At 41.3% G+C, this 129330-nt stretch overlaps 1 protein-coding gene and 1 pseudogene across 1 annotated transcript; both read left to right on the top strand.

Moving 5' to 3' along the window:
* The first annotated feature begins 64430 nt into the window (after positions 1-64430).
* Positions 64431-117026, top strand: LOC148036126 (putative polyamine oxidase 5; annotated as a pseudogene).
* Positions 116061-120391, top strand: LOC148036127 (histone-lysine N-methyltransferase, H3 lysine-9 specific SUVH3-like). Its single transcript, XM_087678120.1, has 2 exons — positions 116061-116931; positions 117023-120391. The coding sequence occupies exon 2, from the start codon at positions 117066-117068 to the stop codon at positions 119709-119711; it is 2646 nt and encodes an 881-aa protein (XP_087534246.1). The 5' UTR covers positions 116061-116931; positions 117023-117065; the 3' UTR covers positions 119712-120391.
* Positions 120392-129330: the final 8939 nt, after the last annotated feature.

The raw sequence follows: 129330 nt of genomic DNA on the forward strand, positions 1-129330 counted from the left end.
TTCAACTTTCATGGCTTCCTCTCTAGCTGCTCCTACCAATCATTGATCCTTAAAAAGTCACTAAGGTCTCCTCCTTTTGATACTTCCAGCTAATGCATTTGATAATGTGTTGTTCTTATTAAAGGACATATATTTAATTGAGTAGAACTCTATGTTACTACAATATTGCATGTTGTTTTCATTATGTAGCCTTAATATACATGCTTTCATCACCGTGTCATTAAGAGATGAGATCTTAAATACATACAATATATGCACAACTAGTGTAGATGACTACTTAAGGGAGTTGCCTCCTAATGATGTAGCATTGATTGGAAGGACAAGAAAGAAGCAAAGAAAAGTGATGAGCCATCGTTTCCTTTGATGAGGAAATACTTTGCAATATTGGTTTACAATGAGTTTTTTTACTCTACATGTCAAACCTATTTTGGTGCATCTTATAGTGAAGGCGTATTCTTGTTTTGGTTCTCTAGGTGCAAATGAATAGTGATCTCTAGAAAAGCTTGACTCTTTGTGTTCTATTGTGATGTTTGTTGAATTTTAAAAATTAGAAAAAAAGGAGATGAAGGAAGTAACCCAAAAGTATAGTGATTGAATTTGAAAGGTGAGATGTTCAATCTGCTTTCTTCAATGAAATAGTCTTGATTTTAAGCTTATCTATGTAGTGTTCTGGTGTTCTTTTGTGTTGTTTGTAACATTTTGTTGGTTTCTCATTGAGGATCTTGAACATTGATTCAACTGGTGGAGAAAAATTTTGTCATTGAAGTTGAATATTGAGAGCTATACAACATTGGAAAAGATGAATTTGATGGCTATCTATCCTCAAGTGCCTACAAGGACAAAGATTCTTTGGCTATCATTATTGGAGGCAAACAAGGCAACAAGAGCAATGTATGGGGTGTTAAGGGGAGTCCATGACTTTTGGATGCATTGCGTCACATATTTAAGGTTGCTTAAAGTTTTCTCTTTGATTTTTTGTTGAAATGATCATTCTTTTTACGCAAAAAGTTGGTTGCAAAGGGAGGCTATGATGGAGAGAGTACTTCTCAAGGGTATTCAAATCCTTGAAAACTTTGTTGAGTAATCAAATGGTGTTGTTGTGCCTATGTATTGTTCTTTGCGGATCTATTTTGATGAGGTTCTCACTAAAAATAGAAACTGTATGATTCCAACCATTGTGGGTCTTGAGACATGGGAGAGGAATGTTGACTTGAAAAAGTTGAAAATTTTCTACTTGATTCAAATGGTTGCTCAAAGATTAGTGTATAGGCAAGATTGTTTGTCATGTTTGGCAAGTATGACAATGAGCTATAGCTTCTTGACTTTGGGTTTATGACAAACCAAATGTCACTTATTAATGAGGCCACCACTATGTATACCCTTGATATGTACTCTCTCTCAAAGTGGGAGCTGGAGAATTACCCTTGGTGGATTGATATGGAGAATATTTGGAGAGAGAGAGAGAGAGAGAGAGAGAGAGAGAGAGAGAGAGAGAGAGAGAGAGAGAGAGAGAGAGAGAGAGAGAGAGAGAGAGAGAGAGAGACTTGCATGCTTAGTTACAACAAGATGATGCTAGAGTGCATGATGAGGAAGTGGCATTGAGATATGGAGGTAATAGCTATTTCATTGCATTGAAATTTTTAGTGTTTCCTTCTAGTATTGATACTCGCATTTAGAAAGCCATGTAGATAGTCCATAAAGTGATTCTTTGATTGTGGTGTATCATATTTCAAGAAACATCAAGACTGAGAAACCATGGTAATGAGGGAAAAGATCCAAATGATAGGGAGAATATTCCAAACAATGATGATGACTTCTTCTTAGGTGACTAAGTCCCCCCAACTATGCTTGAATTATTGGATTTTTGTGCTTCTCTATGGAGTTAAGATTATTGAATTTCATAAATATAGGTGATGGTGCAAGCATGCATGTGGGTAGAAAACTAGCACTTTTGTTTTTGTTGTCAAGCACATGCATGATTTTGTGTCATCTACTAGTGGTCATTGTTGCTTTGCCATTGCAGGTGATTATATTGCCATTGGGAGGGACTTTGCATGTGGGATGAAGGATCTTGTGTATACACATATTCATGATCACTTCAAGACTTTTTATCCCAAAGGTAGAGATTATTGTTGTGGAAAACCTATGGGTTGCGATGTGGATATGATTTTTTTTAGATCTTCCACTTGATGCTACACTTTATGGATCCACATCACATCTACAGTGGGACAATGTTCATTATGGTACGTCTGTGGTTGCAACCTCATTATCAGATTATGGATGGCTGTTGGTTATGTCTTCTACCCGCAAATGCTATGTTTCTCAAACAATTTTTGCAAGATGCTTGATGATGCATGTGTTTACTTGTGTTTTGCAATGTAATTTTGTAGGTTCTTCTATGGATGGATATAGAGATATGCATGCATGTCTGATATGGAAATATGACATTGTGCTCTAGTATTGCATCATTCGACTTATGGTTAGGTGGAGCCAGCAAGTGCTAGGGTTAAGGTGAGTCATGCTCTCATAGCATATAATATTGACAATTTTTAGTATGTGGCAATGGGATATTGATTCTCTTGCTTTGATGCAATGTTCTACTTCCGTGGTTTTTTGGTTCAGAGGTGTGGATGTGTGTCCTTGTATTTTGGTGCTAGCCATCCCTTGTTTGAGGCACTTTGACTTGAGCCCTTGGATACTATCATGTACTACCACTTGCGTCCTAATAGAAAATAGCAAGAGATGGTAGTGGAGATTATTTGAGGAGGGCCATGTAGAGAAGTCACACTTTTGTTGCATGCTACTTAAAGCTTCTTTGTCTCAACAAGGAGGGAGTCCCCCTTGAATTAGGGTGTGACATTGCTCCATTGCTTTAGGGTTGCATCCAAACAAGGTGCTTGTGTGTTTTGTTAGATGATGATGAGACATTTATCTCATTGTGTGTTTTATCTCTTCTTAATCCAAAGAAGAGCCAAATTGAGGACATGGCTAGCAGCTCACACAAGTAGATGATGATAGAGTAGATGTTTTGGTGGGCATCTCTCCATATGATGACTAGTGAGCATCTAGCCTATTTTGAAGTGTAAATTGTTGGCATTAATATATTGTCATAGTTTAGGTTGATTTTCTTGTTTGGTACTTGTACTCATTTTATGTTATGTATTGGTATCATTTTAGAGATATGATGCTCAAATGGTTGAATTTAAGTATTTCTCTTTGGTATCACTCCAGCCTTATTCGCTTGGTGATGAAATACTCCTTTAGTCTTTTTGTCTAGTGTTTAAGTCTATTTGAAAGCTATAAGTGGAAGTCTAAATTAGAATTGTTTATTTGTAGACTATTTGGTTGACATTGTGTTGGTGTGATGCCAATACCCTTGTTTTGCATTTACCTATACTATTTTTCCAAAGTATGTGGATGCTATAGTGAGGAAGATGGCTTGTGATCCTCCACGCTGCAACCAAAGAATGAAGGAGCTTTGTCATAGAATATGTGTTTTCTTGATGATGAGAGCATTGAATACAACAATAATATTTAAGGTCATGTTGTGGATGCCCTTAAGATTAGAGGGAAAAATAAAAAACTTATGATGTATTTCTATAAGAGTATGTTCCTTAAGTTCTACTCATTTGTAACCTTGTGCTCAAAATTATCTTCTTGGGTGAATCTTACTTCTTCTTTATGTGAGAAGGGGCACACATCTTGAAACTAACTATTTCTTCTGGGTATACCACACATCTCATTTAAATGGTAGTAAAACACTCTTTGGGTGTTCTATTGGCATGCTGCATGTCTTTAAAAATGTGAGTAGAAGTACCTTTTGTCTAGTTTTTACACATCTTTTAAATTTGTGGAATAGTGTTGGGACACTCTTTGGACTTTCATTTCTACTACTCTTTAAAAGTTGAGTAGAAGCACTTTGACTTTGAAAGATTTTTTAATCTTCATGATGTAGATAGTGTGAGAACACTATTCGGACCTTCTATTCCTCTTTCAAAGTTGTGATGTCATTTGTTCTTTTTCGTACTCATTTCACATTGCTTGTTGTTTGGGATACATATTCATCATAACTCTCTTCTCTCTCAAGAGTCAAAACTTTAATGAGACTTCATACTTAGAGCCTTTAGGGTCTTGCCCTTGAGGACACACTTATAAGTAGTGGTTCTAAAAATATCAACTCGTGCTTTGAGCAAGTTGATCTAACAATGATATAAAGGCAAGCCCTTTGTTGACAAGGTTTTGATCCTCTAGGTAAGCTTAGACACATTTATTGAGTTTAGAACTTCTGTGTTCTTTTTGTTTAACCCTAATTTTCCCATGTTTCCCTCTTCAAGAAGATGGTCTATTTTATCTGAGCATTATCAGTGCATGCTTAGCTTCTCTAATGTTCATGTCAAGTACAAGGCTTTTAATAACCACATTAGTAAACATTATATGTATACTATTTTATTCAATTAAATGCAAAAGCACCTAGATAGAAGTTGGTGCAGATGGAGGAGCTCAGCTTGTCTTTGTGACTTTCTTGTCTAGCTTTAGTGACACTCCTCTTGGGTGCCCTAATAATCCCCCTCTTTTATGCTTGGGTTCCTCATATGCTCCTTCATGTAGAATCCCCCAATGCAAGCTTTGCTTCCCAAAATTTCCAACCAAATATCACTTGCATGATTTATTACTTGTGCAAGCTTGATGTGGCTCACAAGAGTTCTTCCTTTTTCTCTTCTCCCACTATGGGAGCTTGATTCAGACTCTCTCTCTCTCTCTCTCTCTCTCTCTCTCTCTCTCTCTCTCTCTCTCTCTCTCTCTCTCTCTCTCTCTCTCTCTCTCTCTCTCTCTCTCTCTCTCTCTCTCTCTCTCTCTCTCTCTCTCTCTCTCTCTCTCTCTCTCTCTCTCTCTCTCTCTCTCTCTCTCTCTCTCTCTCTCTCTCTCTCTCTCTCTCTCTCTCTCAATGCATCACGAAATTGTATATTAGAGAGAGCAAAAAGCCTTAAGGATAAGGCTATAATATAGCATTCAATTGCTAACTATCTCTCTTTCTCCTTTGTGATTTCAATAGATTGGAGTTGATGATACTTCTTATGGAGAGGTCAATCAATTTCATGATAATCATGAGGCAAGTGATGATCAATTAGAAATTGTGGCTATCGGTTATCTTGATGGAGGTATTGGAGATGACAAGAATATTCTGAGCGAAGATGACAATGGCATTTTTTGTGAGGATGATGATGAAATGATCACATGATGAGGATTAGTCTACTGATGCATTTGAGGGGGACAGTGATTTGTTTGACATTGATCACTTTGACGACAACGTGCAGGTGATGTGAAGTCAATAAAAATAGTGGCAAATATAGATGTTATAGTAACTCTTTTAGAATTACTAAGGTTATTTGGCCTTTATCTTACATGCCCCCCTCCCCAGCCTCCATCATACATGAGAGGCACATGGATATTACGTCTTCTCCCTCTTACAGGAATTGAGATGTCCTCATCTCAAAAAGAGCTTAAGGTTTATCATCCTCTAAAGGAAGTTGTTATTGCATTATAGGACCTGTGGGTTAGGGCTACCATCCTTTGGCTATGCTACTATGAGTACCTACAAGCAATCAAATGTCAAATCAATACAATGATTTTAAAGACAATATTATTGCAATATTTTGTGGTACAATGGTCATTGCAAGGGAATGTCTATTACAAGTATACGGCTTATTATATCTCATGAAGATCTTCTAAGGTTGTTATTCATCCTCATAGGTTATAGTAGGATCTAATTGTTCATTATTATTTGATTCTAAAGGGAGACCAAATGCTAAACTTGTACGGTTTCTTTTTACATTCCTCATCTGAATGTGCCCTATCTTAATGCACTTGTGGCATCTCTTTCCTTTATTCATACACAAGAGGCACGAGGAGATTATAGTAAGTGTGCAAAAGAGGATCAATGTAGCATACCAAGTGTGCATGTGTGATACCACTAGAATTTCATATTTAATTTGGTTTCTAGCTAGTGAAAATGATTATGTGTGTAGTCAATGCATGTGTGATACTTTGTGCATGTGCGTGTGCGTATGCGTGTGTGTGTGTGTGTGCGTGCGTGCGTGTGTGTGTGTGTGCACCTACAAGGGGGTTGAATGTGTTTCATTTAGAAAAGGGATCATATATTAATGAGAAAGAGAGAGAAGCTCCTCTTTTTCCCTAATTACCTTCATACAAACAACATCAAAATACTTACGTAGGCTATGGTATGTGTAGAACCACCATGTGAACCAATTGTATACATAAATAAGTAACAATGATGTGTGTGTGTGTGTGTGTGTGTGTGTGTGTGTGTGTGCGCGCGCGCGCGCGTGTGTGTGTGCGTGTGCGTGTGTGTGTGCTTGCGCATGTGTGCATGTGCGTGTGTGTGCGCGTGCACGTGCCGGTGTACGTGCGCATGCGCGTGTGCGTGTGCGTGTGTGTGATGAAAGAAATCAATATTGGGGCAATGCTTTTATGGTAGAGTGATTGACCTTCATCTATTTTGCATAGTGTGCATCAATGTTAAATTGATGTACCATATACCAATACTACTTCACAATTTTGATTGTGGCAAAGGGCGGCTCCAAAATGATCTTAGTGCATAGTAAAGCAATTTTATTAGATGTTTACTATGGTAATTCACATTGTAATGTGATCATTATCTTGAAGCTCACCTTTGCCAACTATTCAAAAGTTGTGTGTTTTAAAAAGCACATTATCAACACATTCATTAAATAAAATATTGCACATGCATATGATTATCTTGCAATGGTATTTGTATGCACTTGCACAATGTTGTAGAAAATTTCTCAAATCTCACAATGGAATTTATAAGGATAAACTCCTTTTGACTTTTCAAAGTCCATTGGTATACTTTATTGCATCCCAACTTGGGTAGAGATATCAACTTCTCTTATACATAAGCATGCATGCACACCTGCATGATGCCTGATATTGATGAATATTTGAACTTAAAAGGTTTAAATAGATATTGATACATCCCCAAGTAATGTAGCTACTATATCTTTATTTTCGTTGTTGGTTCAATGATTTCTCAACCTCCATAAGGCTTTCCTAACATGACACATATCCAAACCTTTTGAAATTTGAATCAAACTTTTTCAAACTCTCTCCCTGACAAGCTTGGGACTCTTTAATGAGGAAATCTCTCTCTCTCTCTCTCTCTCTCTCTCTCTCTCTCTCTCTCTCTCTCTCTCTCTCTCTCTCTCTCTCTCTCTCTCTCTCTCTCTCTCTCTCTCTCTCTCTCTCTCTCTCTCTCTCTCTCTCTCTCTCTCTCTCTCTCTCTCTCTCTCTCTCTCTCTCTCTCTCTCTCTCTCTCTCTCTCTCTCTCTCTCTCTCTCTCTCTCTCTCTCTCTCTCTCTCTCTCTCTCTCTCTGTGAAGTGCAATGGTGGGTGATAGCGAAATAGGCAATGGGCAGCAACATGTGGCAACACCTATGGCAAGGGGACTATCAATGTCACACACACACACACACACACACAGAGAAAGAAAAGAAAGAGGGAAAATCAAATTCCATTTAAACTTTAAACAAATAAGAGAAAGAAAAAGAGAGAGGAAAGAGAAGGCAAAACAGAGGGGGCATGCGAGAGAGGAGAGAGAATAGGGAAAAAAAGAGGAAAGAGGGGGCACAGAAAGAGGAAGGAGAATAGAAAAGAAAAAAACGTGAGAGAGAGAGAGAGAGAGTGTGTGTGTGTGTGTGTGTGTGAGAGAGAGAGAGAGAGAGAGCAAAAAAATTAGAGAGGAGCATAAAAAAGAAAATAAAAAAAGAGTACAGAGAATAGAAAATAAAGAGAGAACATAGAGAGAGGGAGAGAGAGAGAGAGAGGAGAGGAGAGAAAAAAAGAGGGGGGCATGGGAGAGAGGAGAGAGGATAGAAAAGAAAAAACAAGAGGGATCAGCTCTTCTGTGACTTTTGCAAAAGGACTGGACACACCAAGAAGTTCTGCCACACCAGAAAAATATCCCAAAAGGTCTATCTAGTTGCAGTCAAAGAAGAGGAAGAAAATGGAGCAAAGGAAGAAGAAGAAGAAGAAAAAGACCATAGGAGAAGGACAAACCTCATCAGTCCTTCTATTCGGATATACTCTTTTAGCTTTGTATTTCCTAACCCTACATCGGGGATCTTTAATGACCACACCAACACTTGTATGTTTTAGCGGGCCCTCTAGAAGCTCCGTCAAAATACAAAGGATAGATCCAATCTTCAGTGTGATAAGCCACACCATAGTAATTTGCTCACTCATACTTATGATAATTAAAGTCAAGTCGAGAGAGAGGTTGTATAATAGGTACAATCCCTCCTTTCTCGTTGAGCTCGATAGGAATGCTAGTTAGAATTCGTTAACAATGGTGGCAGTAGACCTTAATGTCCCATGTGAAAGATCCATCTTGCCACTCAATAACATGATAACCTTTACCCCAATAGATCACTTGACCTTGGTGGTAATGTTGCTCTGAATACATATACTCAAGATAGGGGATGATTCGTCCCATCCGATCATCTTGGTACCTACTGTAAGTTAAAGCTGAATCATGAAGGACTTGCATAGGTACTAAGTCCTACATCAGTCCTTGCATATAGTAAGGCTTCAGCTTATTAAAGTTAACTTTATTCTTAAACTCTACCCCTGTAAATTTTCTAAAAGGGATGTAGAGCCATTTTTTCCTTAATGTACAATTTTGTGTGGCCTATCCCATTTGGATCCTAATTTACAAGGAAATAGCTCATGAGGAGTATCATAGTACAACAAACAGACCCTTCACAAATTTATATTTCTTAGCCCAAAGGTCATGAAGTGCTTTCATTCTCTTCTTCCCTAGCTCTTGATGTAATAAAGCCTACAACCAAATCTCATCAAGATGTGCAAGAGAAGTATATCTTTCCTGCAAAGCTTCTACCTCTCTCGACAAATGATTAAGAGCAAAACGCATAGTGGTTAGCTCTATTTCCAATGGCAAAATGCACTCTTCCCTATACACCAGATGAACGGGGTGTGGCATGTAGCTCTCTTGAATGTCATATTGTAAGTCCACACTACCACATATAATTTCTTATCCCAATCTCGCTTACTTTTCGATACTATCTTGGATAAGATTCCCACCAGCTGTTTATTCGTACTCTCAACTTGACCATTTGCTTGCGAATTATATGGGGTAGTTTTATTATGCTTAATCTTCAAAGCTTCTATCAAGGCTACTATAACCTTATTCAAGAAATGTGTCCCTTGATCAAACACTATCTCCTTAGGTGGACCAAAATGGAAAACAATCTGCTCCATAATGAAACTGGTCATCTCCTTAGCATTATCCTTCATCGTTGCTCGAGCTTCATACCACTTTGTAAAGTAGTCCGTCGCTACAATAATATAACGCTTCCGTGTAGTTGATGCAGGATATATTGGTCCCACAAAATTGATACCCCATTTTTCAAAGGGTAATGTCACTAAAATAGGATTTAGAGGTTGCTTATGATTCTCCTTAGCATCGTGTCTTTGGCATACATCACAATGCTTAACATAATTGAAAGCATCTTGGAAAATTGATGGATACCAATATCCAGCATGAAGAGCTTTCTAGGCGGTGAGCCATGCAGCAAAATGTCCCCCGCATGCTAAATCATGGCATTCCTCAAGAATGAATGGTACCTCATCAGCTACTACACAACAACGATAAATGTCATCCACACTTCTTTGATACAAGACACCTACTATAATTGAAAAGCGTAGTGCTTGTTGCTTGATCTTTCTCTTTTTTGACTTTGATAAAGTAGCCCCAAATCCCATTGTAGATAGATAATGCATTATAGCTGCATACCATGAAGGGATGGAAGCTGTATTAATTTTAAATAGACCTTCGATGTCACTTCCTTCAGCTAGAATTTCATTTGGCTCCCTAAAATCCACACGACATTCCACAATACCTTGTAGCTTTGGTGGCTTACTCCTAAGCTCATAATAAAACTCTTGCAAAAAGTGATTAACCACTTTGCTAAATGGTCATGTGGTTGCAACTTATTCATCAACAGTCTAAGTCCTTTCGCTTTTGTAAAAAATACTACTTTCTCATAGAGAATATAGTGCCTGAATTTCTTTATTGCAAAAACCATTCCAAGGCACAATTTCTCAATGTATGTATAGTTGACTTCATATATCCCCAATTTTCGGCTAGCAAATGCAATTGTATGATACCATTTCTCTTTCCAAATTTGGGCTAAACAACAGTTAATACTATGCATTGTTGTTGTTGAAAATATATAGAAAACTTCACCTCTTGTGGGTACTTTTAGGATTGGCGCTTTCACTAATTCCTGCTTCACATACTCGAAGGATACTTGGCAAGCTTTGCTTCAATTAAATAGACAGTTAAAGGATAATAATTTTGTCAATGGCAATGCTCTTTCTACCAGTGCATTGATAAATCTTTGATAATATCCCACTGATGATAGAAAGCTATGTACCTCTTTTGGAGTACGTGGTGGGCTCATAGCAACTATAACCTTTATCTTTTCATGGTCAAATCGCAATATTAGCCAAATTAACAACATGGCCCAGTAACAACCCATAGGGCACCCCAAAGACACATTTCCATGAATATTAAGAGCAATGTAGAATCATCCACAATACTCAAAACATTTCCTTAAAATGATCAACTACCTTTACCTTGTGGTGGCTAGCCCCAAATCATCAATGAAGACTTTTAGCTCCTATGGGGAGATATCACCAAAAGTCTTATCAATTGCTCTTTGCCAAGAACCAGGTGCATTGCATGACCTAAAGGCCATCACATGATACGTACAAGTATCGAAGATAGTGATAAATGCCATTTTCAATATTTATTTCTCTGCAATAGTCATTTGGTTGTATCTAGCAAAGCAATCCATAAATGAATAGATTTTCCTACTCGATAATTGATCCAAGATCTGATTAATGAGCAGTAATGGATAGTAATCCTTAACTGACTGCTTATTAAGCTCTCTAAAATCTATGCAAAGTCGAATTTTATTGCTCTTTTTCTTCCTGATAACAAGTGCTGAACACCACTATATGTGTTGAACTAGAAAGATTTAGGATAGATATCTGCTACTACACATCTAGCACCTCTGCCAAAGATCAATTGACATCGGGTATATCAACTTGACAGTCTACTTGTAAGATCCATGGCCTACCTAGCAATGCTTGATAGCTAGGCTATCCTCTGCAAACCTATTAACCCTAAAGTCCAGAATGCATTCCACATTTGCGTCAGTCACGTGAACTTTAGTAAGGCACCCTTCAAGTTGTCTTAAACTGTCATCAACCATTTGAAGAATTGTGGAGGCATATTTTTTGAATTCTAGGCCTAGACTCTCCATCAATTTCGAACTCATAATGTTGACAGAGGATCCTGTGTCAACAATGGCACGATCCATTAATATTCCATCAACGTATGTTGCTACTCTTGGGCAATGCCTTTTAGCATGCTCAAACCAATCATCTCCTACTCATGCTATTTCCAAGGGCTCAATGATATACCCAGTGCATAGAATCTTCTTAAACTCTTTATGCACTCTTGGAGACAACTTACTCACCTATAGGAGGTTTACATCTGGCTTAACTTCACAAAGAGAACCCACTAAATTGAATTCGTGATAGCTAGCAAGAGCTTGTTTTTCTCACCATAACATTCTCTCCTTTGGTCTTTGAACCAGCTTTGGTGCCTCTTTTTTGGCTTTTGCCTTCTTCTTTGGTAATTCCTTATTCTTCTTGGGGTTGGCTTTACCATCACCAACTTTGAAAGATCCACCCCTTCCATATCGGGGTTAAGGACTTGCATTCCCTTATCATATTGCTTGTGGGTTTCCTCGACATGTTTTACCTTGTCTTCATCAATGTCTTTACCCTTTTGACCTCTTATAATAACCCGTAGATTAGAAGCTTCAGTGCCATTGACACAAATGGCCTCAATAAGGCTAACTCCACTGCCACTAGGCAACTCCTCTACAATTTCTTTCCCTCTTTGTAGTATTTGTTTCGGTCCCTCATCTTGTTGGAGGTTATTCCCTTGTGCTCAATGGTTAACTAGACATGGCTATTTACTTCCTTGGTGGAGAGAGCAAATCTTGCTCCAACAAGTACTAGCTAAGTGGCAGGAATCCCCGCACATGTCACATTTAACATTTGGACAATTCCTAGGAAAATGTTGGCCACCACACCACTTACAGCTGAATCTTGAGGGAGCACCCTCTTCAAGGCATTGACTCCCTATCAAATTTTGTTGCTTCTTAAGGAAATTGACATCAATAGCTATTTGTCTATATTGTTCGTTGATCGTGTCAGTGTAGTGCTTCATCATATCCTTAACTTTGCCAAGGACATTCGAGGCACTTGACTCATGGCCGTGATCGTCTGCCTATCATTCCATTGGCCTAACCACTTGATTGGAAATTGGTTATTGATTTGCTGGAACAACATTAGGCTTTATTGTTTGGCCTCCAACACTTGGTGGAGAGATCTAACTAGCCATAGGCATGGTCACATTGGGAGGAGTTGGCGACATGGGAAGATTTGGAATCATGCTTCCCCTCCCATTAGGAGTACTCATGGGTATCCCTTGGCCTCCATTTATCAGTGCTAAAGTATTTCCAACACCTAGACTCAGATTCTACTTTGCCTCCTCAAGGTATAGGCTACTTGTAATCGTGATTCTACCTCCTCTGCTCGTGTAATAGCCATATCAATGTCGGCAAGAGTAACACTGCTCAACTGCACTTGAATGTTAAAATCTAAACCATTCAAAAAGTATTGCAGCTAAGCAACAGATGGAATAGGAATGTAGGTTTGCAACTTATGAAATACTTCCTTCAGTTTCTTGGCATAACCTTGGATATTCTTGTGAGGATCTTGACGTGTTACATTGAGAACACATAGCCATTACTGACCTCCCCTTTCAAGGGCAAACTCTCTTCGAAAGGCCGTAAAGAAGAAGTCGATCATAGTTATGGTTCCAGCCTCTAGGCTATGATACCATATTGCAGCTTCTCCTTTTAGAGTCGTATCAGAGAACATCATCAAGTGTCCTTCATCTTGAACTCCACAATTAAACATTAACTTTTGGAATTCAATAATATTAAGTTCCGCATGTTTCTTGGCTAACCCATTAAAAATGGGTAGAGGAAACCCTTAAGACTGGCAAGTTTGGCATTCCTACTAGGATTGCAATGGGTTGCGCCATAATAACAATCAGATTCACTAAAGGAGTTTGGACGATGGGAACTATTACTCCACTTGAAGTGGGCTGGCAAACTGTAAGAGGGAAAGCACTAGAACTTCCTCCTCCTAACAGACTATGCGTGGGGCTAAGGCTACTAAGAACCCTACCTTGTAGGGATATTGGACCACTTCTTTGTGGAGAATATCTTTTAATAATTTCAGCCTGCCATTTAACCTGTTCAGCTCTTTCTTGCTTTTGAAGCTCAGCTTGATGGTCTTTTGAATCTATCTCACTACCCTTTGGCATACACTAATAAATTGGTTTCTATTGACCCAGATTAAAAAACTGCCCCAACACTAGCTCTATGGCACTAGCCGGGCCTCTATTACTCATCTCAAACCACCCCACATGGCCTCACGACTAGGAGCATCTAAGGGGTATACTACCCTAACCTCAAATATAGAACTTTGTGTTTGTATGATTTGTAGTCCAACGGATAATCCTTTTCCCATACTCCTTAGACGGAGTCTCTAAATATATTGGTGTTATACACCATGTAAGCACACACAAAGGGAGCGCCACTCGGTTGATTGCCACGACTCCACTACAGCTCTCCTACACCTCGAGGATTGGCCCCAAGAAGATGCGTCGTGAATACATAAAGCACACTCAAAACAAGCTACACTCTTTTGATTGATCAATCTAGGAGATAATAGATAGTCCTCATTGAATATCCCCCCAAGGAACAGAACCTCTAACCCTATAGCTTAGGATACCTCACATTCTCAACGTAGGTCATCGCGCATAAAAACAATTGCTATGCATCCAGGATGATACCGTATGGTACGTGCAATGCAATTGTGTATGATCACTGTGCTCAAACAAGTTTATTCATTAACAACCAGCATTGGAAAGTGCAAAAACAGTTCTTTTCATGCCTTTCTTCTAATATGTGATTGCTGCGTTGCTTAGGGCTAGTATCGAGCATTCTCGTGCTACTAGACCCTTTTAATTTTAGATAACAACGTATCCTACATGCCATGCATAATAAAACATCAGAATTCAATATACTTTAAATACTCAACAACCCCTTTCTCCCTACCATTTAAAGTTATGCATATTTTTCATGTATTTTTCTTTTATGAAAGCAATAAAAACCCACTTTAACATAGAGATAGGGCTGAACAGAGGAAAAGTCTCATGCTTCAACTCTACCATACATTCACAAATATAAATCTTATTTTTTGGATACAAAAAACTTATTTTTCTCTATTTTTCCTTATATGATGGTGGGGTGAGGACCCCATTGAATCCAATGGTTGAGGCTTTTGAAGATGAGGCCTTCCTTTTAGCCTTGGTGGTAGGGGACTCTCCTATGACAGGCTGTCCTCCTGTTGCCAGAGCCTTTGCTGAGGTCTCAATGGTCTTTCTTACAAAGACTTTGAGGTTCACCTCATCTAGTGATCGTGCTGCAATGTTCTCTAGCAAGGGGACATTAATACGGCTCATGATTGTATTATACCTTTGACTAGAGAATAATGCATGCACCATCTTAACCTAAAGTTGGATTTCAGGGATCCAAAATATCTGCCAAGTTGACACCACTCATTGGTGTGGACCATCACCTTGTCCATTCCTAGCATGGCATATATGTCTCTCTTCGGCTTGCTCTCTACTTTGTTTGCCAAGCCCAATGCTCTTTCTACCAACTCCGAGGTCAATTCAATTTGCACCCGATAAGTTTCTCCCTCTCACATGGTCATGGTGCCGCGGTTCCTGTGAAAAGTTCGTAAGAACTCCATGCAATGCATGTAATCAATCCCTTGGCCCACAACTTCCATGTATTTTTGCAGGTTACACTGCTCAATAATTTGCTTCACGGTTTCAATGGCTACATCCTTTAGGTTGAAGATATGCCGAAATTTGAACTGGTTGAAAGTCCTCATCTCCACCGAGAGGCCATATTTTGATTGTTCTTCTTCCAAGAAAGGCAATCTGCTAGTCTTTTCTTGGCCTGCCATGATGGTTGCCTGTCATGAAGCCATATTCACCATTGGTGCTTTTCAAAAGAATTACTCACAGAAGGAAAGACTTCATGCTTTGCTAACTTGAGATGCTTAAGCACACTAGTGGAATTTTCCTTCAAGCAATCCCTTCATTCCAAGATTTTGTGACATTTTTTCTCAATTCACAAATTAATCTTTCATTTATTTTGGGCATTGAATGAGGCTTTTTAGTTTTCCTTGCATGTTTTATTCACATTACTTATTTGATTTGATTTTACATTTTGATTTCACCTTACCCCGTCTCCCCTTGAGAATGAGAAGGATCCTTTCAAGGATTAGAGGTTAAAGGGTTAAGGGCATTTAGTGCTTGTGCATGGTGCTTCACTTTCTCATGAGCCAAGCATAGAAGTTTTGATTATATTCCATTTTAGCATAGTGGTCCGTGTCAATAGGCCAAATGCCTACGTGAGTGATGTAGGTAAGGATATCCATTTTAGGAAGTCATTGGAGTCAATTCGGCTAGCAACGTGTAACTCCTCCCCAATTAGAATATGATCTAAAGACGGATGGGTTAGGAGGTGCTCTTCTAGGGGTCTGTTATGAATTGCTATCAAAACCCTATAGAAGGTTGGAGCTACATAAGTGGGGTCATACTCTAAGGTTTTGATAGCATGTCTCTGTTTAGCATTAGTCATGATTTGACAGCCCTCAAATTCCCATTAAAGTCGGAGAGCATACCATTTCCTCAAGAAAGAAGATATGTTTTTAGCAAGCTACTTCAACTCTTCAATTTCTTGGTTAGTGGCATATGCAATGCGCTTGCCATATGATGCGATGAGGCATCATTTCTATGCTTGCTTGTAGGAAATCTTGATGGCGATTAACTCCTCAGCTGCTTCGGCAGCCTTAATGAATACAAATTCGGATTCTTCCCATGAGCAAGGTAACGTATGCACCTCCATTGCGAAAGGCTCTAAGTCTCTTAGGCCCCCTTCTCCACCCCACTCGGATGACAAAGCTTAGCTCTCGTCTTGCCTATGTAATTCGCGAGAGAGAGAGAGAGAGAGAGAGAGAGAGAGAGAGAGAGAGAGAGAGAGAGAGAGAGAGAGAGAGAGAGAGAGAGAGAGAGAGAGAGAGAGAGAGGGAGAGGGAGAGGGAGAGGGAGAGGGAGAGGGAGAGGGAGAGGGAGAGGGAGAGGGAGGGAGGGAGGGAGGGAGGGAGAGAGAGAGAGAGAGAGAGAGAGAGAGAGAGAGAGAGAGAGAGAGAGAGAGGATAAAAGAAAAGAAAAAGAACGTGAAAGAGAAACAAAGTAAGAAAGAAAAAGAAAGAAAAGATGAAAAGCCAAGAAATCACAATGAACAGCAGTTTACCCCACATAGGAAATAGTCACTACACCTGGGGGTTCTCAAGTTAGGTGCATTCAGTGGCTTTGGCCGGCTGGCTACGCCCCTAACCCCCTAGTTTCATTTTGATCTCTCATTTCATGCTTAGGACACATCAAGGGAATGACATACCTAGGGAGGTAACACTCACCTATGGTTAGACATGTCACCCTAAGCTACTCGCAATGCACCTCCCTTAGGCACAAATTGGGTCCTCAAGTGCGGTACAACACCCAGGCTCAACCCAACTCCTAGTTCCACTAGCACAAGCATAACGCACCACACAATAGAGCAGACACCCCTAGGTAGTGCACCTTCTTTTCTTTTTAGGTACAACCAAAGGCCCCAACCACCAACTTCAGAGGCCCCATCATCCATGCAATATGCCCCTGGCCTCTAGCACCTCAACCAGGTGATTCGTTTCTTCCCAAGCCTAATTCCCCTGAGACCCCATCAACATCGACTCACACGTTTGCCCTTCCTCATCAAACCTTCACCAGCTCAAAAATGCAATTATCCTAGAACCAGCACCCGCTTAAGAATGGGACCATCTTATGCGACATTATCACCATGCAGGCGAAACAGAACAAAGACAGACCAAGGCATCCCTAGTCAAAAAGTAAATGAAGAAGCTCATTTGGAACAGCGTAGGAGAAGGCAACTGCGGAGGACCAAAAGATGGATCTGTCTAAAACCATCCTCAATTTCAAAAACAGATCCACTCATCAGCCTTCCTTCATGCAGGGATCCGTCCAACACAATATTCAATTTCAAAGGACAAATCCCCTCAACACCAATAACAAAGAAGAACCCACCCCAACTTCATCTCCAATTTCAAGAGTTAGTCCAACCCTCACAAAACTTGTATACCCACTCAAAAAAGCCACTCAACTACACCCATCCCTCCTACCAATCAGTCCACATCAGTGCCATGGGACTGGCACTAAACTAGGAGGGGGGTAATGTTAACCCCAAGTTGACACAAAAGAAGTGGGTCGGAGAATAAGCAAAGGCACAAGAACAGCCTCTAAAATTAAGCTAAAGGCAAAAGCACATTTTTAAAGTGAAAGGCACCTCAAAAACTTTGTAAAAGAGTGTCAACTGGCTCCTGTCCAAATTGTAAAAGGGTAGACGGGTCTAGGCTAAAGAAATAGGCCAAGTAGAAGGGAATGGAAAAGAGGGCCATGCCACAATGGTCGGTCATGTAAAAAAGGGGATGACTGCCCATGGGATTTTAGGGCATGTATATAAAGTTCAAAAAGTGAATGAAAGCTCATTCTTTAGTGTGTGGCAACAAGAGACTCTTCTTCTTCTCTTCTTCTCTCCTCTTGCTTACTTGTGTGTGCTTGAGAGAGGGAGTGAGAGTGTGTGAGGGTGAGAGATCAAGGAGGTGAAGCTCTCCACCATCTCCTCTCTTCTTCTTCTCTTCTCTTCTCTTCTCTTGTCTCGCACATGACTATGGAGGATGGAGCTTGGAGGTGGAGGCTTGAGGATGCTTGAGCTTGCATCAAGAATCATGGACCTACCGGTGTGCATGGGGGAGGAGGAAACTCATTTGGGCATCGAGGTAAGCTCATTACACCCCGGTATGATCAAAGGCAGATCAGGTAGGTGAGAGATAGCCATAGGTGCTCGCTTGAAATGCTTGAACGAATAAGCGGTCCGTGGGTCTTGGCGGTTGAGCGTAGCTTGCCTCTACAAAGTGAATCAGCCACCATTATGCTATATTTTCCCCTAGTGTGTCAAAATCACATTTTTGCGAGGTTCCCATCCATCTCCTCTACTTAGGAGTCAAAGTAGATTGAGTCAGGAAGTAATGGAGGACTCGATGGTCACTCTTTACTCTAAAGCGACTACCATATAGATAGTGGTGCTATTACTTTTAATAGCATGGAGGATGCCCAACATGTCGTGGCCATAAACATTCATTTGCATCTCCTTGTCATCAAGCTTACAACTCACAAAAGCAATCATACCATGCTCTTGTAGCAATACAACATTAATACCTCGCCCATTAACATCACACTAAATGGTAAACTCCTTGGAGAAGTTAGGGCATATAAGGTTGGGGGTGAAGTAAGCATTTCCTTTAATTATGTAAAGGTGTGATCACCAATAGCATCCCAAAAGAATGATTCCTTCTTTGACCGATCAGTCAAAGGTGCTACAATAGTGGCATAATGCTTGATGAAGCATCTATAAAATAAAGAGAGACCAAGGAAACCACGTGATGAAGTAGCAGTGGATGGTGTGGGCCTATCCTTTTATAAATTGTACCTTTTAAGGGTCAGCATGTATGCCATTCTTACTAACAATGTGCCCCAAGTACTCCAATGATGCCTGCATAAAGATACACTTACTTTCCTTAGCAAATAGCCTATACTTTCTCAAGATATCAAATGCCCTTCTGATATGTGCCAAGTGCTCCTCTTATGATTTGATGTAAATGAGAATTTCATCAAAGAAAATGAGCACAAAGTTGAATAAGAAGGTGTGTAGGATTTTATTCATGGGGCTTTGAAATGTGACAAGGGTATTAGTCAATCCAAAAGGCATCACTAGAAAATGATAAAGCCCATGATCAATGAAAGACATTTTGATCTCATCACCCTCCCTCATGCATATTTGATGATAGCAGTGTAGATCAATCTTAGTGAAGAATCGTGCCCCTTTCAACTTGTCCAAAAAGTCATCAATCCAAGGGATGGGATACCAATTCTTAACTGTGATCTTGTTCAAGTCCCTGTAGTCAATGCACATGTGAAAGGAGTGATCTTTCTTCTTGACCAGCAGACTAGAGATGCGTAAGGTAAGGAACTCGATTCAATAAACCCCATCTCCAGTAACTCTTTGACTTAATTTGCAACTTCTTCACATTCATACTTGGAGAGTTGATAAGATGGCTTGTTCACTGGCTTGGAATGGGGCTCTAAATCAAGTGGGTGGTCTACTTGCCCTTTAGGGGAATTGTTATACGTATCTGAATTAAATCATTGTACTCTTTAAGTAAAGCCTTCAAGGCTGAATTTTGAGATACTTTGGAGGGCTAATTTGAATTTCCCATATTCAAATGCAAGCAAAAGATCTCTGAACATTTCTTAAACTCCCTTTTGAGTTGCTTTGTTGTAATTAGCCGAGAATCAGCATTATCATAAACTCCCTCTAAGCAAATGACCTATCCGCACATCATAAACTCCATGTAGAGCTGAGAGAATCCATAGCAATTTTATCCAAATGTTTTAGCCAATCACAACCCAAGACAATATCACTGGGATCCATGTCTAATGCAATTAGATCAACTAAGGCCACATGATTTTTAGCCAAGTATGGGAAAACTTTAGAGCATACATGTGTGTCGATTTCTTCTTTACCATTTGCTACCTAAACTTTTAGGGGTTGGTGTAATTTCATAGTGGTGCATTTCAACCTATTAATGGTTGATTTATTGATAAAACTATGTATATTGCGACTATCCACAAGGATAAATACATGCTTTTCATCAATACTACCTTAAATGCATAGAGTGTTGGGGCTTCTAGAACCAGTCCAAGCATCTAGTGAGATGGAGCAAAGGGATGTGGTAGTCGGGTGGGGTATAGTAGGGATAGTGAAATCAAGAGCATGGGATGGGCAACCACCTGGGGTCAAAGGTCATCCTCCAAATCATAGAACTACTCTTGGTCCAAATCCTCAACATACTCCTCATTTTCAGCATGCAAATCCTCCTCCTCATTGTTCTAATCTTCCATCACATACATGCTATAAACTTTGACCTTGGTTGTCTCGTAAGGGAATTTTGAGGCATAATTGGTTGTGTACTTGTCACCACATTTAAAACATAGGCCTTTTTCTTTTTTCTCCTTCATGACATTTGCGAAAATGAACTTTTTACCACTTGGACTATTCAAGGATGATGTAGTTTAGGGTCTATTTTTAGCATATTTACTCTCACCATTAGAGCCAAGTGTTGTCCCAAAAATTTCATGTTTTCTTTCAATATGGAAGGGGGGATAACTAGATATTTTGGGGCTACTACTAGGCATGGGGTTGCCTCACAAAACACCCCCATATGGGGCTAATCTCAATGGGTGTGGGGCTATCCATAACCTTGTTGAAAATTCTCATTTTATAGTACTTTCTTGCATATCTTTCAACCAATTCAATTGCATCAAATAAGGTAGAAGGGTTTTGAGCCATGACATCCGCGAGAATAAGCTTGGCTCTAACCCATAGATGTACTTGTTCAATTTTGCATCATTACTAATGCTATCCATATACGTGATCAAGTTCATAAATCAATTCGTGTGCTCTCATATAGTCAGATTGCATTGGTCAAGAGTGTACCATTGTCATGCCAATTTCTCTTTTTCCACATGGGATACAAATACTTGAACCGTGTGCATCTCAAAGTCTTCCCAATCAATAAATTGATGATTCTCTTGATTAATATAGTGCCACCTTGTGATAATTTTTTTATCATCCATGTAGAGGTAGATATTGAAATAGGACTCAAATTTGGAAGTCTATTCTTCCAAGTCTGATGGGGATGGGGACTACCCCCATTGTACTTGGTAAGAAGGATCTTGTCATGGAGATTATTGGAGCTTTGCTTCCCATGAAAGCCTTGTTATCCATGCTTACCATGATGCCCATTATTGCCATACTGAACATTAATATCATGATGTCCATGATTTTGAAAGGTGAGAAGGATCAAAGCTTGCATGGGAGAGCTATGGCGAGAGAGCAAGAGCGAGAGAGAGAGAGAGAGAGAGAGACTCACAATGTGGGAACTCCAACAGACACAATGTGTGACGGACCTTCCCTTTATTCATCTGTCACTAAAAGAATAAATAATAAAGTGAGAATGATGAGGGCGCCCGCCGCCTGCAATGTGCAGGCGGCGGCGTGGGTACTGTCAATGTAGTAATATATGAGCGGCTAGGCGAAGGTGCCTTTACCCCCAACAACCTCTCACTTAAAGGCGAATCCACCCCAATGAGTTTTAAAAAAAAGGATAGTACAACATGTACACATGCACAATAGGATGAGAAAAGATGTCATCTTATCCCATGCCCATCAATCTCTTAAGGAAGGCAAAGTGTTTCGTAGAGAGGCTTTTGGTGAGCAGATTTGTAGGATTTTGGACAGTTGAGATCTTGACAAGGTCAACAAGCTTGTCCTCAATGACTCCACGTATGAAGTGATACCTCATCTCAATGTGTTTTGTCTTTCCATGGAAGATTGAACTCTTGGCTAACTGAATAGCACTCATAGAATCTAACTGCAGTGTAGGGATAGCATCAATACCAAGGTTATGAACCAAATGGCCTTCTTGCAAGCCTCAGTGGTGGCTGCAACATACTCGGCCTCTATAATAGTAAGGGCCATGCATTTCTACACCCTGGACGTCCATGAAATAGCACCTCCAACATAAGTGAATACATAGCCAGAAGTGGACTTCCTACTATCTGTATGTCTTGCATAATCAGAGTTAGTGTACCCCATGACTCCTGTATCCTGGCTGCCATAGCATATGTACATATTTGCAGTGCCCTTTAGGTACCTCAGGATACCCTTCATAGCATCCCAATGCTTCTTGCCAGGTGTAGCCATATAGCGCGCCGCCCCACAACACCAACTGCAAAGGCAATATCTGGACGAGTGGCTATCATGGCATACATAAGACTACCCACTGCTGATGCATAGGGAATCTTGGCCATCTCAGCCCTCTACTCATCTGTTTGCGGACAATCGGCCTATGATACCTTCACATAAGAAGGCAACGGACAACCAATAGGCTTCACGTCCTGCATGCACAAGCACTCAAGGACTTTATGAATGTACTTCCTCTGTGACAAGTAGAGGAGTCCCTGATGCCTGTTGCATCTTATGCGCATGCCAAGTATGTGAGAGGCCGATCCCAAATCCTTCATCTCAAAGCTCTTCTTGAGCTGAGCCTTAAGAGCATCTAACTCATCATGAGCTTTCCCTGCTAATAGCCTGTCATCCATGTAGAGTACCAAAATAAGCAAAGAACCATCACAGGCTTTCTTCATGTACAAGCATGGATCCATAGCACTACGGATGTAGCCCTGTGACTACATAAAGGCATCAAACTTATGATACCATTCCCTAGGTGCCTGCTTCAATCCATAAAGACTTTTCTTCAACCTGCACACTAGGTGCTCCCTGCTAGGCTCTACAAAGCCCTTAGGTTGCTCCATGTAAATCTCATCATGCAAGTCCCCATGTAAGAAAGTCATCACAGGCTTTCTTCATGTACAAGCATGGATCCATAGCACTACGGATGTAGCCCTGTGACTACATAAAGGCATCAAACTTATGATACCATTCCCTAGGTGCCTGCTTCAATCCATAAAGACTTTTCTTCAACCTGCACACTAGGTGCTCCCTGCTAGGCTCTACAAAGCCCTTAGGTTGCTCCATGTAAATCTCATCATGCAAGTCCCCATGTAAGAAAGTCATCTTGACATCCATCTAGTACAAGTCCAAGTCAATCTGTGCAACTAAAGCAAAGACTAAGGGCAGGGTGGTTATCTTAACCATAGGAGAGAAGTCCTCATGAAATTCAACACTATGCTCTTGCTTAAAATCCTTTGCTACCAATCTAGTCTTGTATGCCACCTTGGGGTGTCCAGGGGTACTTTTCAGCTTGTACACCCACTTACATGGTAGAGCCTTCTTGCCAATAGGTAAGGAAACCAAATCCCAAGTCTCATTCTTATGCAAGGAGTCTATCTTAGACTACATAGCCCTCTCCTAGGAGTGATTGTCACCCCTATGCATAGCCTCATCATAGGTGAGAGGCTCTCTTGTATCTGTAACCAAGACATAGTGCATGGAGGGCTCAAATCTGTCAGGTGGACGTCTATCTCTAGTAGAATGCTACACTATAGACTCTGCTCCCTACCCAACATTCTGTCCAACACACTAGCCATGACCATTTGCTGCTGCTACAGGTTATCCAATTGGCTATATGGGAGCTCGTGACTCCTCCTAAAATATAACCCTACATATCTCCACGACTCTCTCAAGCTATCTATTGCATTTTGTCTTCATGGAAGACTACATCATGGCTACGGATGACTTTCTGCACTTGTGGATTCCATAGATGGTAACCCATCTCTCCTGCATCTCCATAGCCAAGGAATATGCATTTAACACTCTTAGGATCCAGCTTGTTACGCTTGTCCTTGGGTGCATGGCAAAATGCCTCACATCCAAAGACATCTAAATGCACATAAGAGGGAGGCTTTCCTGTCCATACCTCCTCTACAACCTGAAAATCAATGGCACTATCAGGAAATCTATTAATAATCTACACGACAGTCGTAACTGCCTTAGCCCAAAAGTGTTGGGGTAGACCTGCATGACTAAGCATATTGCGAACCCTCTCATGGATGGTCATATTCATCCGCTTAGCTCTACCATTTTGGGGAGGGGTGTAGAGGGCAGTCAACTGATGCTTAATACCCCTCTCATCACATAATTGCTCAAAAGCACGTGAGACATATTCACCAACATTATTTGTCCATAGGCATTTCAGTCTATGCCCAGACTGGTTTTCTGCCAAAGCAAGCCATCTCTGAAAAACTGCCAATACATTAGACTTCTGCTTTATGGGATAAGCCCATACTTTACGTGAAAAATCATCTATGAAAGTAACAAAATACCTCACACCACCCATAGACTGATAGGGCATGGCCCATAGGCATCAGAATGAACCAAAGCCAAGGGCTCACTCATGCGTGACATACTAAACTTCTTATGCATATACCTAGTCTTCCTGCCATAAAGACAATGATCACAAGAATTAAAATGAGAATAGTCAAGGGTGGTAAGTACTGCAAACCAGAAAGCATTTTCATTCCCTTAATTGACATGTGCCCCAAACAAGCATGCCAAAGAGATACATAAGGTAAAGACCCCACAGACAAAGCATGATCAACTCTAGATCCAGAAACAACTAAGGGGTAGAGGTTGCCAGCCTTGGCACCTCTCGTAAGCATAAGCCTACCACGAGTAATCTTCCATGCAGAGACTCCAAAAGATACATGATATCCCGCATCATCAAGCTATCCAGCAGACATGAGACTACGTGTCAATGTAGGTATATGACGTACATCGTGCATAACAAAACTGCTGCCAGAAGGAAACTGTAGCCTAACATCACCGATGCCGACAATCTCAATCTCAAGAGACCTGTCATCACCCAAGCGCACAAAACCCAAAACATAATGATATGAATGGAACCACTCTCGGCAAGGTGTTACATGAAAGGATGCACTTGAGTCCAAGAGTCAACACTGTGCATACATAGAGTGTATCTCTGTCATTTGCAAAGCACTAGATGAAGCTACTGTAAGGATATAATTGCAATGATCAGAAGACTTTTCTTGCACTTTCTCTTTCCCCTTGTCTTTGTGCCTTTCATTGCGGAATTCATGACACTGTGGCCTTATGTGGCCTTTCTTCCCACAATAATGACAAGTCAGATTTGCATTTCTTCCACGAGACTTACTACACAACTTGCCATGTGACTTGGACTGAGATTTCTACGAATCCCATCCATAGCCATTGAGAGCCATTACCATGTTCATTCTTTGCATTTCCATCATGTCTACCTCTAACTGTCAAAGCATGAGACACACGAGAGGCATCCAAATTCTTATGGTTTATCTCTTCCTCTATAGAAGAGAGCTCTCAACATCAGATAACTTCAGAGTAATGGAAAAAGCACATAAGGCAGTGCAGAATACATCCCAAGACTCATTAAGAGTTCCAAGCAAGAACTACGGAGTGACATCCTCTTTGAAATCAATGCCCTGCAAAACCAAGTTCTTAAGAATAGCATGAAACTGGCTTAGATGAGCTGACATGGTCACATTATCTTTCATGCAGAGATCCATCAAATGTTTCAGCCAATACATTTGACTTGCAGGACTTTGCTTATCATAGAGGTTCTTGATCTTATCCCAAAGCTGCCAAGCACTCCGTGCTTCCTCAACCACATTGTAATGCATCTATTCAGTGAGAGACAATATGAGGGTGGACTTGCATAACTCATCAAGCTCCATCCATTTGTTGTTAGTCATAGTCTTAGGCTACTCTCCACTCAACCTTAGTGGCTTTATCTACGATTTTTGCACCAATACCTACCAAACTTGGCTCTTCCAATAGGCATAATTCGTACAATCAAGCTTAGTGATGTTGAAGATAGCATTGTTAGTGGAAGAAGATGCCATACTGCAAGTTGAAACAATGCAAACAGTTCAAAGCTACTTGTTGTAAACTGTAGAAAATGACCAAAAAACCACGAAAATCAAGGCAAAATGGCAAGAAATGAGTATTTAATGATGCCGCCTACCAAGTACTATCAAAAGTACATCAAACTAGGATGATTCCGCATGAAAAGTACATGAAAGTCCAAAGATATATGCTTGTTGCAATTTATGACAGAAGTGTACAATGGGAGCTAACAGTAGGCAAAACCCAATATTCAAAGTCAATCATTGATTGTCAATGCAAAACCAGCATCAAGTGGGCATAAACAAGCATGTAACAGTCAAACTGACATGAGCCAACACCCAAGCATGTCAGACAATGTCTGTCAATAAAGTCGGTACACCCCCTAATCAACATGGAAAAATGTACATACCATTGCCTAGACTTGACACAAGTCGGTGTCTACTCAGTGAATACAAAGCCAAATCAGTCCAAGTACATCTATGTCAACCAAGGTATATCAACCATACATCATCCACAAGGAGATCCCAATCTCAAAGATCCAAAAGCTCAATATGCATAACTCGCATTGCTCAATGTCTAATAAGCATACAAAGACACTCCCAATGGCCAAAAAGCCATAAAAGTCAAGCAAATAAGCTCAAACAAAGAATATAAGAGCACCAGTGATGGAGTATCCAAGATCATATATCAGTAAAACATTCGGAGCATATGAGCGGTTAAGTATCCAATGATAGCATCCAATGTCATGAAGACAATCCCAATCAATCTCTAATGAGCCAAAGCAAGACCAAAATAAGCTCCAGAATATCCAAAGTCAAGCCCAAATGAAGCTCCAATAGCAAGTCCAAACAATGTAACTAGCATGTGTAGGTAACATAAGCATCAAGCATATACCAAAACGGGTCATAACATAAACCATAGGTATAACCTTTGTCACAAAGCATGCCAATTAGACCAATTTCAAGTAAATGCCAACCAATACAAAGCTCAAACAAGGCTCAAAATACATTCATAAACCATCCAAAGCATTTTCCAACCTTCATTTGCATCCCAATAGTCATATGAAACACCTGAGAAGCACCCGTGACCAATAGGCAAAGCATAAAGTGACTAAATAAGCTTCGGTCTTGGAGTGTAGAGTAGTGATTTACTATATAAAACTGAGTATTTCAGGCCACTAAATCAGGTTCAAATGATGACCAATCAATAGGCATACATTCCTCTAACATTCGAGGACCATTCGGGAATAATCGGGCATCAAATGTCAATGCCAACCAAGCATAAACATAAAGTGTTGATGTAACACTATTTGTGGTTGCCTATGGAATGATGAAAATAGTTGTGGACTGAGATAAATCAGTCCATAAATCAATGCCAATGATAACCACCAATGTGGAGCATCAAGGGGGTGTTCCCAAATGCCAAATGAAGTGTTTTCAAGCCGCCAATGAGTACCAAGGGAGGGCTGAAGTGAAAAATGAGTTTTTTGCAAGTCTTCAAGTTGGCCCAAACATGGCTGATGTTGCTACATATGTTGCTAGTCCATGTGGCATTAATGGGGTGGAAGGGGGGCTCAAGTAGGGCCTAAAGAAGGCATGCACAAAGCCTTGTAAGCCTAATCAGGCAAGAGCCAAGATATGAAATGGGGGAGCTCTAATGGTTGGAGCTATGGCTGCCCCTTTCTATTGTACCTTACAAACCGAAATAGACACTCAAAAGAATGCCTCAATACCTCTAAAGGAATGCCCTAAGGGTGCCCGAATGGGTCAGGTAGGTGCTTGGGAAGCCGAAGCTTGAAGGAGTCGGATATGGTTGCCAAGAGTGAGAACCAATGGTGTAGGGATTCAAATGAATGTTGAAGGAGTCACGGACCAAGCTCAAAATGCTCAAGCAACCATGCTTTGATACCAGTTGAAAGGTGAGAAGGATCAAAGCTTGCACGGGAGAGATATGGCGGGAGAGCAAGAGCAAGAGAGAGAGAGAGAGACTCACAATGTGGGAACTCCAATAGTCACAATGTGTGATCGGCCTTCCCTTTGTTCATCTGTCACTAAAAGAATAAAGAATAAAGTGACGATGACGAGTGCCCGCCACCTGTAGTGTGCAGGCAGTGGCACGGGTACTGTTAGTGTAGTAATACATGGGCGGCTAGGCGGACACGCCTTTACCCCCAACATATTTGATTGAGCTATATAAGTGCCAGTGGGACACCTAGGGAGAGTGGGGAAACTTCTATCAATGGATGGCAGGGGTTTCACTCGAGGGTTAGTTGCATGAAGGATGGAAGAGCTCAAGAGAGGCTCATCCTTAGCATGAGAGGGATCACCAACCTCATAAGTGGGAAGGGAAATACCCCTGGTGCCAAGAATGCCCTATGGAGCATGTAGTAGCTCCAATGCTGGAGGCTGTTGAGACTCGCACTTGGACTCATTTACCCTTTATTGTGCTGGAGTGGTGGCTAATTGGGATACAAGTGGTGAGGTGCTCTAGGATCTGTTCAATCAAAGAATTTGAGAGGGCCATTTGTTTAATTGCTAAATTGATTTTAGATAGCATTTGGTAATGATTGGCAACCATGTCATTATGTCTCTCCATGTGACGAAGTTCATGCCAACATAGAGTGTGATTAAGCATGTTGTAGGGATGCATATCGGGGACTTCCTCCTACATATCACCATAATAATCTAGTGCCAAGCTAGATTCATCATTCTTTGAGGTCCTAGAGTCCCTAATCTCCCTTTAGGCCTCCTCATGGGCCTTGATTTTACCTTTTTGTCATACCATCTAAGTGTAGTCCACAAGATTCACTATCGGTAAAAGGGGCGTAATTCTAGTAACAAACTCCAATTAAGGATATTTTTAATTCAAAATAAAGGGGAGGAAGCCCTCTTTGAGATGAGCTATAAAGCTTTGTGATAAAAAATGATCATATAATTTTGCAATTGGATTTGCACCCTGTCCACAGTTACCTACAAAAATATCCATATCTTTTAGAACGTAGCTTCGATTGGGGATATTTTTTATTCAAATCAAAGGGGAACAAAGCCTTCTTTGAGATGAGCTATACAATTGACTCCAAGATTCAATATAGAATTTACTATAGTAAGCTTTCTGTGACTATTTCTAAGTGCATGTGACTAAAACACTGTCTATCCCAATTTTCACATGCACTATATGAGTGGCTCATGGATTGAGGAGCCTGAGCATTAGAATAAGTAACATCTTGAGCATACTTAGCATGATCTTGAGTACATTGAAGTATCCATTTTCTCTACCATCACTGCATAAGGAAGCCTCAATGTCATACATCTTACATAGACTATATACATGTCAAGTACTATACATGGGCTTCTTGATCATTGAGAGTGTATCCAATCGAGGGGTATCTCATTGAAAATGGAGTGACCATGGATTATATTTGCACTTGCATACAACTATCAAGCTCTAGATCATTGGGAGGTGGGAAAATTTTTCACCAGGCCCTCAATCATGTACCCCTTTAGGATCTTAAGTGGTAAGGGAGGGTCATCTCTCTTTTGGCTTATTAGCTAGCCTAGCATCAGTCTTTTTCCTCAGCTGGAGTATACATAGAAAAAAAATTTAGTTATGCAACTAGCATGAGATGCATTGGAAAATAGACATTAGGCTTCTTCATAAGATGTAAGGATTGTTTAGGTGGGGCTTACCTTGGCAATCCAATGACTCGCTAGCTGGCACTTATCCATTTACAATGGCTTGTCATCCACTTGGGATCCACTTAACACACATATAATTGGATAAATATTAAAGCCAACAATAATCAATGAAGAAGAGTTAACATGATGCATTGGAAAGCAAATGGGAAGTAATTAGGCTACTAATTCCATGTGGGTAACATGCATTCAATAATGAAGGACTCTCTAATGTAGGCAATACACATCCTTAATCTCTCCAATAAAAGGACTAAGCTCAGCAAGTGGATTTAAGTGAGAGATTAAGATTGAATTAACATAACTCTTCAATGCTTGAAGTAGATGGATGAAGCATGATCCCCAAATGATTCAAGTTCTTCATTAAGTTAGCCCAAGTAAGCCAAGCACTCCAATGGGTAATCTTCAAGGGTTTGAGGCTTACTTTGATGGTGGGGGACTACCGTGCTTGATCTTGAGCTTACTCCTCAAGAGTTGAAAGCTTCAAGTGGAGCTTTCATGGATGTCCACAACAAATCCCTACATGTTAAGCTCCTTGTCTTAAATTTGGGTAAGTGAGCAGTTGAAAGAGCTCTTAAGGGCTAAGATTTTAGAGGTTGGAGAGCTGGATTGAACTTTATTTGCCGAGGAAGCTCTCTAGATGAAGAATCCATGGTTGCCTCAACTATTCAAATATTTTCAATTGTTGTCAATCTTCCAGGGTTTGCTCTAGAAGCAAGAAGCATCAAAGGGGAGAAAGAGAAATGTTAAATGGCTACCCTAGAGTTAGGCCAGAGCTTACATGGGGTTCAAGGAGCTACTAATGGGGGTTGGAAGAGCAAGAATAGCTAGTGCAAAATGCATCGCAAATTGTGGGGGTTATCTTGGAGGCCAAACATGGTTGCTACCAGTCTCAAGCTGAGGATGCAAGGGATCAATTTCTAGTATTGGTTGATATCCTAGAGAAGTAGGAGTGAAGATCTTGGGAGTTGTTTAGCTTGGCAACTATGGTAGCTTGCAAGAGAAGAAAGAGAAAGGGGTTGAAATAAAAAGTAACTGAGAATTTTTCCCTCTTTTAACTCTTGAGCCTCCAACTTTGTCATCCTGGAACACCTAAAATTTACATTAAAAAGAGTGACAACCTACTAAGTTAACCATTTTACTTCCAGATATGTTAGGGGCTCCAACCATAGCTCTTTCTTGCTTCAAGAAAGATGTTACTAACTATAGTCATGCCTGCAATACCTATACCTATGGCCTAAGTAACTAGGGTTTTTAGATTGAAAAGGGAAGAAGATAGAGAAAGGGAAGAGGACTAAAGCTTAAGATGAGATTGAGGCATGATACCATCCCAGGGCTGCCTCAAATACTACTCACCTTGAGCTGTATATAAACTGCCTAAGGAAGCTGGCCATCACTTAGATGCATATACTCATCCATATAAGAAGGTTCTCCCTTACAATGAGTGAGAACCAACAAGGCTTTGGTATGAGGTTATAATCTCAATCACAATCCTTAGGGAAGAAAACCTATGTAAGCCCAACGTAGCTTAGCATTGGAAGGCCCACAAGGCGGGGTGGCAACCCAATTTTTTAGATTGGTATGATGTTCAAAGTGGTTGTAAATATGATAATAATATAAACTACTATGCTTTTCAAAAGGATTGCTTTGATATTCATTTTTGAAGATATGCCAACAAACTCCATGTAAAAATTAATTAACGAAGCTATTTTTATGAATTTTTACGACGTGAATAGTATGCTTGCTCATATAATTATTATGTCATGTCATGGATGGGAAGTAAGTGGACGATCTTTCTAATAAGACCATCCTATAGTTAGGTGGACTCGATGAGCAGAGTGGCTCTTTCCAAATTTTTGAAAATGCTACAAAATGTGTCTATTTCTAGAGTTGAGTCTTAGAGCGAGCTACGCATTATTTTAAAGGGCTAGTGTAAAGCTATGCCTTATGGGTAGAGGGGTTGATGCTCAACTCCCTCTTATTTCTCACTCTCATTGAACTAAGTGTAGTGCTTGTCCATCTCAAGTCTCTGATAGCTTGCAAAATTGCAATCGTCAAGTCAATGCTAGACTGATATTAGAGATTGTAATTATGTCTTTAGGAACCCATAGGTTGATCATTATGGGATGAGGCTAGATTCTCACTTGTGAGCTAGACCTAGATAACACCTAATTACCTAAATCCACACACTCAGATTTAGCACAAATGATTGATGACTAGGGCTAAGTCCCTAGATGACTACAAGCTACCCTCCCTATGATTTTGGGTTGGATATGTTTCAAGACCTAAGTAATGATTGAAAGCCTTGCATGATGAGACGTCCCTTACTCCTCAAATTTCTTGCATGCTAAGTCTTGATCTATGTTTGCAGAAGAGCTCTTTACTTAGAGTTTTAGTAAAGATACTCAGCCACATTCTCTTGAGTATTGTAGTGATACAACACTATATCACGATTATGAACTTTTCCCTAATAAAGTGCTCTCTTCGTTGAATGCACTTGGTCCATTGATGCCTGTTTGGATTCTTTGCTAAAGAATCAGTTGAGATGTCATCACAATGAATAGGAATGGGATCAAATGATCCATAGAACCCAAGTTCTTAGAAGCATTTCTTTAGCTATATGGCTTCACAGCATGTTGTAGTTCTTGCCTTGTATTCAACCTTTGTAAATGAGAGACTAACTATATTTTGCTTCTTGGACCACTAAGAGATTGCTCCATTTCCAAGGAAGAAAACATTGCCACTAATACTTTTTCTATATACCAAATCTATTGCATATTTAGAGTCACTAAATCTGTGTAGGTTTAGCTTATCATCTATATATAAAATACCCCAATGTTGAGTACCTTTCAAGTATCTAAGTACTATTTTGGTTGCCACCTAATGAGACATCCTTGGATGCTATATAAACTGAGCAAGTGAATTATGTGCATAACAATTATTAGGCCTTGTAACAGTTCAATAGATGAGAAAACCAATGTGTTGCTTGTATACAATACCATCACAACAAGCACTATTTTTATTATTAGTTAGATTGAGGGTTGATTCCATGGGTGTAGAGATAGCTTTGGAGCTAACCATACCAAATCTTTCAAGCATAGATTGAATGCACTTCTACTAAGAAATGAAAATATCTCCTAACTTCATCCTACAAATCTCAATATCAAGAATATGATGCAAGTATCCAAGTTCTTTCATTTCAAACTCATGGGAGAGTTTGGACTTTACATTCTCCACCAAAAAATCATTTCTTTTCTATTAAGATCAAAATATTTGCATTAAGCAAAACAACTACAATATCATTTCCTTTAACGTTATAATCTAGAGCATGGTTAACATTACTCTTTTTAATTCCTTGACATTTTAGATTGTCACCTATTCTTCCATAGCAAGTCTTTGGAGCTTGCTTCAATCCATACAAACTCTTTTTTGCTTGCATATGAAATGTTCTTTACCTATTGCAACATATCCTTTTAGTTGTTTCATATAGAGCTCTTCCTCAAGCTCTCCATTGAGAAAGGTATTATTTACATCCATCTTCCATAGCTTCCATTTGTGAAGAGTATATCCAAAGAGAGCAATAACTTGAAGGATTTCATCTTAGCTATGGGTGCATAAGTCTCTTCATAATTAGTCCTATATTCTTAAGCAAATCCTTTAGCTACTAGTCTAGCTTTATGTCTATCAATCTATCATTTCTTGTTAAATTTCAACTTGTAGATCCATTTACATACTATGACTTTCTTGTTGGGTGGGAGTTGACATAAATCCCAAGTATCGTCTTACTGCTATATTATTTTGGTTGTTGTAGGTTCGGGAGGCCCCGAGAACCTCCAAAGGGCTTCCCGAACCTACCCTCTTTTTAAACCTCTCTTTTTTTAATTAAAACCACATCCCCTCTTTCATGTATAATCTCTCCCTTTCTCTTCCCCTTCCCCTTTTTAATTAAATCTCCCCCCCTCTCTTTCATGTTTAGTGAGAGCTAGATTTTAGAGCCCATTTTGAAGCAAAAAAGTGGCCCAGGAGGAGGCGTAAGAGACCAATTTTTTATGCAAAATGAAACAGTTGTAGATCGATGAGGTGGAATGTCAACCTTAGCACAAAAAGAAATATTAAGCTTAGTACAAAAAGAAAGCGAAAAAAGTGGAAAACCACAAGCTAAGTCAAAGGTAGAAGTGCATTCTTAAACACAAGGAGCTCCTAAAACTTTTTGTAAAAGAGCACCAGGCTCCCTCCTGTGAAAATCGTAAAGGTAGATGGGTGATAAAAAGGAAGCTAGGAAGATAGGAGGACAATGGGAAAGAAGGCCTAGGCCACAACTGGCCATGTAAAAAGGGGATAAGGGGATGACCGCCCAAAAGGGATTTAGGGTTTTGTATATAAAGTTGAAAAGTGAATTAAGAGCTCATTCTTTGGTATGTGGCAAAGTGGCTTCTTCTCTCCTTCTCTTCTCTTTGCTTGTTAGTGAGTGCTTGAGAGAGGGAGTGTGAGTGAGTGAGGGAGTGAGTGTGTGAGGGAGAGGGATCTTGGAGGTGAAGCTCTCCATCATCTCTTCTTTTCTTCTTCTCTTCTCTTCTCTTCTCTCGTCTCACGCATGGCTATGGAGGATGGAGCTTGGAGAAGAGGATGCTTGAGCTTGCATCACGAATTATGGAGCTATCAGAGTGCTCGAGGGAGGATGCAACTTGTTGGGGCATCAAGGTAAGCTCACTATACCTCGATATAAGGTGCATCAGCTAGGTGAGAGATAGCCATAGGTGCTCACTTGAAACGCCTGAAGGAATAAGCGGTCCGTGGGTCTTGGTGGTTGAGTGTGATCTTGCCTCTGCATTTTGGTCCCGTTGCCGAGACCAATGGATTTAAGCTTGAGCATTTGCGCACCTCAAATCAAGTATCGAAGTAAGGGTTTCGTCCTTGAGTTGGAGTTTGAGTTAGATATGAGATTTTGGCTTTTTAATCCATGCTACCAGTAAGTGTTTTTGGTTTTTGATGATTGGTTGAGTGGGAGAAATCATTTCAGTACTTTTCTTTTGATTTTTGTTGCATTTAGAGTAGGTTAGGATCAAGAAATTGGAGTGGAAAGCTTAGGGTTTGCTGCTCTAAAACAGGCACAAACAGAGCATAAACATGAAAAACATGGGAAAAATGAGTCCTTAGATGTGTTGGAAGAGCAAGGGGAGTGATCGGGAAGATTAAGTTGTGCCTAGCAAGGGTTTAAGACCCCAAGAGGCAAGGGAAAGCCTCATTTGCATTCTTAGCTTTGTGAGAGAAAGAGAGAGAGCTTACATCAGATCGATTGGAGCGTGCCAAAGTTTCTTGTGAGATTCATGTATATGAGGCCCTTGCCCTACACCCATAGTTGAATTCTGGAAGGTCTTGCAAGTGATCATAGCTTGAGCTTGGAGAGTTTTAGCAAATCATATAGTTGAATGCGTGTTTCGACTGGCGAAATCAGATAGGCTTGCAAGTGTCAGATTCCTAGAATTAGACACTCGGACCAAATACCTTGTTTGATTCTGAAAATTGGACTACTTAAAGCGTATCCTGCCATGTCATCAATTGATCCACCCTATCCTATGTGATTCTGAGAATCGGACTCATTGCCCGGAACGTCCCCGATCCCCGTAATCAGACACATCCAAATCAGACCAACCACCCCATCTGATCCGACACAACCTATCTGATTTTGATAATCAAACACACCCCATCCGATTCTGATAATCGGACATACCTTGTCTAATTTTGATAATCAGACATACCTGAGTCGGACGACTGGTAAATCAGATGTCTGATTTACTAGAATCGGACCATGCACAATTAGACACACATAGACTGACAAACTTGGGGAATTCGACACATCTCGGACGATGTGGAGCACGACCGCACTAGGAGAATTCATGGAATGCCTTACAGAAAGTTCTAGACCTAGAAATCGTAGTAGCTGAACGGTCAGGAATAGTGCTGACACACTGAGCAAAAATTCGACATGCTTAGAGTTGTAGGCTGACCAACGGCCTAAATTGAACTGAAAGACATGGCAGAGGCCCTAGGAAGTTGCAAGAGAGGCCAGGAATTGAGCTTAGAGCCCCATCAAGCCATGAACACAAGCAGAGTGCGAAAGCTGAATGGTCATCTTGTCTTTGCACTCATACTGTTTTCCAGCACTTGAAGTACACTTAAGAAAAGCTAAAAGCCTAATTGCCCACACTGCACGAAAACGAGTACACACACACACACACACAAAGTGACTATTGAAATTTTCTTATAATTAATAAGGAACTCACTCAGACATAATAATTTGAAGTAACCCACCAGGTAGGAGAAGACTGGAAGACATAACTGGTGGGTGATTGAAACCCCAAGCGTAGGACCCAATTAAAAACGCAACACAGAAGCCAGGTGCAGCAAGGACAGACTCCATCAAAGAAGTGGATCTACCCAATTTAATCAATCTCATTGATAACTTGGTGGATTGTGAGACCGCAGATATGGTAGAGACCATCTTAGATGGTAGACACAACAAGGAGCTTGATCTGGCAGGCTTTCCAGAGAAGATCTAGCAAATGGTGAACGAATATGATGCTCAAACTCGGCTATACCACCATGGCAGACCCATAGAGGCTATCATAGCAGATCTCAAAGAGGAACGAAAGCTAGCATGCAAGACTTTGCAGGACATTGTGGCTTATAATCAGGATCAATAGACTAGGAGCTTATGCCAGAAATGGAAATGCGAGAGATCTAGCAAGTGCTAGCCCTAACAAGAAAAAATCGGATAGTACCAAATGTAGAGAGAGAAAGAGCGCTAGAAGGAGATCTCACACTGAGCGAGCTTCTGGCAAAGCGATTGCTAGATAACACAACAACAGAGCAGAGTGCTGTGGCACTAGCAACATCACTAATCGCAGGACTAGGAGTTAACCATGGCTCCAAGAGCCAAACAAAAATCCCTGTTGTCACGAAACATCTAGATAAGTACCAACCAAATAATAGCCCGTATATATTCATGGAGTAGTTCGAGCAGGTTTGTGAGGCCAATAGCCTCACTGACCCCCTCAATGCTTACAAGCATTTGGTCTATGCTTAGGCAATAAGGGAAGGACTTGGTACACAAGTCTAGATGCTGTTGAGTGAGCTAACTTCAACAGCCTTAAAAATCTCTTCATTAAGAGATTCTCCGAGTTAGGCTACTCCAATAACCTGCTAGTGCAGCTGATGAATGTCAAGCAAAGGGATAAGGAAGATATCCAAGATTACGTGACCCACATGAGGAGTCTCTTCAAGAGAATCCCAACGAGCGAGCGACCAATCGAGAGAGCGGTGTCCACAGTATTCATTAATGGAATATGAAGCGAGGAGCTCTACCAGGCCTTGGCAGGCAACTCGAGCTTACAAAGAGATGTGTTGGCGAGGGTCTTTGAAGAGGCCATTAAAGTGGACAACCAACTCAAGGAGAGAACCTCCAGGAGCTCGAATCGAGAGGAGACTACCCCTAGGAATTTCAAGAGAGCTTCTACAACAAGTGAAAGATCATGCCCAAGTACTTAGGATAAAGGCAAGGGCATTAGCAGAGATGAAGATGGAGCTAGCTAGATTACAAGAGATGATGAGACAACCAACAAACCCTCACATCCAATGCATGTATTGTGGCGGGAACCACTTGCGAGCTATATCAGGACCCTCGGTCCCGACCTTGTGTCAACCATGATGCCATGCATTGTATACTATTGAGGAGGCTCCCATACTTGCAACCATACAATCAACCTTACCTAGCAAATAAGGAGAGCCCCATTGGCTCTCCCGATACCCAAATGATGCTAAGCTAGCTATTCCTAAGATGGAGATAAACCCTCTGAGCATACCTAGACCATTAGGACCCTACGTGACCCTTTCACCAAGTGATGCTCCACCCCACTACGTGGAGGAGCCAAATGATGAAGAGAATTACGTACACCCTTACGTCTCGTATAACGAAGTGGGAAATGTGGTCCTTATGGAATACTGACCAGTACCAGTGATGGCGTTAGGTAGAGGCTCAGGGGGGCAAACCAGAGCCCATCACATGTTGGACTTGTGATCACCCAGGACATATCTCTTCACATTGCCCGGAAAGGGAGCAAGCAAATCGAGACAAGGCGGATCAGAGATGCACTGAATGCAGAATCACATACCTCTTTGTTGATTGCCCTAGTTAGATGAAAGCCATCCTCTAACTTGGAAAACAAGGCATTAGCCCCATTGGGGTTGTTTGGTGTCAAGACACTCGATGGGGAGGCCACTCCCATCCCGTTGCATGTCATGACCAGCGCACAGACAAAGTAGGCTGTTGCCAGGGCCTAGCAACTTAGACGCAGTCTCAATCGAGAAGAAGAGACATATGAGAAGAAAGAAGAAACCTAATGCAAAGGTTACGCTAAAAATAGAGAGTGCTACAACGCTACCTGTAGGAAAGAAAGTGACTGACACAGAACCAGAAACATTAGCCCCAAGGCCAGTTGAGAAGGAAAGTGTGAAGTTTGGGGAGTACCCCAACCCAAAGCGCTAACTCAAAGATATCGAAAAGGTGGAGGGGTGGACTATGACATTGATGTCGTTAATTTTATAGTCATGAATGGAGTGGACTATGACATCCTGCTAGGTTGCCAACCCTGGATGTGCAATGCAAGAGTCATAGAAGACTGGTTCAATGGTTTGATCTTCCTAGGCAATTGAACCAAATAAAAAAGAGTAGAGATGGACACCTAGAAGACCACACTGGTCGACCTAGATGCCATCTCTACTATGCTGAAGGGTTACGGCCAGAATAAGAAATCTTACGGGCCATTGACTAAGTATATTCCTTGTCCAGAGGACGAGCAAGACTAGATGCATGTCCTTGCTACAATTGACCTACAGTTCTCGAACAAGAAGGAATACGAGAAAACTATTAAGGCAGGTGGCAAGCCCCAAGAAGAGCACTCAGTGGCAATTTGCATGATGGCTAGGAGCACGTAGAGAGGACCCAATCCAGTCCTATTCCAAGTATCGAACAACAAGCGAGAGCTCCATGAGAACTTAGAGCAACTGACTGACAAGTTAGCTGGTAAGCCATCAACGAATCTTAAACCACTCAAAGATCTCTTGAACGAACCTGGCAATGGACCAAAGTATACGACTTAAACTTGATGTACAATTGGGCCTTAGTCATCGACGAGAGGGAGGAGACATGTCAAGACCTAGGAGATAACGAGCAGTCAAACAAAGATAGATCTAAGGATGAATATGAGGACTGTTGCTCCTTCAGTGAGACGAGAGTGAAGGGAAAATTGACAAGATAGAATATGACACTGAAGGACGCTTGATAGAGAAAATATGAGCAGACTCCAAATCATGCAACGAAAATGCCTTTAGAATCAAAAGAGGAGTCATGCGCATGGATTGTGATCACACCCAATTGGAGCACATAGGTGCAATAGACTTTGAGCAAGCAGGCCTAGCCCAACTAAGTGACGCGTCATTGCTTATAGGATGGATTTACCATCGGAGCTACAACCACCAAGAGAGACTCCCTCTTCTCGTGAACACGGAGAGAGTTTGATTCCGAATCAAAAGTAAGCTCAGATAGTGATCCCGAATTACCTCGACCCTCTAAGACTAGATGCACCAAAGGGGACTTACCCGTCCGCCTTAGGCGCCAAAGGTTAAAGGAGGAAAGAAGGAAACAACCTAAGGATGTGCAAGTAGAGGAGCAAAGAACACCAGAAGACTTACCAAGGAGATTCACTAAGTTTAAGAAAGGCAACAGGGTAGTGATCTTGCTAGGAGCCAAATGCCAAGGGCAAGCAAGCGAGCCAATAGAAGGACTTGCCAAGGACAAGGAGATCAATTTGGTCAATGAAGGGGAGACACCCTGACCTGTCTTTATGGCCGATGACTTGACTGAGGAAGAGGAAGCATGTCTCATTGCTCTCTTGTGAGAGTATGTAGACATGTTTGCTTGGTCCCTCTGATGAGCTAAAAGGGGTAGATTCGAGTGTAGTGACTCACAACATACCCATGACACCCGATGTAATACCGGTCAAATAGCGACCATATCCAATGAATCCCAATCATGCTCACGCAGTAAAAGAAGAGATTGATAAGCTATTGAGAGCATGATTCATTTACAAGATTGAGCACACAGACTAGGTCTCACCCATAGTGATCGTGCTCATGAAGAAGAATAAAAAGATCAGAGTATGCATCAATTACAAAAAGGTAAATGTTGCTAATGAGGAGAGATAATTATCCATTTCCATATACCGATTCAAAAGAGTGGTTGGTAAAGGGGCCTGCAGTTTCTTGGATAGCTTCTCGAGGTACAACCAGGTGCAAGTACACCTTGATGATAGGCACAAGACTGCCTTTGCCACTAAGTGGGGAGTCTTTGCCTACATAGTCATGCCCTTCGGGTTGACTAATGCGCTAGTTACCTTCTAGAGGCTCATGTGTAGTATATTCAAGGATATGCTTAAGAAGGAGTTAGAGGTTTTTGTTTGATAATCTATGTGTTCACTCCACTTGGAAGGAGTACGTAGATAAACTCCGAGCTGTCTTTGAATGGTGTCGATTATATCGTCTCTCGTTGAACCCCCTAAAATACCAATTTTGGGTAAAGCACAGATGCTAGGGCATGTGGTCTCAAAGAATGACATTGCCACTGAATTATCGAAAGTCAAGATTATCATCTATCTTCCACCACCAATAAGGGAGTTCAGTGCTTCCTAGGCCATACAAGGTATTATCGATTTGTGTTGTGTTGAACTACACATTGATTGTTGCCAGACTGCTATACAAGTTGTTGATTATATTCAAATGGACCAAGAAATGCCAACCCGCGTATGAGGAGTTGAAAAAGGATCTAACCACTGCATCAATTCTATGAGCCCTAGACTGGACAATCACTTTTCATGTTCACATCGATGCTTCTAAGTTCGCCGTAGGAATGGTGTTGTGCCAACTTGGTGAACACAACTTAGACTATCCTATGAGCTTTGCTAGTAGAGAACTCATAGAAATGGAAATGAATTATTCGACAATAGAGAGAGAAGGTTTAGCCATTGTGTTTGATGTAAAGATGTTCCAGCATTATCTTTTGGCTATGCCCTTTACCTTCTTTGTTGACCATCAAGCCTTGCTTTACCTTGTTAATAAATCGTGCACTACAGGACGCATAGCTTGATGGTTACTTTTACTTTTAGAGTTTAACTTCTCTGTGGTTGTACGTAAAGGAAAGCAACATTATATGGCTAACCATACGTCTCACATCCCCATAGGAGAAGCCGTTGGATAAGGCATTGTAGAAGAGCTACCTGATGCCCATCTATTCAGCCTATCCAGCGAAAGAGATTTGTTTAGAGCTGATCTAAGGCCTTATTGGGCAGATGATATAGTCTAAGTGCTTGAGCACAGACTCCCTAAATGACTAATAGAAAAATCTCAAACTCAGGCAACTTATTCTCAAAATCCAACCTTATCAACTGATAGCAGGCCAACTCTATCGGCTAGGGCAAGATGGATTGCTACACATATTTGTGTGCGAGCACAAAATGCACAACATGCTTGAAGAGGCACACGGCGGAATAATAGGAGAGCATTTTAGCAGCTTGGAGACATAACAGTTTGCAAGGTGCTGCAGTCTCAACTATGGTGGCCTACTCTTTTCCGAGATACAACATGATTCGTAAAGCACTATGATGAGTGCCAAAGGACCAAGGTGCCAATTCACAAGGAAAAAATGGAGTTGAGTCCAATCATTGCAAGGCAACCATTTGAGAAATGGGGAATCTACTTCATTGGGCCAATCAGTCCCACAGCACAATACTCACAAGAGAAATACTTCATTTTTGCCACAAATTATCTTATGAAGTGGGCTGAAGCACGAGCTACAAGAAAGAATGACGCTAGGACCACTGCCAAATTTCTTTGGGAATAGATAATCTCAAGATTTGGTTGCCCCATCGAACTCATTAGCAACCAAGGCACGCACTTCATCAATGAAGTGATTGCTCATCTCCTATCCACCTTTCTAATCGTCCATTGGAAATCCTCACTATACTATCCTCAGATTAATGGCCACGCTGAGTCTACGAATAAAATTCTAGTAAACGTCCTAGCCAAGGTAGTCTTTGCTTCACGCAACAACTGGGATAACAGACTCACGACAGCCTTGTGGGCCTAGCGCACAACTCATAAAACAGTTGTGGGGTGGATTCCCTTCAGGTTAACCTATGGAATTGAAGCAATTCTACCTGTAGAGTTCTTCATTTCTAGCCTAAGAATCGCTCATTAAGAGAGATGGTGGAAAGGAGGCATGGACAAAGTGCCTAGTTGAGCTAGAACGCCTATCAGAAACTCAACTTCTAGCCATCCATGTGCTAATATGCAAGAAGGCAAGACACAAAGGCTAGTTTGACAAGCACATCAAGCAACACAATTTCGAACAAGAAGATTTGGTATTGCTATACTCTATCAAGGGACATAAACAAAAAATGAAGTTTAGAGGGCTAGGTCCTTTTCAAGTTCGCATCATCCATCAAACTAGCAATGTGAAACTCGAAACCCTAGAGGGGGAGGGTATAGATTTCTTCAATGGCAGCTGCATAAAGAAGTACTACCTTCCCTTGCACCCACTACATGAGCTACGAATGCTGGAATCCCTTGTCAATGTGCGAGTGGCCACTATCAAAGATTGATGATGAGGATGAGGGAGCAATAGAACTAGCCTACCTAAGCATAACTGTCACTTCTAAGTAAACACACACCTTCAATGTGTTGATCGATGAGGAAGCTGAGTTTAGTGCCTTAACTCACAATCATTGGACTCACATTAACATACCGTAGTTGCAACCCACCAATGCAAAAATCAGCCCATATGGGAGCCGATCATATGCACTCTTGGGAATGTGCAAGGATGTAGTCTCTATCGAGTCTAAAAGCATACCAATGATCTTCTATGTGTTTCCAAACACCAAAGATGTAGGTACAAAATCGTTGTTAAGATGCACATTTAAAAAGCAAGCTCATTGCAATGTCGACTATACGAGTCCTAGCGTATCCACCTCACCATAGGCAACGTATGTATAGTCACCACTTTCAGCAAGGGCTGCGCAAGTCCTTCAAAGTTTGCAAAGCCACTGGTAGAGAAACCCACCACCAAGTCTAAGGAGGGGAGTCGTGACTTGCCACTACCCGCCAAACCTAAAGACGTGCAAACCGCTGAAGCCAAAATTAAGACACCTAAACCAAGGCTTCAATGGATATCTAAACATCAAGGCCTACCACCTAGGAGTACACATCCCCGGCCCCGCAAGGCTAAGAACCCACACTCGAAACCTAGGAGGCCAAGACGAAACCATAGACATTGATGTATGGTCAAAGGGTTCCCAAGACCTTATTGCAAGCGTAAGGCTACTATGAGGGTAACACTTGGATCTGGGTACCTAAAGCCAAAATGGCCAAAGGCCCTACTCAAACGCCACCCTCAAGCTTGACCACACAAACCATCGGGTGGCACTTGTATCTCTTTGGCATTCAGCCTTCTCCTTGCTTCCTCCACCATTTGTTTTCTTTTTTCCTTGAGTGCAGCTCTTCTTTCTTCGGAGGCGTCCACCTGTTGTTGCTCTTCTGGCCATGGTGGGGAGGAAGACTGCGGGACTAATTCCTCTTCATGAGGTCCCATCTTGAAGTTTAGTCCAGCCTCTTCCTCTTGTCGAGGTTCCTACTGAACCCCTTCGGCGAACCCTAATGCATCCACCTCTTGTGGGGTCAGACCTGCTTGCAATAGATACTTTCTTTGTTCTTCAAAGCTTAGGCAGACTCCCACTGGTTGTGCTAACATCTGCGAACCTGTCTTCAAGGCCCTATGTGTAATCCCAACCTTCTTCTTAATTGTCTCAATGGCCTCCCTTTCCTCTATCTAAGTGACATTGAGTAGCGTATTGAGGAAGGCGCGTAGCTGGGCCTTGAAACTCATGTCAACGGCCGCTGCTCTGCTTTCAGCCAATATTTGATCTTTCTCTACCTAAGTTAGGTGGTGTGCTAAGGTTTTAACTCTTCTCATTCTTATTAGCCCATTCTTTTGTTCTCCTCTTCATGTCCTTGAGACTTTCCACTACCTTTGAGCTAGCACTGTTGAGAGTGGAAAAAGATTGAAATTTTGACCTAATTTTTGTTGTTTTTGGTGGACTAAATGATTGATTTGGTATGATTTTTGATTGATTTTAGAATGATTTGGAATGAGTTGGATAGGTTTGGATTTATTTTGATAGCTCATGATATTTTTTGATGAAGATTTATTGATGTGATAGGTTCTAATGATGTTCTGATAGCTTTTGTATGATTTTGTTCGAGCTTGTTGAGCTTCTGTTTTGCTCTATTTTGTTTGAGTAAGTGAGGCTAGGATATTGAATGATGAATTTTGAGGTTTTATGATATCTTATTGAGTGATTTATGATGGGTTTATTTGGTTTTAGTTAACCTTAATGTTTGCTATTTAGTTGCTGTTGAACCTTTGTAGACCTTCTGTAGAGCCTCTGTTCCTACCCTATTTTTGTTTTGTTCTATAGATATTCTGTAAGTATTATGTGATATGAGGATGTACTTTGGAAAAATTTTCTAACTTTTGGAAAGGATGAATCTAAGTTCAAAAGAGCTAAAAAAAAATGGAAGAAGTAGATGTTGAAGACTGAAGTGAAGTGAAAGTGATGAGCTATGAAGAGACATTGTAGTGGCTCTGGTGCCCTTTCATACCTCCCACACCTCTTGGAAGGTGCATCCACAACAAAGAGAGGATTATTGAGAGTCATTATTGAGTATTGTACTAAGGAGATGATGTACTATTGATTGAGAGAGAAAGAGAGAGTCAGAGATAGCCAATTCTATCAAAACAATGTATCTATCTATGAGAGATTGAGAGAGAGAACTATGAAGACAATGAAGATGAATACTATGTGATTATTTCCATTCAAAACTGGTGTATTCTTTTGTTTTCTTATTAGTTTTGATGGATTATATGAATATGTTAAAGATTATGGTTGATTCTATAAAATTTGTGGGAGATATCTACTATGATGATGCGTGAATATTTGTTCCTTTCCTTATTGTGGTTTTCAAAAGAATGAAACAAAAGGTTGTTGATGTTACAAGATAGATTTTCTTGCAGTAGAATCCCCTTTTCCTTGGTTTTCCTCTTGGGGATCCATGTTTTTGGTGCACAACTGGGGAAACTTGCCATCAACAAGCATCAGAAGAGGCTGAAAATGAAGGAAATGACATTGCCAATAAGAGAAGAATTCAATGGATGTTTGCAAAGTCCCTTCTTCCATTGAAGAGTTGGAGATCCTTATTGCAAAAAGCCACTTTCTACAAGAAGTTCATCCCACAATGGCGGAAACATATTACCATCATGATGCAAGCTCTATGTGGTGGACTATTTCCTCTTTCAGTTGAAGCAATAGAGACATGTATCTTGGTGGCAAATTGTTTGGGAACAAACTGAAGTGCAGAAACAGAGAGAATGACCATCCATGGAAGATTTGGCATTCATTGAGAAGTTTTCAGACATCATCAAGTGGGAGATCATGAAGAAGCTTTAGGAGGCGTGGTCAGTGGTGGAGATTCACAAGAATAAGAAGGAAAAGAGTTGGGACATGTTTGTAGATGCTCAATAGCAAGATACGTGGGATGCTTGGTGTTCTAACAATCTCATGTTTGTCCAATTAGCAATCCACTAGAAGTTGGTAGACAGAGTGTTCTTTACAAGATACACTGTTGAAACCATCAAAAGCTAGCATTATTATGACGATGGCACAACAATGATCCTTAGAAGAATGCATTTTGATACCTTCAGAACAAAATATCTTCCCCTCAGTAGTGGTTTGAAAGATGAATTCAGAGACATGGAGAAGAAGGAAGTAGAAGAGACTGAAGCCCCCTCTGATTCTATTCTGCTGAGTACAGACCAACTAGTTGGAGCCAACCTCCTGATGAATGATGCAATCAAGAGGCAAGCACTAGAACGATTCTAGAGGTATGTGAAAAGAGAGAAGGCAAGAATCAAGGTCGAGAATGAGCTTGCAACAGAAGCCTCCTTTGACGCCTTAAAAGTACTCTTTACAGAAGTCCCCATGGCAACCTAAGGTCCCCTTCCTAGTCAGATTCATCTTGGAAATATTGATGATAGGCTAGCAAATGTAGTCCCATTGCCAATTTTTAAGGGAGAGTACAATGAAGACCCTGATCTTCATGTGGCAGAATTTATGGTAGCATGTGTGGCTAACAATGCCATAACCCTCGAGCATTGGTTAGCAATATTCCCCACCGCTTTCAAGGGCGCGGCATTTTAGTGGTATGAAAGACAAGCAGTAGGAACTTTTGGCACATGGGACGACCTGAAGTTGGCCTTCCTCACTAAATTCAACCGTGAAGATTTTGAAGAGCGGATGCGAGAGGAGTTTATGAACCTAAGTCAGTCCTCTTGAGAAAGAATAGAAGCTTATGTCTCGTGAATGGAATCCCTCTTGAAGAGATGGACAAATCATCATTTGGATGAAGGCATCCAGAAAGGAGTGTTCCTTAGAGGCCTACAACCAGAAGTTCGCAAGTTCGTGGAATTGAAAAGACTAGGCAACTTGCAAGCTACAGTGGAAGGTGCAAGACTGTATGACAAAGTTGAAGCAAGGTTGTCAATGACCTCAGGAAGAGGAGTCTTACCTCATCCCATATCAAGATTGATATACCCATCAAATGAAATCCCAGGGACAATTCCCTACCCCTACTCTTAGATGCAAATAGTGCCACATTACAATGCACCTAATCCACAGTGGCCACAGATGACAATGCCTCAGATCGTTCAATCACAATAGTAGTGGTCTCAAATAGTTCCTCCAATGGCGACTCAACAATAGTGGAATCCTACCCACTGGAATCAACAACCCCAAGTCTCAACAGGAGCTCTGAATCAAAACCAGAACAGAGGATCTCCTGGATCAACCCCAACTAGTATATGTAGTAATCATAGAAGCTTTCCAAAACTCTACTACAAGTACTCCAGGAGGTGAAAATTTGAAGGACTACTTGTCCAATTTAGTGGCAAGTATCAAGAAAGAGCTTATGGATGTGATTATAGAGCAACTACAGACTCTGAAGGTGAATATTGCCAATATATCCACTCCTACGGGACATGGGAGAGATGTTATGCATTCTAATACATGGTGTGAAAAGTGCCATCAAATGGGACAGTTAGCCACTTTATGTACTCGAAAACCAACCATTCTTGGAGCCTTCTGTTCATACTATTTGAGGAAGAACCATACAAAGGATATCTGCTCTCTGAAAGAGATGCATGAACGAAGAAAGAAAGATGAAGACACAAGATTCAACTTGCTGGAATCCAAAATGACAACGCAGGACATTGGACCAAATCCTAGGGAGTTTGGAGATTTCCCTCTCAAAGTTACAGAGGACAACAGTCTGCTGGCGATGGTTAGAGATTAGAGGTTGTTGACAGTGGAAAAGGGCTGAATTTTTGACCGATTTTTGTTGTTTTTGAGGACTGAATGATTGATTTTTGATGGATTTAGAGTGATGTATGATTGTTAATGGAAGTATTTGAGAGTGTTTTGGATTATATTGATTATGTTTTGGAAGTTCATGATGATTCTCAGTGGAGATATGAGGTTCTGTGATGTTCTGATAGGTTCTGATTGGTTTTGTATACCTTCTATATAGCTTTTGTTTTGTTCTGATTGTTTTCTATATGAAGTATGGATTAATGATTTATGAAGATTGAGATCTTTTGAAAGCCTATTGAATAGTTTTTGAGAGTTTGGAATGGTTTGAGTATGAGTTATGAGGTTTTGATGACCTTCTGTAACCTTCTATAGACCCTCTGTAGAGCCTCTGTCTTTGCTCTGTCTCTGTACTGTAACTATACTGTAGCTGTTCTGGTGCTGTACTGTGACTGTTATGTAGAACTTCTGTAATAAGTGTTCTGTAGAATGTATGTGTGACTTTGGGAAAGTTTTTTAACCTTTGGAAAGGATGAATCTAAGTTCAAAAGAGCTAAAGCAAGTGGAAGAAACAGCTGCTGAAGACTGAAGAGAAGACTAAGTGACAGTGACAGTAGTGAGCTGTAAAAAGACACTGTAGTGGCTCTGGTGACTCTTCATATCAGACATACCTCTTGGGAGGTGCATCCACGACCTAAGAAGGATTATTGAGGGTTATTATGAGAGCATTGTAGTGAGGAGATGATGTACTATTGATGGAGAGAGAGAGAGAGAGTCAGAGATAGTTAATTCTATCAAAACATTGTAACTGTATATGAGAGATTGAGAGAGAGAACTATGAAGATATTGAAGATGAATAATATGTGATTGATTTCCATTCAAAGATGGTGTATTATTTTGTGTTCTTTTTTCTATTGATGGATTTTATGAATATATTGAAGATTATGGTTGATTCTATCAAATCCGTGGGAGAAATCTACTATGATGCTACGTGAAGAATTGCTATTTTCTTTGTTTTGATGATCAAAAGAATGAAATAAAAGCTTTTTGATGTTACAAGATAGATTTTCTTGCAAGAGGATTCCCTTTTTCCTTGATGTTCCTCTTAGGGCTCTTAGGGCTCCATGTTTTTGGTGCACAGCCGGGAAAACTTGCCATCAACAAGCGTCAAAAGAGGCTGAAAATGAAGGAAATGGCATTGCCAAGAAGAGAAGAATTCAATGGATGTTTGTAAAGTTCCTTCTTTCACGGAAGAGTCGGAATTTCTCATTATCAAAGCCACTTTCCACAAGAAGTTCATCCCACAATGGCGGAAACATATCACCATCATGATGCATGCTCTATGTGGTGGATTGTTTCCTCTTCTTGTTGAAGCAGTATAAACTTGCATCTTGGTGGCAAACTGTTTGGGAACAAACTGAAGAGCAAAAACAGAGAGAATGACCATCCATGGAATATTTGGCATTCATTGAGAAGTTTCCAGACATCATCAAGTGGGAGATTGTGAAGAAGCTTCAGGAGTCTTGGTCTGTGGAGATTCACGAAGACAAGAAGGAAAAGAGTTGGAATTTGTTCGTGGATGCTCAACAGCAAGATACATGGGATGCTTGGTGCACTGACAATCTTCTGTTTGCCCAATTAGCAACCCACTGGAAGTTGGTAGATAGAGTGTTTTTCACAACATACATTGTTGAAACCCTCAGAAGCTGGCATTATTATAATGACGCAACAACAATCCTAAGAAGAATGAGTTTTGATACTTTCAGAACAGAATATCTTCCCCTCTATAGTGGTTTGAAAGCTAAATTCAGAGATGTTGAAAATAAGGAATTAGAGGAGATGTTGGCCAGAGAATCTATCAGAGACTGAAGCCTCTTTGATACTATCTTGTTGAGTCTAGACCAACTGGTTGAAGCCAATCCCCTGATGAATGATGCAATAAAGGGGCAAGCGTTGGAACGAGTCTAGAGGTACGTGAGAAGAGAGAAGGAAAAAATCAAAGCTGAGAATGAGCTCGCAGCAGAAGCCTCCTTTGACGCCCTAAAAGTACTCTTTACAGAAGTCCCCATGGCGACTCAAGGTCCCCTTCCTAGTCAGATTCGTTGTGGAAATATTGATGACAGGCCAGCGAATGTAGTCCCATTGCCAGTCCTTAAGGGAGAGTACAATGGACCCTGATCTTCATGTAGCAGAGTTCATGGTAGCATGTGTGGCTAACAATGCCAGAACCCCTGAGCATTGGTTAGCAATCTTCCCTGCCACTTTCAAGGGTGCGGCGTTTCAGTGGTATGAGAGACAAGCAGGAGGAACTTTTGGCACATGGGATGACCTGAAGTTGGCCTTCCTCACTAAATTCAGGCGTGAAGGTTTTGAAGAGCGGATGCGAGAGGAGTTCATAAATTTAAGTCAGTCCTCTGGAGAAAGAGTAGAAGCTTATGTCTCGCGAATGGAATCCATCCTAAAGAGATGGATTAACCATCATTTGGATGAGGGTATCCAGAAAGGAGTGTTTCTCAGGGGCCTACAACCAGAAGTTCGCAAGTTCGTGGAATTGAGAAGACCAGCTAATCTGCAAGCTGCAGTGGAAGGTGCAAGATTGTATGACAAAGTTGAAGCAAGGCTATCAATGACGCCAGGAAGGGGAGTCTTACCTCCTCCTAAGCCTGGAATGGTATACCCACCAAATGCAGTCCCAGGGATAGTTCCCTACCCATATCCCCAGATGCAAACAATGCCGCAATATAATGCACCTAATCCAGTGTGATCACCGCAGACGACAATGCCTCAAATGATGGTTCAACCACAACAACAGTGGCCTCAAACAGTTCCTCCAATGGCGACTCAACAACAGTGGAACCCTACCAACTGGAATCAACAACCCCAAGTCACAACAGGAGCTCTGAATCAAAGCCAGAGCAGAGGACCTTCTGGATCTATCCAACTAGTGTATGCAGTAATTATAGAAGCTTCCCAAAACCCTATCACAAGCACTTCAGGAGGTGAAAATCTGAAGGACTACTTATCCAACTCAGTTGCAAGTATCAAGAAAGAGCTTCTGGATGTGATTACAGAGCAACTACAGACGTTGAAGGTGAATACTGTCAATATATCCACTCCTGCAGTGGGAGCTGGAAGAGATGTGATGCGCTCTAATACATGGTGTGGAAAGTGTCATCAAGTGGGACATTTAGCCACTGAATGTACCCGAAAACCAACCATTCTTGGAGCCTTATGTTCTTACTGTTTGCAGAAGAACCATACAAAGGATATTTGCTCTCTGAAAGAGATGCATGAACGAAGACAGAAGGATGAAAATGCAAGATTCAACTTGCTAGAATCCAAAATGACAACAGAGGATATTGGACCCAAGCCTAGAGAGTTTGGTCCTAATTTTGGTCCAAGGAGGTTTCCCTCTCAAAGTTACAGAGGACGACAGTCTGGCGGTGGTTAGAGATCAGAGGTGGAATGTTATAGATGTGGAGAAAAGGGACATATCTCCCCAAATTGTCCAAACCCTAGATGATTCGTGGATTACAAGCCCTTATGCAGTCGATGCAAAGGAGAAGGCCACACTGCAAAGGACTATCCCAGTCCAGCTCTTGTAAAGGCCAATGCCACTGATAGCCAACAAAAGGTACAAGAGCCTGCTTCCAATTTGGTAGAGTTGGAACTTGCTGTTGTTATGCGCACCAAGAAGAAGGAACCAGTGGTTCAGAATGACAATGACTCTCCTGCTAAGACTATGAAGCTCAACCTACCTACAGAGGGACAAAGCAATACAGAACATAACAGTACAGTACAGAGCACTACAGTGCCATAGAAGGCTACAGAAATAGTCCCAAAATTGGACTAGAGGCCCAGGAGATGGATGATTCAGAAGCACTTTCAGAAATAGAAGAAGTGCCGATGCAACAATTGTTAGAAGAAAAAGGAAAGATGAAAATGGGTATAGCCCCATTCCCCAACCGGCTGGAGAAGCCTGTGGATGCTATTAAAGATTATGATTTGGTCAAGGACCTAGACACTTTTAAACCAAACTTAACATTCCAGCAGTTGCTGATGCTGTCTCCCAGCTGCCGAAAGAAGTTCAAAATCATCTTGACAAGAAGACATGGACTAAGGATCGCTCCTTCAACAACGACCAAGACCAATAAGGCCCCGGAGCCTGTAAAGGAAGTAGATGTGGCTAATGCCTTCCTAGATCCTGGAACCCCAAAGATTAGTGTATGGATAGAAGGATGCTTCATTTCAGATGCATTGATTGATGGAGGCTCATCAGTAAACATAATGACAGATGTCACAATGAAGGACTTAGGGTTGCAAGGAATTCAACCTACACAGTGGCTTATCAGACTAGCAAACCAAAGTAGAGTCAAGCCATTGGGCATCCTCCCATATGTAAAAACAACCCTTGCAGGAAGAGACTATTGGCTGACATATTTGGTGGTCAAACCAAATTCTTATGGGACCTCATACCCTCTGCTATTGGGAAGACCTTGGATTTTTGAAGCAAGAGCTAGGACGGATTGGTTCAAAGGAACCCTAACCCTAGGTAGAGGACCCAACAAAGCAGTGTTAAAGCTGTATGGATCGCAAAAAGGCAATGGATCCACATTCATTGAAGTCATAACTGACTCCTCTAAGGTAACAGATGGTACATCAGGAGATGAAGAAGCTGTGAAGTAAATATTTTCTAAGAAAATAGAGGCACAGTCCCTAACAGTGGGCACTGTAAGCCAACTACCAAGGAAAGTAAAATCCTTGTCCATGGGTAAATACCTCCTGCCTCAACTAGAATTAACTTCTGAAATCACCTCTGACAGTGAAATAGAAGCATGGATGTACTGTTCTCCCTGTTACATGACAATCGTAGAGATAGAGCAGAGTCAGTACAGAGACAGTACAGTTACAGAGCAGAGACAGTACAGAGGCAGAGCGGATACAAAGACAGTCACAGAGACAGTAACAGAGCCAGAGCCAGAGCCAAAGGCAGAAGCAGATTCAGAACTGGTGATAGAAGTAGAAACAGATGTAGAGGCAGAAGATCTGTTCTTCTCCTACAGAGCCTATACAGAAGCAGAGACAGAGCCGCTAGAGGAAGAGGATGAAACTGATGAGGAAGAAAATGAAGTAGGTTATGAAAGTGCAGATGATGAATTTCCTCTGATAGAGGATGATCTGGTTGATGTCCCTACAGAGAACTCAAAGGCCGAATATCTTGGGGTACTGGATGGAATGACCATGGTTTCATTTGGGTTGATAAATGGAACACAAAGTATGCAGAATCTGTATAAGCAATGGATTAAAAGCATAAAAATTAAGTTCACCAGTGGCTCCTGTTGTCCTGACTCTTCAGTCCAAAGAAAAGATGATGATGATGCCCCCTACCAATAGAAGCCCAAGCCCTCAAAGCCACGGTCTCTAGCAGGTCCGTGCTATGTGATATTCCTGGACGCATCCTCTGAAGATGAAGCCATGAGTCCTGAAGAGGTCACCACTCAAACAAAAGCAAATAAAGCTCTGATACCCTTCCAGCAACTTAAATAGACAAATGAGTTATCTATTCAGAAGGAGGACACTGGTTCTAGTGGGACATCAGACGAGGATACGACTCTCTTGAAAGAGTCAAACCTCTACCTAGAAGTAATCCGTGGGACATTTATCCGCGAAGTGGAAGGTGAAAGACAAGTAACATTCCTGGATGCTGAGGGAACTGAACGTCACCTGAAAGTGGGTCTCAAACTTCCAGAAAAAGAACTAGTGGTCTTGCGAGACCTACTCAAGGAGAACTTAGATGTGTTTGCTTGGTCGTATAAATACCTAACTGGGATTGATCCCACAGTATGCCAACATCACATTGACCTAGCGCCCGATGCCAAACCTGTAAGGCAAAGACAAAGATGGATGAATCCTAATTATTCTGCTCTAGTGAAGGCCGAATTATTGAAACTCTTTGAAGCTGAGTTCATTTATCCCGTGGCTAACAATGAATGGGTTTCACCCATTGTGATAGTACCCAAGAAGAACGGGAAACTTCGAATATGTGTTGACTTTTGAAAGCTCAATTCGAAGACGAAGAAGGATCATTTCCCTATCCCTTTTACAGACCAACTGTTGGACACAGTGGCAGGTCATGAGCTATATTCCCTCTTGGATGGATTCAGCGGATATAACCAAGTCCAAATCGCAGAAGAAGACCAATCCAAAACAACCTTCACCACAGAATGGGGGACCTATACCTATAGAGTGATGCCATTTGGGCTCTGTAATGCTCCTGCCACCTTCCAACGAGTAATGATGGTGGCTTTCTAGAATCATCTTCATAATTTTATTGAGGTGTATCTTGATGACTTCTGTGTCTATAGTTTGATCCGTGAGCACTGGGGACACCTAGAGCAATGTTTTGACAGATGCTGAGAGTATGGGATTTCTCTCAACCCCGACAAATGTGACTTTGGCATCTCCTCGGGAGTTCTGTTGGGCCATATTGTCTCTGCAAAGAAATTGCAACAGACCCAGCAAAGATTGAAAAGATTGTTGCTTTAACAGCACCAACAAACCTCAAGCAATTGAGAGGATTTCTTGGCCATGTGGGCTATTACAGAAGATTTATTGCGCATTTTGCAACCAAGGCAGCCCCTCTGCACAAGCTCCTAAGGAAAGAGGCGGATTTCCTTTGGACAGATGACTGTGAAGAAGCCTTCAATACCCTAAAACAATGTCTGATCCAAGCACCTATTTTACAGCCTCCTGATTGGATGAACGTGTTTCATGTGCACACAGATGCATCAGTTGAAGGGCTAGGTGTTGTCCTATGTCAAAAGGCCCCCTCCAAATTAGATCAATCGATATATTATGCAAGCCGAAAGGTCACTGATAGGGAACGGAACTATACAGTGATAGAGCTTGAGTGCTTGGCAATGGTGTTTGCGCTGAAGAAGTTTCGACATTATCTATTGTCCACACATTTCAAGTTCTATGTGGATCATGAAGCCCTGTCCTTCTTGATGAACAAAGCAGATGTTAAAGGACGACTGATGAGATGGTTGCTCCTATTCCAAGAGTTTGACTTTGAAGCAGTCACTAAGCCTGGCCGCTCCCATGTTCTAGCCGATCATCTATCATGGATCCCTCAAACTGAAGAAGAGGAACATGATGATCCAGACCTTCCTGACGCTTCCTTGTTTCTAGTTGAAACAGTTACTTCTTGGTATGCAGACATAGCCAACCTCCTAGCAACTCAACAGTATCCTCCTGGTATCTCAAGTCGTGAGCGGAAGAAGCTTCTCTTAGAATCAGCCCCCTACACCTTGCTAGGCGGAGCCCTGTACAAGAAAGGCAAAGATGAAGTGCTGTGAAGATGTGTTGCAGGGGATGAAATCGGCATAGTATTGAAAGCATGCCATGACGAACCATGTGGTGGACACTTTGCACGAGAAGCGACAGCCAGGAAGGCTCTATTAGCAGGATACTGGTGGGCAGACCCTCCACAAGGATGCATATGGTTACTGCAAGAGATGTGATGCTTGTCAGCGAATGGGGAAACCCACCAAAACAAGTGCCATGCCATTGCAACCCATTCTTTTCCTAAAGCCATTTGAGAAGTGGGGGATTGATTTCGTGGGTCCCATTGATCCACCCACCAGACGGAAGCAGAACATATACATCTTAGTATATACGGATTATGTCACAAAGTGGTGTGAAGCTAAAGCCCTAAAGCGGGACGATGGTAATAGTGTCGCCCTGTTCATGTACAAGAATATTATCACCCATTTTGGCAATCTCCTCGAGCTGGTAAGTGACAGAGGTACTCATTTCCTTAACAAAATCATGGAGGAGTTGACGGAATTGTATAAGATCTGCCATCGTAAGTCCACTCCCTATTACCCTAGAGCCAATGGCCAAGTTGAAGTCACCAATCGCATCCTTTGCTCGATTCTGACAAGAACAATTGCCGCACATCATCTCAACTGGGACGATCGACTTAGAGAGGCCTCTAGGCGTACAGAACCTCCTGTAAGGTAGCTACTACAGGACAAACCCCTTTCCAGCTAGTATATGGTATAGAAGCTGTCTTCCTTGTTGAGCTGGAATTGCCCTCTTTGCGAGTGGCAGTTAAAGAACGCTTGGGAGATAGTGAGTCATTGCAACGCCGTCTCCTGCACTTGGAATTCTTGGACAAAATACTGCGGATGGCCCTACAATGCATGGAAACCACTCAAGCGCGACGCAAAGCCTATCATGACAGTTTCATCAAGCACAAGGAGTTCAGAGAAGGTGATCTTGTCCTAGCCTATGATTCGAGATTTGGCAAGTTTCATGGCTGTTGAGATGGCAAGCTCAACACATGTGGACATGGATGATGGACCGCCTGGTTAGATGGGTCCACACGTCTACACTTAGCACGTCGGTGGTCATTATGACTCTCACATGGCCACTGACTCATTACTTATTATATTCAGGTTGTTACACCTATTTACAGCTGGCATAGTTATAGCGCCAGTCGACTAGTGTAGTCGGTTATGCATTGTTTGACTTAGTAGGCCACTTTCCTTTTATGTTGTATCTTATCTATACTTTGTGTACATTGTAAAGTGTGTGGAAGAAGAAGAAGAAATCAGCAAGAAAACGTTTTGGCCTCCATCTCTCTTCTTGTCTCTTGAGTGAGCTTCTCCTTGTGCATTCTGTGTGTGTTCGGCGCAACATCTTGAGCAACCCCCTCCACCACGCGATTCTTGACATGGTATCAGAGCCGCACCACTGAGAGAGGCTGATTTCGAAGGTTGAAGCAAAGGAGAAGAAGCAAGGTTCGAGCAAGCAAACCACGGGTAAGAAGCTCTTCCATCCTTCCACTCTTTCTCTTGGATAGTGCCTGTGGAGGCACCGGAAGCAGGGCAGAGCAAAAATCTCAGATTCCAGTGAGATTTGGTGTGCGCGAAGAGCGCTGTATATTCTGCAGATCAAGCCCTTTAGGGCTTCCCCGCAGAGATTTTGGGCATTTGAGGCCGTTTCAGGGCCCGTTTTAGAGCCGCAAGGTTGCGGACAGCAGTTTCAGGGTACACTGTGACTTCGGCTATATCGACCGAAAGTGGGTGCGCAGGTTACAGATTTCAGATCTGTAAGATCAAAGGTGTTTACCAGTGAGTAAACACAAGGTTTATCTGCAAACTGGTTGCAGATTGCATGTATTGTTGAGCAGACATTGAAAAAGGCTGTCTGGTGTATTACTGTGCACTACAGGTCGAGGGTTGCAGAAGATTTGCTTGTTGTTTGGTATTATTCTTGTGATAATGGCAGAGAATAGTGGAAGCCCCATCATTGAGAAGCTCGACAAGAATAACTACCCTTCATGGAAGTTCCGTGTCACAAACTTCCTTATTGGAAAAGGCCTTTACGAGTTCGTTTCAGGTGAAGAAAAGGAGCCGGAGGTGAGTGATCCTCCAACTGTAGAAGAGACAAAGGCACGAAAGGAATGGAATGCAAAAGACAAGAAGGTCATGTATTGGTTGTCTGCAGTAATTGACAATAACATGCTGGGACACATTAGAAATGCAGAGAATGCATATGCAGCTTGGACCATACTTGAAAGTATGTTTTCTGTAAATACAAAGGCACGAAAGATTCAACTCAAGCAAGAGTTGAATACATTGAAGAAAGGGAAGATGTCTATCAATGAGTATGCACTGAAGGTAAGAAGCATTGCAGATGCATTGGCAGCGATTGATGCAATGCCCGATGATGATGATTTGGTGTCGTCTACCTTGGGTGGACTTAACAATGAAAAGGCTTGGAAGTCTTTTGTAACTTCTGTATATGTCAGAAAGCCATTTCCAGATTTCGATGAGTTGGTCTCCCTTATGATCACTGAAGAGATCAACATGCAGAGTGAGACACCCGAAAGAAGTGGTGAACAGGTCCAAGCTTTCTACTCCAGTTCAGGAAGGGGACGTGGCAGGTTCTCTTCAAGAGGCCGTGGTACAGGACGTGGTAGTGACAACCAGCAAAACAGATTGAATCAGCAATTTGGCGATATGCAGGTTTCAGGAGGTCGTGGTAACTTTAGAGGTAGGGGGAGCTTTAGAGGAAGAGGTGGATGGCAGAACAGAGGTTCTAACAACTCTGGTATTGTGTGCCACTACTGTGGCAAAACAGGTCATATTGCAGCCCAATGTTATGCTAAGAGAGATGATATCCGCAGTGGTAAGTTGCAGCAAGGAAACTATGCATCGTCTTCACGACAGAATGAAGACAAAAATGAACGTTTGTTCGTTATGCAGCATATGGTGAATGCTGTTACAGGAAAGGGAACACATGAAGATGTTTGGTATGTTGATTCAGGTGCATCCAATCATATGACCAGCCATGCAGAATGGTTTGGAGAGATGCAGGATTTGCAGAATGCAGGTTATGTGCAGACGGGTGATGACTCATGCCACCCAATTTCACACATTGGAAAAGTTCCCTTGTCCTTGCATGATGGTAAGACAAAGAGTCTTTCAGATGTATTACATGTACCATCTATTACAAAGAACTTGGTGTCAGTCGGTCAAATGGTAGAGCAAGGGCTGCAAGTCAGATTTAATGCAAAGGACTGCTTTGTAGAAGATTTCAATGACAAGTGCAGGTTGGTAGCAAAGGGAAGTAGAGTTGGACGTATGTTCACTCTAGATGCTGGAATTCCTACTATGAATGCGGCTATGTATGCCAAAGGAAAAGGTGTTGTTGCAGACATTGAAATTTGGCACAAACGCATTGGACATGCAAATGTACAAAGGCTGAAATTAATGCAGTCCAAAGGGTTGGTTACAGGTTTGCCTACATTTAAAGTTGCAGAATTTCAGAAGGTATGTGAAGCATGTCAGTTTGGTAAGCAGGCAAGACAACCCTTTTCACATGACAGAGATGTAAGCAGAAATATCCTTGATGTTGTGCATACAGACATTTGGGGGCCTACACAAAATGTATCTCTTGGAGGCAGTTCATACTTTGTCACATTCATTGATGATTGTTCTAGAAAGCTGTGGGTATATTTTATGAAGGAAAAGAGTGAAGCTTTTGAGCACTTTAAAACTTTCAAGGCTGCAGTTGAAAGAGAAACAGGCTTGAAAGTAAAGTGCCTGAGGTCAGATGGAGGGGGAGAGTACCTCTCAAATGAGTTCAGTGATTTTCTGAGGTCTCATGGGATAAAGAGACAGTTCACATGCAGGTATACCCCACAGCAAAATGGGGTTGCAGAAAGGAAAAACAGGCATATTGCAGAAGTTGCACGCGCCTTGATGGCTGAAAAGAATATGCCTAAGCATTTTTGGTCTGAGGCTGTTCATACTGCTGTTTATATTATGAACAGAACTCCCACAGCTGCAGTTCATGGTATGACCCCCGAAGAATGTTTTACAGGTAAGAAGCCTGATGTTTCACACTTGAAAGTGTTTGGCTGCATTGCGTATGTTCATGTACCAGATGAGTTGCGGAAGAAACTGGATCCAAAGGCTGAAAAGTGTATCTTTATTGGATACTCTTTAGAGCAAAAAGGGTATCGCTGTTACAACCCTGTCACATGTAAGTTCAGAGTGAGCAGGGATGTCATCTTTGATGAAATGAGCAGTTGGTATGCATCTAGTGGTGATGCATTGGATGTTGATGATGATCATGACACTCATGTGCAGGCTGAAAGGCAAGAATCACGGACTCTTAGTGGACCAGAGACATCATCTGGTAGTCCTTGGTCTGGGAGACTAAGGAGTACCTCTACATCTTCGAGTCCATCTAGTAGCACTACAGGTAAAGACAAAGGAAAGAATAAAGTGTCAGAAGGCATTGATGCAGTTCTTGATGGAGACTCCAGTGGCTCAGAGAGCTTGGATGATGAGCTTGGCATTCCTTTAGTGAGGACTCCAGGTGTGCAGAGAGCACGTGTTAATGCAAAGACTCCATTGAGTGATCCAGTGGTACGCAGGTCTAGCAGGGTGAGATACCCTGTTAAAAGATTTGGTTTTGAGGGTTATGCAGCTCACCATTATGCTTATATGGTGAAACTAGTTGAGGATGTTGAGCCCACATGTTTTGAGGAGGCTGTTGGTCATGCTCATTGGGATGCAGCAATGGATGAGGAGATGGCTGCATTAGAGGCCAATAAGACTTGGGATCTAGTATCATTGCCAAAGGGAAAGAAAGCTATTGGATGTAAGTGGGTTTATAAGATTAAGCACAATGCAGATGGTTCTATTAGCAGGTACAAAGCTAGGCTGGTTGCAAAAGGCTATGCCCAAACATATGGCATAGATTATGATGAAACCTTCAGTCCAGTTGCTAGGATGGCAACTGTCAGATGTGTGATTGCTTTGGCAGCAGCCAAAGGTTGGAGGTTGCAGCAAATGGATGTAAAGAATGCCTTCTTGCATGGTGATTTGCAGGAAGAAGTGTATATGGATCAGCCAGCAGGTTATGAAGATTTAGAGCATCCCACGTATGTGTGCAGGTTGAAGAAGGCACTCTATGGGCTCAAGCAAGCACCTAGAGCATGGTGTGATAAGATTAGAGAGTATCTTATCAATATTGGCTTTTATGTTTCTGATGCTGATCACTCACTTTATGTGAGAAAGGGAGATGCAGGTTTGGTCATCATAGTCATCTATGTGGATGACTTGATTATTACAGGTGATAGTGATAGTGGGATTGCTGAAGTCAAGGGCTATTTGAAAATGAAGTTTGAGATGAAGGATTTAGGTGAGCTAAGGTACTTCCTTGGCATTGAGGTGATCAGATGTGATGATGGTATATGGCTGTCCCAAAGACAGTATGGCTTGGATATGCTATCCAAGTATGGTATGACTGCATGCAAACCACTTTCAGTCCCGTTGGAGCAGAATGTAAAGCTGAGTGCTGATGTTGGGGATGAGATAGAAGACCCTACTATGTTCAGGAGGATAGTGGGGAGTTTGATCTACATGACCATTACAAGGCCAGACTTGAGCTATGCTGTTGGCCTTGTGAGTCAGTTTATGCAAGTACCTAGAAAGCCACATTTGGATGCAGTGAGACGCATATTGAGATATGTGAAGTCCACATTACATTATGGGCTTTTCTATGAGGCAGGTACAGACGTACAGGTGTTTGGATACACAGATGCAGATTGGGCTGGTAGTATGTCTGATAGACGATCTACCAGCGGATACATGTTCTCTCTTGGTAGTGCAGCAGTTGCTTGGAGCAGCAAAAAGCAATCTACAGTTGCTTTGTCGAGTACAGAGGCTGAGTATAGAGGTGCTGCTGTTGCAGCATGTGAGGTAGTATGGCTGCAAAAGTTACTGGCTGATTTGGATGTGCAGGTGGAAGGTCCAGTTGTCATTTATTGTGACAATATGAGCAGTATACAGTTGGCTAGGAACCCTGTGTTCCATGCCAGGACAAAACATATTGAGGTACACTACCACTTTGTGAGAGAGAAGGTACTAGCAGGTGAGATTGACTTGGTGTATGTCAGCACACAGGATCAGATAGCTGATATCTTCACGAAGGCATTGGGTACAGAGAAGCTTCAAAAGTTTCGAAGCTTACTTGGAGTTGCAGAGATGCAGTTGAGCTTGAGGGGGAGTGTTGAGATGGCAAGCTCAACACATGTGGACATGGATGATGGACCGCCTGGTTAGATGGGTCCACACGTCTACACTTAGCACGTCGGTGGTCATTATGACTCTCACATGGCCACTGACTCATTACTTATTATATTCAGGTTGTTACACCTATTTACAGCTGGCATAGTTATAGCGCCAATCGACTAGTGTAGTCGGTTATGCATTGTTTGACTTAGTAGGCCACTTTCCTTTTATGTTGTATCTTATCTATACTTTGTGTACATTGTAAAGTGTGTGGAAGAAGAAGAAGAAATCAGCAAGAAAACGTTTTGGCCTCCATCTCTCTTCTTGTCTCTTGAGTGAGCTTCTCCTTGTGCATTCTGTGTGTGTTCGGCGCAACATCTTGAGCAACCCCCTCCACCACGCGATTCTTGACAATGGCAAGCTTCAACAACGGTGGATGGGCCTGTACAAGGTACTTGTTGTCAATCCTAACGGCTCTGTTCAGGTGTAGACTGTTGATGCCTCTGATGATCCTTTCCTGATTAATGGATATCGCCTGAAGAAGTACTTCCCTCCTTGGGGATCTTGACAATCATAGTCGACCTACCCTTTCCCTTTTGGGTGTCGCACTGTCCTTCTTGTTGTGCTTCTGATAGCCCTTATGATTCTCCTCATGAGGTGGTCTCGTTCTACTACCCCCTCGCAGAAACATCTCAACCCGACATTGTTCTCTTCTTGTCCGATCCAACAACGGTGCCGAGGTGGGTCCTAATATATGGTATTTCTACCATTCCATTTATTTTTTAAAAAAAGAAAAAAAATGAGAAAAGATAAAAAAGGAGAAAAGAAAGAAAGAGAAAAAAAGAGAAAAACAAACGAAACTGTTATGGGAGAAAAGGAGGAAATTCCTTGTCATAACAGGCCTTGTTCCAAGAAAAGGTGGAAACACCCTTGGGCGAGAAGCTGAATGTGGAAAAGGTGGTAACACCCCGTAGTTCAGGATAGCTGACTCACCAGCAGAACCTCTTCAGTAAGTAATTTGAAGCCACCTCCCTTGGTGCGCTGTCTTTGCAATATCAATCCATCTGCCCTTCTTAACAGATGCCTCTTCTTACAAATCATTGAAGTACGAGATTTGTAGGCTGCCTCCCTGGGTATGCCTCCTCCTTAAGATCCTGATAATACCAACAGTCAACATGATCTTCATCTTCAACCCCTTGAGTGATGTGAGCTTTCATTCTAACAGGATGGGGGTGTGAGTATGGGCTGCCCCCTGTATCTATCAGAGAGTGAGACAGAGGGTGGGGTGAGTGACTAGTCTTTCCTTTCAAATCAAATGAGAGGTGAGAAGTGTGAATGGAGTGTTGCACGCAAAGGATGGGCCTCTCAATGCACAAAGCACGATTTGTTCTTGTGCACTGCACTATAAGGCTCCCTGGCCTTCCTTCTTGCACTGTATGCTGGCACTGGGCAAGATGCACAGTTGCACCATCAAATGCGCACAAGGCATACAACCTTTGCACAAGTGACCGTGAGGATTACATCAACGGGTTTCAGGACATGGTTGCCCTCTGTATCTTTCAACAGAGCGTGAGACAGAGGGTGGGCTGAGTGTGACTGGAGTTTCTTCAATCAATTACCAAGAGGTGAGGATTGAGGGACGTTACGACCTTTGGAGTCAGGTACGTTCCTATTTCCCTATGTATCCATGGGCTGGGTTTCTGCCATCAACACAGGACACATCATTCTGTTCTACACACTGCACTACAAGGCTCCCTGGCCTTTCTCCTTGCACCTATGCCAGACGGGTTGGATGCACTGATGCACCATCAATTGTGCACCCTGGCATACTCCCTTTGCACCATTCCTTTGTCGATTCCTAAACCGGGTGTGAGCTCTAGGTTTTCATCCTGATTTTCTTGAGTGATATTAGTCATGGGGCGAGTGCCTGCTCTTTCATTCCATTTGAGTGATCGTGAGCTGAGTGCAATATCCCTCATTATCGACGAATTTTTGGTGACTCCTTCAACCAGCTACCTCCTTGGTGCTGCCGCCTGGTCCCTGCCATGACGGCCGAAGAATGTGTGCTATGAAGACACCTTGTTACCTCCTGCAGTCAGCCGACGACGACACCAGGTGCAATCTCGATAGTCGACATTCCTTCTCGGCAATATGGGCCAAGTTTTTCTAACCCTACACCTTCTGTTTCTCAGTACTGGTCATGTTTTAAGTGTGGAGATGTTATGGTTGGTCTGATGTGGGGTACTAAGTCCTTGAAGTTTGGTTTAACCTCCCTATTAAGGTCTTAAGTGTGGGGACGCATCCCTGTGCGTATAATAATAATAAACATCATCATTGAAAAACAAAGAAGCAAATCAACCCAAAACAAAAAGCAAACAAACAAAGAAAAAAAAAGAGAGAAATAAAAACCAAAGACAAACCCAAAAAAAAAAACGAACTTCAAAATTTAAAAAACAAAACGAAACAAAAACACCAAAAAAAAAAAACAAACACACACAAAACAACATAAATTATTTATATTTATATTTTTTTTTTAAAACCCAAAACTAACTTACCTGTTCGTTCCATCGCGGCCCTCCTCATCCTCTCCCTTCACACCTCCTCCTCTTCTCCATGACACCTCACCCCTTTTCTCCACGCCGCCCTCCTCCCCCCTTTCCCATCGCCTCCAGCATCTTCGTCTCTCCTTCTCCTCCTCTGTCGTCCTCGTCTCTCTTCCTCCTCTGCCGCACTCCTCACCTCTTCTCCTCTATTCTCCCCCTCTCTAATAATATCCAGTGGTTCGTTCATCATCGGTTCGGCATGTCCCCGCCTCCAGCACTTTCACCCTTTGCTTTGACATTATAAAGAAATCAAAACCATCTCATTGTTGCACTTTGTGTCCATTACATTCTTCCGCATTCTCTCTCTCTCTCTCTCTCTCTCTCTCTCTCTCTCTCTCTCTCTCTCTCTCTCTCTCTCTCTCTCTCTCTCTCTCTCTCTCTCTCTCTCTCTCTCTCTCTCTCTCTCTCATCCTCATCTGTCTCTTCTCCCACTCATGGATCCCCACAGCTTGCAACGGAGACGCCCTCGCGTGGTCATTATCGGTGCGAGAATGGCTGGCTTGTCAACCGCATACCGCCTTCTCCATCGCAAACCCTCTGCTGCCTCGTCGGGACCAGTTGCCTGGAGAGGAGGAGAGTGGACCAGAAGAAGTTGCTGATATCGATGTGTGTGTCTTGGAAGCAAGCGAGAGATTGGGCAGGAGGATTTGCACCTCTTCGATGGGAGGCGATCAAGTGGAGCTTGGTGCTACGTGGATTCATGGCGTGGAAGGCAGCCCTGTGTACGAGAATGCGGAGAGGATCGGCACCATGGAACATGACCGAGAGGCCAGAGCTCCGAATTGGGAGAGGCAGGCCGGATTCCCAAGTAACCCAACCCTGATAGCAGGAGGAGGAGGGGAGATGACAGATCAGCCTGGGCTGGTGGCTCCGGTGGTGGATATATTTGACCGAGTTATGGCAGAGGTGAAGGGGCGGGGCGAATTCCAGACATGCAAGAAGCATTTGTGGAAGGAAGCATGGGATCGCACGCACGGCAGGCTCTGATGTGTTCTTCGCTGCAGAAGAGAATGTCCGATTGGGGGAGGCTGATGATCAGGACATTCAAGCAGCTCCCGGTGACTGTAATGGCGGAATTCCATGGGACCGCCGGTCCTTACAGGAGTCTATGTTCTCCATGCTCGAGGACATGGAGCGAATAGCCATCGCCTCTAATTCCCTGCACGACCTCGACCTCGATTCCAAGAAAGAATACAAAGAGTTCCCTAGCCCTCACCTCACCATAGCCAAGGGCTACAGCAGTGTCGTGAATGAATTGGCCAGATGTTTGCCTCCGGACACCATTCATCTCAACAAGAAGGTCTGTTCATGAACTATGGAATTGCAATAAGACAAATGGCGTGGCTCAGTAGCAATAGCAGCTCTTTGAGCCCGAGCTTCCTCCATGGAAGCTTGAATTGATCTCTCGACTCAGGTTCGGTGTAGTGGACAAGCTCTTCTTGCTGTTAGACCCAGAGGCACCTAGCAGCTTCTGTTCCTTCAAGCAGTTTCTGTACCGTAAAGGGAACAACGGTAGCAAAATACCATGGTGGATGCGGAGGACTTTCTCCATTTTCTCCATATACGACTGTTTGAAACTGCTACTGTGTTGGTTTGCCGGGGTGGAGGCATTGGAGGTGGAGGGATTGAGTGATGACGAGGTGATCGATGGGATGGTGCAGACACTGGCAAGCTTCGGCGTGGGCATGGATGCTGTGGCAACTGGACGTATGCCCAGAATTTTATTACCTAATGACGGTGATCAAGAAGCCGCAACACAATCATGTTAGCAATTGGACTATCTGCACAGCATGATCAGGGGAGTCGTGCGGAGCAAGTGGGCTACCAATCCTTTGTGCCAAGGCTCCTACACGTAAGTCGCAACAGGGGCTAGCGGATTGGACATTGACATACTTGCAGAGCCCCTCCCCAAAACATCACCACCATCGTCATCCTGCCTTGATCATCTCTCTCACGTCATCTCAAGGTCATCCCTATCCTCTTCTTCCTCTTCCTCGTCCATTTCGTCTTCGGCATCGTCTTCGGCCAGCTCCTCCTTCGATTTTGAAGAGGAGGAGGAAGAGGAGAATTATGTCACAGCTTTTACCCTTTTGTCCGAGACTATAGATTACCCTCCATTGCAGCTTCTTTTTGCTAGTGAAGCTACTCATCGTAACTTCTACTCAACCACCCATGGAGCTAATTTCCTCAATGGAGCTAGTGGAGCTAGAGAAGCTGACAGAATTCTTCGCCATTACTTCAAATCAAGGAAGGTTGACTCTATGTGCCAAAAAAAAAACAAAAAAACAAAAAATACAAACTCAAAACACACCTAAAATACAATTTTAAAAAAACCATAAATAATTTTTTTATAAATAAATAAATAAAAATCAAATCTAAATAAAACAAAAACCCAGTAAGGTGTTGTATTTGTTGTTCAGTCAGTGATCTTTGATTTTCTTTGACTAGATTCATTGCTTTTGGGGGACTCTTCTGTGCGCCTTCAGGCCATTGCATATACACCCCTTCCAGGTATTTATTTTGTGAGCTTTATTTATTTTCATTATCCCCTTAATCGCAAATTAATTGTTAAAATGAACTATTTATTCACCCACATTTTCCACGTGCATTCGCGTTAAACACACCATTTTATAATAATAAAACTCAACCAGCCGTTCACTTTGCACGTGCAACATGCGCTTAAGAGGCACTTTAATTTATAATAAAAATGAACCAGCCGTCACAAGAGCACGCGCAGGCAAAAAAGCGCTCCACATCACTCTTAATTTTTAATTAAGGAATTTTCATTTAGAGACCTAGTCTGGGCATCGTAGTCCAGGTTGCGCTAAAGCACCATTTGAACTTAATAATTTGTAATTAAAATTTTAAAAAGGAATCACCATTTTCTTATTAAGATTTATCACTTAATAAAATGTTACCCATTGTTAATAATTTATTAAAATGGACCCTTCATTAAAATAATTCCCCCTCACTGCACTTCTTTTTCCTCTTTTTAATAAACTCGCTTCGTGGGATGGGTGCGTAAAAGTCTATTAGTTGACACTGATAGTTTGAGTTATGGTTTAGTCTTGATGTCCATTTTTATGGTAGTCTGATTTGTCCATGTGTTACGATTATGGGTACGATGTGTAGTTTTTTTTCTTTATTGCTTGATACGGGGATTTGGGTGCTTGAATGTTGCATCGCATGAAGCTTTCGGTCGCATATGTGTAGAGGTCATGCCAAAATTTTTCTAGGCTGTGTATCGTCTGGGGTGGTACTGGGTTAGTTACGTCTATGTCTATATGAGTGTCCTTCTTTTGGATTGATTCCTTTTTTGATAGCCCTTTGGTTGTTTTGCAGGCATTCTTTGTGACTGTCTGTGTTGTGGTGTGTGTGTTTACCATCTGAATGGCGCCTCACGCTCCTCCCCCTATCGAGTATGTCCCACTACTCAGTAGGGATTACTCTTCCCTACTCACTTTTGAGCCTCTCACAAAGGCGGGACTCGCGACTTTCGTGGCTGCCTCCTTTTCCTTGCTTCCCGAGGATCCATCGATGTATGATGAGTTCCTGGCCTCATACAGCAAGAAGTCGGGACTGGTCACTAAATTCAGTCGTGAAGATTTTGAAGAGCGGATGCGAGAGGAGTTTATGAACCTAAGTCAATCCTCTTGAGAAAGAATAGAAGCTTATGTCTCGTGAATGGAATCCATCTTGAAGAGATGGACAAATCATCATTTGGATGAAGGCATCCAGAAAGGAGTGTTCCTTAGAGGCCTACAACCAGAAGTTCGCAAGTTCGTGGAATTGAAAAGACTAGGCAACTTGCAAGCTACAGTGGAAGGTGCAAGACTGTATGACAAAGTTGAAGCAAGGTTGTCAATGACCTCAGGAAGAGGAGTCTTACCTCATCCCATATCAAGATTGATATACCCATCAAATGAAATCCTAGGAACAATTCCCTACCCCTACTCTTAGATGCAAATAGTGCCACATTACAATGCACCTAATCCACAATGGCCACAGATGACAATGCCTCAAATGATCATTCAACCACAATAGTAGTGGTCTCAAATAGTTCCTCCAATGGCGACTCAACAATAGTGGAATCCTACCCACTGGAATCAACAATCCCAAGTCTCAACAGGAGCTCTGAATCAAAACCAGAACAGAGGATCTCCTGGATCAACCCCAACTAGTATATGTAGTAATCATAGAAGCTTTCCAAAACTCTACTACAAGTACTCCAGGAGGTGAAAATTTGAAGGACTACTTGTCCAATTTAGTGGCAAGTATCAAGAAAGAGCTTATGGATGTGATTATAGAGCAACTACAGACTCTGAAGGTGAATATTGCCAATATATCCACTCCTACGGGACATGGGAGAGATGTTATGCATTCTAATACATGGTGTGAAAAGTGCCATCAAATGGGACAGTTAGCCACTTTATGTACTTGAAAACCAACCATTCTTGGAGCCTTCTATTCATACTATTTGAGGAAGAACCATACAAAGGATATCTGCTCTCTGAAAGAGATGCATGAACGAAGAAAGAAAGATGAAGACACAAGATTCAACTTGCTGGAATCCAAAATGACAACGCAGGACATTGGACCAAATCCTAGGGAGTTTGGAGATTTCCCTCTCAAAGTTACAGAGGACAACAGTCTACTGGCGATGGTTAGAGATTAGAGGTTGTTGACAGTGGAAAAAGGCTGAATTTTTGACTGATTTTTGTTGTTTTTGAGGACTGAATGATTGATTTTTGATGGATTTAGAGTGATGTATGATTGTTAATGGAAGTATTTGAGAGTGTTTTGGATGATATTGATTATGTTTTGGAAGTTCATGATGATTCTCAGTGGAGATATGAGGTTCTGTGATGTTCTGATAGGTTCTGATTGGTTTTGTATACCTTCTATATAGCTTTTGTTTTGTTCTGATTGTTTTCTGTATGAAGTATGGATTAATGATTTATGAAGATTGAGATCTTTTGAAAGCCTATTGAATAGTTTTTGAGAGTTTGGAATGGTTTGAGTATGAGTTATGAGGTTTTGATGACCTTCTGTAGACCCTCTGTAGAGCCTCTGTCTTTGCTCTGTCTCTGTACTGTAACTATACTGTAGCTGTTCTGGTGCTGTACTGTGACTGTTATGTAGAACTTCTGTAATAAGTGTTCTATAGAATGTATGTGTGACTTTGGGAAAGTTTTTTAACCTTTGGAAAGGATGAATCTAAGTTCAAAAGAGCTAAAGCAAGCGGAAGAAACAGCTGCTGAAGACTGAAGAGAAGACTAAGTGACAGTGACAATAGTGAGCTGTGAAAAGACACTGTAGTGGCTCTGGTGACTCTTCATATCAGACATACCTCTTGGGAGGTGCATCCACGACCTAAGAAGGATTATTGAGAGTTATTATGAGAGCATTGTGGTTAGGAGATGATGTACTATTGATGGAGAGAGAGAGAGAGAGTCAGAGATAGTCAATTCTATCAAAACATTATAACTGTATATGAGAGATTGAGAGAGAGAACTATGAAGATATTGAAGATGAATAATATGTGATTGATTTCCATTCAAAGACGGTGTATTATTTTGTGTTCTTTTTTCTATTGATGGATTTTATGAAGGTATTGAAGATTATGGTTGATTCTATCAAATCCGTGGGAGAAATCTACTATGATGCTGCGTGAAGAATTGTTGTTTTCTTTGTTTTGATGATCAAAAGAATGAAATAAAAGGTTGTTGATGTTGCAAGATAGATTTTCTTGCAAGAAAATTCCCTTTTTCCTTGGTGTTCCTCTTGGGGCTCCAGAGGTGGAATGTTACAGATGTGGAGAAAATGGTCATATCTCACCGAATTGTCCAAACCCTAGAAGATCTATGGATTACAAGCCCTTATGCAATCGATACAAAGGAGAAGGCCACACCGCAAAAGCTTTTCCAAGTCTAGCCCCTGTGAAATCTACTTCTAATATCCAATAGAAGACCCAAGAACATGCTTTCAATTTGGTGGAATTGGAAGTGGCCACAATAATGTGAGCAAAGAAAGGAGAATTCGTAGTTCCAAAAGAGAACGTTCCTTCTACCAAGACTATGAAGTTCAACCTTCCTCAGGAAAAGGAAAACAATGCAATCTAGAGTACGAAAGTATAGAGAACTATAGAGCCACACAGAGATATAGAGAGACCGATGCAGAGACAGGACTAGAGGTCCAGGAAATAGAGGATGCAAAAGTACCTCCTCATGAAGAGAAAGAACAGATGTTACCCCTCCTACAAGAAAAAGGAAAGATAAAAGTGGGTGTGGCCCCATTTCCCAATCGATTGGAAAAGCCTATGGATCCTATTAAAGAGTATGATTTGGTCAAAGACCTAGACACATTTAAGACAAACCTAACATTTTGATAGTTACTAATGTTGTCTCCTAGTTGCCAAAAAAGATTCAAAAGCATCTTGGCAAGAAGACGCGGCCTAACGATTGCTCCCCCAATGGCAACAAAGTCCAATAGAGCCTTAGAACCCGTGAAGGAAGTAGTTGTGACTAACACCTTCCTAGATCCTAGAACCCTAGAGATTGGTGTATGGATTGAAGGGTGCTGTATTGGAGATGCATTGATTGATGGAGGCTCATCAGTAAACATAATGACGGATGTGACAATGAAGGATCTAGGTTTGCAAGGAATGCAATCTACACAGTGGCTTATCAGATTGGCAAACCAAAGCATAATCAAAGTATTGGGCATCCTCCCATATGTAAAAACAACCCTTGCAGGAAGAGACTATTGGCTAACATATTTGGTGGTCAAACCGAATTCCTACGAGACCTCATACCCTTTGTTGTTGGGAAGACCTTGGATTTTTGAAGCAAGAGCAAGGACTGACTAGTTCAAAGGAACCCTAACCCTAGGCAAAGGACCCAATAAAGTGGTGTTGAAGTTGTATGGATCGCAAAAAGGCAATGGATCTATGTCCATCGAAGTCATAACAGACTCCTCCAATGAAGTAACAGATGGTACATTAGGAGACGAAGAGGCTGTCAAACATATATTTCCTAAGAAAATAGAGGCACAGTCCCTAACAGTGGGTACTATAAGCTAACTACCGAAGGAAGCAAAGTCTTTGTCCATGGGAGAATATCTCTTACCTAAACCCAAATTGACTTCTGAAATCACCTCTAACAATGAACTAGAAGCATGGATGTACTGTTCTCCCTATTACATGGCAGTCACACAGAGTTAGAGGCATCAATAAAAGTAGGAGCAAAAGCAGAGGACATAACAGAGAGCTTGTTCTTCCCCTACAGAACACCCACAGATGTAGAAACAGAACCTGAAGAGGATGAATGTGATAATGTAGACAAAGATGATGAAAGTGAGCTGGAAGGATCAATTCTACTCACACAGAGGCAAAGATGAGGAAGACGTTCTTGATGTTCTTGAAGCCTCAGAAGCAGAAGATCCCTTTCTATTTGACAGAATGATTGTGGTACCCTTTGGATTGATCCAAGAATCTTGTCATACACAAAGCCTTTATAAGAAATGGATTAAGAAGAATAGGCCTTCCTTCAGCAGTGGCTCTTGTTGTCTAAAGGTACCCTTCTTTAAGGAAGATGATGATGATGCACCTTGCCAACAACCCCCAATCCTGTAGTTTAAATAAAACATAGAAAGTTCTTGTTATGTGACGTACTTGGATGCATCTTTAGAAGACAAATTCTCGAGCTAAGAAGAAAGGCAATTGACATTCTTGGATACTGATGGTACTAAACGTCACCTAAAAGTGGGTCTAAATCTTCCAAAAGAAGAACTAGTGGTCATGCGAGACCTACTAAAGGAAAATTTAGACGTGTTTGCATGGTCGTATAAAGATCTAAAGGGGATTGATCCCACAGTGTGTCAACATCACATTGACCTTGAACCTGATGTCAAACCAGTGAGGCAACGTCAAGGCTGAATGAACCCAAACTAGTCAGTCCTGGTGAAGACAAAGTTGCTGAAGCTTCTAGAGGTTGAGTTCATTTATCCCATGGCTAACAGTGAATGGGTTTCACCCATTGTGGTCGTGCCCAAGAAGAACGGGAAGCTTTGCATCTGTGTAGACTTCTGCAAGTTGAATTCCAAAACTAAGAAGGATCACTTTCCTATCCCTTTCACAGACCAATTGTTGGACACAGTGGCAGGCCATGAGCTCTATTCCCTCTTGGATGGATTCAACGGATACAACCAAGTCCAAATTGCAGAAGAGGACCAATCCAAAACAACCTTCACAATAGAATGGGAAACCTATGCTTAGGTAATGTCGTTTGGGCTTGTAATGCTCATGCTACCTTCACGAGTAAATATGGCTGCCTTCCAAAACCATCTGCATGATTTCATGGAGGTGTATCTCGATGACTTCTATGTCTATAGCCTAACATGTGAGCATTGGGGACACCTAGAGTAATGTTTTGACAGATGCTGAGAGTATGGGATTTCTCTCAACCCTGAAAAATGATTTTTTGGCATCTCATCAAGAGTTCTTATGGGCCATATTGTCTCTGCACAAGGGATCGCAATAGACCCGACGAAGATTGAGAAGATTGCAGCACTGACAGCACCAACAACCCTCAAGCAATTGAGAGGATTTCTTAGCAATATAGGCTACTACAGAAGGTTCATTGCACACTTTGCAATGAAGGCAACCCCTTTGTATAAAATCCTAAGAAAAGATGTCGATTTTACATGGACCAATGATTGTGACGAAGTGTTTAACACCCTGAAGCAGTGTTTGATTGAAGCACCCATCATGCAGCCTCCTGACTGGACAAAGGAGTTCCATGTGCACACAGATACATCGGTCGAAGGGCTAGGCACTGTCTTCAGTGCGCAGAAGGGCTCTTCCAAGTTGGATCAACCAATATATTATGCAAGTTGAAAGGTCATTGATAGAGAAGGGAACTATATAGTGATAGAGCTTGAGTGCTTGGCAATGGTATTTGCATTGGAGGAGTTACGACATTATCTGCTATCGACGCATTTCAAATTCTACGTGGACCATGAAGCCCTATCCTTCTTGATGAACAAAGCAGATGTCAAAGGATGAATGATGAGATGGTTGCTCCTGTTCCAGGAGTTTGATTTTGAAGTGGTCACTAAGCCTGACCGTTCCCATGTCCTAGCCTATCATCTGTCATGGATCCCTCAAACTGCAGAAGAGGAACAGGATGATCCAGATCTCCCTGATGCTTCCTTATTTTTGGTTGAAAATGTAACTCCCTAGTATGCAGACATAGCCAACCTCCTGGAAACTCAACAATACCCCCTTGGCCTCTCTATTCGTGAGAAGAAGAAGCTTTTGTTGGAATCATTCCCCTACACCCTGCTAGGCGGTGCGCTGTACAAGAAAAGGAAATAGGAAGTGTTGCAAAGATGTGTTGCAAGAGAAGATATTGGGATTGCTCTTAAGGCTTGTCATGACGAGCCATGTGGAGGACACTTTGCAGGAGAAGCCACATCTAGAAAGACCGTACTTGTAGGATATTGGTGGCCAACCCTCTATAAGGATGCTTATGATTACTCCAAATGGTGTGATGCTTGTTAGTGAATGGTAAAGCCTAACAAATTTAGTGCCATGCCCTTGCAACCCATTCTTTCCCTAAAGCCATTCGAGAAGTAGAAGATTGATTTTGTGGGTCCCATTGATCCACCCACCAGAAGGAAGCAGAATAGATACATCTTGGTATGTACGGATTATGTCACCAAGTGGTGTGAAGCTAAAGCTCTGAAGCGGAATGATGGAAATAGCGTGGCCTTGTTCCTGTATAAGAACATCATCACCCATTTTAACAGTCCCCTAGAGCTCGTAAGTGATTGAGGTATGCATTTTCTTAACAAGATCATGGAAGAGTTGATAGAACTATATAAAATCTGCCATCGCAAGTCCACTCCTTTTTATCCCAGAGCCAATGGTCAAGTTGAAGTCACCAATCGCATCCTCTGCTCAATCATGACAAGGCCGATTGCCGCACATCACCGTGATTGAGATGATTGACATACAGAGGCCCTCTGGGCATATAGAACCTCCCATAAGGTAGCTACATGACAAACTCCTTTCCAGTTGGTGTATGGAATAGAAGCCATCTTTCTTGTTGAACTCGAGCTACCCTCTCTGCGCATGGCCATCAAGAAATGCTTGGGAGATGACAAGTCCCTGCAACACCGTCTTTTGCACTTGGAGTGTCTTGATGAGATCCGAAGAATGGCCCTACAGTGCATGGAAACCACTCAAGTGCGATGCAAGGCTATCATGACAGTTTCATCAAGCACAAGGAGTTAAAGGGGGGTGATCTTGTCATGGCCTATGATTTGCAGTTTGGGAAGTTTCCTGGAAAGCTTCAACAACGCTAGATGGGTTCTTATAAGGTACTTGCTGTCAATCCTAATGGCTCTGTCCAAGTGCAAGCCATCGATGTCTCTGATGATCCCTTTTTTATCAATGGCCATCGCCTGAAGAAGTACTTCCCTCCCTAGGGATCCTGACAATCACAGTCGACCCACCCTTTTCCTTTTGGGCATCACACTATCCTTCTCCTCGTGCTCTCGATAGCCCTTATGAACTTCCTTAGGAGGCGGTCTCATTTTGCTAGCCCCTCCCAGAGACCTCCCATCCTTACTCTGTTCTCATCGCGTTTGATCCAGCAGTGGTGGTGAGAATGGTCCTAACACATGGTATTTCTACCATTCTCTTTATTAAAGAGAAAAAAAAGAAAAAAAAAGAAATATCGGTCATGGGAGAAAAGGACTTAGGTCCTCATCATGCTAACCTATTCTTCGAGAAAAGGTGGAAACACCCTCGCCATGCTGATTCATTGAGTGACGTGTCATGGAGCGAGTGACTGTTCTATCATCCTCTTGAGTGTCCATGAGCTGAGAGTCCTATTCTCCATCATTGACACTTGAATTGACAGACTTTACCGACAAAGTTGCCCCCTAGGTGTTGTTGCATGGTCCCTGCCATGATAGACGTGTTCTGTGAGACGAGCCCTGGTATCTCCTGTCGATGGCTCAGATCTTCCTCTATCAACAACAATGGTTCCCTTCAACCATCTATGAAAAGGGCCAAGTATTCCTAACCCTACCTTTCTGTTTGCAAGTGCATGTTATGTCTTAAGTGTGGAGACGTCAGAGTCCAGTCGGTTGACAAGTCCTAGGATGTGTAGATCAATCTACACTAGCCGGTAAGGTCTTAAGTATGGGAACACATCCCTATGCATCTGATGTGCATACTCCTTGCATATGTCACTAACCAATCATACGTGTCTACCACATATTAGTTCTGCCCTGATGGGGTCTCTTTCCACCTAGCCACCCTCGTCTCCCCTGTCATCGAGGCCGTTTCCCTTGCAGTTGCTTTTATTGCACAATTTTTTTTCTTTTTTATGTGAACATCCCCTACATTCACCAAACTCCCGATCCAACCTTATATCCCTTTTTGTCCCTTCGAAACTATAACGTGCCCGCTCCTCAAATTGCGGGACACGTCTTAGCAGTCCATCGAGAGATATATCTAGAAGATGCCGCCCGACACTCCCAAGGAATGACACGAGGTTTGCCAACTAGGGTCTCTCGAGTCTGCCTCACAACGGAACTTATCCAGCCGTTCCCACTAGGATCGACCTAAAGTCCGGGTTCCTTGTAATCGGGTCTTCCTAACAGTCTTCTAGTGTCGGTCTACAACTGCTCCACTTTGCACAGACACAATTGGGCCAAAGCAGACTCATACCGCACTTAGTTCAAAGAGAATGGAAAACGAGAGGGAGGCATCGCTCGACCTCTCTGCCCATAGGGCATAGTCCCATTCCGGTCCCCTAAAATGGTATGAATCAGGGCTTAAACTTACAAGTTCTAAGGTCCTTGTCTAACTAATGTTTGCATCAAATAAATTCCATTGAGGAAAGCTCTCGGCTAACCGAGACCACCCTGTCGTAGGATGGACCTGACGGTCACATCCACCACGCTTCCCTCGGGGGTCGTTTTAGTTATCTAATTACCTACCACATTATGTTTAACACATAAAAGCAACTTCCTTAATTAACTCGTTAATCACAGGTTTCTTTACATAATTTAGGGCACAGACACGAAGACAAGATAAAACAAGATCAAACACTTCCTTAACTTATCTTCAGATTAATGTTTGTCTCCTGTCCATACAGGAGAATTAGATGTTCCTTTCTGCCTCCGCAGAAAAATCCTTCCGTCTTCTGGCAACAAAACCCGAAGGTTTATCCTACCAAGATTCTGCCTTGTAACTAGTATCAAGGCCTCGAAATCCCATCTCAAGTCACGTAGAACACTTGTGTAGGGCCCGGAGGCATTGGAATTTACGACCAGAGCCCCCACTGGCACCCAAGTGTCCTCCTACGCCAAGTAATTTCCACGGAGAGACCTCTCGCGGTGGGTTCAGTCCACATTTTCGGCGCGGATTCACAACCCCTGGTTAGGGTTTGGCGGTTCGCGGGGGGTAGCTAGTGCCATCCTTCCTTAATTATCCCTTTAGGAAATCAACCACAGCTGAAGCAACCGGCTTAAAAACAATTACTAGGGAAAACATCCCTTTTGTTTCCATGGCAATCAGTCATCTCAAACCCGGCCATGCAATCATCAATCACACCCCACTTGGGATAACATCCAAAACCACATTAACAAACAGTTGAATGCACAACCTCTTGCTTCAAGGCATCACAATCCCATTGCATGCACAACCAGAATTTAACTTGGATGTATCAAAACACTTTTACCACCTTTCAAACAACCAAGCATAACTTGGGTCAACAATCCATCTTTCAACCTTCGTTAGAACCATTTCAATAGTTCCAAGCAACATGCTTAGCATGAATCAACTACCCTAAAGTTCACTCTCCCCCTTGGGTTAGGGCTTTGCAAGGTCGATTTAACAAGATCCTTCTAGATCCTTTAAATGAACTAAGTGATTTCATCTTGACCCTCATTAATCCTGGCTACCTATTGAGGGTAGAGGATCAACCCAATTCTTAGAGTAGCTATCTAATATCACAGGTCACCAAGTGCTAACCCATATTGCTAGCACATCACCAAGAGTACATTAACAAGATTCCAATCTGATTAGCCATAGGTTATCTAATCTTCATCTATCGGCTAGAGTTCGGACAAGGATCTCTCAAGTTAACATATATCGACATGTGCATGATCTAAATATTACTTTAATGTACTCTATCATCCTTGCACATGAAAAACTGGTTTGCAATCTTAGGATGCTATTGCATTTTTTTGATAAGGGAGTATCTTTATCTCTTTCTATGCGAGGCTCCAATCCTTTTCATGAAAATAATGCAAGATTCTAGCTCTTTCTAAATGCAAACTAAGGTAATCCATTCAGTGTGTAATACAAAAATATCTTCTATTATTAATCAGTAGAATGTTCTTCATGCAATTGTTTGTGTCAGGCATTTCGGCATCTTATAATGTGTTTTCCTTAATCAAATTTACCTATCATTTCATTGACCATAAACATGAAATATCTTGTGATTATTGCAACTATCGTAACTAGATTCACGCCTAGGTTCTTTACCTATCAAACCATGCAATATGGATTCTATTATGATCCCCTATCCTCATGAGATAAGCAAGGCATCGAAACAGTACCTGATTATGGGGAGAAACTTTACTGTTTACCCTTGGCAATGTGTTTGCATGGGTGGTGGCATCTTGACATGAATCCCCGTCCATGGTTATGGGATTCCCATTCACTTGGGAAGATTTCCGCTTCGGGGCCATCCTCAATTACGAGACTCTCTCTCCCTCTTATTCTCCTTCTTCTTCTCCTTCTCTCTCCCTCTTCTTCTCCTTCTTCTTCTCCTCTCTTCTCTCCCTCTTCTCCTTCTTCTTCTCCTTCTCTCTCTCCCTCTTCTTCTTCTTCTTCTTCTTCTTCTCCTTCTCTCCCTCTTCTTCTCCTTCTTCTTCTCCTCTCTCTCCCTCCTCTTCTCCTTCTTCTTCTCCTTCTCTCTCTCCCTCTTCTTCTTCTTCTTCTTCTCTTCTTCTTCTCCTTCTCTCCTTCTTCTCCTTCTCTCCTTCTTCTTCTCCTTCTTCTTCTCCTTCTTCTTCTCCTTTCTCTCCCTCCTCTTCTCCTTCTTCTTCTCCTTCTCTCTCTCCCTCTTCTCTTCTTCTCTCCCTATCTCCTCTTCCTCTTCTACTTCTTTTTCTCTTCTTCTCCTTCTTCTCTTCCTCTTCCCCTTCTCTCTTCTCTCGCTCCTTCTCTTATTCTCTCTCCTTCTCTTCTTCTCTCCCTCTCCTCTTCCTCTTCTCCTTCTCTCTCTTCTCTCCCTCTTCTCCTTCTTCTTCTACTTCTTCTCTTCTTCTCTCTCTCTCCTCTTCCTCTTCTACCTCTTCTCCTTCTTCTTCTCCCTCTCTCTTCTCACCTTTCCCTTCTCTGTTCTCTCTTCTCTCTCTCCTTCTCTTCTTCTCCTTCTTCTTCTCCTTCTCTCTCCCTCTTCTTCTCCTTCTTTCTCTTCTTCTCCTTCTTCTCCCTCTCTCTCTCTTCTTCTCCTTCTTCTCCTTCTCCTTCTCCCTCTTCCTCTCCTTCTTCTTCTCCCTCTCTCTCTCCCTCACAATGATCACACCGCAGGGGGGGAGGGGGGAGGGGACTGCTGATCAGACGCTAGGGGGAGGCGCGTTGTACCCTAGACGGAGGGGGGGCGAGAGTGTGCTATAGAACTAGAGGGGGGGCGTTGTTTCTACTGGGGCCAAGCTGGAGGGGGGCCGCTGCATGGCGAGGCTGGAGGGGGGCGCTTGTCCATAATAATGAGGAGGGGGGAGGACCTGAGTTTTCCCAGGGAGGAGGGGGAGTCTTATATGGTGGAGGGGGGAGGACGACGCCTCCCGCCACTTGGATGCAGGCCCCATCCCCCCCCCCCCCCCCTTATCATTAACTTCACTCCCTCTCTCTCTCTCCCCCCCTGCCATACACACGGCAGGGGGAGAGAGAGGGAGAGATTAAAAAAAAATTAAAGGGGGGGAGTTCCTATGGAGGGGATAGTATGGGGTCACAAGGGGGGGGGGGGGGGAGGAGACATTACAGAATGCTACACTTTTCCTTTTTACAGCCCCTGTTCTGGCTTATTATTTTTGCATTATTAAATATTGAAGCTTTTCTCACACAATTGGCTGTATTTCCAAGTGAACGTATCCTTATTGCTTCGAAACATCAATCTGACATACCATCCCTGTCCTACGCCTTCCCCTGGCCATTTTTCCTTTTACCCACCTGTTATTCTGATGTCCAGTTTGTCCATTATTAATTTTTGAATGTTTTCATGTCTTTTTTCGTGCATATTTTTGCCCATTTTCCATAGGAACATGCCCTATTCTCCTCATCATTCAACTGTGACTGGACAACCTTGTCCAGCCACCCTTCTTGCACATTTTTCATTTTCTCTCCGCCATGTTTCATCCTCTGGATTTTTTTGTTATTATATTTTATTGGTGTTTTCGAGCTCTATTTTCTTGTTTTTCCCATGTGAATGCCCCTTAATCCCCTCAAAAATGCATTCCACTGTGATAGTTTTGCGAAACACTGTTGTATGAACATTCTTCCTTTTTACTACCCTTCGTTTTGGTGCCTAAGATCTTCTCATATTAATTTCCGTGTTCCCGTTTCAGGGATGTTTTTTTGGTTTTTTCCATGTGAATGGGCCTTATCTTCATTGAAATTGTGTTCTGACCTGAAGAGGAACACCAAGGAAAAGGGGATTCTACTGTAAGAAAATCTATCTTGTAACATCAACAAGCTTTTGTTTCATTCTTTTGAGAAGCACAACAAGGAAAATAAAAAATCTTTACGCAGCATCATAGTAGATATCTCCCACGGATTTGATAGAATCAACCATAATCTTCAACATCTTCATATAGACCATCAAAACTAATAATAACACAAAAAAATACACCACTTTTGAATGGAAATAATCACATATTATTCATCTTCATTGTCTTCATAGTTCTCTCTCTCAATCTCTCATAGATAGATACATTATTTTGATAGAATTAGCTATCTTTGACTCTCTCTTTCTCTCTCAATCAATAATACATCATCTCTTTACTATAATACTCAATAATGACTCTCAATAATCCTCTCTTGGTCATGGATGCACCTTTCCAAGAGGTGTGGGAGGTATGAAAGGGCACCAGAGCCACTCCAATGTCTCTTCATAGCTCATCACTATCACTTCACTTCTGTCTTTAACATCTACTTTTTCCATTTTTTTTAGCTCTTTCAAACTTAGATTCATCCTTTCCAAACGTTAGAAAACTTTCCCAAAGTACACCCTTATATCACATAACACTTATAGAAGATCTACAGAGCAGAATAGAAACATAGCAGGAACAGAGGCTTTACAGCAGGTCTACAAAGGTTCAACAACAACTAAACATCACACATTCAACTAAACTAAAACCAAATAAACTCATCATAAGTTACTCAATAAGCTATCATAACACCTCAAAATTCATAATTCAGTATCCTAACCTCACTTACTCAAACAAAACAGAGCAAAATAGAAGAAAAGAAAAGCTCAACAGGCTCAAACAGAATCATACAGAAGCTATCAGAACATTATCAGAACCTATCACATCAATATATCTTCATCAAAAAATATCATGAGCTATCAAAATCAATCCAAACCTATCCAAATCATTCCAAATCATTCTAAAAGCAATAAAAAATCATACCAAGTCAATCATTTAGTCCACCAAAAACAACAAACATTAGGTAAAAAATTCAATCTTTTTTCACTCTCAACATATCCCCACACTTAGAAAGGAAGCGTCCTCGTGACCTAAGGAAAAGAAGAATATAAGTTCAAGAAAGAGCTCAATGTGATCTTTTGTCTTCAACAAAACTTCATAAATTATCCAATCACAACCCCAACAAATAACCTATATATCTGATAATACTACAATGAAAGGAAAACACCCTTTTGGATATTATCTCAATTTTTAAAAAATTGATAGCAACACAAACTTATAAAGGATATAAGAGTTTTCTTTAAATCAACATCATCTTAAGCTAGCTTTTAATCCAATATCGTCTCCATCAATCCAACTTCAACTTCAGCTCCATTCAACAAAGATAAACAATTTACACGTACCACAACTCACACCACTTACACAAACAATATCTGAATGGCACCTCTTTGGAAGGAAAAAGATAGATAGATGTATTCTGATCAAGCATCAAAGTTACAAAGGATAACGGATCAATGAAGATGATCCCTTTTAAAGGATTGATGATTTTTAAACCTTTCTAGGGATAAATATTCATCCACAAAGGTTTTGGAAGATTTTGCAATAATTGTAAACAACACACTCTCTTCAATAGGATAACAAATCTGCTTGGCAAGCACAAAGCATGAAAATAAAGCACATCCAGTTGATGGGGGTATCCACATTTATATTGACATCCAAACATAACTTTGGCACTTGCTTTTGATCACCATGAGATGCATCAAGGCTAGATACCATGAAAAATGGGCAGTCAGCCTCACTGATGGATCCAAAAATTGAGAATGAAGAAGAGCAAAACGTAAATAGTTGTGAAAGGCTTGATTTGCACTCTTCCATTCTCCTGGAATCACCGACCAATTAATTTGGGGTCCCATCAAAGAATCTCGAGTACTCCAGCTTCTTCTTCTCAAGATTTTCTGATCATAGCCTTTACATTCTATAATCAACTGAGGGGGAGTCTGAATAAAAGATGAAAGAGACAGGAATGGAATAAGGGATAAAGGATGAAGAGAGGGATAAGAAAAATCATAAAAAGAAGAATAAGATAAGGTAGGAGAATCGAGCAATTTAGCAGTATTAGAAAGGAAGGGAGTAAGAAAATGTGGTGGGAATGTGGACAAGAAATGAGAAGATGGGGGAGGACAAGGAAGAAGGGGAGAAAATACCTGATCAATGATGAAAGGACATTGTGTAAAAATCGGAATATGGGGTGCATCTTTAGGTTGAAATAGAAGGGGTAAAATGACATGTGCGGTATTCTGGAAAAGAGATAGATAAGTGTCATACCTATGAGTCATTTGTTGATAGTAGGTCAAGGATGGAACTAATGGTAGGTAGAACATCTAGCATAGGCCTCAAAAAATAAAGGATCAAAATGAGGTTTCTTGGAAAGATAGGATAACAGATCCACCTTCAGTTGGTTGACATTTTGCATGAGACGAAGCCTTTAACTGTCTTTGATTTAAGATCACAGAATCTAGTATAGGATGCCAAGAATCCTTTGGACAGTCAGCTACTCTAGATGAATACTTTTGAAACATTTCATCAATCTTAAGCTCCAACTAGTATGCATAGAGTATTGCTTGCAAGACTACATCTCAAACATACCAAGAGAGGTCTTCATCATCTGGAATTAACAAGTAACCTCTGAGGTATATATAGGACATAAACATTGAATCTGGGACTACCGAATCCTCAAACACCATCCTCAATCCCTCCCCCTCCACCTTCAGAAGATTCAAAACCCATTGACATAGAGGATATCGATTCCCCCTCTCCACTAGTCATTCAGTAGAAGCACTTGAAGCGTGTAGCAGAGACAATTCCACCAGTCATTCCTTCAGTGTCAATTCTTGCTACCTCTGGAAGTGAACTCCTTGCCTACCTCACATGCAACAACTTATTCAGGGCACATCGAGAGGGTTCTTTGGATATATCAGTTACTTCGTTGAACTGCTTAGTGACAGGGGATGCCATCCCTTTCCTTTGCAAAGACATCCAGAGTTCCATTGAACTCTTAGTGAGACAGCTTGTTCTTCTTTTTATGAAGAATTGATGCAATCCAAAGACCATATGAATAAGGCAACCACGAAACTAGCCTCTACTAAAGGTACTCTTTCCAATTTGTTTAAGCAGATGGTGCAGCAGACCAAAATGATTGAGACCCAAAGAGAAGAAATATCTTCTTTGAAAAACCAGTTAGTAAAAGCTCAGCTAGAGGTCACCAGAGTTTCTTATGAGAAAGAGAAAATGTCCAAGAGTTCAAGACTCTTCTGGATATGAAACTATCAGACTTGTAGATTGCTCACAATATAGTGGAATCCCAAGCCTCCCAGATTAAATAGTTGAAGGACCAACTGGGGCAGTCACGATCCATTCCCCCAGGTCCCAGTGTCCCCATGATTCCTTCTATGTCTCAGTAGGACTTAGCTGCTCTTCAACGGAGTGCCACTTTATGTCCTTTATTTCAGGCCAAGGTTGAGAGATTGCAATCTAGAATGGATATCTTATGGACTACTATTGAGCAATTTATGGAGTTTATTCCTCCCACCCACTCTTTCTTTGTTCATTATCAACAACAAAAGTTGGCCTTTTATGTTAAACTTTTAACCATAGATTTATCTCCTCCCAAGGATGGCTGGAGTGGAACTGAGTCTGTGGATCTATTGTCTGAAGTGGTCAGGATGGTGTTTGAGGATTCGGTAGTCCCAGATTCAATGTTGATGTCCTATATATACCTCAGAGGTTACTTGTTAATTCCAGATGATGAAGACCTCTCTTGGTATGTTTGAGATATAGTCTTGCAAGCAATACTCTATGCACACCAGTTGGAGCTTAAGATTGATGAAATGTTTCAAAAATATTCATTTAGAGTAGCTAACTGTCCAAATGATTCTTGGCATCCTATGCTAGATTCTGTGATCACAATGTCCTTTCATCATTGATCGGTTATTTTCTCCCCTTCTTCCTTGTCCTCCCCCATCTTCTCATTTCATGTCCACATTCCCATCACATTTCCTTACTCCCTTCCTTTCTGATACTGCTAAATTGTTGGATCCCCTACCTTATCTTATTATTCTTTTTATGATTTTACTTATCCCTCTCTTCATCCTTTATCCCTTATTCCATTCCCATCTCTTTCATCTTTTATTTAGACTTCCCCTCAATTGGTTACATAATATGAAGGTTTTGATCAGATAATCTTGAGAAAAAGAAGCTGGAGTATTGGAGATTCTTTGACGGGACCCCAAATTAACCGGCCTATGATTCCAGGAGAATGGAAGTTTGCAAATTAAGCCTTTCACAACTATTAACATTTTTCTTAGCTTCATTCTCAATCCTTGGATCCATTAGTGAGATTGACTGCCCATTTTTCATGGTATCTAGCCTTTATGCATCGTCACTCTCATAGTGATCAAAAGCAAGTGCCAAAGTTATGTTTGGATGTCAATATAGATGTGGATATTTATTAGTTGGATGTGCTTTATTTTCATGGTTTGTGCTTGCCAAGCAGATTTGTTATCCTATTGGAGGAAATGTGTTGTTTAGAATTCTTGCAAAATCCTCCAAAAACCTTTGTGGATGAATCTTTATCCCTAGAAATGTTTAAAAATCATCAATCCTTTAAAAGGGATCATCTTCAATGATCCGTTATCATTTTAACTTTGATGCTTGATCAGAATACATCTATATATCTTTTTCCTCCCAAAGAGGTGCCATTCAGATATTGTTTGTGTAAGTGGTGTGAGTTGTGGTATGTGTATATTGTTTATCTTTGTTGAATGGAGCCGAAGTTGAAGCTAGATTGATGAAGACGATATTGGATTAAAAGCTAGTAGAAGATGATGTTGATTTAAAGAAAACTCTTAGATCCTTTATAAGTTTGTGTTACTATCAATTTTTTAAAAATGGAGATAATATCCAAAAGGGTGTTTTCCTTTCATTGTAGTATTATCAGATATATAGGTTACTTGTTGGAGTCATGATTGGATAATTTCACAAAGTGTTGTTGAAGACAAAAGATCACATTGAGCTCTTTCTTGAACTTATATTCTTCTTTTCCTTAGGTCACAAGGACACTTCCTTTCTAAGTGTGGGGATATGTTGAGAGTGAAAAAAGATTGAATTTTTAACCTAATTTTTGTTGTTTTTGGTGGACTAAATGATTGATTTGATATGATTTTTGATTGATTTTAGAATTATTTGGAATGATTTGGATAGATTTGGATAGATTTTGATAGCTCATGATATTCTTTGATGAAGACATATTGATGTGATAGGTTTTGATGATGTTCTGATAGCTTCTATATGATTCTGTTTGAGCATGTTGAGCTTCTGTTTTCTTCTGTTTTGCTTTGTTTTGTTTGAGTAAGTGAGGTTGGGATATTGAATGATGAATTTTGAGGTTTTATGATAACTTATTGAGCGATTTATGATGGGTTTATTTGGTTTTAGTTGAGTTGAATGTTTGCTGTTTAGTTGCTGTTGAACCTCTGTAGACCTTCTATAGAGCCTCTGTTCTTGCTTTGTTTCTATTCTGTTTTGTAGATCTTCTGTAAGTGTTCTGTGATATGAGGATGTACTTTGGGAAAGTTTTCTAACTTTTGGAAAGGATGAATCTAAGTTCAAAAGAGCTAAAACAAATGGAAGAAGTAGCTGTTGAAGACTGAAGTGAAGTGAAAGTGATGAGCTATGAAGGGACACTATAGTGGCTCTGGTGCCCTTTCATACCTCCCACACCTCTTGGAAGGTGCATCCACGAAAAGGAGAGGATTATTGAGAGTGATTATTGAGTATTGTACTAAGGAGATGATGTACTATTGATTGAGAGAGAAAGAGAGAGTCAGAGATAGCTAATTCTATCAAAACAATGTATCTATCTATGAGAGATTGAGAGAGAGAACTATGAAGACAATGAAGATGAATAATATGTGATTATTTCCATTCAAAAGTGGTGTATTCTTTTGTGTTCTTGTTAGTTTTGATGGATTATATGAAGATGTTGAAGATTATGGTTGATTCTATCAAATTTGTGGGAGATATCTACTATGATGCTGCGTGAAGATTTGTTCCTTTCCTTGTTGTGGTTCTCAAAAGAATGAAACAAAAGCTTGTTGATGTTACAATATAGATTTTCTTACAGTAGAATCCTCATTTCCTTGGTGTTCCTCTTGGGACTCCAAGCACTGTTAGCCTCTGTTCTTGATCTTCCATTTCTCCTCTTAACTTTTGCTGCTTTTCCTGTGTCGAGGTGCCTCTTGTGTCAAAATTTCCACCTCTTTTTCGTACCTATGTGCTCTTTCTCTCTCAGCACCTCCAGTTCTTTTGTGGCTTTAGTGATCTTTTCCATTTTAGCTTGCAGATCTTCATAGAGCCCCACAATATCTTCACAGTGTCTTCGCAGGTGCCGTATGGCCTCGGTTTCTTCATCCAATCTTGCTTGCCATTCAGGTTCTGTCTCCTCTTTAGCCTGTAACTGCTCCTTTAGCTCATTAAATTCCCTTTGGGCTATGGCTATTTGACGTGTTTTCTCCAAAACTGGAATGTAGCCATGTCCTCTTTTTCAGCTTCTAGCTTTGCCACTGTGATTTTTTTCTCCTCCTTGGCTTTCTCCAGTTGAGAGAGAAGCTCCTTGACATATTCATCATACTTTGCAGGCGGCCTCTCTGTTGCAGGAATGGAGGTTGTGGAGGCTGCCACCTTTTGCCTCTTTGGGTCTTGCCTAGACTTGGCATCTGCTGCTATAGGTCTTTTGGTTCTTGCCAGAGGGTTCCCTTCTCTTGCTCCTTGGCTTATTTCTTTTTTCACCAAGTATTGGACCCAAGCCATTAGGTTGTTGGCATCCACCTGAGTCGTAGTACTAGGCGTGGATATAGCAGTGGTAGTGGTGGGTACTAGGAGAGTTGGAATGGGGGTGATTGGGGCCTTACCCTTGCCTTCTTGCATTACAGGTGGCACAAGTTCTGGCATGTGGGCACTTGAGCTCGGCCCTTCATCTCTAAGCGAGCTCGTGGGATCTGAATCATCTTGCCCGGGTTGCTGCTCAATTCGTTGCAAGGGCTATATCTTCCTCCCCCTTTCTTCTCAACTCCTCATGCTCTTCTTGCTTTCTCTTTCTTTCCTCCTCGGCCTTTTTGGAATCCATGCGACCCTTTTGTAAGTCCATTTTCTCTTTTTTCCTCCTCTCCTCTTCTTGCTTTTCCTATGCAAATTTCCTCTTCCTCTTTTTAGCCTCTTCTCAACGGCTAGACTGCTCTTCCTGTCCCATGTTTTCTTCATCCTCACTCAGTGTCCTTTCGTTGGAATGTGCCTCTTGTTCCTGGTGAGGTGGTGAATTGCTTGGTGTCTCATTCACTCCTTCTCCTCCTTCTTGCCTTTGCCCCAAGGCTTCTTTGATGATGGCGGTCAGGACCCCACCGAATCCAATGGTTCAAGCCTTTGAAGATGAAGCTTTCCTTTTAGCCTTTGTGGCAGGGGATTCTCCTCTGACATGTTGTCCTCCTATTGCCAAAGCCTTTGCCAAGGTCTTGATGGTCTTCCTCAAAAAACCGTTGAGATTCACCTCATCCAATGACCGTGCTGCAATGCTCTCTAATAAGGGGACATTAATGCAATCCATGATTGTATTGTACCTCTGACTAGAGAACAATGTGTGCACCATCTTGGTTTGGAGTTAGATTTCAGGATTTAGAATATTTGCCAAGCTGATGCCGTTGTTAGTATAGACCTTTACCTTGTCCATTCCTAGCAAGGCGTATATGTCTCTCTTTGGCTTCCTCTCTACTTTGTTTGCTAGGCCCAATGCTTTTTCTACTAGCTCCCTAGTAAATTCAATCTACACCCGATGAGTTTTCTCTCCCTCTCGCACAGTCACAATGTCGCGGTTCCTGTGAAAAGTCCACAAGAACTCTGCACAATGGATATAGTCTACCCCTTGGCTTACTGCTTCCATGTATTTCTGTAGGTTGCATTGCTCAATGATCTGCCTCATAGCCCATTCTTCGATGGCCATGTCTTCTTGCTTGAAGACATGCCGGAACTTAAAGTGGTTAAAGGCACGTGTTTCCACCGAAAGGCTGTATTTTGCCTACTCTTCTTCTGAAAAAGACAATTTGTCAGCCTTTTCTTTGCGTGCCATGATGGGTGCCTGTCATGAAGCCATATTCACCATTAGTGTTTTTCAGAATAATTAGAAGCAAAAAGGAAACGACTACATACTTGCTGAACTGAAATGCTTGAGTGCAGAAGTAGACTTTTCCTCCAAGTAGTCTATTGATTTCAAATTTTATTGACATCTTCCTCAATCACAAGTTGTTTCATCCTACCATTGAGGTTTTCAATGTGTTTGGTTTGATTCACCTTACCCCCTCCCCCTTCTAAAATGACAAAAATCCTTCCTAGGATTAAAGAGTTAGAGAATGAAGGGCCTTCAACACCACATAATCTTAGTGTTTTACTTTCATATGAGCCAAGCATAGAGATTTGGATTATATTCTAAATTAGCATAGCTATCCATGTCGAAAGAGCGGATCCCTGCATGTGTAATGATGTAAGTGAGGACATCAAGCAAGAAGTCGTTGGAGTCCACTCTACTAGCAATGTGCAGCTCCTCCTCAGTGAGGAGGTCATCTAAATAGGGATATCCCCTAATGTGTTCTTCTAGGGGTCAATTAAAGATGGTAGTCAACACCCTATAGAAAGTTGGAACTACATAGGTTAGGTCGTATTCCGATGCCTTGATTGTGTGTCGCTGCTCAACATTGGTCATTATTTGGCATCCTTGTAGCTCCCATTGCAATTGAAGAGCTTACCATTTTTGCAAGATAGACTTGATGGTGGGTTTCTCTACCGGTGGCTTTGCAAACTTGGAAGGAGTCATGCCGCCCTTGCTGAAAGCTGTAACTATATGGACGTTGCTAATGGCTAGTTGGATACATTACGACTCGTAGTCGACATTGCAATGAGCTTGCTTCTTAAAGGTTTATCCTAATAGTGACTATGTGCCTGCATCTTTAGTGTTGGGAAACACATAGAAGATCATTCACATGCTTTCAGACTTGATAGAAACTGTAGTCCTGCACTTTCCCAAGAGTGCATACAATCAACGCACATATGGACTGAGCTTAGCATTAGTGGGCTGTAGTTGTGGTTTGCCAATTTGGGTCCAATGATCATGAGTTAAGACATTAAAGTCAGCTCCCTCATTGATCAATGCATTGATGGTGCATGTGTGCTTAGCAATGATTGTTATGCTTAGGTAAGTTGGTTCTACAGCTTCCTCATTCTCATCATCCATCTTAATGATAGTGGCTACTCGTACTTTGACAGGGGACGCTAGCATTGGAGGCTCATGCATTGGGTGCATGGGAGGGAAGTACTTCTTTATGCGGCTACCATTGAAGAAGCCTATGCCCTCACCTTCTAGGGTTTCGAGTTCTACGTTACTTTTTCAGCTGATGGTTCGATGAACTATGAAAGGACCTAGCCCCAGAAACTTCATTTTTGGTTTATATCCCTTGATTGAGTACAACATTATTAAGTCGCCCTGTTCAAAGTCTCGCTGCTTGACATGCTTGTCAAACCAACTTTTGCATCTTGCCTTCTCGCATATTAGCGCATGGGTGGCTAGAAGATGAGTTTTTGATAAGCGTTTGAGCTCAATCAAGCATTCCATCCATGCCTCCTTCCCATCCCATCTTTCTTGAAGGGCTATCCTTAGGCTAGGAAACGAAGAACTCTAAGGGTAGAATTGCGTCAGTTCCATAGGTCAACCTAAAGGGAGTCTGACTCACAACCGTTTTATAAGCCATGTGGTAGGCCCACAAGGCCACCATCAACTTGTTATCCTAGCCACTGTACGAAGCAAAGACTACCTTGGTCAGGACGTTCACTAAGATTTTATTTGTGGATTCAGCTTGGTCATTTACCTGAGGGTAATAAGGCGAAGATTTCCAATGGATGATTAGGAAGGTGGATAGGAGATGAGTTATCACTTCATTGATGAAGTGTGTGCCTTGGTTGCTAACAAGTTTGATGGGGTAATTGAATCACGAGATCACTTGCTCCCATACTTGGCAGTGGTCCTAGCATCAATTTTTCTTGTAGCTTGTACTTCTGTCTATTTCGTTAGATAGTCGGTGGCGATACTGATGTATTTAGCTTGTGAATACTATGCCATGGGACTAATGGGTCTGATGAAGTCAATCCCCCATTTCTCGAAGGGTTGTTGTGCAATGATTGGGGTTAGCTCTATGTGATCCTTACAAATAGGGACCTTAGTCCATTGGCACTCATCACAATGCTTTACAAATTGTGCTACATCTCAGAAAAGAGTAGGCTACCATAGTTGGGACTGTAGCACCTTGTGGGCTATCATGTCCTCACTGAAGTGTCCTCCTACAATTCCATTGTGTGCCTCTGTGAGCACGTCATGCATCTCATGCTCACACACGCATCTGCATAGCAACCCATCTTGCCCCAACTTATAAAGTTGGCCTGCTATCAATTGATAGGGTTGGATCTTCAAGATGAGTCACCTAAGTTGGGCCTTTTCTATTGGTCATTTAGGTAGTCCATGCTCAAGTACTTGGACTATGTTAACTACCCAATACAAAGTCATGTTGGCTCTAAACAAATATCTTTCAAAGGATAAGTGGAATAGATGCGCATCCGACAGTTTGTCTACAATGCCTTGTCCAACAGCTTCTCCTGTGGGGATGTGAGACATATGGTCAGCCATGTAGTGTTGCTTCCCTTTACATACCACCATGGAGAAGTCAAATTCTAAAAGCAGAAGTAGCCATTAAGCAATGCATCCTATAGCACAAGGTTTATTAACAAGATATAACAGGGCTTGATGGTCAACAAAGAAGGTAAAAGGCGTAGCCAAAAGATAATGTCAAAATTTCTTTACATAGCAAATACCATGGCCAAACCCTCTCTCTCTGTTGTTGAGTAATTCATTTCGGTCTTAGTGAGTTGTCTGCTAGCAAAGCTCATTGGGTAATCTAGGTTATGTTCACTAGGTTGGCACAACACAACTCCTACGTCGAATTTTGAAGCGTCAATGCGCACATGGAATGTCAGTGTCCAATTTGGGGCTCATAGAATTGGTGCCGTGGTGATCAAAGCCTTTTTCAATTCCTCATATACGCATTGGCATTCCTGGTCCATTCGAATATGATCAATAGCTTGTATAGAGGTCCAGTAATCAATGCATAGCTCAACACAAATCGTCGATAATACCCTATATTGACTAAGAAGCACTGAATGCCCTTGTAATCAATTGGGGGTGGAAGATCGACAATGACCCTGAACTTCAAGAAGTCCATAGCGATGCTGTTCTTCGCGACACTATGTGCCCTAAGATGCATCTACGCTTTACCCAAAACTGGCACTTCAAGGGGTTCAACGAGAGATGATATAGTCAACACTGTTCAAAGACCGATAGGAGTTTGTCTAAGTGTTCCTTCCAAGTAGAGCAAACACACAAGTCATCCATAAATACCCCTAACTCCTTCCTAAGCATATCTTTGAATATAGTGCACATAAGTTATTGGAAAGTAGCTGGTGTGTTAGTCAACCCAAAAGACATGACTATGTAGGCAAAGACGCCCCACTCAGTGGTGAATGCGATCTTATGCCTATCATTAGGATGCACTTGTACCTAATTGTATCCAAAAAGAAGCCATCTAGAAAACTGTAGGCCTATTTGCTAGCCACTCTCTTGAGCATGTGCTTGGTGTACAGTAATGGATAGTTATCTCTCATCATTGTAGCAATGTTTACCTTCTTGTAATTGACGCACACTCTAATCTTTCCATTCTTCTTCAATACGATGACTATGGGCGAAATCCAATCCATGTGCTCAATTTCAGAGATGAATCCTACTGTCATTAGCTTGTCAATTTCTTCCTTGATGATATGGGCATGCCTTGGATTCATAGGATATGGTCGTTGCTTGATCGATGTTGCGTCAGGTGTCATGGGTATGTTGTGAGTCACTAAACTCGGGTCTACCCCTTTGAGCTCTTCTAGGGACCAAGCAAAGATGTCTATATATACTATCCTAGGAGAGCAATGAGACTTGCTTCCTCTTCGTCAGTCAAATCATTGGCTATACAAACACATCGGTTTGTCTATATACAAGCAAAGAGTGCTGGAAGGTTGAGGAATATCAAGACCACTATCTGAGCTGACTTTCAACTCAAAATCAAGCTCCCCGTCCTCGCTAGAAGAGGGAGTCTCTCTTGGTGATCGTAGCTTGGAAGGTGAGTTCATTCTCAGTAGTGGCATGTCACTTGGTTGGTTGGGCTAGGCCTGCCTATTGGTAGTCAATTGTGTCCATGTGCTCCAACCAAGTTCGATCACAATCCATGCACATGACTCCTTTCTCTATCCTAAAGGCATTCTGCTTGCGTGGTCTGGAGGCAACTCGTATTTGTTTGATTTCATGCCCCCTAGTGTCATATTATATAGTGTCTATTTTCCCTTCACTCTCATCACTGAAGGAACAACATTCTTCATATTCGTCATTAGAGCTATCTGTGTCCAACTGCTCATCATTTCACAAGTTCTGATACATCTCTTCTTATTGGTTGGGGATTAGGGCCCAATTGTACATCAAGTTTAAATCGTGTACCTTGAACCGTTGCCACTTAGGCTCATCCAAGAGATCTTGGAGTGGCTTGAGATTCATTGCTGGATTGCCAGCTAACTTGTCAGTTAGATATCCTAGGATCTCAAGGAGCTCTCGTCTATTACTTGGGACTTGGAATGTGATAGGGTTGGGTTTTCCGCTTAGGCTTCTAGCTATCATGCAGAATGGTAATGAGGGTGTGTCCTTGGGCTTGCCAATCGTCTTGATGGCTTGTTCGTACTCCTTATTGTCAAAGAACGACATGTTGATGGTAGCAAGAATGTGCATCTAATCTCCCTCATCCTAAAAAAATAGGATATACTTGGTTAAGGGCGTGTAGGATTTCCTAATTTGACTACCGTCGCCCTTTAGCATGGTGGAGATGGCATCTAGGTCAATTAGCGTGGTCTTTTAGGTGTCCATCTTTATCCTTATAGCCTGTGTTCAATTACCTAGGAAGATGAGACCGTTGCCCCAGTCTTCTATGACTCTCGCATTGTGCATCTAGGGTCGGCCTAGTAGGATGTCATAGTCCACTCCCTTCATGACTATAAAGTCAACAGAGAATTGGATTCTTGCGATCTTCATTGACCGATTTTTTAACATGCCAAATGGTTTCACCTTCATTCCATTAGCCAAAATCTAGCAGTCTCGATTGGTGGGTTACCCCAAGTTTGAGTGGAGTACTGCATGGCTTAGCACACTCACTCCCACCCCTATGTCTATGATTCCCTTTCTTGTGACATCTCTAAGAGCTAAGATTGGCAGGACTGCATGTATCTCTGTGCCATCCCAAAAGGCATTCATGTGTAAGGACTTAGGTACGGAGTGTAGTGTTAGGCTAGGTATTTGTGTTTCCTTGTCATGCTCATGCAAGTATATGGCGGCTTGCTCATTTCATTCTTCAACCCACTGTTTTAGCTCTTGCTATAGCGTTAGATGCTGCCTAAGTAGGTTTCCTAAGCTTAGAGTCACAGGGGTGGTCACCAATGTATTAAGGAGGTTGCTAGCTGCTTGAGTCTCTCCTAACCTCGTGTTTCCTGGCCAATGGCCTTGGCTAATTCGCTGGCCCGTAGCATTTAGACTTTGTCTAAGTGGCACTGCTTATGGTGTAGTCGCATCCCTTGATTTTAGTCATGGGGGTGGGGCTGGCATGCTTATGCTTGAGAGATCATTGATCTTGTCTTCTAGTATGGGCTTAGTGTCTTTGAGGTGCTCTTGGGCTTCTTTCACCCACTCTTTCACCTTCTCGATGGCTTCGAGCTGGCACTTCGGGTTGGGGTACTCCCTGACCCTAGCACTTCTCATCGCAGCCACCTTTGGACCTGACGTTTGTTGAGATATCGAACTCCACTCGTGATACGCCAGGGTGACCGTTGTGTATTTATGTCACCGACTTGTCAGTTGCAGACGCGGTTGGTACACCACCCATGAATAATAGCTACATGATAGCTATCCTTATCTATTCTAGTTCGTGGCTTAGTTAGTATGCCACCTTAGTTAGTTGAGTTTGGTTTGAGACCCATATATAGGGTTCTTCTATTTCTTTGTACTTGAGTTCTTTTGGCTTACACAACCAAGAAGAGGAAAACTGTTTTCAGCCTCCACCCTTGTGTGTCTTCCCCCATTGTGCAAGCAAGAAAGCTTCAAGCGAGACTCCTTCCTTCTCTCCCACAATCTTGACATGGTATCAGAGCCTTGTTCGTGGTAAGGAGCTCAAGAAAGCAAGCCAAGCTTGCGGTGTTCTGGTAAGAGAAGCAATGTTGCTTTCATTTTCTGTTTTGGGAGCAGATCTCTGCAGGTAGCACAGCCGGAAAGTGCAGGAGTGCATTGTCTCAGGTTGAGACACCCTTCGCGGTGAAGCAAGAGGGCAGTATATGCTACAGGAAAAGGCTTTAGCCCTTGGCGACCTTGTTTTTTTTATTTGAGGCCATTTCGGGGCCTGTTTTGGAGGCGGAAGTTTTCTGCACGCACTCAGGAAAAGGCCCAGTTTTATGCTGTGCAACCACTATTCTATAGGTCGGTGAATAGTTACTGTAAAAATTGCATTGTATGCTTGTGCGCAGAGACATTGGGAGTTACAGAATCATCCATGTTGCCTGTTGATGCAAAATCGTCACTAGGAAGTGACTGTGTGGTCAAATACCACTTTCGCCAGTTTTGCAGATTTTCCCTTGTGAGGGTGAAGTTGTGGTTTTTGCAGTGACAGAATTTTTGTAGTCTTCTGTAATGGCATCTGATTCTCTTTCACAGATTGTCACTGAAAAGCTTGACAAGAACAACTTTCAAGCATGGAAGTTTAGAATGACGAATTTCCTTATGGGAAAAGGATATTGGGAATTTGTTGCAGGAAATGAAGAAGAACCAGTTCTTCCTGATGTTCCCAATCAACAGCAAATGCAAGCATTTAAAGCATGGCATGAGAGAGCCAGGAAAGTTATGTATTGGCTGTCTATCAGCATCTCAAACTCTATGATTGTGCATATTCAAGATGCAAGTACACCAAAGGAGGCATGGGATACTTTGTCAAAAATGTATAGCACAAATACGCAAACCAGGAAAATGCAGCTCAAGCAAGAGTTGCACAATGTGCAAAGAGAAAATATGAGCATCAACGACTACCACATGAAGGTGAAGAAGATTGCAGATGCACTTGCTTCCATTGGGTCACCAGTGGAAGATGATGATTTAGTTTCTATGACCTTGAATGGTCTAGGAAAGGATTATGCACAGTTTCGGACATCCATTTCAGTTCGTGAAAGATTTCCTGACTTTGAGGAGTTGATTGCTCTTCTAATTTCTGAGGAGCAGAGAAATGGTGGTGCATCTTCTTCAGGAGGAACTTCAAAAGAAGCTGTCTTCTACTCAAATGCTGGAAGAGGTAGAGGCAAAGGTAGAGGAGGCCGATTTGGAGGCCGTGGTAGAAATCAGAATATGCAGCAAACTCAAGAAAACCAGTCCTATGGAGGAGGACGTGGTAACTCTAGAGGTAGGGGGAGCCAAAGAGGTCGTGGTGGATGGCAAAGAGGCCAAAATGCAAACAGTAATGTTGAATGCTACTATTGTGGTAAAATGGGTCATATGGCTAAAGACTGTTATAAAAAGCAGAATGACATCATGAATGGAAAACTGCAACAAGGAAATTATGCATCCTCTAGTAGACAGGGTGATGACAGAAATGAGCATCTGTTTATGGTGCAGCACATGAACAATTCTGTGACAAGTGCAGAAGAAATCAACGATGTATGGTATGTTGACTTAGGTGCATCAAACCATATGACAGGTCATGCAGAATGGATGGAGGATGCAAGGAAAATGGAAAAACCAGGATTTGTGGAGACTGGTGATGATACTGCACATCCTATTGTGCAGATTGGAAAAATTCCTTTGTCTATGCAGGATGGGAAAAAGAAATACCTATCCGATGTATTTCATGTCCCAAATATCACCAAGAATCTGGTTTCTGTTGGTCAAATGGTTGAGTAGGGCTTGCAGGTAAGATTTAATCCTCATGGATGCTTTGTTGAGGATATGAAAAATAAAGGTCGCTTGATAGCAAAAGGAAAGAAGAAGGGCAGAATGTTTACATTGGATGCAGACACGCCTGAATTGAGTGCAACAATGTTTGCACATGGGACCGGTGTAGTTGCAGATATTGATATCTGGCATAAACGCATTGGTCATGTTAATGTACAGCGATTTAAATCAATGCAGGCCCAAAACATTGTTGCAGGATTGCCCAAATTCAAGGTTGCAGAAATGCATAAGGTATGTGAAGCCTGTCAGTTTGGAAAACAGGCAAGGAAACCATTTCCTAAACATGTTCAAGAGAGTGAGAAGCCATTGGAATTAATCCACTATGATGTGTGGACAACTAAAGCTGCATCTCTTGGAGGCTGTCATTATTTTGTCAGTTTTATTGATGACTATAGCAGAAAAGTTTGGGTGTATTTTATGAAAAAGAAAAGTGAAGTTTTTGGGCATTTCAAAACTCTTAAAGCGATGGTTGAAAAAGAAACATGCTTGCAGATAAAATGCCTAAGGTCAGATGGAGGGGGAGAGTACCTCTCAAATGAGTTTGCAAGGTTCCTACAGGAGCATGGCATAAAGCAGCAATATTCATGCAGTCATACCCCACAACAAAATGGAATTGCAGAAAGGAAAAACAGGCATATTGGAGAGGTATCTCGTGCCATGCTCAATGAAAAAGACTTGCCAGATTTTTATTGGGCTGAAGCAGTTGCTACAGCAGTCTACATAATGAACAGGACTCCCACTGCAGCAATACATGGAATGACTCCAGAGGAGAGGTATACTGGTAGGAAACCAGATATTTTTCATTTGAAAATTTTTGGTTGCATTGCCTATGTACATGTGCCAGATGAACTGAGATCCAAGTTGGATCCAAAAGCTGAGAAGTGCATCTTTATTGGTTACTCTCTGCAGCAAAAAGGATATAGATGCTATAACCCTTCTACTCGTAAGTTTACAGTGAGCAGAGATGTTGTTTTTGATGAGATGAGCAGCTGGTATAAACCAGTAAATGTGATTGATGATGTAGATGCACAGAATGGTAATGCTGCATAAAACTCACAGCAGCAGTCACAAAATATTAGTGGACCTGGAGCGTCCTCTAGCAGTGGTTCACATTCTTCGCCATGGACAGGCAGATTGAGATCAGGAGAATCTTCTCAAAGTAATGTAGATAGTGGTATGTAGGTATCACGAAAAGGAAAAGAGAAGGTTGATTAGCCCATGTTTGATGTGAATGCAAGTCACTCTTATGTGGATGGTGAATCCAGTGGCTCAGAACAGAGCATTGATGATGAGTTGGGATTCCTTCTATTGTTACACCTGGAGTAAGGAAGACCAGGGATGTTTTGAGAGCACCTGGGAGTGAACCTACTTTGCGCAGGTCTACGAGAACTAGATATCCTGTGGATAGACTGAAATATGATGGATTTACAGCCATTCACTATGCATATATGGTGAAAGTGATACAGGAACCAGAACCCACTTCTTTTGAGGAAGCCATGGGAAAAGAAAAATGGGAGAAAGCCATGGATGAAGAAATGGATGCCTTGGAAGCAAATGCTACATGGGAATTGGTACCTTTGCCTAAAGGTAAAAATGCAATTGGCTGTAAATGGGTTTATAAGGTGAAGCACAATGCAGATGGTTCTGTGAACAGATACAAGGCAAGATTAGTAGTCAAGGGGTATGCACAAACATATGGCATTGACTATGAAGAAACATTTAGTCCGATTGCAAGGATGGCAACCGTAAGAGCAGTCATTGCTATGGTTGCATCAAAGGGATGGTCTTTACATCAAATGGATGTAAAGAATGCCTTCTTGCATGGTGATTTGCAAGAAGAGGTCTATATGGAGTAGCCACCAGGTTATGTGCATGTTGTTCATCCCGAGTTTGTTTGCAGGTTGAAGAAAGCCTTGTATGGCTTGAAGCAAGCACCTAGAGCATGGTCTAACAAGATAGGACAATATCTTGTCACTATTGGCTTTCAGATTTCCAAGGCAGATTTCTCACTTTATGTGAGAAAAACAGAGAAAGGTATTATGCTACTTGTCATTTATGTTGATGATTTGATTATGACAGGTGACAGTGATGAAGATATCCTTCATGTGAAAATGCTATTGAAGCAGAAGTTTGAGATGAAGGATTTGGGAGAGCTGCGTTATTTCTTGGGCATTGAGGTGATTAGATCACCAAGTGGGATACAGCTCTTGCAGAGGCAGTATGGATTGGACATGCTGTCCAAATATGGGATGACAGGCTGTAAGCCTATTTCAGTTCCTTTGGAGCAGAATGTGAAGCCGAGCACAGATGCCGGTGAGCTTCTAGAAGACCCTACTATGTACAGACGCATAGTAGGAAGTTTGATTTATATGACTATTACCAGGCTAGATTTGAGCTATGCTGTTGGATTGGTAAGTCAGTTTATGCAGGCTCCAAGGAAACCACATTTGGATGCGGCTAGACGCATACTCAGGTATGTGAAGTCCACATTGCAGTACGGATTATTTTATGAAACTGGGGTTCAGATACAGTTGCATGGATACACTGATGCTGATTGGGCTGGTAGTATTTCTGATAGAGGATCTACCAGTGGATATGTGTTCTCTTTTGGGAGTGCTGCAGTCACTTGGAGTAGCAAGAAACAGCCTACAGTTGCCTTGTCAAGCACAGAGGCTGAGTACAGGGGTGCAGCAATGGCTGCATGTGAGGTAGCTTGGTTGCATAAGCTACTTTATGATATGCATCAGTCTATAGATGGGCCAGTTGTCATTTATTGTGACAACATGAGTAGTATACACTTGGCAAATAACCCAGTCTATCATGCTAGAACAAAGCACATTGAGGTGCATTATCACTATGTGCGAGAGAGGGTTTTACTAGGTCTTATTGATCTAGTTTATGTCAGCACAGAGGATCAGGTAGCTGACATATTCGCGAAGGCATTGGGCGCAGAGAAGCTGTGCAAGTTCAGAGACCTGCTTGGTGTGCAAGAATTGGGATTGAACTCGAGGGGGAGTATTGAGATATCGAGCTCCACTCGTGATACGCCAGGGTGACCGTTGTGTATTTATGTCACTGACTTGTCAGTTGCAGACGCAGTTGGTACACCGCCCATGAATAATAGCTACATGATAGCTATCCTTATCTATTCTAGTTTGTGGCTCAGTTAGTATGCCACCTTAGTTAGTTGAGTTTGGTTTGAGACCCATATATAGGGTTCTTCTATTTCTTTGTACTTGAGTTCTTTTGGCTTACACAACTAAGAAGAGGAAAACTATTTTCAACCTCCACCCTTGTGTGTCTTCCCCCATTGTGCAAGCAAGAAAGCTTCAAGCGAGACTCCTTCCTTCTCTCCCACAATCTTGACAACGTTTCTGCCTCTGTGTCAGTGACCTTTTGTCCACTCTAGCATGCAGTGTCGTGGCACTTTCGTTTTTGAGTGTGACCTTAGCGTCTAGTCTCTTCTTCCTCCGTCTCCAACTCTTCTTTCCGATTAAGGTTGCATCGAGATTGCTAGACCTTGGCGATGATATGCAGCCTGTTTTGTTTGTACGTGGGCTCAGGGGGTTCACTATATATATATTCTCTATATAACGTGCGTTCATGGCCTATTTATAAATATCCTAATCTGTGAATTTTTCTTGAATAAAATACAACCCTTTTCTATTCAATCTGTAAGTAACCCCTTTATATGACACCCTTCTGTATGTAAAAAATGTATAATAATGGTGTTTAAAAAACCCCTTATTTTGAACTCACGTTATATATACATATATTCATGATGAGTGACCCCGCCCGAGTGCGTGGGTCATGACATACAACAGGATGGGTGTGGTCTCCCGATCAAGTGTCTCGACACTGAACAACCCCAATGGGATCAATGGCTCGTTTGCCAAACTAGAGGATGGTTTCTTTCTAGGGCAATTGACAAAGAGATGAGTGATTCCACACTCAATGCATCTTAGGTCAGCCTTGTCTCTATTAGCTTGCTCCCTCTTGGGGCAGTGTGAAGAAACGTGTCCCGGGTGATTGCAAGTCCAACACACAATTGGATCTTGTGTATGTCCTTCTAGGACTCTGCCTCTCCCTCTACCTAAATCCATCATCGGTACTAGTCGGTAGTCCATAAGGACTGCATTGCCTTCTTCATCGTACGGTACATAAGGGTTTACATAAGGCTCATCGCCATTCGGCTCCTCCACATAGTGGACTTGAGTATCACTCGATGGATGGGTTACATAGGGTCTAGGTGGTCTAGGGATACTTGTAGGGTTTATCTCCATCCTAGGAATGGTCAGCTTAGTATCATTAGGTACTAGGAGGGCCAATGGGGCTCCCCTTCCAAAGAAGTTCAGTGGCCTATTCGCAAGGTAGGGTTGACCGAAAGGCTGCGAGTATGGGAATCTCTGGAGTAATCGACAATGCATGGCGTCATGGTCGAACCTACCGCAGTTTAGCAGAAGGTCGTGACCTAGGGTCTTGACACTTGGCTGGCAGGTAGTTTCTGCCACAATGCACACATTGGATGCATGTGCGTGTTGGTCATCTCATCATCTCCTGCAGTTTGGCTATTTCCATCTGTTGCACAAATCGGATGTTGGATGTGTACATAACGAGCGCTGGAAGGCCCCTAAGAACAAAGAACTCTACTAAAACTCATAAAAGTAAGAAGAGAGTTTGTATGACCTGAGACAAAAAGACAAATTAGATACAATCTCCCCCCATGCCTTGTGTGAGTGCTTCACAAGGCATATATTTATAAATTTATTCATCCCAAAGCTCAAAAATAGCCCAAATTTACAATTAGCATGCTTTGGCTTTTGTGTTTGCTTTTGTCCAAATAAAGAATAAAGTGGTTGGGCGGCCCAAAAGTCGGGCTGTGTTCAAATACAATGTCCAATAATGAAATATTTAAACCGAGTGCCTATGCATATACAAAATAATAAATATATATCAAGCGCTTCAATAAATAAGTGTGTCTAAATAAATATTAGCATCACGCCTTTAATGATAAGGTGCGCATTCATAAAAAATGATAATTTCTTCTAGGTAATTTGAATATACCCCAGTGATTCCCAACACCATCGCCACCTACTCTACACATCAACTAAAGCATTCACAATTATTAGAAAATAATAAAATTAAACCAACAAAAGTGAATACCTAGTAGTCTTTAGCTACAAAATAAATAAATATGTTGGAACTCTATCTTGACCTTAATTTAATACGAGTGCACTCTAAACTCATAAACGTCCATTAATTTAAATATGTATTTTGCAAAATCACCCGCCATGGAATCGCCTACGTGCACATTAAATTAACATGACACCCAAAAAGGACAGGCGGGGACAATGATGTAATAGGTGTAGGCAATCTATGTCCATACATGATTTCAAAAGGTGCTTTCTGTGTAGCTGTATGTGGTGTATTATTGTATGCAAACTGAAGTAAATGCATGTGTGTATCCCATGTTTGTGGTTTTGAAATTGTGTATGCACACAAAAGATCTAGAATTGTACTGTTAGTAGCTTCTATTTGTCCATTGGCTTTAGGATGAAATGCAAATGAGAAATCAATCTTAGTACCTAAATTAGCAAACAAAGTAGTCCAAAAATTATTACAGAATCTAGAATCACGATCAGAAATAATAACTTTTGGCAAACCATGGTTAGTGAACAAAAACAATTATGCAGCTTGAGATGCAGTTAATGTTTTCTTACATGGAATGAAATATGCTTGCTTGCTAAATCGATCTACAATAGTCTAATCATATCATAATTAGAGTGGATGTTAGGCAAACCAGTTATAAAATCCATTGAAATATATTCCCATGGTCGTTCAAGAATTGGCAAAGGCATTAATAAACCATATTTCTTACCACAACTTGACTCTTTGTCAAATTGAACACTCAGATACAAAGTTAGAAACATTAGATTCCATTTGTGGCAAGTAAAAATCTTCAACCAATGTATGTAAAGTAGAAATAATACCTCTACGGCCTTGATATGGGGGACAATGAATTTCGTGCAACACAAATGATCTAAATGGAACAGTTGCACACAACCTTTTCTCATAAAACATAAATCCTTCAGAATAAGACAATGAATCTATTGGAATCCAGTTATTAGCAACTAATTTATTCCAATCAGCTTGAAAACTGGGGTCTTGGTCATAGGTATCTTTCATAGGGATAAGGGAATCAAAAGATATAAGAGAGATATTATGGATAGTTGGTCTTCTACTTAAGGCATCGGCAACAACATTCTCGTTTCTAGGTTGATATTGGATAAGTGGATGAAAACTTTGAATAAAAGCAGCTCATTTGATATGATAGTCAGAGATTTGTGGGGTTGACTAAGGAGATGTTCGATACTTTTTTGGTCAGTTTTGATCATGAATTCAGATCCCATTAAATAGTGTTTCCATTGATGTAAGGCCTGTACTACGACTAACAATTCCTTATCATAGGTAGAATAATTCAGCTCAGAGGGTTTAAGTTTGCAACTAGGATAGGCTAATGGATGTGAATCTTGCATAATGACAGCTCCTATTCCTGATATGCTAGCATCAAGACTACTAGGAAGAATGGTTGATTAAAGTCACGTAGTTGCAAAACAAGTGCACGTGTTAAAGCATGTTCCAGTAAATCAAAAGACTTTTGCTGATTATCAGACTAGTGATGTACAATACTTTCTTTAATAATTTCGTTAAAAGTAATGTAAGCAATCATAAATTTCTCACAAATTTTCTGTAAAAGCTAGCAAGACCTAAGAAAGAATGTAACTCATGTACATTTTTAGGGATCGGCCAATTCAAATTTGCTTCTATCTTTTTAGAATCAATTTTAATACCATTAGATGAAACAATATGTCCTAAGTATTCAATTTGGATTTGGAAAAATTCACTCTTTTCAAGGTTAGCATATAATTGATTCTCTTTCAATAATTTGAAAACTAAAGATAAATGTTCATAATGCTCGTTCTCATTCTTACTGAAAACCAATATATCATCAAAGAAAACAATTACACAATGCTAATGCTTTAAAAATATTTGATTCATCATACGACTGAATGTGGCTGGTGCATTAGTCAAACCAAAAGGCACAATAAGGAATTCATAATGACCAAATTGAGTTCTAAATGCAATTTTGAAAATATCAGGTGTATCCAATCGTACTTGATGATATCCAGATTTGAGATCTATATTGCTAAATATTGTGGCCCCTTGTAGTTTATCCATGAGGTCGTCTACCCTAGGGTTTCGGATATCTATTCTTGACAGTGATCTTGTTTAGGGCATGATAGTCAATGCACATCCTATAGGTATTATTTTTCTTCTTAACTAATAGGACATGTGCACCAAAAGGAGAACTACTGGGCCTAATGAGTCCTCGGGTTAACAATTCTTCAACTTGGGCTTGGATTTCTTTCTGTTCAATTTGATTGTGTCTATAAGGTGCTTTACATGGTGGTTGTGATCCAAGAATTAAATCTATTTTATGATCTTCAGGATGTGTAGGTGGTAATCCAGGGGGTAAATCGGTAGCAAAACAATCTTTAAATTGTGAAAGAAATTGTGTGTGCCTAGGATGCATTTGATTTTCCTTAGCTTCAATTTCATTCACCCATACTAAGTATGATTTTCTACATTTTCTCAATGCACGTTTAGCTTATGTGGGACTAAGCAATGGAAAATTATCAAAGGTGTACATTTCACGTAATGTGATTTGTTTTCCGTTAGAATGAATTTTCATTGAATGTGTGGAATAATCTATATCAGGATTGTATTTATGATGCCAAGGCATTCCTAAGATAATGTCACTAGCTTGCAAAGGCACAACCAAGAAATTTCTGCGCTCAACATAATCGCCAATTTTAATTTCTAACTCATGAACTTCTTGTGTACCATTGTATCTAGTACATACGAATGTAACTTTTATGCAATAATGAGTTGAAACAATATGTAAATTTAATGCTTTTACCAATTTTGCAGAAATAAAATCATGTGTGCTCCCGTTATCATGCAAAACAATCTTTTCGTGGCCATGCACAAGACATTTCATTGTTAATAATGAATGAGGATTTGGCATACTTGATAAAGTATCTGAAGTAAAGGAGGGAAAATAGAAAAGAACAAAAAAGAAAAAGACAAGATAGAGAGGGAGTGGTAGAAAGAGGAGAGAGAATAAAAAAGAAAAGAAAAGAAAAAGAACAAAGAGAGAGAGACAAGAAAAGATCAAAAAAGGAGACAAAGAGAGAAGAAAATATAAAAAGTGGAGAGAGACACACACATAGAGAATAAGAAAAGAAAGAGGAAAATAGAGAGAGAGAGAGAGAGAGAGAGGAAAGAGAATGAAAAAAAGAGGGGGCATGGGGAAGAGGAGAGAGAATAGAAAAGAAAAGAAAAAAGAGGAGAGAGAAAAGAAAAGAAAACTCGAAGAGAGAGAGAGGAAACATTTAGAGAGAGTGGCAAAAAGAGGAGAGAGAATAGAAAAGAAAATAGAGGAGAGAGAAAATAAAAGAAATGAAAAAGAGAACATAGAGAGAGAATAAACTATTAAAAAAGGAGACAAAGAGAGAAGAAGAGAGAGAGAGAGAGAGAGAGAGAGAGAGAGAGGGAGGGAGAGGGAGAGGGAGAGGGAGAGGGAGGAGAGAAAAGAAAAGAAAAGAGAGGATAAGAATAAGAGAGAGGAAAAAGAAGGAAAAAAAGAGGGGAGAGAGAGGGCCATGGGAAAGAGAGAGGGGAAAAGAGGAGAGAGAATAAAAAAGATAAGAAAAGAGGAGAGAGAGAGAGAGACAAAGGGAAAAAAGGGAGGGATGGAAGGCGAGAGATATAGAGAGAGGGGGGCAAAAAGAGAAGAGAGAAAAGAGAGGGGGCAAAAAGAGGAGAAAGAGAAGAAAAGAAAAGAAAGGATAAGAAAAAGAGGAGAGAAGGGGAAAGAGGAGAGAGGAGAGAGAATGCAATACAATAGAAAAGGAAGAAGAGAGAAAGAGAGATGAAAAATTTAGATAGAGAGAAGTGGAAAGAGGAGAGGGAATAGAATAGAATAGAAAAAAAGAGGAGAGAGAGGGGATGGAAAGACGAGAGAGAAAAGAAACAGGGAGAGTAAAAATTTAGAGAGAGAGAAAGAGAGGCAAAAGAGAAGAGAGAAAATAAAAGAAAAGAAAGGAAAAAGGAGAGAGAAAAGAAAAAGAGGACAGAAAGAGAGAAAATATAAAAAGAGGAGAGAGAGAAAGAGAAGAAAAAAGGAAGGGGAGAGAGAGAGAGGGGAAAAAGAGGAGAGAAAAAAAGAAAAGAGAAGCAAAAAAAACTTTGAGACAATGAAAAAAGGCAAATATAGTGTATGAGGAAGAGGTGAGGGAAGCAAAGTTACCGAGAGAGAAAAGAAAAAGAGGACAGAAAGAGAGAAAATATAAAAAGAGGAGAGAGAATGAGAGAGAAGGAAAAAAGGAAGGGGAGAGAGAGAGAGGGGAAAAAGAGGAGAGAAGAAAAGAAAAGAGAAGCAGAAAAAACTTTGAGACAATGAAAAAAGGCAAATATAGTGTATGAGGAAGAAGTGAGGGAAGCAAAGTTACCGACGATCGCATGGCAACTTTGCTTCCCTCCCAATGTCGATGCCCCTAAGCGAAGTAGCATTCCGTGCATGCAAAATGTGTAAGGAACGCTAGTCTCTTTCAATGCACTCTTGACACAACCATGCACTCCACACAATCCCTTACTAAGGCATTCTAAAAAGTATTGTGTACTTGGCCAACTTAGACAACTTGAAGTTTTCCTTGATTATATGTTAAGTGTCCTACATTGGGAAAAGAATTGTGTGGCATCTTAGGGTTCTTATCTAAATTACTTCATACAATGATGAACTATCTTACCAACTTTGCTAAAATGGTTTAGAAGGATTTGAATCGCCTGATAGCTTTGTACATTGATCCATCTATTGGACAAAATTTGACAAACTTGACTTGGAAGTACAACACTTGATCTTGAGTGTGTACTTAGACATAAGATAGTCACTAAAAGGACCTCACACTTCTCCAATTATATTAGGATCAGAAGTGTTGGCCTTAATAATTACCCTACCTTCTTGATATGTGTCACATACACATTGGTATATGTCCCCAAGCTTACTTTTAAAGAGACCTTACTTTTACATGTTGATATGGCATGAGGTCTTTATGTGCACTTTTTTTTCCATTAGTTTTGACTTATAAGAAAATTAAATGATTACTAAAAAACTTTGCATAAGTAACAACATTGTTAGCTCTGATCTTACAACCCACACACGCATGCATGCACGCACACAAAGAACCCTTAATAAAGTTGTAGGTATACTTACACATACACCAAATAAACTTGCAGGTACACTTATACACCACAAACAAGATGAGTGAACACACCCTTGCAACATCAGAAAATATGTAAAAAATAAGCATGCATTTATCTTTTTGATACCACATTCATAACATATTTACGCACTTTGCAAACATGTGCATGTATTTATATACCACAACCACAAATGTTAACATACATATATAGACAAATAAGAGTGATTCGCCTTATGGACTACCTAAGCATAATATAGCATCCATATAGGTAGACACAAAAGGAATCCTCTCACCCATACTAAATGCAATTGTATTTTTTCATATAAAACGCCATACATGAACACATGTTGACACATATCCAAACCTTTTGAAATTTGAATTAAACTTTTTCAAACTCTCTCCCTGACAAGCTCAGAATCTTTGATGAGGAAACATCTCTCTCTCTCTCTCTCTCTCTCTCTCTCTCTCTCTCTCTCTCTCTCTCTCTCTCTCTCTCTCTCTCTCTCTCTCTCTCTCTCTCTCTCTCTCTCTCTCTCTCGCTATGTAACATGGCAAGCAATAGGAGTAGCAAGCGATAGGTAGTAGCCTAATAGCCAGCACCCAAGGAAGGGTGCCTCTCCCTCCCTCCCTCCCTCCCTCCCTCCCTCCCTCCCTCCCTCCCTCCCTCCCTCCCTCTCTCTCTCTCTCTCTCTCTCTCTCTCTCTCTCTCTCTCTCTCTCTCTCTCTCTCTCTCTCTCTCTCTCTCTCTCTCTCTCAATAACATGGCAAGCAATAGGAGTAGTAGGCGATAGGTAGTAGCCTAATAGCCAGCACCCAAGGAAGGGCATCCTCTCTCTCTCTCTCTCTCTCTCTCTCTCTCTCTCTCTCTCTCTCTCTCTCTCTCTCTCTCTCTCTCTCTCTCTCTCTCTCTCTCTCTCTCTCTCTCTCTCTCTCTCTCTCTCTCTCTCTCTCTCATTGCAACATGGCGAGTGGCCAGCACCCAAGGAAGGGTGCCTCTCCCTCCCTCCCTCTCCCTCCCTCCCTCCCTCCCTCCCTCCCTCCCTCCCTCCCCCTCTCTCTCTCTCTCTCTCTCTCTCTCTCTCTCTCTCTCTCTCTCTCTCTCTCTCTCTCTCTCTCTCTCTCTCTCTCTCTCTCTCTCTCTCTCTCTCTCAATAACATGGCAAGCAATAGGAGTAGTAGGCGATAGGTAGTAGCCTAATAGCCAGCACCCAAGGAAGGGCATCCTCTCTCTCTCTCTCTCTCTCTCTCTCTCTCTCTCTCTCTCTCTCTCTCTCTCTCTCTCTCTCTCTCTCTCTCTCTCTCTCTCTCTCTCTCTCTCTCTCTCTCTCTCTCTCTCTCTCTCTCATTGCAACATGGCGAGTGGCAATGTGATGGCGTCGAGATAGGTGAGAGGACACATAAGGCAACACGTGATAGATATCGAGTTCTCCTCTATGAACGGCACACGATAGATAGCGTAGCAGTTGATGGGTGGCATGTAGCATGCGACAAGTGGCCCTCCTAACAACAGGTTAATCGGTGACCTTATATGTGTGTGTGTGTGTGTGTGTGTGCGCGCGCGCGTGTGTGTGTCCCTCTCCCCCCTCTCTCCCTCCCTCTCCTCTCACTCTCTGTAAGGGCTTTGTAGCTATACCATGGTGTTCCTACCAGAAACACCTGTATAGGGAGTAGTAGTGACTCTAAGCCGTGCTTAGTTTCCACTCTACGTGTGATTCCCTATACCCAATGGTGAACCCTCATATGTGTGGCGTCATGAGGGTGTAGTCTTGGGATGTGCCTATGTTGTACTGTTTCTTTGATTGAATAATACAAGAGTATACCTTGCTCTCACACATCGTGTTACCTTTCTGTGCCATGTTGAGTGAGTGAATGAGTGTATGTGCATCACACTTGGTATTAAAACAACTCTTGTTTAGAGTGAAGGAGTGCTCACGAAAGTAAGAGAGGAGATCCAGTACCCCAAAGAAATCATGCCGAAACGACCCACATGGCAATGCCCCACGTCGCGTCAACCCCCGACATGATGACCTAGGCATGACAACCTCAACACTAGCCAACATATGAAGATGTGACATGGCTTCCCCGTAGGGCACGACCACTATTCGAATGTGAAATGCAGCTTCCCCACGTCAACAACCCTAAAAGCTAAGGTGTGGCTTCCCACGACCACATGGAGGACGACTGAGAGAATGCACCCATCCCAATAATGGAAGAGAGGAAGAAGAGCAAAGGGCAAGAATGGAGAGTAGCTCAAGAGGAGAAGGTAGCCCAACTAGAGAGGTAGTTGGAGGGCATGTCAAGCCTATGGGACTCAATTTGGAGGAACATGCAGATGAAAGAGGAAGAAGAGGAAAGGAGAAGAAAACTAGAAGTGGTGCAGGGCTATAGAGAGAGTGGGCATTATAGCAACAAGAAGAGGAGAGAAGACACAAACTGCAAAGAGGAGATGGATAGGTTAGGAAGAGAGGAGACTTCTAAGAGGGCATAAGATACAAGAAAAGACAAGAAGAAGATAGTGGAAGTAAGAAGTAAGAAGAAGGACAAAAGACACAACCATAAAGAAGAGGAGGAGAGCAACAATTCAAAAGACGACTGTGGCAAGTTAAAAATGCCCCAACCCAACAAGTACAAAGGAGAGAGAGATGGGTTGGTTTTGAAGAAATGGATTGCTGAGGTAGACATATCCCTGACTAAATCCCCTTATCATATGAATCACATAGAACTCATGGAGTTGAAGAAACAATTACATGAATTGGAAGAGCAAGGTTTCATCTGCCCTAGCAAATCCCCCTTCGGTGCCCCAGTGTTGTTTGTCAAGAAGAAGGATGGCGGACTCTGACTATGTGTAGACTATAGGGCCCTTAATAAGATCACTATAAAGAACAAGTATCCCATGCCCCTAGTTGAAGACCTCTTAGATAGGCTAAATGGATCCAAATACTTTAGCCATATAGACCTTAGGTTAGGGTACCATCAAATTCACATAACGAAAGAAGATATCCCCAAAACAGCTTTTCGTACTTGATATGGCAGTTTTGAATGGCTAATCTTAGGTTTTGGATTGAGTAATGGGCCGAGAACCCTTTGTGGCCTCATGGATGGAGTCTTTCAGCCTCAAATAGATGTTTTCATCATTACCTATATCGATGATCTCCTGGTATATGGTAAAACTCTAGAGGAAACAAAAGATAATATGCCTAGTTTTTGAGAAGCTGAGACAACACAATCTATATGCCAAGCCGAAAAAATGTGAGTTTGTAGTAAAGGAATTACAATTCCTAGGGCTCATTGTAAGAGAGGCTGGCATCAAAGTGGACTCCAAGAAAGTAGAAGCCGTAAAGAATTGGCCTATGTTGAGGACTATGAGGGAAGTGCGAGAGTTTGTAGGCTTCATGGTGTTTTGTAGAAGATTCATCAAGGATTATAGCTTCATCACCGCACTGCTATCCCACTCACCAAAGAAGATAACACGTTTGCATGGGGAAGCGAGAAGCAGACTGCTTTTGAGATTATGTGATGAAATATATGAGTCAAACCCATGCCCAAAGTACCAAACTTTGCCAAGCCATTCGAGATCTCCACAGATGCATCAGATTATGGCATTGGGGGCGTGCTAGTGCAAGATGGCCATCCCATAGCTTATGAATCCGAGAAGTTCACAGATGCTGAAACCAAAAGGAGCACACATGAGAAGGAGATGCTAGCAGTAATTCACTGTCTTAGAAAATGGAAGCATTATGTCCAAGACAAACACACAGTAGTCTTCACAGACAACATATCCCTCAAATACTTCCAGTCCCACCGAAGTAGTCTGCCAAACAAGCTCAATGGCTCGACTTCCTAGAAGAATTTGACTTGGAGATCAAACACAAGCCAAGATCCACCAACAAGATAGCACATGCTCTAAGTTGCAAAGCTGATTTGAAAGCCGTCAGTGTGGTCAGCAGTAACTTCCTCGAGTTAGCGAAGGAGGCTTTGGAACATGACCAAGACATGCACAAGATTATAGAATAGGTGAAAGTTGACAAGACACTACATGACATGTATACCCTAGAGGAGGGAATTCTATTTGTAGGAAAGAGATTGTACATTCCCAACAGCTTGGAACTGAAGAAAGTCATTTCACATGAAGTGCATGATGGAAAATTAGGTGGGCATAAGGGATAAAGCAAAACACTTGAAGTACTCAAAAAGTAGTTCTTTTGGCCCAACATGAAGAAAGAAGTCATAGACTACATCAACACATGTCCTACTTGCCAACTTGTGAAGGCACCACACTCCAAGCCAACAAGCTTACTTCAAACAATACCAGTACCTAGCCAACCATGGGATGTAGTTAGCATGTATTTCATTGTGGAGCTCCCTGAATCCCATGGTTACACCATCATTTTTGTAGTGGTGGACTATTTCTCAAAGCAAGCTTGCTTCATACCTGCCAAGCCACCACTGAATGCCAAGGAGGTAGCCCGCCTCTTCTTCACGCATGTTTTAAACTACATGGGTTACCCTTAGCCATAGTGTCAGTAGAGATGGAAGATTCATGAGTGACATGTGGAAGGAACGCTTTAAGACCTTAGAAACACAGTTGAGATTCTCATCCTCCTTCCACCCCAAGATAGATGGGCACACAGAGTGAGTCAACCAAGGCATTGAAGATTATCTCAGGAGCTACACCAAGGTGGACCAAAAGGATTGGGCCTTGTACCTTGATCTCCTCGAGTTTCACTACAAGAACTCAATCCACTCAACCACAGGCTACACACCCTTTGAGTTAGCTACAGGAAAAGAAGTCATCACACCCCTGGTCTTAGCCTTAGGAAGAAACAGCCAAAGCTAAAGATCAGGATGCAGAAGAAATCTTGAAGAAATGGAGAGATCCCAATGTCGTAGCTACACACAGCTTAGAACAAACCAAAATCACCATGATAGAATAGGCCAACAAGAAGTGAAAGGCCGTACTCTTTACCAAGGGAGACATGGTCCTAGTCAACTCCAAGCATATGTTACTCCCAAAGAATATGAGCCCCAAATTCAATCACCACTACTATGGACCTTACCACATCACTCAAGTGCTGAATGAAGTCACATACAAACTCGACCTGCCAAAAAGTATTTGTGTTCATAATGCATTTCATGCCCAACTTCTGCGTAGGTTCTATCCCGACAACCAGTGGGGGCGACATGTACCATTTTTAAATTTAAACATTTTTTATATAATTTTTTATAAGAGACAGAGAGAGGATATAATTTGAGAGAGAGGAAATAGTGAGAGAGAGAGAGAGGGGAGGAAGAGATGAAAGAGGAAAATAGAGAGGGAAAAAATATAGAGAGAGAAAAGAGTAAGAGAAAAGAGAGAGAGAGAGAGAGAGAGAGAGAGAGAGAGAGAGAGAGAGAGAGAGAGAGAGAGCAAAAAACCAAGAGACAAAAACAAAGAGAGAAGAAAAGAAAAAAGAGGAGGGGAGAGAGAGATGAGAAGAAAAATGAGGAGAGGGTAAGAGAAAGAGGGGGGAGAGAGAACAAATAAACCAAGAGAGAATAAAAGAAAAAACAAGAGGGGGCAAGTGAGAGAGGAAAAGAAGAGAGAGAGGGGGAAAGGAAAGAGATGAAATGAGAGAGAGAGAGAGAGAGAGAGAGAGAGAGAGAGAGAGAGAGAAGAAGAAAAAAAGAAGAGGAAAAGAAGAAAACAAAAAAGGTAGGGAGAGAGGGGGGAATGAAGAAGAGAGAACAAAAAAAGGAGAGGGATAAGAAAAGAGAGAAGGAATAAACAAGGGAAAGAGAGAGAGAGAGAAAGAAAAAAGAGGAGGGAGAGAGAAGGAAAAGAGGCAATGATGAAGGAGGAGAGAAGGAAAAAGAGAAGAGAGAAAATTTAAAAAGTAGGAAGAGAGCGGGAGGGAACAAAAGGAGAGAGAGAAGAAGAAGAAAATGAAAATGAAAAGAAAAAAGAGGGAGGAGAGAGAGGGAAGAAAAAGAGAAGAGAGAAAAAAGAGGGAAGAGCAAGAGGGAAAATTTTTTAGAAAGAGAGAGGAAAATATGAAAAGGGAGAGGAAGGAAAAAAAATCAAGGGAGAGAGAGAGAAAAGTGAGAAAAATTTGAGAGGGAGAGAGGGGTGAGAAGAGATAGAGAGAGAGGAAAGTTTGACTTGAACTTCAATGTAAGGTCCAATTAGTACCAACTTTGTGTATAGATGAAATTTTATAAGTTTGATGTATAAAAGAGATTGTATGTATAGCTAGCATTTTATATTACAAATTTTATAAATTACTTTTTATGTTTGATATGAGAGAGTGAGAGAGAGGGAGAACAAGGAGATTAGAGAATAAACAAAAATAAAAGGCAGAGAGAGAGAGAGAGAGAGAGAGAAGAAACAAATTAGAAACAAATAGAAAAAAGTGGAGAGAGAGAGAGAGAGAGGAGAAATGGATTGTCAAGCAAAGTTATCATGCGGTAGTTGCTTCACAGTAGCTTCGCGCAATAACGTAAAGTAGTCATGAAAGATTAATATGCAAAAAGTGTCAAACGAGTGTTTTTGTTAAAGAAATGTGAAGTATTTAGCACATTTGCACTTGTGGTGGCGATCAACCACCAAGACCCACAGACCGCTTATTGTTTCAAGCGTTCCAAGCCGAGCACTAATGACTACTTCTCACATAATTGACGTACTCTCCATCTCTACAAGTGTAGTGAGCTTACCTCCATGCCCAATCGAGTTGCCTCCTCTCCCGAGCACTCCGGTAGCTCCACAATCCAAGTGCAAGCTTCAAGCGAGCTCCATCCTCAAGCTCCACACTCCAAGCTCCATTGCCGCGTGCAAGAGAAGAGAAGAGAAGAAGAGAGAAAAATATGGAGAGCTTCTCCACCATGGTCCCTCACCCTCACACACTCACTCCCTCACACTCTCGCACACTCTCTCTCAAGCACAAGTACAAGCAAGCAAGAAGAAGAAGAAGAAGAAGAAGAAGAAGAAGAAGAAGAAGAAGAAGAAGAGAACTACTTTTGGCCATACACAAGAATGAGCTTCTCATTCACTTTTCAACTTTATATACAAAACCCTAAATCCCTTTTGGGCTGTCATCCCCTTATCCCCTTTTTTTTACACGACTGCTCTCCCATTGTCCTCCTATCTTCCTAGCTTCCGTCCTACCACCCATCTACCTTTACAACTTGCAGAGGTGAAAGCCTGGCGCTCTTAAAATAAATCATGATACGCCTTGCGCTCTTTTACAAAAGTATTGACTTGCACTTTTTCTCGTGCGTCTTTTTCCTTGATTTAGGATTTTTTTGCACTTCTTGTGTTTTTATATTTTTCTTGACGCGCCTTCGTCTTTCGTTCCACTTTTGCCTTAGCCTTGTTCTCTGCTTTAGATTTTCCAGATTTTCCAGCTTGTTCGTTTGAGGGTTAACAATACTATTGACCAAATGGCTTGGAAACAAGCTTCAAAGATTTGAGCATATTGTTGTAGCCTTGATTTACCCTTTGCAATAACAAATGAGTGTTTGGAGGTCGTTCCCTTGTATACGAGCAAAAAGCATCTTAAAGAAAAGTTTCCATGGTCCCAAAGGAACATAGAAAGAGCATGCATGAATCTATCATCAACGAATCTTGAGGTATATCCCAAGGCTGAAGCGCAACCCAAGAAAGTTGTGGAAGCTCCATAATTTGAAATATCGATGGTTCTATGTCAACTCAATGTTGTGATAATTCCACATAATGATGGTTGACCAAACAATGATAAGCAAGTTTGGATCAATTGTAAAGAAATGATTCCACATTAAATTCCATCTAAAATTCCATGATTCTCTCTCTCAAAATCATGCAAATGTTCACATGTACATTAGTACATGAATAAAAACAAACCCAAGAGTGTTAGAAAAGCACATTTAAACCAGTATTTTGTTTCTAAAAGTTATACTAGCCAAAATTTAGCTTAAATAAAACCCAAGAGACCCTAAATTAACTTTAGGTAATCTTTTGATTGTTAGGAATGAAGAACATGATAAAAGCAAGGGTAGGTTCATGCACAACATGGTTGCTTAATAACTAGATTATGCTTTCTGTTTGTGATATGATTGTCTTTAAATTTGTGTATAAGATGGTTGATTTATCTTGAATTCGTACTTATGCTTTTTGTTTGTGATATGATTGTTTTAAAATTTGTGTATGCGATGGTTGATTTACCCTAAATTCGTGCTTATGATAGTTGGATAAAAGAGAGGACATGTTGTTGTATAAGTAGATATGAGTCTTAAGCATCTTACAGGATGCCGAAAGAACTGACCTTTTGTTTTGTTTGATCACTCGAGTACATGATAGGACAAACAACCAAGTAGTAGTAAATGCTCCCACAATGTAGGATGGCTCTTGAAGCTCAAGGAAGCTTGGTGGGGCTTTGAGCTCATAAATCTTGTATAATCATGGAAGAAGTGTGATCACATATAGCCTAACCTTGTAGGGTTGGAATGCCCCATCCTAGATGGGATAGTTTGAATTCATAAAAAAGTGGCTACTCTTGTAGAAGTGATGGTTTTAAATTCATACATCATTATTTTTCAACATGTTTGTCCAGGTGCTTAAAGGCTATGTTTACAAACCCTACATAATAGATTAATAATAGAGAGTCACTGCTATATGTTCATAGAGTGTGGTAGTACGTGTTGCTTAATTAGATAACTAAAACAAACCTATTGAGAAAACTAAGAAGCCTTAGTCTTAATGATTGAGAGCACATGTTTGAGTGGGCCCAATAAGTTGGATAACTTTGCTATACACTAGTTAGAGCTAGTAGATCATGACACTCCAATTCATTAGGATAGAATCAGCTTAACATCATTTTAGGGAATTGGAGTGCAATGGAGTAATAGTCCTAATGAGACCAAATTGTCGTGGAAACAATGGTACTGAGATAATAAGGTTACTAAAGCTTCCTATATTTGTAGATCAAGGAAGCTTTGAAAGGATGATGCCTATCCCTATCCTTTGAATTTATCGAGATTAGTGAATGTTATCAATCCCATATAGTCAAATCCTCCCTCGTGCTTTGGAAGCAATACTGGAAGTAGCACATTCCTCCAAGATCGTATTGAGATCTTCCCCCAACAAGCATTTATCCACACATAATTTTTTGAGCATAGACCATTGCCTCCTTCTAAGATTGGCTTCATTATAATCATAAACATTGAAGATGTATTTTCCCTATCTAAAGAAACATTGCATAAGCCTACTAGCTTGAGCATTGTATTTGAGCTTGGGATTTCACTAGTTTTCACAATTTTGATACATCCTAACTTCGCTCGATGCCTCCAACAAAGCATGTATGGAAAGATTATTTAGAGCTTGAATTGTGCCTTGTTAATTTGGTGAAGTCCTAGTTTCTCCTCCTACCTTAGATTCACTCCTCTTGATTAGAGTGCCATTGTGCTCAACACTCTCTTCCATGGGAATGTTACTGTTGCTTGCATTGAGTTTGGTGATCAAAGCTTTGGCTACCTCACATGTAATGAGTTGCATGGGGATAGGCAATGTGGCTAGCCCTTATAATGCCTAGGTCACTTGCAATAAATTTTCCATGCGTGAAATTCTCTCCATTATACTGTGTTACCATAATGATGTGTTACTTAACATGGATACGCTTTACATTTATTTAAGAAGAGTACTTATGAGTTCTAGACACCTTTTGAGAGATTAGCAACTTTTTAAATCTCTACCAATAAAATTAAGTCCTTTGTTGAAAATATTTCCCCAACTAGAATTCTCTTGTTCCAAACTCGCATACACCATAGCCTTGGGGGGGGGGGGGGGGTTGTGTTAGCCAAGTGATGCCTTTTGAGTATTCATATAAATTTTGAATTAGAGGTTTTTGTAATTGTTACAAAAATGTTTCATGTGGTCTTTTTTTTCAATTGTGAAAAAAGGAAACATAATTTGATTAAAAAATTCCTCCAAATTTTAAGTTAGGCTAGGTTCAGATGAGTGGCGGCAATGATATATCAAAGGGGCATGCTTTTGATGTGGCATCTCCCAAACGGTTGAGACTTCCCTTCTCTTTCCACCGGACCTACCCTCTTTCTACTGACCTCTTCCCCTCGGAAGAGCCTTGGCACTAAGAAAAAACCTCTCTTTACCTTCTTGTAGCACATTGTGCCTCAAGCTTTATTGTTCACAAAAAGGAGGTGGAAGGTTGGTCATGGTTTGCAGTGCTGCCACCTTTGTGTGAACCTAGCCTTAGATTTGATATTCTAGTATTATTACCAAAAGGTTTTGCGCGAGGGGGGGGAGGGTATGAGGTGCACATGGAGCACCTTTCGATAGTGGCACAAGGTGCCCATGAAACCTTGCACGCACGACCCCTCACTCGAGCAGTCCTGCATGGCCCCGCCGCCCACCTGCCCGTGCCCGTGCCAGCCCAATCCCAAAGTGAAACGCCTAGGACATGTTACCAAAATGTTTCTAGTGAGCTTTGCTTCTTTGCGCGTGATGAGTTAACATCTCGCAAGCTCTTATTTATTGGACATCTATACATGTCGCCTTAGCTCCGGGGCTTCATGTGGTGTTTTAAGACGTGGGTGGCTTCATCTCAAGATCGACTGCGTATGCACATCAAGATCGTTTCGTGAAACCCTATCTCCATCGATCGACGCAGAGGAGAGAGGGTCCAGCCCTACATAAAGGAGAAGAGGACGAAGCTCAGCCAGCTCCGGTCGCACACAGGATTCAATGCATTCAACTAAACCCTAGCGAACCAGGCCGTCTGTGCCCGAGACCACAGAACCCTAGCTTTTTTAAGCATTCTCTGTCATTCATTCTCCTGCCGCAGCAAACTGCTGATGAGCCTGTAGCAGCTTTGATCGAGTTTCCTCGAGACACGGTGGCAGGTATTAGAATAGCTGAGGCAGGAGCAGCCTGTGTTAATTGGGAAACTCTGCAGCAAGCTAGGGTTTTCTTGTGATATATATACCCCCCTTTCCCTCCAAGGGGTAGTAACAGGTACTAACATTGTGCATCCGAGTACGCAGTGGCACGAAGCTTTTTGCATGGTTCTCCGGTGCTGCAGTACGGTGCACCTTTGCATCCTCGCATTGTGAAGGTTTGTCACAGCTCTGCACCACTGCTGCTGGGAATCCCTTTGCTGCTAAGTGTTATTCGCATTCGCATCCCTGCTGTCGGGAATTTCCCTCGATCATCTTGTAGTGAAGCTCTCCACAACTCCGGTGGAAACCCTTTGTCATCAGTACAACCCTTGCAGTTGGTGATCCAGTTGGATTTCTACAACCCTTGCAGTTGGTGATCCAGTTGGATTTCTTCGGAGATTCACCTTCGTGGATGCTCCTTCTGAAAAGCTTCCATGGGGCCTCCGTAATATGTAAGTTGTGAGCCATCATCTCTCAGTTCTTGCGCTTTTTGGCAGCGTGCTTTTGCTTATCTTTTGACTTGTTACTTTTTCTACCTGCCAGGTAGCAGGTTACGAGGGTTTTTATGCAGTAGTTATATCTTCAAATGGATTTAGTTGCTGCAGCTGTTTCAGGAGAGGTCTTTCTGGATCCTTCAATACCTAAAGAACAGTTAAATGGGGTTTCTAACATGGACATTGAAGCCTCATCCAATAGCTTGAGTAATTGGCATACTCGCTGGAGAATGAGAAATGGGAAGCCTAGACCTTCTGCAATCAGGGATTATCCTGATATTGTTTCTGTTGTCAAGGAAAATGGTGTCCTGAAGTCTGAGACAGGGAATGATGCTTCAAAGTTGGACCACAAACCTCTGGAGCAGCAGAAGCCCAGTAAATCTGAGGAAGAAAACGACTTTAGTGAAAACGATGGTCCTGATCACAAGGCTAATAAAGACAGTGGTAATGTTGACACTGCATCTTCGCCTGAAAAGAATGGTGGTGATGGTATTCCTTCTAACCACATAGAGGCATTAGATCTAGATAACCAAAAGAACGAAGAGAGTGAGAACTTGAAACAGGCCAAGACCAAAGTTCAGCAAGCTAAAGGGAAGTCCCAGGTTGGCGATTTTCCTTCCCCAAAAGTGTTGCCTAAACAGTCTAATGAGAAAGCTCCTCGCCCTAAGCCAGCTGTTGTCAGGGATCTTCCAGATATGGTGAAGAAAAATGTGGAACAGAAGAAGGGAATCTCATCTTCTAAGCTTCAAGATGCTGAACCTCAGACAGAGCAAGTTGTCGCCAAGAGTAAGTCTGGTCCAAAAGAAAGTACTCCCTTGGACACTGTCAAACTCAATGATACTAGCAAGAAGTCCAAGAGGTCTCAAGGTGGTGAATCTGAGCCAGAACAAGAGGTTGGAAAGAGCAACTCTACTGTTAAAGAAAGTGTGTCTGCTGACACTATCAAACCTAATGACAATGGGAAGAAGGCCAAAAGGGTACCAGAGGAAACAAAGGCCATGAACAAAGCCCAAAAAGGGCCTAAGACTTCTGGTGTTGTTCAACCCTCACCGAAAGGCAAGAAACAAGAAGCAGATTCACAAGCTCAGTCTCAAGAAAAGGATGTAACACCTAAGGCTACTAAGCGGAAAAGCAAGGCCTCAACACCTTTAGAGTCAGCCAAAAAGGTCAGGCGTTCTGCTGACAAGAAAGCAAACAAAGCTGCAACTGAAAATATAAGCTCTAGCTCTGTGAGAGAGGCACTGAGGCTGTTTGATGCAACACGCCGTAAATTAGTGCAAGATGAGGAGAAAATGGGTAAGCACGTTAAAGGCAGGGCTGATTTGACAGGAATGTCCATGCTGAAAGATAAGGGATTTGGGCAGGGTGAAAAGATGAAGGGTTCCATTCCTGGGGTTGAAGTAGGAGATGCTTTTTTCTTCAGGTCTGAGATTTCTTTCATAAAGATGCATGCTCCTCTCCAAGGTGGAATTGAGTACCTAACTGCTAAAGAAACAGAATGGAATATTCCAGTGGCTATTAATATTATCTCCAATGTCGGCCAAGATGGTGGTAACGACAGTGGAGAACAACTAATCTATGCTGGGCAAGGCGGGAGGAGTGCAGACAACAAGCAGACAGATGACCAGAAGCTTGAAAGGGGGAACTTGGCAATGGATGGTAGTAGACGATTTAAAGTGCCAGTTAGAGTAATCAGGGGGATAAAGGATATCAACAGTTTTTCTGGAAAAATATACATCTATGATGGTCTTTATACAGTTGAGGAGACCTATACAGTTAAAGGATCTGGTGGTTTTGATGAATACCGTTTTAGGCTTGAACGCATTCCTGGACAGCCCCAGCTTGGATCATACTGGGTAACTCTAGCGAATGAGCTCAAAAGTCAATCACCCTCATCACGCAAGGATGTGGTTGTAAAAGATATCTCGAAAGGAAAAGAAAGTCAGCCTGTTTGTGTTGCTAACACAGTTGATGAGGATAAAGGTCCAGCTAGCTTTGAGTATACTATGGTGATGGTTTATCCGGATGATATTGGGAAACTGAAGCCACTTAGTGGGTGCAATTGCAAAGGCCCCTGCGGTGCTGATTGTAGCTGCCTTACAATGAATGGAGATGAGTGTCCATACATCACTGGAGGGATTCTTGTGAAGGAAAAAGGTGTGGTCTATGAGTGTGGAAGGCTTTGTGCATGTCCATCCAACTGCCACAACAGGGGACCCCAAAAGGGATCCAAGTTTCGCCTAGAGGTTTTCAAAACTCAAGATCGAGGGTGGGGTCTGCGCAGTCTGGAGACAATACCTGCAGGCAGTTTTGTGTGTGAATACACTGGCAAGTTAATAGTGGGTCAAGATGCAATGAGCAGAGTACAAGAGAAAGAGCATATATTAGATGTGTGGAGATTGCCCAGTACTGTACCTCGGTGGGGTGATGTTTCAAGTACTTTCCCAGACAGCACATCCTCAAGTGCTATGCCAGAAATTAAAAAAGCTGAATATGTTATTGATGCAAGTCAGACTGGAAATGTGGCTCGCTTCATTAATCACAGTTGCATGCCTAATCTTCTGCCTCAGAAGGTCTTGTATGAGCATGAAGATACAAGGTTTTGTCAAATCAAGTTTTTTTCTATGGATATAATTCCCCCTATGAGGGAACTTACTTTTGACTATGGTCCACCAGCTACTGAGGAACTTAGTAAGGACTGCTTATGTGGAAGTTCAGATTGCAGGGGGAAAATGTAACACTATCACTGTCCCATCAGCCACAGATTGCAGGTGTGCCTTTATGCAATCAAGCTAATTCAGTTAACCTGCAACATGTTTTTACTGCAACAAAAAGCTACTGTAATTTACTTGGTTATGCCAATCTCTGTTTCAAATGATGTGGGTGTAGTATAATTTGTTTGGTAACTTGGTTCTGTGTACATCTGCAAGTTTGTAAATCTCACTGTATATGAAATACCGTGTGTACTCCATATAGGCAGCCCAATGAGAAGCAAGACAACATACAGGTGCTTTGCAAATTTTGAAATTTGTATCATCAAGCATTAAGCAAGGCGACTGTTGTGCAATATACCAACACAGAACTGGGTGGTTTCGCCCGGTTTTGAATCTTTTACTGGCCATTTGTATGACAGAACATCACTTCATTCTGACGGCTTTCATTAGGATATGGTCAATGGGATATATGGTCAATCAATGTGAATCCAGCACGAACAGCCCAATTATATGGAGAGAGATCTTGTCTGTTACTAGTATGCAAGAGTGTGTCAAGGTCTTCCTTCTAAAAAATTGTAGTATGATAATGCTAATCAATTTTTGGTGGGGTTTAGAAAATCCAGGCAAGATCAATCCAGTTGCAAAGTGCCGAACTGAAGACATTGCTGCAGTTTGAATACAAAAATGGAGCATGGTTTGGGAAATGACTGTTCTGGGAACACATTGTTTGTAAAATAATGGTTGTGAAAATATAAGATGACGTGATTTGTTATAAGGTGATACACATAACAAATAGATAAATGAAATTTTAATGTTGAGAAGGTATCTTAAAATTTTTGAAACTGCATGTTAAGGCACATCCAGCCCTGTTTAAAATGTTTTATCTTTGTTTATGAAATAAGTGATGATTTAGTTGTTTTATTGATTATAAGTTAACAAGGGTGCATAGTATTAAGCATCACTCAAAACATGTTATAAGTGATGATTTAGTTGTTTTATTGATTATAAATTAAAAAGGGCGCATTATATTAGGCGTCACTCAAAACATCTTATTGAATTGACTTCTAGCAAGCATGCAATGAAGAATAGTCTTAGTGCTACATTTACTTCAGCTGCCTCCAGGAGGGATTATGCAAAAGATAACAAATTTAGAAGAGAGGAGGTGAAAATTGCCATGGTGTGTAGCTAGAAGAGACAGAAAAGTAGAACACTGCCTTAGACCCAAAATAGAATGCTGCCTTAGATCCCAAAACCGACAAAGCTTCAATCCATTGTGAAACTAAAGACCCCCTCAAAGGCAAGAGAGTAGTAAAACAAGGTTAGTGCATATAGCAAAACTCATGTATACAGTATTAACATCTTTTTTTGCGAAGGAAAATAGTGTGCAGTGCCACAAGTTTTATGGCCAATATCAATGGAACAATATGTGGAGCATGTGTCCATGTCACAATTGTTCGTTGATGAACATGAGAGCTCTCACTCCAAGAGGATAAGTCCTTGGCAAGCATATCACCATCCTCTTGTGACTCAGAACACATAGGCAAGTAGAACTTTAGGGTGTCCTTTCACTCTAGGCTTTCCTTCTCCATTTTACTACTCTCTTATAGCTTTATTGAGCTTTCTTTGTGTTTATCCAACCTATCTTGACCTCTCCCGCTCACCATTAATCTATATGTGTCTATGCACTCTCCCTTTACACTCAATTATTCCATTTCCCTTGACATCTTTGTGTGTCCTTCCATCCATTGATATCATTAACATCTTTGTATATCTATCTGTGCCTTTTTAGTCTACCTCCACAAATTTCAAATCCCTATTTTCATTAACATCTTTATATGTTTATCTCTATGTTGCTATGTATGAAAGATGGCTAGGAAAAGTAGTAGCAAAGAAGCTTCCTCTCAAAGCCCCGTATCGTGTTCAGCGCAATGGGGCATCTACTAGTCTAGATGCCATTTTTGATAATAGCACTTCATAGCCTACCAACGGACCACCCCCTTCTCAACCTAGCCTAGCTTCCTCAAGCTACCTTGAGAGTGGTACTAAAAATCTCTAATCTTTCAAAGTATGGAGAAATAGAGACATAACTCCCATATGAATCCCAAGATCACATAGCTTGACAACTACGTACTGACCAATGATGTTATTGCCATGTGGAGAAACCAATAGAGCAAGAAAATATACATAAAACCCTTATGTCACGTATGATGGCAAGTGAGACAAATTACTAATGGATTATAAACTAATTCTAGTGATGGTTTCAGGATAAGACCAAGGATGAGGCATGATCCAACTGACCATGAGAGAAAATAACATATTGGCATTGCAGTCAACTTGGGCATGTAACGCTAAGATACCTTGAAAAGTAATATCTGAGTAAAGACAACAGCATCGACCAACAATAATCTAATTGTAGTGTGACTCACATTTTCCCAAAGAGAAAAGCTTCCATAAGTAAGGAAATCATACCATTAGTACTTTGTAAGACTTTTTGGAGTTGAGACCTTAGGTAAGGATTTGGATTCCATCCCATTGAATGTAGCGACAAGAGTACAAAGTCACAAGATATGAGTAAGACTTCCTAGACTCTCAATGATGCATGGATCTAAATTTGGACATAACAATACTAAAAGAAGAAAAAGTGACGACCTACCAAGATTAACTTGAAGTATGAAAGCATAATAATGTTACCTTTAGGAAAACTAGTCTCTAGTGTAGAGAACACTGCACCATTACTCAAGACTCTAAAAACTAAGAGTACCTTGACCAAAAGCACCAACTAGGATTAATTGATAGAATCAAGGATTGGGTCAAGGATGCATAAGCATAGATGCAAGACGAATAGCTAATGTTAGATTAGGGTGCTCTAGGAATGTCATGTGTTGTGCCCTTATTGATCATATTAAGTCCAAGGATCTTTGGGAGAACCTATCTACTATGTCCTTATTGATCCCATCAAGTGTAGGGGTCTTTGGGAGAACATATCTAACCCTCTAATAGAATAAAATTTGCTTGTGATGCCCTATAAAGGGCTAAGCCATTGAATCTCGAGTGTCGACAACATAAATAGATTTGAGGAGATGGACTCAACAATGATACCAACACTTTCCTCCACAAATGTCTCAGTATGAATTGGATCACTTCTCAAACAAAACCCATTATTATTGGAGAGGCCTTAAGACATGGGCAGAAGAACCTAAAACAACAACAATCAAAGCCAACTTGGAAGAGCTCCTACCAAGCACATAGATCCCTAGCTAACACCCAATGAGACCATAGGATCCTTAGAGTGAATACCTTCTAGGAAGAAGCTAAGATACATGTTAACCTACCCATACTTGCATTATGTGACGGAACTAGGAAGGACATTATAGATAAAGAAGGTGTGGGTGTGAGCATTGTAAATTTGGTGGTACTCAAAGCATGGCATACTCCAACTATTGAGAATGTACACTTTAATCTTACTATGATGGATTGTAATGAACCATTATGTGGCTCTTTACTAATAAAATAGCATAAATTTTGAGACATTTGAATTAAGGTACAAAAGTTACCAAACTTGTGCTTCCATTGAAGAAAATTGAAATATCAGCACATTCACATTTACTCACCACTAGATAATAGCATAAGACAGAATTTAATGCATACATTGAAAGCACAATGAAACCCCAAAAAATTTAAACAAGATGTTTAACATTGAAACTAAGCAAAAATTGCATGTGTAGACACATTTGTCTCAAATGTTAACTCTACAACTTTACAATACTAGGAGCACTTTAGACTAATCTTATCAGAAATAGACAAGAACATGGTTTTCATGGAACAAAATATTGAGAGGAATTAAGGAAAAAGAGTGGGAAGGGTAAAATATAATTTTATTTTGGGAAAAGAAAAGAGGGATACAAATCATTTTTATTTTTTGGTGTATACAACATACATAACTAAATTCAAATTTGCTTTTGCATTTTCTAGTAAAGAAAACATGCAATATTTAGAAAGAGCATGTTGTGTGTGCTCTTCTCTCCCTCTTCTCTATATAAAACTTCTAGTTTAGACAAGTTGACATAGAGAGCAAATGAACCTAAGTCCTTGCAACCCTACATCCTTGAGGTGAAGAGGAGTCCATCGGTGCTTTCAGATCAAACTCTCATACCAATTTGGCCCACCCTCTCTCCTCAAGCATCAAAGATAATGGTGCAGTGTTTGCTGCTCCTACTCAATCCTAGGCAATACTGAAATGGTGTTTAAAGGTTGTACTCTTGGGCATGTGTAAAAGGCAAGCCAAATATTAGTTTCTATAGCCTCGAAGTGGCATAGAGAGACTATATGCAAATGCATCAACAATGAGACCATGCTTGAACCTAAAGCTCAACCTAAAGTTGAAACGCAATCCAAGGAAGCAATTGAAGCTCCACAATCCAAAGTTAGGGCGGTCATGCCATCAACCCAAAGTCACAATAATACCACATAACAATGGTTTGGCAAATTATTAGAACTAGGTTGGAGTAGATTAAGTATTAATATTTTTTCATTAAAATTAGATTTTAATTCCTCCACCTTTCCACTCGAATTAATGGATAGGCACGAATCAAATGGATATAAAAAGTAAACAAAAGCATTAGAAGAGTCTCACTAAAAGTAACATTTGGTCTTTAAAAGTAGCATTAATTGAGAGTTGATCAAAATAAATCCAAGAAACCATAAAAGTACCTTTACAATTACTTTTTAGGATTGAGAAAACGGGGAAAAAGAAAGGATAGGTCTATGCATGAGATGGTCTATTAATGATTTCTTCTTATGGTATGATAGTTGTTGATTGTGATTGTGGTTAACTTACCAAAGATTTGTGCTTGTGATAGTGGGATGGAGGAAAGCATATTGGGGTATGAACCATTAGAATCCCCATACAAAGGAGTGTCTTGAGCATCTTATGGGATGCCAAATAAACTCATCTTGTAGAATGAGGGCCCTAGACTCTTGGGGGAGTGTTAGGTATTTGCTTTCTTATGATTGCTTGAGTAATTATTAGGTAAAAGGACTGAGTGGTAAGTGCTTGTGTGACCAGTCTTCCTCCTTGGATAGGGTGGTAAAGAACCTGATTAAGCACTATTTACAGTAATTAACAAAATTCACAAAACTGAAATGCACAATTTACCATATAATCTTGGACATTGGATACCCTGTTGGCCCAAAAATTGGTGCATCTTTAACTATTTATTTAACTTAATTGAAGAAGAAGTTGTTGTACAATGGGATTCTCCCAATCCGTTTCGGTATTCCAACTCCCCTTGTTGTTCAAAATGACCAGCAAGTCTTTAATCTAATTTGCCCCTTGATTCGGGCAATCAATTTGCCTTCATTCGCTTTGATGGAGATAGAAAAATGCCCAAAATTCAATTATTTGTTGGTCCCTCCACTTGAATAGGCTAAAAACAGCTTCAACCCTGTTGAATCCAAGTCTTGGAGCTTCCAATTTCTGGCATCCTTCCCGAGGTTGTTGCTAAACCCTAATTTCTACTATTGTAGATTAGGGTTTACAGCAGAGAGATCTAAAATTTCTCAGTCTCTAGTGATCTCAATGCTATAATCTTCGGAGCAAGGCTATAGAAAGGCTGGGAGATGAGAGAGAATGCTAAGGAGAGAGAAAATTCATACTTTCTTCATGAAGAACTGAAGAACGTCTGCCATTTACTACTGCTACCCTCTCTCAACAGCTTGTAGATGTAAAAAATTGAAGAAAATCAGTCATTTACTACTGCTATCCTATCTCAACAGCTTGTAGATGTTGTCATCTATTGTTGATTGGTCTTACCCTGCCCCTGGCTGCCTCAGAAGGTCCTCCAATGGCTACAAATCAGACCAGCAGTATTTTCTCCCTCTCTCTTGTAGGCTGAATACACAAAAAATGCCTCTCTCCAGTCTCTAAATAAGTTTTTCAGTCTTGCATGGGCATTTTTGATAAGTGGCAGCCTTCCCAAATGGTTTTTCCAACATTATCCATAATTAAATATTAATTTTAAGTCTTTAAATACTAAAAATTAATCTAAAAATTATTTTGGTGTCGTGAAAAAAAAGCTCATTGGCCAATAATTAAATTGGCTAGGAAACTTCCATTCTCGAGTGTCTCTGCACCATCTTTGACCATCAGATTGGCATTAGGTACCATTAAACGCCACTTCCCTAATGTCACACAACTGACACTTATGACTAAATGAATCACCTAGGCCAACAATTGGCACCAGATACCACTAAGTACCTATGCGGAATAACTTATAACAACTTTTGCCTTTAACATCCCATGATTTCCTTGGGTCTTGGGCTCGTAAATGTACTCTAACCCCAGTTACACCTCACACGTGTAACATTTAGTTAGCCATATGATTAAAAATTAATCCACATGTTAAGTGAGGTTTCAAAAATACATGTCCTCATGACAATCCGCATGATGTAAGATGGCTTTAGAGGTGTAGGAGAGCTTAGTGGTGTAATAGATGCTTAAGCAATGCAATTGATGCTCCATCAAGGATAGCCCTTGGTTCATATGCAAGTTGGTATATCGCTTGGTCCCATGAAGTTTTTAGAAGATTCCAAAACATTCTAGAAGATTTGAGAAAGCACTAGACGATTCTAAGAACGCTATAGATAATTCTTTGAAAAGCTCTAGAGACTTGCATCTATACATCACCATTGCTCATGTAATAATTTATATCAATGATATCATCATCTAGAAGCTTCTCCTTAACCTCCTCAATTCTAGTATAAATAGGGATCTTGGGCTACAAGTCCTTCAATCTTGCCGACACTAGTGTTGAGGCTCGTGAGAGGTAAGTCCTCTTCCAATTATTGTCTCGTATCGAGTCTTATCTTGTAATCACACCACACTCTTGTGAGAATTCTCTTATAATTGAGTTATCTTGCAATCAAGTCATACTTCAATTTCTCTTTAAGGTTCTTCTCTTGTAAGTTGTGAGAGAAATCTCTTCACTCTCAAAGAGTACCTTCCGTACTCATAATAGTTTGGCAAGTCTCTCCTACCATGATCTTGCCTAGTTGTGATGGAGTTCATGATGGAAGGTATTGTTGCTTATTTACAAAGCATCCAATAGCAAATCCAAGAGCTTCAAGAAAGTAATGAGAATAAAACTAGTAGAGCAATCACAAGCTTTGAGCTTAGTTGTGCAAGACCTACAATGACAACTTCAAGAAATTCAATAGACAAGCCTACATCAAGCTAGAGGTCCATCAACTATTGGCAACCTTCATGGTCAAAATAGGAAAGAACGAAAGGTCAGTCTTCTAGAGAAATTTGATGGCACAAGGTCAAAGTTCAGAAGTTTTGCTCAAATAGGTATAATTATTTATATGTATTCAACTGGATTGTTATTGGTCAACCTCATAGGAACTCTTCTGTTATGTATAGCTCTCTCTTGGTTTGCCTCTTTGCTTGAGAAGAAATCCCCATTGCTATATAATTTTGAGGCCTTCATATAAGAGTTCTTTGCCACATTTGGAGAAGTAGACAAGGCAAGAGTACTTGAAATGTATTAGGAATATACGCTAAGGATTGAGACCTACATTAGTTTATCTAGTAGAGTTTTGCCAACTCACATGTGATTTAACATGGCATGAGGATTATTTTATTAGCGATTCCACTCACGATTGAAAGATAATATTAAAGATCTTTTGCTCACCATGCCAAAGGTGTATACACTTAAGTGAATTTATCTTGCAAGAAATTGAATGAGACAACTGCTTGTTTGAGACAAGACAACAAAGATGTTGAGAAGTTGCTTTGAATTCAAGCATGATGAAAACTTTTAAAGACCCAACTACCCAAGAAGACCAAGTATCTGAGGCAAAGCCATTGCAAATTGATATGATGTAGTTCAATCCATTAATAGCTCAAGAAAAACAAAGGCAATACATTAATGGATTATGCACGTATTATGGCCAATTGAGACACACAGTTAAATATTGTCATAACAAAGGAAAGATGAGAATTCATGATGCCACTACTCTTATCATTGTCAAGAAACGTCGACATCTAGCCTCAGTAGTAGAGACCATACTGCTAGACAAAGCTTCAAGAAATCCAAAAGGTCTCCTTCTATCTACAAATCCAACTAGCTTTATGTTGCCAATAAAGATTCACCAAGAGGGAAGATAGATAGATGGACAAGCTTTGTTAGACTCTGAAGCCACAACATGCTTCATGAACAAGAACTTTGCAAAGCAAAACGGTATAAAACTTATATGGAAAGCAAAGCCAATATGTGCAAAAGTAATTGATGGTTGACCTCTTGCTTCAGGAGATGTCAGCAGATATGAGAGTCAACCCATAGAAGTGACCCTAAGGAGTCTTATATCAAATATAGCCTTCAACATCATCCATTGCCAAAATAGTCCCATTGTTATTGGGCTACCCTAGATAGAATTATGAAACCCCAACATCAATTGGAGGTCTAGAAATGTTGAACCAAGGCCAGTGCAAAATAATAAAAGGAAGAATTATTGACCAATATACATTGGAGCAAAGGTGTTCATGCATCAAGCAAAGAATAATCCATCCTTATTGATTTATGCAATTTCAATGGAGAAGCCACAAGATGAAAACCTGGACACACTCCGAGCTCAATATACAAAGTTCAAGGATGTTAGAAGATAGGCATAGGAACCCATTGTAAGCAAGGGTATATGAGGGCAGATGGGTGTGAATAGCCTTAGGGGCAGGGGAAACCCTAACCCTAGCTTGACAGAGGCTATATAAATACCCCATGGGTCACTAACATTTGTGGGAGAGTATAACCAAGTTGTACTTGCAGAGGCTATATAAATAGCCCATAGGTCACTATCATTTGTGGGAGAGTATAACCAAGTTGTACTTGTAAGCAACTTAGTAAATAAGATATTGTTCTTGTACTTTGAGCTCTCTTCTCCCTCTTGTGCACACATTCCAATGCTGCAACTTTGCTTCTTCACATGGTATCAGAGCCTCCTCTAATCCCTCCAACTTCCTCAAACCTCAGCTAAGTGCACAAAAAGAACTCCATCTTTCATCCATCTTCTTCAGCTCCATAGCCTGTTTTTTGAACCCCCTGACATTGGTGGACTTGCTGCATGCAAAGGAGGGCATTTTAGCTCCTGCTATCTTCTACAAACCTTCTCTCCACCTCAAGACGCAACTGTGTGGCACTTCAAAATGTGACATTGGGCAGCATCGAGCATGACATTGCGTTCTGTGTCAGAACGGTGCAGTTTTGGATAGGCGGGCAGTCTCGTACAATAGCGCGGGCTGTGGGAGGCGTAATGATGGTGGCCACCATAGGGCTTTTATAGCCCCCCTAGTGGGCCATCTCCCCCTAAGAGGGATTTGGGAAATTTGATCCCTATTGGCTGCTAGAAGCCAAACCCTAATTGACAGTTTCCTGGCAGCCATAGCCAGGAAGCTTCAAGCTTCTTCAACTTTCAGATTTCTCAATATTTGGTCATTAACAGTGATTTTAATCACTGAGTTAACTCCTTCTGAGCTAGTTACTAATCTAGGAACCTAATCTCAGAGGTTAATACACTTGAAAAGTCATCATCAAGCTTATCAAGACCAACATTTACCATCTCTAGCAACATGAGCTACAGATGAGTGCTT

This window comes from Lygodium microphyllum, chromosome 5, assembly GCF_053477565.2.
Source record: "Lygodium microphyllum isolate KBCC chromosome 5, Lygodium_microphyllum_v1.1.10, whole genome shotgun sequence".
Classification (NCBI taxonomy): Eukaryota; Viridiplantae; Streptophyta; class Polypodiopsida; order Schizaeales; family Lygodiaceae; genus Lygodium; species Lygodium microphyllum.

Bases quoted from the DNA above. Each gene is read 5' to 3' on its own strand.
- LOC148036127 (XM_087678120.1), top strand. From the start codon at position 117,066: ATGGATTTAGTTGCTGCAGCTGTTTCAGGAGAGGTCTTTCTGGATCCT.